The sequence below is a fragment of the Pempheris klunzingeri genome, chromosome 2, assembly GCF_042242105.1.
Source record: "Pempheris klunzingeri isolate RE-2024b chromosome 2, fPemKlu1.hap1, whole genome shotgun sequence".
Lineage (NCBI taxonomy): Eukaryota > Metazoa > Chordata > Actinopteri > Acropomatiformes > Pempheridae > Pempheris > Pempheris klunzingeri.
In genome coordinates, this window is record NC_092013.1 from 4503503 (window position 1) to 4647681 (window position 144179).

At 42.3% G+C, this 144179-nt stretch overlaps 1 protein-coding gene across 1 annotated transcript; it reads right to left on the bottom strand.

Moving 5' to 3' along the window:
- Positions 1–5467: 5467 nt before the first annotated feature.
- Positions 5468–103428, bottom strand: LOC139217827 (chemokine-like protein TAFA-1). The gene is made up of 5 exons (XM_070849295.1): positions 103406–103428; positions 100740–100870; positions 19659–19799; positions 6844–6968; positions 5468–5559 (listed from the first exon to the last, which is right to left on the bottom strand). Exons 1-5 carry the CDS (start codon positions 103426–103428, stop codon positions 5533–5535), a joined length of 447 nt encoding a protein of 148 aa, XP_070705396.1. The 3' UTR covers positions 5468–5532.
- Positions 103429–144179: the final 40751 nt, after the last annotated feature.

Sequence of the window (144179 nt, forward strand, 5' to 3'; positions counted from 1 at the left end):
AGATAAAAGGATATTAAGGTAATTTCCCTCCTTTTGTCCTCAGTTCTGTGTTCGTGTTCGGGTCCATGTAAGCTCCTCAATTGGTTTACCTTCAGGCAGGGAGAACGTCTATCAAATAATATTTTAACAGCCTCTAAATAACCCCTGCTAAGCTCTTTCAGTTTTCAAGGGGGACACAGAGTGAAGGAAACTGAGAGAGAGTAGGTCGTAAACTGGCCACAGCTGTGTGGAAGAGGAGAGTCACCAACATGGGGCTCATTGATCAAACAGGGGATTAGTCTGGTTTCAAATCCTTGGCACCACACGAGCAAAGCTGTTTTATCTGGGTGGATATCCTTTCTGTGGTCCCAGGTAATCCAGTCAGTAGCCGTGGATGTAATAGTTTTAGTCCGGTCGGTGCGAAGAGAAAGGGGTAGATGAGGGGAAGAGCCTGGCACGCAGCCCTGCGATGGGAGCTCTCTGTTAGGTCCTGGGATGAATCTGCAACACAGAGGATGGAAGAGGAGAGGAGAGAAAACACACATACACTTAGATAGAACAAAGGCATACAAGTGTGCAAGGATTAGACCCAGAGGAATTGCTCCGTTCGTGTGTTTCAAAAACAAGGGGAGTCTTTTGAACTGTGGAGGCTTTGTACAGCCCCGTCTCACCTCCTGGTTCCTGCCTCTACTAAAAACAGACAGCTTATATGAGTGGAAACAGCGCAGAAAATCGAGGTGTGTTCGGCATTTATAGGTATACCGGGATATATCAGGAAAGCTCTTTGTACCTAAAAAAAAGCCCCGGTGTGTTTCCATGCTGTGTATGACTGCTTCACAAATTGACACTCTGGCATATTTATGACTTTATCTTGGACCATTTTAGCCCCATCACTCCCCCCCCCCTGCACCCCCTCGGTTGCACCTTCATACTAAGCCAGCCAATCACAGATGAGGATTTTCCTCAAACCAGATAAAATGATTCTGGCATTGCTAAATGGGATCAGGGCACCCGCTGTGGAGTCTGAGCTGTCTCTCCGTGACTCTGGTTCAGGGACTCTTATTCAGCCTCAGTTGAAGATCTGGACACATTTCAATGGTACATTGTGCAACCTTGAGACTGCTATTGAATGCCCTGCTTTTCAGCATCCTGCTCAACCTGAAGCTCAATAAAAAACTGTGTGCATGATGTCTACCACAGTTAAAGCGGCTGAGTTCCTTGCCCTCATATGACTGCCTGTGCAGCAAAAACATGTAAATGTTGTCTCGAATACTTCTTTACCTCAATTTCATCACATTTCCCAGTTATTTTTCTGCTTTAAGGATGTGCAGTGAGGACATTTGAGGTCCTCTGCACACTGTGGGGCCAATTAGAAATCCCATAATCTTGTTCAACTAAGAAATACAGCCATGACATTTCCAGAAGGCTTGGCAGGTGGTAGCCAGGTGTGTGGATTTGATTGTGGAGGGTGCTGCTTGGGACTTTGTGAGCTGTAGCTTATAGAGAGTCTCAGAGCTCCAATATGTTGGACATGCTAGTAGCAAGAGAGCCAAATCTTTGTATTAACCATTTTCTGGGGGAGCGCACCTGCATTCACTGACCATATTGTGTGTTATTTTGGGATTATGCTTCAGAGAACAGTCAGAGAAGCAGGAGACACTCAGGCACAATTTGGGTTTAATTTACCATTAACAGTGAGTATGACTGAAGACACAAGGCATTGCAGTATATTGTTAGACCAGGTTTGACTTGGAAGAATAATTTGACAAGCTGCAAAACATCTTGATTTTAACAAGTCCTTTAGGTCCTTTTAGAGTCATAGAAGTGTGTCTTTGCAAAACTCTGCCAATGGGGTATTTTGTAAACTAGTGTTTAATCAAAATCAACTCATTTCAAGATTTTTGTACTAATCAAGCATCATTCATAGCTTTGCCCTTTCTCCTATTTCAGCCATTTGAGCTTGTTTGTTAATTAGGAAAAACCTTATTTAGCATCTCACAAGTCTGGATTTATTTTTCGTCCAGATGCCATTTTACCATTCCACTATTTTCACATATAGTTCTGCACTTACTGGAATTGAAATAAATCTGGGATGTGTCCGCTAATTGTCCCTTAACATTTGTTGCAGGTCTAGATGAATAATTTCTTACCATCATTCCGTCACTAAAATGACACAGTTGCACAGCAATGGACTGAGTACCGTCTAAGTCTATTTTGTGAGGACACTGATGCTACAAAGTCCCTGAAAACATTACTGATCTTCACTGGAAACAAGTGGAACCCAATTGGCAGATTCTTTCAAAGAAACTTCTTTCTTTAAGACCAAATGACTTGTTAAGACAGACAATCAAAGCTGTCTTAAAACTCCATGTTAAATACTTAGCAGTACTGACTCTCCCTTGCCGACTACATCGTGCCTATTTAGATAACTGCACCGCAGCTGCTCCTCTGTGCGCTTGAAATAGCTTCAAAGTCTCAGATTTAACATGTTGATTTTCCCTCCAGGTCTTGTCACAGTGTTTTTCTCTGCTCAACTTTGGTCCTTTTCCAACCGTGATCTTTAAACACAGTAATCCTCTGAGTTCATCTTTCCAGCATTTGCATCTGTATCTGTATCATCTACCGTACAACAGCATATCAGAGCAGCGAATGACCTCAGCCAGAACAAGAGCAGTAGCAGGTTACACCTGACGGCTCACTCTCTATCTCAGACACAGTTCACCACAGGTTTGTTAGTGGGAGAAGAGGGCTTGTATGCAAATGCTGTCATTTCAACCCACATGTGTGTATGTGTGTGTGTGTGTGTGTGTGTGTGTGTGTGCATGTCTAAATGTGTCCTCTGTTCTTTTTTGTCCTCTGTCTCTTCAAATGAACAGTGCAGCAGGTAGCAGCGGATTGCTCAAGGATTTCCTGCCTATCCCATCTTTGCTGGCAACTAAGCCGTCTGCATTCTAATTTGCTGGCCGCATTAAATCGCAATTTACTCAGACTTCAGTTAGTAAAAGGAGCCAAGGACAATTGCCTTAGCAAAAGAATTTAGTGCAAACACAGACTAGCCTTTCCCCCTTTCTTGTTTAGCGCTGAACAAATCAATCATGCCAGCTGAGAAACCTCTTCAAACAGCACTAAAGAGCACCCTCTAAAAACAGAAGACTCCAGACAACAAAATACATTAAGATCCATTTAATGTGACATTGACAATGGAAAAAGCAAAGAAAACAGATATGAATTAATCAGTAGCACTTGGAATGAACTCCTCCACCCTAAACCTGTATTAAAATGTCATAACGGTGACAAGCTGGCCGCTCTCTGCATTGCATCTGTCAGCTTATAACCTCCTACTTTTCAAAAGAGCATTTCATTATCTATCTCAAATGAAACACTGTTTACCACTTGTGTAGGATTTTGTGTTTGTCTTCATGATGACATTACACAAGACTGAGGGAGGAGGAGAAATGTTGTCAAGCAGAGAGGTGGAACAGATGATTTCTCGCTGAAGTTGAACTGCATGTGGAATGGCCGCCTGGAGTTCATTTTGATCAACTGCAGACTGCGGCCTCCCGATTTGACAAATTAGATGGTGATGCATCTGCTGGCAGGTCACTTTTGCTCTGAAACTGTCTTACAGATGGGCTACATCCTGTCAGTGTGTGCTATTTTGCTTGAAATGTGCCCTCCAGTCCTTTATCAAGGGGTCTCTGAACAGCAGGTAAATTATGTTGGACTAGTTGGAGTGGACACACGGCAAAGTGTGAAAGATTCACACTTCAATGCTTAGCACTCACTAATCTGAACAACTACACACTCTATATAGTGGAAAAGCTGTTGCCTTATAAAGTTAAAACAACTTCTGTACATGAGTGGTAATATTGCAAAGTGAAACGACTAAAAAAATGCCATTGAAAGTCCTTGAGTGCCTGATGAGGGTTGTGTTACATACGGCAATCCTGCCTTGATATTGATGACAAATTCATATTGAATCTAGCATACAAACAGTGAGGTTATCACATGAACTTCATTCTTTTCACTATCGTCGAAAGCAGGGGAGAAGAATTAGTGGGAGAAAAGCTATATTACAGCCTCTCACACGTTGCCTGTCTCTCTTACGGTGTATAATTGTTTGAGGGAGCAGAAATGGATTGATCTATTTAGCGAGTGGAGCGGGTAACGCAGATCTATGGTGGGTGAGTGTTTTGGAAGGTGCTCCCCAGCCACGCTCTCACTGTGACTTCCACAAACAAAAGGGCCTGCCTTGTCTGCTGCTACAGAACAGGCAATGAAGGGCTCCCTCTCTGAAAGACATAAAGAAAGAAAAGAAGAAACATGGATGTCAGGCACTGGCTTTGCTTGGCTTCTTACTTTTCATGCCAATTTTTTTTTATGAAGGATGGTGATGAAGTCTTTGTGCAGGTGCACACAACACGTGTGTGTGTGTGTGTGTGCACCCGCGTCATTGTTCTACACTGACACTTTTCAGAGCAAAATGAAAACCTGCAGGTGAAATAACATGGCTGAGAATAAAAAAAAAAAATAAAAATGAAAAGGAAAAACAATGCTGTGTTGTGGGCTTGCTGCCTTGTTACAGAACAAATACAAATGAGGCAATTTGGCCTGAGAGGCAGGTGAATGAGGAATGTTGATTAAAAAAGAGAGCAGAGTGCAGGATAAAAGGCCTTTCATGTAGCCTGTGGGCTATGCTGTGTGCTGATAGCTGCTTCAGCAAGACCCTCTGAGGGGGATCAGGATATCAAGTAGCCTCTGATAAGAAGCCACACAACGAAAAAGGGAAGAGGCCTGCCCAGGGGTCTCGCGCACATATGTGAGCGCACACACAAACACAGACATATCAGAAACATCAAACATGTGCCTTCATACACAACTAGGAGCACACACATAGAGGAGCAAGTAGCATGTCACAGATTAGTGACTAATGGGATTGGCAGACCGGTGTAAGGCGCTGTAATCAAACCCACACAGTGGCCGATAGCAAAACAGGACATGGAACAAAGGAGGCAATGAAAGGAAGAGGGACTGATCCTGCCATTACACACTGTTCACACACCAACAGGGCACCGCTAAGGGGGGACCTGAGTCTATGTGTGTGTGTTTCTACAGTGCTCCATGTGTGCGCCGCTAACAGTATATACACATGTTTGTCATCCACATATACTGATATAATTTGGTGATACACGTGGCATTGTATATACGAAAATGCTGCAACTTACTTTTTATTTAAGTGTGCGCTGCCTGTGCTGGGTGATAAATATTTACAGTGGGTGGCGGTGCGTTCAGTATTTGTGTCACGCCCGCCTAATCATGCACAGCATGTAAACACACACTTGATTATTTCGCGCCGAGTATTTGGGTTAATGAGAAGTCATAGAACATGAGCCGGTCCCACTCCTACTGCCCGACACTCAAGTGCATTACAGTGATGTGAGAGAGACGGGAAAACAAAAACAAAGAACAGCTTGAGAAAAAGACTAACCTTTACAGAAGCAAGAATGCAGCTCAATTTCTGTTGATGCATCCTCTGCATTTTGCTTCCGGAAGCTAAAAAGGGGAGTATGGCTGGGTATTCTGCAAAGAGAGGGTCAAGAAAAAAGGACACGTGTGTATTGGATAGAAAAGCAGCTTCAGGCCTGACCTTTAAGTCCTCTTTGTGTTGATAAAACTGGACCAAAGCCACGTTACTCATAGATATGCATTAAAGCTCTTTCTCCATTTGTGTGCAGAGTATACAGAAAGCAATTTGTCCCAAGTTACATTAAGATAATCACGTTTACTTATTTCAAACTGTGCAAAGGACTGACTTGAGAATTAGAGATGCATTCTTTAGAGTGAACCAAATACTACACCTTACCTTGACAGGACGGCAAGACCCCATTCGATCAACTTCTTTCTGAAAATTTTGGGCCTGTGGTGGCTGTGACGGGGCCCCGTGAAAGCTTTCTATCTATCTGCCGGCAGATAAATCTGCGGAGCAACCTTGGGAAGCCCCGTGTGGTCTAACCTTCACTGGCTGTTCCCTCATTCCCTACCATCGCATTAGTCTCTTCTTCTATTCAAAGTCATTGTCACCAAGCACTAAGAGAAGACGGGGCTTTGCTGATCGCGAGGCAGGTGGGGGGGCGAGTCAATTAAATGAATACAAATCGGGTGATCAACCTGTCACAGAGTGCTGGACTGCTGGCTTCAAGGACTCAACTCCCTTCATTATTTTTGCATGCCACAATTCAGAGTCAGTTTACAGAGCTGAAAGGCGGTGGAGAAGCAGAGTGGCTGTTAACTTTATCTCTGTGAGGAGTGTGGCCTGAGGCAGAGCCCACCTGTTCGTTTACTGGCTGCTTTATGTTTGTTTTTTACTACTATTGGCCCTGAGATAAGTTGCTTACACCATGCAGAATCCATCCTGTTGTATAGAAGGCACATATGTGCTATACTGTCTGAGTATCTATCTATACAGGCGATTCACATCCTATTTACCCACATGTTTGACACTATGAATGTTTTATTGTTAAATGAAAGATGATTAATTACAAATTAAGCAGGCAATTGGCAGAGAAGCTTTGTTAAAGCAATTTAATCAAAGCTTTCAAGCCCAGCCTCTTGTTATTTCTAGTATTTTCCTCATTTCAAGCCCAAGAAGAGAGGTTGACTTGTAAAGTGACAGATTTGTCTGGCATTTGTGCACATACTATTTGAACTGTTGCTGGTGTGAATGCATGGATATGTGTGCAAGAGCGTGTGCGCCTGGGTTAAATGTGCATTTACAGTACACACAGAACATGCAAGTGCATGTCTGCGCATGCAGGAAGAAGCGTTCGTGCTTAAGTGTGTGTGTGAATGTGTGTGAGGTCTCACTCTTGTGGTCTTGATTTTGTTCCCAGAGGAGCACATCCATCCGGAGTTGTCAGGCAGAGTCTTACACTCTTCTCCCTCCAGACACGGTTCCATCTCACACCACCATTTCCCAATTACAATGGACGCTGGGGAGGGAGAGCACAGATACGTAAAGAAACAGGTTAGTTTATCAAACAGACACGTGTGTACACACATTTGTATGTTATGAATACATCACAGATGCCAATAAAAATATTGGTTGCTCTGAAAAAAAAAGAAAAAGAAGAGAAGATTCAGTATATAAAATGGAAAAAAAGCAAAGCTAAAGGGCATAATTATAAATGAACCTTAAATGAGCTTTAAATAGTAAAATAAATAATAATAATACACAATTAAAAACATGAAGAGGAACTAGAGTTTAAAATGGAGGTGGAATGATCAAAAGAAGTTGAAATTTTGTAGAAACCTCCCACGCAAGCATATTTTGGGTACATATTCTCCACAAGCACACTTGGCACCTACACAAGCACCCGCAAACTTTATTGTGAGCAGAGGAACACCGTGCCGAGTCCCTAGATGAATGCTGTTCCTGCTTTTTTGGCCTCAGAGCAGTTGTATCGTTGCTGCATGGGTACATTTGCTGTTGACAATAATGTCTTATACAAACAGAAATTAATCATTATTTTGTTTTGATATAGCTACACTGCATGTAGGGGAGCAATCTCGTTTTTAATCAAAACTAATTGCCTCTCATTAACATCGACTGAATTCTTCCTCCAGCTATCTAACAAAAACAAATATGTTCTCATCTTCTCATCAAGATCTCCCTCCCTCCTTTCCTCTTCCTCTCTGCATGTTCCCGTGTGTGCAATGTGTGTGTGTGTGTGTGTGTTTTTATCTAAATAAAAAAAAAAGTAAAAATATGTATGTCTTCCCTTGAGAAATCTTCGATACATCATGTTGTATTTTAAACTTACACAACTTATCTGGTTGTCTAATTAACTTACCACAGTCCATATGTTTAATCAATCTCATGTGGAAATCTCATGTGCTGCTCTTCCACATCCATCTATTTTTAATGTATTTAGAGACGAACACCTGTCTAACTTCTAAGAGATTTTACGTCAAGTGAGCTAAAAACAATCCCTGTTGCAAAAAAGTGCATTTTATATAACTATCCGGTGTTTTTGATTGATAAATCCAGATGTCTTGCAGCAGGAACCTCTCTTTGATTTAAATCATAGCACACAAATATAAACCATTATTTCAAAGTCAAGTTTCTGTTTCATTTATTAACCACGATGTGTGAATGTCATCTTTGTTTTTCACTCTCTTCCATATGGAGTTTCTGATAGCCGGCGGGAAAAGTTCTGAGCAAATGTTTCAGGTAAGTCATACCCACCTCCAACACCTACTATGTTTTCTTAAAATCTGCTGCTTAAATCTTCAAAGAGCGTCTCTCCCTTTATTGTGCTGATATAAAGGGGATGTGAAGGTTAAATGACTGGGCAAATGCAATCAATTAAAGCCTAAGTGGGCAAAAAATCCACAATAACCTATCTGCATGTTGAAACTCATGTGGGAAGAGAGAAAACTAGACTTCTGTGCCTCCTCTTGGCTCTGTGTTAGAAAATCCAGCCTATGACGGGATACTTTGGCCAATCACAGGTCTTGTCAAAGAGAAAGCGTTCCTTTGGGCTGTTCTACAAACACAGACATACATGCACGTCCCCTTAAATGCCTGTGAAAGCTTGGCTCAATGAGAGTTCTGCCGAAAATGTTGCTTTTCCAACATCTACATGTTGTCCCAGTAGATTTACCATGAAAGCGGCCGATGAGAGTTATGCTGAAAGCTGCTAACATTAGCCAAATTCTGTGGCTAATTAAGATTCATGTTTATATAATGTTAAATAGCGGCACCATAATCACAATCGTAAGTGGAATGATTGAAGCTGCACACTTAATTTTCCTGCAATATCTATTTAATAGTTAATAGTTAAATAGTTTAGCCTTCTGCCAACTGTGTAGAATATCATCTCAAAGTATATAATCTCAGAGGGCTTTACATGTCTACACATATGCAGAGAAAATAGGACAGTGAGTCATATAACTGCTGTTATACACTGTAACAGCACTGGGATCGCAGCCATGGTCGGTGTGATTGAAGCATTTCCCTGCGTGTATGAGGAGCGTGCATATGCCCGTGCTCCTGTGGTGGGAGGGGCTCAGAGCAGAGACACAAGAGAGTCGAGCTGCATTTTCCGTCTTTTTCATTTCTTCCTCCTGAAGCCTTTAACCAGTATCATTTCAATTTACGAACCCTTTTTTTGGAACCTTTTGGAGGAGTATGTCTTTTTTCCCCTCCAGCCTGTGTTGCCAAGGTTACAGGCCAACCACCAATCAATTGTGAGTATGAGCAACATGCTTTCTCCAACTGATGGAAGAAGACGTTTAAAGTGCAGTCCCTCACAGCACAGAGCGTGCTACGGTTCTGTGTGAATGGACACACACACACACACACACACACACACATTATACCAGACTAAGACTGGACACAGAGTAAACCCACTGCTGTTCAGTGAACTTCCTCCATTTCTTGATTCCCTCCTTTGCTCTTCCCCACATGAGCCCAGAGCATACTCAACACCAGACGGAGAGCACATCCACTACAGGCTGTGAACCGCCCTTCAGCTCCCCCCATGGTTATTTACCTTATCCACTAATTACCACATGTTGGTCCAGCATCCACTGTGCTCACTCTATCCTGCCTTGTTTCCCTCAGCCTTCATTTATGGGCTACATGTGCATTTCACATCATTAATAATGTTTATATTCAGCTGTATTTTAGGTGCAGCACCATAACTATGCAGGAAGTCCTCCCTAAGTGGCAAATTATGACTAAACTTGAGGAGATGTGTTTAATCAGTTCTATTGAGTGATGATGATGTGCTGTGATGCTGCCTCTCTGTTTAGCCCCTTCTTCTCGCTACAGAGCGAGGTGGAATGGAGAAGTTGTTTTTCATTATACCACCAAGCGTGGAGGATTTATATTCAACAATGTGAATACAGAATCCACTTGAAATTGAAAATGGTGAAGTAATACCTGCAAAGCAAAAATCGATTCCTTCAAATGGAACCAGAGAGAAAGCAGGAAAAGAGAGAGAAAGCAGAAGGAAGCAAAAATGAGGCAGGAGATTAAAATGCTGCCTCATGCCAGCTGCTAAAATATGAGAGCCGCTTTGCATGAAAGTTGAATGATATTTACTGTACTTCACAGAACTGATTTCACCTCACCCTCTGTGCACATGGAGCATAGATAATTTATTCAAGGGGAGCCTGGAAAACGACTGCATGGCATGGGCCCATTTTTTTCCTATAATGACAAATATTACATTTCTGTGCAATGTTTCTGAATTAGGGGGGGAGTCATAATACCGAGTGGTTGTTCACATTTGTTGGCCTGTATTGTTGATTTTTATTTTAGTTTGTTTGGACTGGCTCTGTGGTTTATGTTGGCCATTGAAATGTGTCTGTTTTCCACGCTGCGTTTTAATGTCTATGACTTTTATTTAAGCCAATTGCTCAATTAAGCAACATGGCTGCTAAGTGGTTAATGGTAATAATAGTGTGCTCTTGAATCGAATTACAGGAAAAATCATCAGCATCTGAGCAAAGCAGCATGAATCATCTGTAGGATTTCTGCCTCTACTCATATGTACACAACCTCGCTTGGACGGTTAACCTCCAATATGAAGAATGATGCAGAGTTTGACACTAAAAGACTAAAGATTGTCTGCTGAAGGGAGAAATATAGTCACTAGTATAGTCTGGAAGCAAATCAGCCAGTAAGCAACTTCGACACATGTAATGCTGAAACTGAAAACCTCCAGCACGTATGATGCGACATGATATGAACTGACTTTTCAGTGAAGTAGGAGACATCTTGTGTGTAGTAGGTTAACTTGGGAAACTGAAAATATTTGTCCAATGACAGAAAACAAGTAGATCTAATTCTAAGAATTTATAATAAGATAATTGGGGGTATTTGTGAAGGAAAAACTGTCAGACAAAAAATAATTCAAAGCCTAGTATCTTTACGTGTCTTAAAATACATCTTTTAATGGAGAGTCTTGGCAAATTGCAGTGTGTAAGGGCGAAAATATGCCACCATCCAGAAATTGTGAACTAGGGCAAGGCTGCAGGGCTGCAGGGCTGCAGGAATGCAGGTCTTTGTTCAAAAAGAAAAAAAAAAAAGTTAAGTTGTTCCACAGCACAGACCAGATGATGTGGAGAGTCCACCATCTTTATAAAATGCATTTTTGCACAACCTTAATTAATATCTCGACAGCTTGTACTAAAATGAGGGTAAACCGTTAATGAGCAGTGGCTATGAAATACATCTCATACATATTCATGTTGGTGTTTGCCTTGAATATCTATTTCAGCCAGTCCACATGAGAGACAGCAGGTCCATCTGAGAAAACCTGACCACACAATGTAAATGACATTTCTGGTGTGATGGCCAAGAGGATAAAAACCAGACAGAGTCGAGCCTAATCTGAACACAAACTCTTCATGTCTGCGGCTGTACCCGAGCCAGGACATCTGGCTCTGACCTTGACCACTGGAGAAGAGCCATCTCCGGGCCGGGATCCATGCATCACTCTCTGGTGACCACTGACCTCCAACAGTCGTTTTACTTTAACTACTCCCAGTGCAGCCGTCAGCATAGAGGGCATAACCTTTGTTCCAACATGAGCAAACTTTACTCCTCCTCTGTGTCTGAGGGGGAGAGCAAGAGGAGGGGGAACTGACAATTGACCACAGTCCCAACTAACCCTTTTGGGCCGACTATTAATTTTCAGATCCATCTGTTTACAAGCTGAAAGCCCTCAACATGATTTAAAGCACCAACACCAATTAGCACGATCCTCACACCATACAGCTGCTATACACTGTCAAAGATGACAGATGGGCTTGGAATAATCAGCAAACAAGGACTGAGAGAGTGTTTGCTTCAAGATGTTAGCCATGTAACAGGCTGGAGTCTTTAGCTTTGATGGACAAATAACCGAGAGTGGGACTTGAATTGATTGAAAAACATGAAGCGATGGACCTTTTACAAGTGCATCTGTCAGATCGCTGGTGAGCGGGCTGTGTGATGGATTGAACTCGCTGACACGTCCCTGCCAGGTAGCAGAATGTTTGAACACCTTGACAGATGAGGAAGAGAATTGATTTCTGTCTGTGTCAAAATGTGAATACGTGTCTGTGGGCGCGATGAATAGTTAATGTTTTTTAACTCGAAGTGACCTGCGCAGCATGCGGTGGACAATGGCCTTCCGAAGAGCGTCTGTCTTGTGGTGAGTCACTTAAATTAGTCGCCTTGACTCAAGATCTGGAGAACAAAGCAATTAGGCTTTGAATTCTCGTGCCATTTTTAGGGGTTATACTTACAGTTTTGGTTGCAGGATCAATGCTTCCCACAGGATTATGGGAAACTACCAGATTCACGTCTTGTCTTTCCCTGACTCGTTCAGGTCATCTATCCCTACTACCAAAAAGTCCTTTGAGTCTTCCTCTTTACCCGTTCAGTTCATGTTGGTGTTCTGATTACTGTTATTAACGTCATTCACGTAATCATTCACGTAAGAGAAAAGAATTACAGTACAGGATGGTGAACTCCTTGATTAAAAATACACATTTCCATCAGAATGAGACAGAGGTAAAAGAGCATTGTGCAATAGCAGTTAAGTATTGAAAGGGTCACAGGAGCATGAAGCAAGTGTATAATTACAGCAGCAGTGAGACTTGGACTGTGAACCATGGGTCAGCTTCAGAGTCATTATTCTGCATTAATCTTTGCCCCCCACAGAAAAGAGAGAGCTGAAGTTTGATTAGCCATTCAGAGAATATCGTTTGGTTTTCTAATCAAACTGCTTTTCTGCATTCCTGATTAAGTAATGGCCTCCCTGGCACCCGCGGCCTTGAAGAAGACTTCCCGTGCTTTCATTTGATTACTTTCTGTATGATTTTTGAATTTACTTTAATCGTTGGACACGCCACTGAAAGGGTTTCCTCCTCTGAATAGATGCAGATTCATTCAGGTAAAAATCGTATATACTGCTAAACAAAATGCTGGCGCTCACGGTGCAGACACAGCATGCGGGGGTCCAATTCTGGGTTAAAATTACTGCAACAAAAAGGTGGCATAGTTGTATTTGCCACTGATATTACAATATTAAAAATGATACAGAATTAAAATGTTTCCTTTGACGGTGTCTTTTTGAGTGTGTCTGTGTTTGCATTTTGAGCATCGGTGACTTCAATAACTTTGTGCCAATGGAGCTGGTGTGTGTGTGTGTGTGTGTGTGAGAGAGACAGGAAGCATGTAAGTGCGTACTGATTAATGGCTTAACAAAGACTTCTTTGTCATGTGTTTATTTTCCTTTGCTTCATAAGGTTGCGAAGGCAATTCACAAAAATGTATCTCCCACGCAGCTGACATAGTTTTGCCTTATGTTTCTATAATTCTCTCTTAGCACAGCTGCAGTTGACTTATTCCACTGGTGAAAGCAGAAAGAAAATAACATGTTGCTTGAAAAAACAGAGAAAGAGGGAGGAGGAAAAAAACAAAACTAAGGAGACCTTTCAACTCCAGCTGAGGATCAGATCCCCTTCTGGCAGGTTAAAGGTTGAGAGTCTAATCACATCGTCAGTGCTGTGAAAGCTCTGAGGGATGTGACAAAAATGGAGGAGAGAACCTGCTTCACAATCATTATCTTCAACTTCTCCAAAAACACAAACATCTGTTTTGACCCAGGAGGGTTTCACTGTTTGTTAGTCTCTCCTTATGTCTGCCAGTGTGTGTGTGTGTCAGTAAGAGAAAGGAGTTATTGTTTTCTATAGTACAGTATAATATGCTCCTTCTGTCTATCCCCTCAGGCAGCATCTGCAGCAGGCTTTCATCTTGCCAATCACATACATTAGCAGAGGGCTACAGAACAATTTGACAACTGAACAGCCGACATTTCAGGTTTGACGAAAAAAGAAAGCTTATCCTCTCTAGATAGCAATGGTGGCACATTTTAAAGACCCTGTCAAACTGCATCTGACTTTAGCATGCTTACAATACTCTGATGACATCTCTTTGACTGGTAATGTATGTTGAAGAACTGCAGCGCTTCTTGCCCCCCCCCCCCACTTCTAGTAGCGTCCATGTGTCTCCCCCCTGGATGTATCTCAAATGTACCATGACAACCTGTCATGCTCGGCTATACGCGCCTGCAGCCAAACAGAAGGGTTCATTCCCCATCAGTGATCAGCAGCGAGTGGTTCATCTGTGTGCATCTCTTGTTTGAGAGAGTTTACTGCTGCAGCAACTACATGACAACACAAAGTGGTAGCATGTGTGCATATTAGGGCATCTGCATGCATGTGTCGAGTAAATGAGTGCATACAGTATGTGTGTGTGTGTGTGTGTGTGTGTTTCTGTGCATGTCCATACTGTGGCTGAGGGCTTACATGTCTCATGCACTGGGATAAAGGCAGTGGTGCAGTGATGAGCGCTTAATCTGAGTGCATGTGATTGGTCCGGCGAGGCTGGAGAGATATGAGCGTTTGACTTGTTAAAAGGGATGTTCTTCAGTAAGAGCGTCGTTGGCCTTGACATAACTGGGACATAGTTCTCCTTGTCAAAGCTAATAATCAATTCCCACTACGGGCATAATCTGACAGCAGACCCCCACTGAGCATGACACCTCCCAATGCAAGCTGTCGTCACATCCCTATTTATTAATAACATCCCAAACAGTTACCAGTAGCAACTGAAATAACCCCATGTGGCCCATATTCACAAGGTAGTAAACACTTGACAATGGGAGTGATCTTCCCTGTGCGCTTTGATGTTGGAGTTTGATGCTAATGACCGTTAATACAGCACATCAGGGAGACTGCCTGTTTCTGCAAATTTGGCCAAAGATAAAGGAGTGTTTCATTCCTCCAGGCTCTGTTTGTGTGTCCAAACCAAATGACCTCTGAAGATATACTTTTGATTTGTTCTATGCGAGCACTGGCTATTCTTTATAAATTTTTCGTGGCAACATAACCTGTGTATAGTACAGTGGCGGCAGGTGTCCCCCATGGGGTTGCGAGATGAGCTGGGCTGCAGCATCGTTCCTCATCTGGACGGAACATTAATAATGCCGGGACCTGGGGAGAACGCTCCATCTGGGCCAGGCCGGTGCGCTGCTGAGGGGACAGACCACTGACACCACAAGTCTATAATCCCTCACATAGTGCAGCGGCAGCCTGCAGGGCCCAGTTGACAAACACATGCAACTTTCAGGCACAGCTTTCCCACATAATCAAAACCCTTGAACGGAGTGCCTCCCCCCTCCTGTGTCCATTTATTTCCTCACTTACAAAAAAAAAAGATCCTTTAATTAAATGGCGTGTTTGCGATGCGTGACACTTCCGACTACAAATGAGCTCTTATGAATAATCACATAATTATTTCGTCTGCCCTTCAGCCCTTATCCCTTGGTGGTTTCAGTGTTAAATAAATAACAAACAGCCTGACTCACTTTAAAGCAGGTGAAAATTATCCACGAGAGGAGGCGAAGGCCCCAACTAAAGGAAATCAAATTATCAAAAGGTCAGGTCAGCTTAACTCTTTTAGTGTGGTGCAATGGTGCTCAATACTGTAGCTTGCTGCTCAGTGACTTGTCATTTCCATTTTTATCACCACTCCGTCTATAAGTGCTTGTTAATCAATACATCAGCAACAAGGAGCCTCTCCCTGTGGGAGCCTGAAGCACAGATGCATGAAGTGTTAACACATCCTACTTCACCTCCATTCCACAGTCTGTGCAATTTAGTTCTTGATTTTTATATCTTTGTCCGACGTCTTTGGATTTCTTTATGTCTTCTTTTTCTTATTACATGGCTTTCATCTTAAAGACTGAGGCGTGTGTTTAGTTGTGGGCAAAAAAACGTCTCAGTCTAATGATAAGGTCTGTCTGTCTAGGTTATGTTTAGTGAAAGGGACACAATCTGAGTGAATACAAAGAGTATAAAGCCCGTTGTCTTTTAGGTGCTGCAGAGGAGACAGCTTCTGGTTGTGCTTCTCTCAGTACAAGGACGACACAGTCTGCAAGAAAAAAAAGCGCTGCCTACCAAGGTCAAAGCTCTGCAAATGTTTCATTCAGGTGATGTTTCCAACCACAGGGCATTTCTTGAACAAAATGTCTCAAGGACTAAAAATTCAGCTGTTCACTGAAAAGTTTTTTAGGTAATTTTTCATCAAACCGAGATACACTTATTTTGTGTCGTCCTTGGCTCATTTCTAATTCATGTTCTTGGATCTTCGAAACTGTCAGCTGTGGCTAACCAACCCTCTGAAGCCCACTGAGCGAGCCTGTCTGGCCCTTCATGTAACATCACTGATAATAAAGATATTTTCGTGTAATTTCTTTGCAAGAGGGCAGTCGGAAAGATGACTTTGATCTGTGCCGAAGGTGGGGGTGAAACAGACTGAGACTGAGCAATAAATGAGCTCGGTACCGTGACGGAGGCACAGCTATGGAGTCTGATCAGTCTGAGTGTTAATGACTGCAAACAGAGCTGCAAATGCATTATGGGATTTATACATAAATGATGCTAAATATCTTTCAATGTACACACACAAATAGTACATAGATATATCACCAACGCATACACAAAAACAACTTATAAATGTAGTAGAAATCAACAAATATATGTATTTAAAAGTATTTGTAATTCTCTGATAGAAGATGCATAGACTTTGATGTGTAGACCCCATTAAAATGACACAAATATATAGGGGATATAGATATATGATATAATGGAGTCTAGACGCTGGTGGAGATGAAGGGGTGAAGAGTAATCCTGAATGATGTGAAGCAGGTGTCTAATGAGCTCGGTGGAAGGACCCGTGGCCGCTGAATGCGATGAGGACTTAAGGTGCGCGGCGCTGCCAGCTGACATCACAGAGAGAGAGACAGCGCTAAAGTTTGACAGCTATGAGATGATTGGCTCACGAGGGTTTGAGCGAGAATTTGATTGGTTTAAGTGCAAGAATGTAAACACCCACAATCAGTTGTAGGAAGACAGTAAGTGAGAAATAACGAGTGATCACGACTAGACAGTCTGCGTGGTTGAAATTTCGCTAAATGTCATATTCGGATGTTGTTATACTTAAATACAAGCTGTTGAATCTGCCTTTATAAATTGCTTGTCATGTGCGAGCATGTGTGTGAGATCAAAAATGAATTACCTGTTGCCAATCTCCCTCCGATGTCCCCTTCTGTCTCAGCCAATCACGTAAGAGTAGATACACAAGTATCACTTAATGCGATTAAGTGACGCATTAACTCTGACTCTGCACAGGTAAGTGACAACTCTCCTGTCGTGCATTACTACATATGCTGGAGTTACGAATGGTAGCTAAGTTAGTGATGTGGCTTTTAACACTAATGTTAGTTAACATATTAGCTTAATAATGCTGATAGACAATTTAGGCTCATTCATTCGCTAGCTGGTTAACTTAGTAAGCATTTAATGGTGCCTTCAAATGGGATGCGTGAGCTCGTGGTTACGAGAATATGCTTGGTGTTCAAGTGGTTAAGTTGTGAGAACACCACCAAGGCGAGCCAGCGTGCAACGTAACGTTAAGGCAGGAAATGGGAGGCCATTGGGAATATCAGCATCTTCCCCAGAAAAACTCTATACGTCTAAAATTACGATATATTAACCACCCATCGAGTAATTAGCACCAACATGTCACAACTCGTGAACTCAGAGCTGTTCATATGAACTGTTATCACGAACGTCGTAAGCACAACCCCATTCGAAGGCACCACATAACTCAAACATTATCTAATGATGCACGACAGGAAATTCATCACTTACAGCAGCTGCCAGACTCCATGCTTATGTATATGTAACGCCATAGATGTGCACAGTAGGAGTGTGAGATCGTCTCTGCCAACACCATCTTGCAAAGGTGTTCTCGTCCATTCAAATAGTATAAAAAAATGTCTGACTTTTGTGCTGCTTTCTGAGAAAATGTCAAAACTTGTTTTACAGTATTGTGTACGCACATATATCTGTGATTACATTAAATTATCCCCTTGTATCCCTACTTACTAAGGAAAGGAGCATAGGATTAGCAATCTCAACAAACCCACAAATAAATGTTGTGAAATTCACACATTGCAAGCCGTTTGTTCAGTAGTTTAAATATAAATCAAAATATGTTTTTGATTAAAATTGCAAATACTTTTAAATAGATGTATTTGTGGATTTCTACTATATTTATTTAAAACATGAAGTATTTGTGTGTGCATCAGACATACCATGTGTTTTATGTGTGGATTTGTTTTACATTTTTTTTTTTACAGTGATGACTATTTTTGTGTGTGCATTGAAATATATTGATGTGGAGTGAGTCATTTGTTTATAAATCCCGAAATACATTTGTGAGTTCTTCTGTGTGCATTCGTTAATACTGTGACGGATCTGGCTCCATACATCGCAGTTCTGTCTCAGTAGACTTGTGACTTCCTGTCTGCCTTTTTTTTCTCACGGAGCTGCCTCTGCCTGATTGTTTTTCTCTGCTGAGGTAATTCAGGTGCACTAGCCTGGAGCTTCCCTGACTTGTGTTTATTAGTTATTCATTTCCATCAGCCTGAGCTGCCTTGGGCGATGTGATCTGCAACGTGCTTTCTGCTCAGGTGTTCAACAGCCCGACTTGATCATCCTCTATCTCCCACGATGCCCAGCAGCGCAGCACTACTGGTTTCCTAATGGTTCACTGTATTTTCATTATTGGAAGAATCTCAGAGAGAAAGCAGAGAACGAAGTATCTGAATATGCTGCAGGACTTTATCTGAGATGTTCATTAAAGTATGTGAAGAAGATGTCGTGTGTGTTAGTTTGTCTATGTTCACTTGTGTCTAGTCTTGTCTCCCACTTCCTGTTTTATGTTGAAACCCTAAATCGCCCTGATCGTTTCCACCTGTTCCCCATTACCTTGTGTATATATAGTCTGCGTCTCCCTTTGTCTTGTGCCGGATTGTCTTGTCTTGTCCGAGTGTCAATGATCCATAGTATTCTAAACCAAGCCATAGTTTTTTCATGCCTTGTTAGTAGTAAGTATCTTGTTGAATTAAAAATGTGTTAATCTGTCTCTGAGTGTCTCGTGCATTTGGGTGCATCCTGTCTCTGAGCCCCGTGCTTAACAGAAGAAGGGTTTTTTTAAACCTGATGATAATCTCTCTTTAGAACTATTTTCTGTTTATGAATTCAATGTGCATGTATAGCCAAAGGAATACTATAATCAAGTAAATTCAGCAGTAATATGCAGTGACCTATTGTGTGCTTACATGCAAAACTTATTCTCATTTGTCTTTCATTAGTCCAATCTAATGAATACTATTTTTCATATCAAAAACTGGATGATTCTGCAAAAACCTGGATTATGTTAAACTCTAATTTTCTTTTTCTATCCAATGCTAATGAGGCTATGGGAAGATTGTAATTATGGCAAAATCAAATGTTTAAGGTTTGACAACAAAACATTTAGATTAGGAAAAGATCATGGCTACGGTTAATGAAAACGTGAATGCTGATTGCAGGTCTGACAAAAAACATTACGTCTTGCATTAGCACTGAAGGTTGGCGTGTTGGATGTAATTCGTATGTATTTCCCTGAGACACTGGGTTGGGTACAATGGGGATTTTCCCCTCACAAGAGCCCTCAGTGATGAACCGCCAGTAGCAGCGCGATGTTAAAACACATGAGGCTTCCTCACCATCCACACATGAGGGTTTGTTGCGTGTCGTTCCGGCCACTTTCCCCGGTAAACAGGAGCACTTGACTGTCTGAGAGCGCTCCTCAATGCGATTCTTGTTACAGCATCGGTGGGCGGCGATCACCTCACACGTACCTCCCTCTGCAGATAGACAGACACAAGGGTGCATGGTCAGTACATGTGAGAGTTTCACAGGAAACATGTCGCTGAGGATGAACTGAAGCAAACCACATCGAAACTCCTGTAACGCTTTGTTAACTGACTCTGTGTGTGTGTGTTTTAAAACGAAGTAAGCAACAATAATATGACTAAAAGACAGGCTCTGGGCTCTGCCTCACATATCATGTAAGGCACGCTGCAGTACAATCATTGGGCACTTACACTGTAAGTATGTGTAACAAATTGGCCCTCGAGGCATCTCAATTATGTCATCTAATTGCCTCTCAGTGCTGGCTGTCCTCACTCCATACCAATCAGCCCATGATGAAGATCACATCATGCACTCGCAGTGTATTAATGTGCCCGCCTTTGCATCCTTGATGTCTCCCATATGTTGTCAATATGATTAAAAAGGGACACATTTTTTTGTCTACATTTCTCCATTGAAGATCTGGCAATCACAGGCTTCACTGATGGACTTAGATAGCTGACACTTTTGATTCTGATGACTGAGCCAATACGGTCTTAGGCTATACTCGACTAAAGCATTAACTCCAACGCATAGGTGGCATCAGTCAGAGCAAATGCTGTACAATAGGTCCCAGTCTGACAAAAGAGGATGTCAAAAGAATTCTGTGAAAAGAGAAGGCGATATCCGCCGATGGCATTACTGGGTCAAAATAACAATAGGAAGGGATGCCCAGGGGAGGGTCAGGGGGTGATGGACCTGAGGGACATCCTGCAATGAGAGAGACAGGCCGATAGAAAGAGAGAGCTAGAGGACAAGGTGTGTCTGGCTGCCAGGGACTGGCCATGCCAGTGAGTAATGAGGGAGCCACTGGAAGTGCCCCCTTCACACAATTATAAAGCGTGGGGCTAATGCAACCAGCGGAGCTGCAGGAGAGAGGCCCTCCATCACCGCTCTCCCCTTTCCTCATGCCCCAGGAAAAACTCTTTATCTTCCCTTGACAGCCACCGCAACAGACACCAGCGTCCAACAATTAAACTGGAGCTCATCCCCGGACAGAGGAGAGGAGAGGAGAGGAGAGGAGAGGAGAGGAGAGGAGAGGAGAGGAGAGGAGAGGAGAGGAGAGGAGAAGGGTTGCACTTATCCTCTCCAATCCACAAAATGGATAGAGTGCAAAAAGAAGGGGAGACAACAAAATGCCACATTCCATCTTGTTTGTGCCTTATTTCACTCGGCCGTACCAAGTTTAAAGAGAACATCCTGCTGCGGTGAGAAGATGCATTTGCTTCCACTGGCATGACAACAACCGGTGTGTGTTTCTCTAGCTGGGTTGGCTGTGCAAATGTTTGAAATAGCTTGGGTCATGAATTACGGAACTGAGCTCGCAGCAGCCTCGACAAGTTTGGCAACAGTTTTCTTCTCCCATTCCCATCAATGTCTGCCGTGGCCAGACCAAAGGCCGTCGAGTCCTGGATTAAAAGGCAAACATTTGCAGTCCTGCTGGACCGTGCTGTCGTGCAGTATTAATGTCACTCTCTCAGCGCTTGTTGTTAGATATTTCTAGGCAAAGGGAGGCAGAACACAGACTATAAAAGTGAGGAGAAAAATCCCTTGAGTGTGCTAAAACCCCCAACCCCACAATGTGTTGGCTTGTTGAATATTTTACTGACAGCTTCCTGACCTGCAGACTTGCTTTCAAGTCAAAGCAGATCTCTGAATAAATGAGAGCTTTATGTTGCATCACACAATACGGGGTTGGGTTGAATCCCCTCAGCTGGCTTCAGTGACTGATTTGCAGGTTAGCACTACAGAGTTGTAACCTCCAAACATCTGACAAGGGACAACAAAAGGCCATCCCTATCATATTCATATCACTTGTTTAAATGTGATGTGACTTGTCTTGATCCGTGACTTTTGGGATTATTTCACCAGCAGGACTTTAGAGAAGCAAGTTTGTGTATATCCCCATGTTAGTCAGAGACATTTCTGCTGAGAGAAATGATCCCCTGTAAGACATAATAGTTCATAATCAGGGTTAGCTGAAAGGTTAACTTATCTCCTTTAGCAAGAGTTGAGGATTTGCCTAAACGAAATTAATAAGACAAAAAATAACAGACAACCTTCAGTAGATCAAGAAAGTATTAAGTCTAGAGCCAGTTGTTTTAAACCGACTGTTGGGCTTTAGGCACATTGACCAAGTGTGGTCGGCTGTGCAAAATGATCAGTTATGTCAAGGATACGTGGTTTGTTTTTGAGGACAGAAGTGGTTTTTCAGTGGGTTATTGTTTTGTTTGCTGTGTGTGCTTCACTTTTAATTTTCTGACTGAACATAATTTGCACTGAACATATTATTTTGATAATTATGATCATCATCATGATCATTATAATTATTGCCATTAGAATTCAGGATTATCCCCAACACACACACATAGGCACATGCTTGTGTGTGTGTGTGTGTGTGTGTCAGCCATGGAGTGAGGTCCAGTCATCAGCCAGGTGGGCATCAGGCGTGTTCACTACCAACCATCTGGTATGTGGACGAGAGAGCAGTGTAAATGGCTTTGCGATGACTCTATTGGGCCAGTCATGAGAGCCGCTTTGACAACAAATTGCCACTTAGACGAGACATTATCCCATTCAGGTAGCTGGTGGGGTAAATGACCGTCCATTTTCTGTGCGTCTCAGCTTGTGTGTGTCTGTGCCCATACGAGTTTGTTTGTATGTGTACCTACGCATAATCATTTGCAGAAGTCCATAATTCATGTCTCCTGCTGAAACACTCAAGAGCACAACAGTAACTGTGTGTGCATTATGGTGCAATATAGGATTACAACAACTTGAGACATGACTGCAGGTTGTGATCGATGTCGTGCTCGGAGCCTGTCAGGCAGCTAAAGGGGTTAAACCAACCTGCTAAGATGGAGTGGGTGGCTGTGCACTCTAGCCTTTGGTGAAGGGAGGTGAAGGGCATCGATGGGACCACTGACTGGTCATTTTTCTCTTGGCGGCCCACAGTGACAGCAGCCATTAAATGACTGGATGAGGTGATTATGTTTAAGGAAATCAATGCTTCATTGTTTTCAGCTTAGCCCAACGGCCAATTAGGAGCTGTTAATGAGGTAAGGGTGTAAAATATGGAGATAAATGGGGGAGAAGGAATGGGGGCTCAAGATAAAAAAGCCATACTACATATTATATTGGTATTTTCCACAGAGCACTGAGAGTTTGAGATTTGTAGACCAGGGAAGCTATTTTATAATTAGAATAATCGTATATTTAAACCAATATGGTAAACCTTACACGCTTAAAACCCACACAGATAGATGGGTCGCCCTCAACAACCAATGATGAGCTGCATTCTGTGCATAAACTCAAGGTCACGGTCACAAAGCCATGACAGTTTATTCACCCGAAGACTTCAGGCTCACAGGAATGAAAGTGACAGCTTCTTTTTATCCTCTGAGTGACAAAGAATGTATTCTCCTGGCAACTGATTGCCTTCTGATCTCACAGCATCTGGGAATTTTTTGACACAGAGATAAATGCAGGTGCTCCTGACAATGTCAGCAACAAAAAAAAAAAAAAGGAAGCTTCAGCGTCAACAGCTATAATCTATGCAGAGTGGCCAAAAGCACTAATCACTGGCTCACCATCAGCAAGTATTCCTGTCACCTTCTCTCTCTCTCTCTCTCTCTCTGCTACAGTTATTAAGTAATGACATATGGCCGAGGGAAGGAACACAGCAGCCAGGAAAACTTAAGCCTCTCAAGGACTCGTCATAACAACTTAATCAGTGCACACTCGGGTGAAAATGAGCCGTTTCCGCCTGCATGCTGGAGTGCCTGTTTTGTTTTGCCAGACAGACAGCTGCTGCATCAACCACAGTCCATCTTTCTTCACAGTTCCTATGGGCTTGTTGTTGTTACCCAGTGCTTCTGTGTAAGTGACAGCTATCCGCTGTCTTAGTAGTTCTAATTGTCAATTTACATCTCAGGTAGCAACAGGAATTATGGTTCCCATTGTCAGTAAATAAATGTAGACATGTGTAGAGCTAAGAAATGTAAATTTGACACTCAGTTCCCATTCACGAAGCACAGTGAGGGCTGCATCTCAAGTTATTGCTGAAAATGATGTGCATTTGGAAGACAAACTGAGATTCTCACAGTAGCCAAATGCCTTTTTACAAGTGAACAAAGTTACTTTGTACTGTGCGCCAGAGAAGTCAATTCAAACCCCTGCAAAGTTTTATCAAGTAGCAGACTGTTTATTGAGTTTTTTTCTCTGTCAACTTTTCTGTCTGCGAAATCATGCATAATGCAAAATGACCTTTTTTATGACTTGTGATGAACATAATAAAACTGAATGTGATTGAAAAGCTGTCAGATACAACCAAAATGAAAAAAGCTCTATTCTGTTTGTCCCGATTAGTTTCATGTTTTGCAGATTTGAGGGGGGAAAAGAGAAGGATATTAATGATCTGTTTCAAGAAGCAAAGGCATCAAAGTGGCTGTGGGCCAGCTGTCCCACCGCATATATGTTTAATGATGCTCATCAGAATTTAGCTTTTCATTACTTAAACATCAAGTTGAAACTTCACGAACACTCCCCCTGATTACTTAGGATAATGTTTAAACATGCTACAAAGCACTGTCGAGTGGATTCCAAATGGATGCCTTAGAGGCACTGCCAGGGAACAACTTTTCATGTCCTTCCTCTTGGCAAGTGATACGGTTTATATATTTTATCAGAAATTACACAGCCCTCATTTAATGCTCACATTTTTCTGCCTCAGTAACAGGCCCAGTTAAAATGAATAGTGTGTGAAGAGAAATCCCTGGGAAAACTAGAATTAGACTTCACTGCTATATTTTCATGATGGAGTACCTCACTTCTTTGGTGCTAATGCTCCCTGAATCACACCTCATGGAGTTTGTAGGAGATGTGTGAAGTAGTGACAGAGGGAGCGACTGCATGCATACTATAGTGCATATTTCTGTGTATGTGCCACATTAGAGCTATGCTGTTATGCATGTCACTGACGGGAGGTGTGAACATGGACACAGACTGTGTATATTCCGCATGAGAGTCCTTTATTGGTAAAGGCATAAAAAGACACAATTCCTCTCATGCTTTGGACATGGAGTGCTTCTTTGCAGTGCTTAAGTCCTCCTGGCCTTTGCGAGTAAATCATCCACTAAGGCTTGAGCCCAAACCACTTGTTCCCACTCTGAAGTCCTTTCCGAGGGAGCTGACTCTCGCCAATGAATAATAAAAGGTAGCCTAGAGGAGGAAGGCTACCACAGGAGCTTGCACTGTTCAACACATTTAAAGAAGAATTGGGAAGAATGGTTGCTTTGGATCATTTCATAGTGCAGTCTGTCTCCAAGAATAACAAACAAATTAATCTCAGGCACTGTTAAACGTCATTTATCCAATCCAAAAACCTCTTGACCCATGTGTCACTGATGCATCAGCAGCTGGACAGGATTCACCATTTATCAAGTGCCCATCAGCACCCTGTTGCAGTGATCCATATGGTTTCCCTGACCTCAGCCTATGTGAGGGCTTCAGGCATGTTTCTCACCGACCCTTCTGTGGCCTGGATTTCACTCTCCTCCTGAGGCAGCATCAGCCACAGTAATGGGAGTAGACAAACAAGTGGACATAGCAGCTATAGTAGTGCCTGGAGCTACCGCAAACCTGAGGTGGGGCGCCGAGAGGAGGGGGAGAGAGAGAGAGGGAGAGTAGGGAGACACTCCAGAGCTCAGGCTGACTGGCAGGAACCACTGACCCAGCTCTACTGGAGTCACACAAATCAATGTTGTTTTTTCCCCTCTGCTGGTATGGCTTACTTCTGAATCTAGCTATAGTCCTACAGAATACTGAATACTGCTCTGCTACGGTGGGACCAGCTTAAAGAAACCTACGCTGAATGGGTTTGATAAATGAGGAGAAAGCAAAATAAAAAGGAAAATTTTAGTCTACACCTTGTTTTCAACAGGTTCTCCTCATGCATGGAGACATGGGAATAGGCTCCAGTTACTGGGTGGGAAAAGTATAGTGCAGCAATTGCACTATTGGTGGTAATAGTCTTGACATCTTTAACAGGTAATTCCATTAGTACAAATAAGAGATGCAAGGTGCTGCTGGCCACGGCCCCGGTCGATTCTTAATCACCTGTATGGGTTTCCTCTCGTGGGCCTGTATGACTCCAATGCTCACATCTTTATGGTTATTAAAGTTAACGATTGCTGCGTGCCTCATTTACCAAGGCTCTATCAATACCAGTTCAGCACCATGAAATTACCCCAGTCCAAAGGGAGCAGCGTGACAAACTGGATTAAGAAGGGTTCTGTAATACCCTGGCATATATAACTCTCCGTGTCATGGACTCAACCCTCTGCAAGGAGACCCACTGCCAAGCTCAAGCCCACTGAAGGGGAGGGGCACTTCAGGGGCTGCTGACAACCATTATAGCTTAAATGTCAATTCGAGCTTTTATTACCCACATGGTTGTTCAGAAAACTGATGAAAACTAATAGCTGGTGGATAAAAAACTAAACAAAAAAACATCGCTTTGGAGAAGACACATTAAAAGTTCTCAGAAGTTACCTCACAGATGAATGGAAAAAGGGGTTGATTATGGTAAATATATGCAAGATGTAACCTACTTCTGTGGTCTTTCAGGTGTAAGGATAACTGCTGGATACTCTTTTATGTGCACGACAGTCATATTTTGTATGGAGAAGGGCTTCATTGCATTTTAAATATGTATCAAAATAAAAACCCGCTAGAAAGGGGAGAGATGGCTCGTGTCCTTTCACTTGCATCTCGCTTATCTTATTTCCATGACAGGAGGTTGAAGCCAGAAATAGTGTAGTGCCGTGCCAGAAACACTACATTGTACAAAATTGACTATATGGTGTCACAGTCATACAAAGAGATGCACTGGATAAACTTAGCAACTTCTATTTATGACTTAATGTCTCTTTATTCTTCTCTTCTGCTGTGTGTCTCTGTGTATCTGTACGCTCTTGTGTCATTGTAAACCAACAGAACAATCGGATCCAGGCACGCAGGTGTGGACCTCTCCGTGTTTTACTGCACCCTGCAGTACAGTTGGCACTTCCTGACCTCCATCCAATGACCATATGACACAGGTCACTGCTCACTCTAAATGAGAGTCGGATGGTGAAATGAAAAACTAAATTGTCCATTCAAAATCACAAAACTGCCTTTCTGAATGGCTCCATAGAGCAGCCTTCAAAAAGTGATATTCCTTGGTAGAAAACAATTGAATGCTGTGAGCCCTGGAAAATGGTCTGAATATAGAGCACGCGTTTCAGTTCACCTCTTCTAAGAAAGAGGAAAATGAAAAGTTCTGAAAATGGCTAAAAATAAAGTTATAAAATGCTATATAGGTTCGCTGAGTATGATACATTACAGCCCCTGTCTGGTAGGAGGTCTATTTTAAATATTGTGTGACACAGAATGACACAGTGGAGGAGGTGTGATGCAGAGAACATGGTGGCGGCTTCTGCGTGTGGGGTCTGGAACGACGTGTCGCTTCAGGTTCAGGCGAGGTCTGCCTGGATTACACACAATGCATTATCTAATATGCATAATGCATCAGGAGGCACTTAACATCGAATTATGGATGCATGCAAAAAAAAAAAAAAAAAATCCAAAGCAGTGTATGTAGAGAAAATGCACTTTGCTGTGAAAATAATCTGCCCACTTTCTGTAAAGCCGAGCAATCAGGGAGCTGCATGATTTCGCATATGCATATGCCCATATGCAATAAATGTTAATACGCTCAAATCTCCCTCACTGGCATGTCTGAATGTTTTGATGTTGTGGTGAAACATTAAGGCAGTTGGCTACAGCTCACTGTCAGTCTGTTAATGTTCTCTCTTATTTATTCATTTATTTATGTTTTTTATTCTAAACACTTGCACAGACAAACAGCATTTTAAATGCACCAGCGCACATGCTGTACAAACACATAACTCCAGGCTGTTATTGCAAATGTGGCTAGAAAGCTGTGAAAAGTGACCCTATTTTTCCTTGCAGCTGGTTGAGGCCCATTTGAGCCAAGTCTCAAGCATGTACAGTATTCTTTGTCTCGCTAACTACACAGTCTACAAAAGTGTCAAAAGCTGAGGATCTAGTAACAAAAGCATACAGCTCTCGCACATCCTTGCAAGCTCTACGATTCACTTCCTGTAGTCTATGTTTACGTCTGGCGTCATTGTCTGACATACACCTGAGAAACAGTTTTCCACTGAGCGCCAAATTAAAACGGATATTGGCTTTTGAATGGCGCATTCGTGAGAGGATAATTGTAAGGCAGTGCACTGATCACTTTCCCAAAGCCTGAGATGATCAATCTAAGCAAGAGCAAAAGGGAGCAAAATCGATGTGCTAAACACTTAGCTCCTGTTTGACAATGCAGAATAACGATGTCAGATGTGGCATTTAGAGGCTGACCTTGCTCTCCATAACCGCAAGGACAAGCGCGTGTTGTGGACCCTGAATAAGACAGGAGCATGCGGCTGTCATAAAGAGCTATAATTCATCACGACTGAGGAATTTTTATTTAAACTGATCAGCCTAGAGCCATTTTTTCATACCCGTCTGTTACATGATTGGTGTATAGATGGCTATACAGTAAAAGAGTCACTTTAATCACATTTTTTCATCATTAGATTAATCAACGGGTCAAACAAAGGGCACAAGCGTTATTTCACTAAGATGCCCACCATTTGTCATTATCTTGCCCTAATTTCATTGTCTGACACTCTGAATAGAAATCTGTAGCTCTTACTTTTGCTATTTCAGCATATAATTTGATTTATACTGTCAGATTATCTCAATGTATCCCATTAAATATTTTGCCATAATGTTTGTACAAACGTAGTCACCCCATCTGGTGGCTACCCGTCAATCTCTGGTTGAATGAAGTCATTATCTGCAGTGTTGCGATGAAGGTTTTATATTGCATTATTGAATTCTAGCATCATTGTGAGCGTTGTTCTTAAATTGCAGGATTAATCAAACACTATGCTATTCATTAAGTTTCTCAATTGATCTCTTATTAAAATATACTAACTATTTCTGCAACATTTTGTGTGCACCATTGTGTACAAGGAGAGCATGTGGGACATTACCACCATATATAAACAATTAGTGCATCTTGCCCCTCTCTGTGACATGATAAAGACTTTTGCCTTCCAACGTAGTCGGATGACACATTGTACAAACTAGTTATTTTCCAGCAAAGCCTGGTCTTAAGTTTCCAGCAAAAGAGGCATCACAAAAAGGGGAAATTTTCCTTACATTCCCAAGACATGATTAAATGTAATCATAGCCAACAGTTGTGTGGAAAACCATTTGAAGAAAGAAGTCTTCTCTGTTAATTCTCACCGTCCTCAGTGGTGTATCTTTACTGTGGAAGTTAATTATCCTTCTCATAAGATATTGCAGATACCTTCAGAGACTGATTCTCAGTCCAATCAGAGAGCAGAATGGAGACTATTGAAAATACAGCACAGTACACAATGTGCAACAGATTAACTAGGGGCCAAATAGACATCAGACAATGATAATCTATTTTTGTGCCAGAGCACTAAAATGGGGTTTCAACCTATTTCTTTACCTGTGGGAAAGAATCATAGCAATGACAAATGATTATAAGTGAGACGGGAGATGGGAGGTGGGGCAGAGCGGTGGGGGTAAGAATGAGAGGAGAAGGGGGAGCGTAGTTATTTGCAGACTCTAAAATCCGAACAATATGAGAACTGGAACACAATTTAGCATCAGATTACTCACAGCGATATCCATCAAAACACACAATTCAGTCACTCAATGTCATTACTGTCGGCTTGATAAGCTTTTAAGCCGGAGATAACATCTTGATGTGGTAACACAAGTGGCAGAAGAGTCCCGGTGTCATCTGTTTCTATTGCTGAGGCCACAACAGAGAAAAATGAACCACGTACCGGAGCAATGAGATGTGAGATGATTCATTACAAAAATGATTGATGAGTATATCATTAACAAGCAGCTATTTCACATCCCTGCGGTGATGAAGACAACAACAAACTTTCCCCACTCTTGACATCTCTTTGAATCAATACTTAAGTGTTTATTAAGAGTGTTTTTGAATGAATCACATGTTTTTTCTGTGTGCGGGGGAATAATATTGCAATCAAATGTTTTCAAGCCTCCTGTGGCGTCATAACATTGGGAAGACACTGAAATTGACTTGCTGAATGCTGGAGCTCTGTGAAAAAGAGGCCCAAACTTTCACTCTTTTCTTTTTTGACTGAGAGTGATTACTTCATCTTCCATAGCAATCTTCTGCGGAGAGGAATCAATCATGAATTGAAATATGCCATGATTCAGTCACAGAAACTATCCCCCATCTATGAGATTAAATATCACCCGTAATGAATGACACAGGCCCTTGTACCCATTAATTATAAAGATTAGAATCATGACTTTGTTGTGAACCCATGCCCACGCTGTTTCTCAAGGTCATTCTATCTTACAAAGAGGACTTGCTTGCAAAGAAGCAGAGCTAGAATGAATCAAATGTTAAGAGTTATCTGTCCATGCATTTTTCTGTTGCCTCAAAACTTGCTTATGAAAAGTTACGATGACAAAACGACCAAATGATTGAATTTTTAGGGTCTTGTATCAACATTAATACCCAATATTCACACACAGAGGATGTACCTTGGGCATTTTATTGTCTCATAACTGTGAAACCCTTAAGTAGAAGTGAAATGAAAACCTGAATCTCCTCATCAGTCTTGCCTCTACATACCTGTAAATTTGATCTGTGCCACCAGGGTGGACTGTGAAATCATGTGGCTGCACATCAAAGTGTGACTGAACTCAGTGTGCATACTAATGCAAGAGCAATGAATGCACTGAGCTCTGTGATGGAGAGAGAGAGAGAGAGAGAGAGAGAGAGAGAGAGAAGAGCAGGGGAAGGGGAAGAGCAAGAAAACAACCAGAGAAAATCTCCCTTCAAAGAAAAATAAATATATTGGAAAAACTGAATTGTGTTGACATTTAGTGAATATTTTATACAGGAGAAAAATAAGGTTAAACTCAATTTTCAGGTACATAAGCACACCTTAACTACTTCTCCACGCTGGTATCTACCTTTCATCCACAGACTGTACTTTCAGAGATGCCCCCCTACTCAGCGCATCAACTTGAGAAGAGATATGACTGGTGCGGTGCCAAAAGCAGCAGTCGCCGCGTGTATCGTCTTTATCCATCATATCTGCTGCATCATTTCCCTGGTCATTGCCTGTGTACGGGTGGCGCTCCAAGTCGTGACTGTGGGATCACAGCTAGGAGATAAGTGATTGTCTCCTGGCAGACGGACGAGCTGCCTTGACAGGCAATGAAGAAAGGAACCTCTGCAAAGCACTCCCTATTTCTCTATGTTCTGTCTCCCTCCCTCCATCCATCCACCCATCTGTCTATCCATCCATCCATCCATCCATCCATCCATCCATCGCTCTCCAAGGTAGGTCAAAAGAAAGATCCTGCTTGGCAGCTCATTCCTCACTCTGATGAAGCTGCTTGTTAGAGACTCATCAGCTCCTCTCTTGTGTCTCACACACACACACACACACACACACACAAGCAAACTGCGATGCTATCTTTCACTCTAATACTTGTCTTACAATGTCTCCATTTCACTTTTCTCCCCGTCTGCCTTCACTTCTCATGTCTAAGGTCTCTCTCTCATTAAAGACATCTCCAACAGTGGAGTGGAAGAGGGAGGAACAGCGTCTGACTGGACTGAGCTGTGACACGTTCAAAGAGGGCAGATCGCACCGTGCTCAGTGGCTCCACTGGCTGGCAGCTGTTTCAATAAAAATGCACCTTTGCCCTGCATGCCACGATGGACAACATGCAGAAGAGGGAGAGAGAAAAAAAAAAAACAATGTGTGTGTCTGCTGTGAATGCACAAACACATATACATACAAACAACTTAGATTTTCAAAATGACTCTTACAAGTTGCAGCAATCGTTGCAATTAAGTCCGTCATACAAAGGAGGCATTCAGCAAGTAAACACTCCCGAATGGCAGCTAATGAAAGAGAGGCTGTGGCTCAGAGGCAGAGTGGGTCGTCCCTCAATCAGATCGGTTCGATCCCCGGCTCCTATGGGGTCAGCATGTCGAAGTAAAGGGGCGAGACACTGAATGTGTGTGAAGGAATAGTCTCCTCCAACTTAGATTCCTCCTGAATGAATGATGTGTGAATGGGTGACTGAGGATGTGATGTAAAAGCGCTTTGAGTCTCAAATAATACAGACCAAGGAAATACTTTTCCTTGACACTGTAGCAAAGAAGAGTGTTTTTGATTAAGTTCATCGTGAAGTAATTTGTACATTAATTTTCATATTATTGCTCTGATCTGTCAGCACCTATGCACTTTAAACAGAGGAAAATCCAATAACAGTATTTGCCAGCTGTTTCTCGCACACAAATCAAATTAGAGCGCAGCTCTTAAGTCTCAGCAACAGATGGTTGATCGAGAGGAGAGTAAATCCCCAGTAGTTACTGTACTATGACACTTCAGTGTTTATCTCCACAGACTTTTCTGGAGGAGTGCCATTATTTATCCATTTTCACAACTGGTGGCATTTTGTAGCGGTGAAGTGCTGCACGTTTAAAAACCAGACAGACTCATTCAGCCGCACACAATGGCAGCTTCTTTAAATGTGTTTAACAGGTCCCCTATCTTTCATCCTCAGAGTTGCAGCGGCTGAGGCAGATGCCAACTCTATTCAGAAAAGAAATGTCTTCAGACCCGCCTGCTCTCTTTGGAATTTAATTAATCACCTTTAATTTTGGCATGTGGCCTTCTGAGAATAGTGCAGCTTTTTGTTGACGTCACGACTGGAGCTTGGCACGCCCCGTCTGGCCTGCACACCTCTGTTGGCATCAGCTGGAGGGCTCTGATAAAACAGAGGAACCGGGTGAGACGTAGATTGCATTATGCTCTTGGGTCTAGTCTCTAACACGAGAAGCCTTGAGAACAAGAATTTAATTGCCAGGAACTAGTTGCCTCGTCCCGCATATGACAATAAAGAACTTGAAACACAAATAGAAAAATAGTGGCTAACTCTGAATGTACAGTGCCTACTTTCAGTAAACCTATAGGAAGAGGGAACAAGCTGACACATCAATCACTTCAAGGGGAATTCTGGGATTTATTAGTCAGTTTTGACCATAATTGCTATGCTAACAATGTGTTAATGTCCCTTCGCTGAACACAATGTTGTTACGGCCAATAAGTATGATGGCCAAACCTGTTGTGTCACATTTTTAAGATATGATGGGTAAAAAATTAAATGAATTTTAAAAAAAACACACCATCTGCCGCTGGCTGCAGATTTGTGGTCGTGTGTGTTCATGTTGTTCTGCTCTGTACCATTAAAATTCTCTCTTCATCCACCGAGGTGTTGACGTCACGCTTGGCTGTGATTAGCACAGCTGTGTCAGAGTGATAGGACCGGTGATGACAGGCTGATGAGTGTATTTATTAATCACCACACCCAACAGTTCACATTGCCCTATACCTTTTGCACTGCTGCGCATACATAACCCAAAATAATAGGTGAGCTTTGACGTGCCCACACAGTGCATGTGGCGAAAGCGCTACTGCTTTGCACTTGTCATTGTGCTTGAACCATTAAAATAGAGCCCTACTTACTAGTTAATACTAAAATGTGGTTTAGTGGGTGATAATGCAACATCTTAACGTAGTAACATCTTAACTAGCGTGCTAACATTTGCTACTTAGTGCTACAAACAAAGTACAGTTGACCTGCTGATGAATCAAAGTTAAGGTGTGAAAAGAAGTGGATTGACTGATTGATATTATCATCTCTGGAGCCACCAAACAGTTTCTAACTGTGGCATTTTAAACGATTATTTAGATGATAGTCTATTTTTTCATAATGTTAAAATAATTAGAAAAATATGGTCTCCTCATTAAACAAGGACAGAATTTTGGCATCTGGCATCTGGATCAAATGGTCATTATTTTTGATATATTATGGACTGTACAGTCAGTTACTTATTAGTTAATCCTAGAAATAATTAGCAGATTCATCTGTGGTGAAGCTCGTCCTCAGCTGCAGCCCTATGAGAGCAGCAGATGAAAAGGATGAAATGAGACGTGGGAACAGGAAGTTGGATAAAAAGACAGATGGAACAGGTTGCCAGCCAGCGAGCTCACCATACTGTAACTCATCACATGGCATGTCCCTTTTTTCTCAGTTCTTCATCAAGACCAGGGCCCTCGCTGACCTTCTCACAACATTTAACTACAACTTTTCTTACAAGACAGTTTCACAAAACTTTTCCTATGTATTTATCTACCCCACTTTCAGGAGGGTAAATAGGTGGTTATGGGTAAGCACTGCTGGAATACCTGAAGACTTTCAATCACAAGAATATTGACGCACAATCTGGCTGTGGAGAGGGCTCCGGAAAAACTCTAATTAATATCATTACCTCAGATCAAAACCAATCAGTGCTATTGCAGCTATTGCATTCACTACCCACTGACTAAATTTACTGGATGCCTACAAGATTAAGAAAGTGTTCATACCCACCCACATGAGAGATTTTTACCAGAACTGCAAACAAAAAGTCAACAAAACCAACAGTGAGGGCAAAAGTGTGATCGGTGAGAAAGAAGCATTTAAACTAATGGATATAATTTTAAAAAATTACATGATTACACAAATCATGTGTTTGCAAGTTAGAAGCTTTACTTTTCAGATGACATTTTTTTTTGCCTCAGTGAATTTTATTCCTTATTTCACATTCTTTTTATATTAAAAAAGTTCTTTTCGATTATATTGACACTATTGTGATTCCGTAGAAAAAAAACCTTTACATTTTCGGAAACACTGTTAAACACATCATTCTTGTCGTGCACTGCAGGAACACTGCAGCCACAGAAATGAGTTTTATGATGAAAGTGCATTCACATCCCTTGAAAGGAATAATAAATTAACCACATAGACATTTTTTAACCAAGTCAAGCAAAGTTTCAAACTATGGAACGGTACATATACTGTGGTACTGTACTGCGAGAGGCACTCAGAACTGTCAAATATGACTCAGCGGCATCAGCCATGCTACCAGGAGTAATTTCGTTCTGTACACTTAATTTTTCAGCGTCTCTGAGCTATTTCTCTGTTAAGTCAGAGTGGCTTGTTACATTAAGGCAATCTCCGTTGTGTTGGGAGGCATATGGATGAACTAATTAGAAACGCTCTGTTCTTCGCCACAAAGTGCCAGCTCCCAGCTCTGGGCCGCTGACTACACTGGACAGGTAATGAGCTGAGATGGCGACACAGGCGCTCCTGTATAGGATGCTGCTACAGGGGCCGCCTCCCTAAGACCTCCGTACCGGTGACATGTTCCTTCAACACGTTCAGCGGCATGTGGGAAGGTGCGCTGCGCTGCCCCCACAGCAAAGCACTGTTCACTCAGTGTTAATGAATCAATCAATTTCTCCCAGATAAATCACAGTGAACGCCTCGCAACGGTCGACTGTCACCATGATGAATTCCTTCATTTCATGTAATAAGCTGGCTGGGAAGTGATTTATCCCTTGTGCGCAGGCAGTTATATACAGCAGTGGACAGAGGCGAGAGATACAAAATGAACCGTAATATGTCATTGAAATATTTCTCATGCAGGCAGTGAATAAGGTTGAGCCGCAGGAAAAACACTTAAGTCCAAAATCCAGTCGATATCAAAAGATTTCACTCAATCTCTGGTTGAAGCAGCCAGATGGGATATTCGTTTGAATGGCTGGTTCTGTGCCACGCTAAGGCTTCCCTCAGCTGCTGTGGGCCGAACCCCATTTCCTGACATCACCATATAGCTTGCTGACATTTCGCTTGACTTATAGACTGAGCCCATCAGCCTCCGGTTCTCTCTACTCCTTATGCTACAGAATGAGAGCAAGATAAGTGGTAGTAAGAACTAAATTCTAATGCTATTGATTGCCTTCGCACTGCCCTCGTTCAGGGCCAAGATTAAGAGCCGTTGTGATTTTTTTAAATGCAGACCTCCTTTCTAGCTAAGTAGGAGGCGCTGCGTACTAATCAATTTAAACCTCTACTGAGCTCAAAGCATCACGCGTAACAATCCACTCCCAGTTTGTGTAAAGGGTTTGATGCGAGTGTTATGGTTTTGTGCTGATCCCAGTTAAGTGATGCTATTAGTGGGCAGAAGTCCAAAACTTAAAATACTCCATTAATAGCAGAGCAGATAGAAGAGATGATTTCATCTTATAGATGCTCTGATATCCTCACCCCATCAATCCGTACTTTTTCGCTACAGTATTTATTTTGTATGCATTGAAGTGATCTTTGTAAAACTTGACCGGAGCAATCGTATTTTTTTTTTTTTGAATAAGAATAAAATAGGAGGCAATAGAAGGGAAATGAAATGAATAAAAGTTAATGTCAGTGAGCCCTATCAAAGTAATGGATAATTCTGTCTGAATAAAAGTGCTTACATCCATAATCATTAATCACATTTATATTAACACAGCTGCAGGATTTATACCAACCAAACTCCATTGATGATTCCATTTGTTCAAATGGGAAAAGGCTCCCAGCATTTTTCTCTCTGTTCCACATATCAAAATATCATCCACTTTAATTTATGACCATTAGAAATCTATAATAGTGAAAGTAATAATAGTATTTCACAGTTTTCTGCAGAATTACATAATTGGAACTGAGACATTAGGTAGCAAGTGGTCAGTAAATGAAAATAATATTACTTGGTGAGCACTTTCGAAAGATGGTCCAGAAGCCTAACGCTGACTAATCCATTTCAATTAAGCCCCAAGGCAGGGACCCTTTGTACGCATGTCTACGAGATGAGAGCTTGCCAAGATATCCATGGCCTAGTCTTAAGTGTTTGTCATAAATAGTCTTTTAAAAAGATATTCCTTTTGGAAAGAGCAACACACAGGAACAACTCTTTTGAATCCGCATTATCAAAAACTCAAAGTTCAGATATTAATCCCCCCCCCGAATTAGCCCCCGAAGAGCTGTGTAGCCCTTTCTCTCGTCATTACCACCACCTTTATGGTGCTATCTGATAATTAATTAAAAATAAATGAGATATTCCCTGAACTTATGGGCTGTAGAAATCGAAAGGTGATGTAGGAGGCTGTGCTTTAACGACTTAGGCAGGGTGATAATTAAGAAGCTGTCACTGTTTGTTACCTTGTCATTATATGTGTGTGTGTGTGTGTTTGACTTGGCATGTCTGCGCGCGTGTGTGTGTGTGTGTGTGTGTGTGTGTGAATAGATCCGAGCCCCCTAATGTCTTAATATGCGTCTGAGGTCTCGTTTGAGTTCAAAAGTCACCATTTAATTATACCGCGGTAAATGCTTAATTTTCAATTATGATGGCGCTGGGGAGCTCACCTTGAGAAAGGACGGCTCAGAGACAGGAGGACGGGGCCCCTTCATAACCTTTTCAGAAATGGTTTTAATTTTTCTTTTTTAAACACTGGAATTTGTCAGTGTGGTTGATTTGCATGGGCCAATGGCATAATGAAGGTCTCGTGTTGGCGACCCTTTTTAGTTCAAACTTAGGGGTCATGTTACGGGGATAAGCTGTGACTGCAAAAGAAATCTGTCTCTCACTGGGGCAATTAGTGCGTGTACAGAAACACACCAATGCTTGCACACAAAGAGCATGTATGCCTGTTTTTAGAGTCAAACGTAACAACAAAAAAAAAGAAATGCTGACATACAGTATAAAAGAATCAGGGTCATGGCACAGTTGGTGTAACTATCATTTGAGTCATTATTCAAAACATAATTTTCATTATGGGAGATCACCTGCTGTGGGGAAACTGCTATTCAATTATAATGTCCCATGTTTGAATTGCAGTCAAAGGAAGTGACTGGACTTGAACGCTATCGAGTGGCAGGTTTGACAATTGAACCACATTAGCAGAAATATTAATGTCAAAAAGGCTGAAAGTGTCAGATTTTCTGGAGGGTTTGATTTGAACGCAGAGCTGAGAAGTTTATAAAATTTCTCCAGCAGAAATGAGGTTAGCATTATGCAAAATTGCCCATTTTATGCTGCCTAAAATCTTCTCAGAGTGGCAGTCGGTAGACAGCACTCAGCAGGATACTTTCCTCCGAGCAGTTGGCATCGCGAAGCCCAAGCAGTGGGACAGTCTCACAACACAATGAGCGATGAAATGGCTCCTGAACCAAGCTCACTGCCTCATTCACTTTCCCTCTTCCTCCCTGCCTGTTTCTTTCTCACCCGCTCTCTCTCCTGAATACTCCACTTAAACTGAAAGCTTCCCTTGTTCTCAGCAAAGAGGAGCGGATGCAGGTTGAAAGACATTTCTTTTTTCTTTTTTTCATCTCAGTGTGAAAATGAGCCTGCTTCTGGCATTGGTAAGAACAAGGCTTTTACAGCTTTCTTTTTTTTTTTTTGAGAGCAGGTACAGTATATGAATGCAAGATCTCAACATTTCCATTTTACCAGATACAAAGATGACCCCCCTCCACTCTCCACTCCAGGTCTACAAGCATCATCAAACACCTCTCGCCTATCTTGCTCATTTGTTACCATCAAGGAAGGAAGGAAGGAAAGAAGGAAGGAAGGAAATAAATAAATAAATAAAGAGGACAAGGATAAGGAAACTTTTTTTTACTGTTGAATGCAATTTCCTCTGTTCGGTTTGTTCGATTAAAATGCTGCTCATTTATCACACAAAACTACCTGCCACACTGGAAAAAATACACAATAACTAAATCCCCACAGAGTTACAGAGAGAGAGGCGGAGGAAGAAGGAAGGAAGGAAATAAGGCAGCAACCAGCCCTGATTCCACTGGCTGACTCACTTTTGTCACAACTGGATGTCTCTCTCTCTCTCTCTCTCTCTCTCTCTCTCCCTTTTCTTTCAATGACACCTATACTTGAACACCTACACTCCTTCTGAGGTGACATCCGCCTGCATCATGAACGCAACCTGCATGGAGACAGGAAAATAGCAATGGCTGATGACGCTGACTAAGATTTTGTACATTCAGCCTCTGAGAATAACAGGCAACACAAGGTGGGTGTACATATACATGACATAGACTATATATATAAGACTACATGTATATTAATGACTGTTAAAGACAATACAGTACACGATAGTTCATTTTCTATTAGCCGATCGTACAAAAAACTTATTTTAATAGAAATAAGATATATTATATATATATATATTTAAGTCTATCTTAATACAATTCTCTCATGTCATATGCACGTTGTCAAAAATCCCCAATTGCAACTCAACTCTCCAAACTTTTTCTTCCAGGAGTATAATTTAGCATCTTTTTCTGTTGCAGCGAGCGGCTCTATTTTTAGTAAAAAAACAACTCTAAAAACCTGCTTTACACGACGTGTTCAGCACCAAACGGACAAAAAACATTAGTGGTCAGCTGCTGGATATAGTGAAGCATTCATCGGCCATTTGAGAGTCATATATTTTAAAAGGAGAGTGAATATTGAGCTTACATTTGCCAGGTGGCCAGATATGTGACTCCAAATGAATGCTTATGTTACTCCATATCTGCTGGATGTGTGTGGGCATACCACATAACTCCCCTGTCTCTCTCCCAACAGTTTCTGTCCATATCTCTGCTACAATGCAAAAATGCTGAATGAAAATGTTGAAAAAAAAACATAATAAATAATCAAAAAAGAAAAAAAACAAAGACAAAATAATAATAAATAATTATTGTCGGTTTAAATGCACCAAAGGTCCAGAATACACACAGAAAACATGACCCCAGCAGCCTTAATCTAAGCTAGCCTAGCCGTAAACTCTAGATCTGCTGGAAAGAAATAAGGGACAAAACCTACACTCCTCATTCAATATGACATTTTAAAGTTTAGCTGAAGCTAATATGAGGCTGTCTATGGCAGTCTTGTGCTGGTTATTAGGGGCGTGGCAACGAAACACTGTCTCAGGAAATACTAAGAGGGAATACAGAGCTACAAAGACAGTTAGTCAGTGGGAGACATCAGGGAGCAAACACTGCAGGGCCAGTAGTAAGTAGAGGAATAATTACAGAGCCCTAATGCTCCTTTAAAGAGTATTAGCACAAACTTCAAACTTATCCTTCCACATCTGAATGGATTTTGTAACACTTTTTCCATCAGCCTTTCCCTCAGTTTTGATTGAAGCTGCTCTCACCAGCTCTCACTTGTAACGTATTTCCATTGGAGGAAGACCTCTGCAGCATACACCAGTTGGCACTTTACCAAACAGTTTCAAGTGCATACAATATAACCCCTGTTTGGCTTCACTTTGTTTAAAATTATGTTTTTAAGCCAAACAATTTGCGTGTATTCTTCGGGGACACAGCGGATTGCCTTTGTGAGTGTGTGACTGAGCAGACTGTTACTAATTTCCTTCCACTGTGTTCACCTGTTCTCTTTCTTTATTGGCAGATGAGACCTTGGGGCTCTGCTTTCTCTCCAGCACCGGGGAGCCTTTAAACAACCAAACAGCACCTGGACCGCATACTTAAATATGCGGCAGCTGTCTGCGATATTTCAAAACTGTAAAAGACGGAGCGAGGAAGAGAAGAACCACTTACTGAGAGCATCACTATCTGCACGTATCCACTGAGGTTTCTATGTACACTGGACATCAAAACCTTGTTTTTCCTCTTTGTGCGTGTCTTCCTACTTGTGCGAGGAAACCCGCAGGGGTGTGAAATTTAAAGAGGTAGGGGGTCTGACAGGGTCTCAATTGGACTGCAGATTTAAATGCACTACTTAATACAATCAAAGCAAATATTTAGTCCAACTTGGAGAGTCCAACTGCAAGTGAGGGAAGATGACGGAGAGGAGATGGGGTGGGAGGGGGGGGGTTCTTGTTAATTTCCCATAGAGGTTTATCACTGGGTGGTCAGAGCATCCCGGGGTTCTCCCTTTTTCTTCTGTTAGTAGTTTAATTAGAGATTCAGCAGCACCGGCAAGGACAAGGGAGAGTGGGAGAGGGGCCGATTTGGTGTGAGATAGAGGGGGTTACTGAGCGCGGGAATTGCTTGTGCTTGTTCTTGAGGCACAAATTGCAAGGCCTTGTTTGTACTGGATTAATCAGCAATTGTCCTACAATTGAGAGCCGGAATATTTATTCTGCAGACAAGCTGATAGCACTAATGATGATAATAATAACAACAATAACAACAGTTGAGTCTCTTGGGAGTGCCTTTTCTGTGGGCATTTCTCCAATAATTACATGATGCATACCCATAATTCAGCACTAATGTGTTTAGAGAAATGGCGGGGGCTGCGAGGTAGGTTACACAACCGAGGGAGACTGAAGTCTGAAAATAAACCAGGCAGAGCTAACGTGAGGCTGCACTACTGTATACTCTGTGTATTTAAGAGATAAACCAGCTGAAAGGCAGAAATAATAATCCCACTGAGACATGGGTGGTCGCGGAAAATGCAAATGATGTTGTTAGTTCCTGTGGATCCCACTGTGGAACCCATGTCCCCGAGACCCCCATACCACCCCTGAGGTGAGCCCAAATTGCTTTGACAAGAGCGCTTGTTTTTATCTCATGCTTGGCTTCTTCAGGCTTGTGATTGATGCAGACCTTTCTGAGGCAGCAGCACTCATTGTTTTTAAGACCACATACCTGAGTTATGAATGTTTCATTCAGGAGACTAAATATGAACTGGCCGGGTGAGAGCCTCCCCAAGAGCACTGAGGAGCGGAAGACTCATGCATGCCAATAATGGCCTTAGACTGGCTGGAAAAGAGAAGCAGGGTAAAGAGAAAGCAGGCTGCAACCATATCATCAATTCCTCGGCTTTCCAATTTCCTTCAACTTCTTTCTTCTGTTTGCTTCTACCCTGTCTGTCAATCACTCTCAATTCTTGTTACCAGCTAAAAAAGAAAGGAAAAAGGTACAAACCTGCAAAAAAACCCTCCAAAACAGAGAAACCACATGAACGCTTTTGACTAAAGCAGCACAGCAACAGATTCATCTAGTTGACTTGGGAGACGTAGGGCATAGTTTTTCTTTACTGCAGTGACACGAAGGCCTGCCGTAAGTGAATTTGGGCGAGATTTATCAATATAACGGGCTGCAGTGGTGGGTGACAAGTCTTGCCGTATCCCATTCTGAGAGGAGGTCTTGATCTGAACCTCTAGTCCCTGCTGAAGAGAGAAAGACGGCCCTACAGACTCCACATCAAGAATTAAGAGGGGAAAAGATTCGTAGTGTGCCAAGCAATGTCACATGTGCTGCAAGATAATGATAGCGATACATGTTTGCTACACAAAATGACATGAATGTAGTTATGATGTGTGATAGGTGTGACATGCACATCTCTCTCTCGCTCTCTCACTCTCTCTTCAAAAACACTCGCACACACACACCCTCACTTAAACTCAATGTGACTCTCTGGCGTCAAGTCCCATCAACGCTGAACAGTTCTTCTCACCATGAGCAGATTATGATTTGTGGTGAACTGAGGCACACTAGCTGCTTAATGGAGTTGAACAGGATGGAGGAGTCTCATTCTCATCTGCCAGTAAGAGACATACGCATACACCGAGGGACTGATTGAAAGAAAGGGAACAGAGAGAGAGAGAGAGAAAGAGGATGGGAGGGGGAGATCCACTGGGATGTGTCAAATGTTGCATGAATCACTAAATGCTTCCTGCTCTAATTGGCTCTATTGAGCCATGGTGAAAGAAGTGCTCAGATCTATTACATAAGTAAAAGTTGCAAAATCACAGTTTAGAAATACTATGTTCAGTCCTGCATTTGAAACTATACTTAGGTAAAAACATACTATATATACAGAGCTTAACAAATTTATCAGACCACAAATATTTTAAAAATCTGTCAAAAACGTGTTTCAAATTAAACATTGTATTATTATTTATTAGGCAAATAACAAACTGGAACAACTAAATAGTCCTTATTCATATATTTTAACCAAAAATCTTAATTTTTTGTTTGACCTCCTTTGGCCCTGATTGTTTTCATGGACTTTTCGACCGTCTCTTTTGTTATTGAGCTCCAAATAGTTCCCAGCTGTTCCCAGAGACTTGCTTTGGATTAAATTTGTGTGTGATCTATTTTTTAATTCAATAAATCCCAGATCTGTTCGATAGGATTCAAGTCTGGACTTTGACTTGGCCAGTCCATCAGTTCCACTACTCCAGATTCCTTTTCCATCATTTCAAATTCGTCATTTTGATTAAAGAGTTTACACATACTGGTGGATTAACCATTACAGGAATTAAAAAAAATATTTTGGTAATCAGCAATACTGTTAATTTAGGGCAGGCACCTTACACTGGGTGGTGGTCTAATACATTTGTTAAGCACTGTATATATATATATATACACCAAGTAGTACCAAAACTAAAAAGTACTGATTTTACAGAATGGCCCACTTCAGAAAAATATATATTATATAACTGCTGAATCATTAATATTTTCATCACTTTAATGTTGCAGCTAATAAATGTGGAGATAACTTGAATTATTTCATATACTACTGGATAGCTTGCAAATGTATGCCCTGGGATCAATAAAGCCTTCACTGTATCTATCATAATACATCATATTTATTTATTTGCTGATTATATTCTGTATTATTAAATCAGAATCTGTGAACTAACTAGTAACTTAAGTTATCAAATAAATCTAGTGGAGTGAAAAGTACGATATTTGTCTTTGAGTAGAAATATAATGGAAATACTTTAGTAAAGCACCTCAACATTGTACTGACATACAGCACTTGAGTAAATGTACTTTGGTACTTTCCACCACTGCTATCGCTAAATTGTACATGTGTGTCTCCCATCCAACGCTCAAAGTGATTGGGATCAAAGGGTTGCCACTGCGCGTGCAGTGTGTCATGAAGTGATATTGTCAGCTTCAGTGAGGCTCAGATCCTCGTGTGCGAACGTATGGCGGAGCTCAGAGCTACAGTGTGAGATATCTCCAATGTTTTATTCCAACAGTTGAAAGGCTGACGTTAGCGTTGAGCAGACATTGAAAGTGGACACAAAAGGCTCATCTATCATATACACTGAGCAAATCAACAGTCTGCTTTTATTTTCATGCTATAACCCTCAAGTGTTCCTGACAGAAACACAGGCGAGCTCACATGAAGCCACACACTCACTATGTTGTATGTATAGACACCAGTGAAGAAAACTCTCCACATAAAGGTAAAGTAGAGCAGGAAAAAAAAAAAAAAAAGGTTCAGGTTTAACTGTTCTAACTAACGGCTTTCGGGGGCTTACATCACCGTTACATCACTTTTACCCAACACTGAAGTATTCCTGGATTCTCTAATCGAGCGCTGTGTGTGCGTGCGACGATTGAAAGCGACAAACGAAATGCAAAAACCCTCCGCGTGTAACTCTGAGATGTGTATCTTATGGAACGTGAGTTATATGAAAAATGACAGCGTCTATGATACATTATAATCGAATAACATCATTAGATATACATGCATTCATCATTTGTGTAATATATTCATGAATACACAACAAACATCATACTCAATGATTTTTGCAAGAATGGTCTTTGTCCTGAGTTGGTCCGTGTTTACTAATGCACATTTAAACACTGAGAACACAAGTGATAAATATTAATTTGCTTCTGCATTTGGATGGCTTGCACTCAACTCTCTTGTATTTAGTCTTATTGTAAAGGCTGCTGGCTGTCGCTACAGTTCACCATGCAGTTGGCGTTTAAGCCCGTTCACTGCTCTCACATGGTATTTTTGGTACTCAAGTATGCCCCAGAATATATAACAAGAGCTGAAGCATGCATGTGCAGTGTGCTAGTTTCCTTAACTCACTGTACTGTAACAATGTGCCGTCTTAAATGTGCGTATACCTGTAGGCAGGAGCTTATTGCACTGTGTGGGCAGTTGGCACATGTCGAGTGGCTGTTTTCAAATCAACATTCAGCATGATCAGCCTTCTCTCCTCTGCTGTTGGGCAACTACGCATCTGGGATGTTGTGTGGTGTTTGTGGACAGGGTCTGTGTGTGTGTGTGTGTGTGTGTGTGTGTGTGTGTGTGTGGGTGGAGGACCAGAGGAGGAACTGAACCATGACCACGTGGACATGATAGGCAGGCTTATATGTAACTAATGGGACACACTGACAGGCATGTGGGCAGTGTTCTCACACAAAGGAGCTGGCTATGGAAGAAAATTACATGCATATGGACTGCAACAACTTAATGCACACAATGTGTTTGGAGGTTGTTGTTTAACCATGTAAATATGTAAGATATATGTAAGAAGAGAGAGAGATTTTGTACAAAACAACATCGCACAGTATCTATCACTCTTGCATACGTTTTAAAAATCCATCATAACTAAGACACCATCTATCTTATTTTCCATATATGTAAAAAGGGTCCTATTAACCTTAAAATATACAGAACGATTTATTTATTCATTTTATTTGTTTATTTGATAGGGACAACAAACGTTAATGAACATCAGCATGGAAACACTGAATGTAAACATGCCGGAGTTAGCAAGAATGCTAATTTCCATTTGTAGTCCTTAGGCAAGTAACAAAAGACAGAAAATACAATTATAAAGATGCAAAAGTACAAAAAGAACACAATACATTGTGCATTAGTCAAGTTAAGAGTGATCACAGGTCTGATGTGCCTTGAGCCATCGTTTAAGATGGGTCTTAAAAGTGGTTTATGTGTGACACCCCCTTATTGAAACTGGTAGGTCATTCCAATATTTGCTTCCCTTTACTGGCAGCTCAGTTTGTCAAAGCGTGGTGCGCCCATGTGGCACCTCACAGTCCCCTCTAGTGATTGCTCTGGCGCCAATGCCACTGTTAGCCTTCTATTTAATGAATTCGTTTAATGGAGGTCAAGCAAGTCCATGAAAATCATTATTCATAAAAAAAAAAAGGCGCATTTGAAATTTTTAAAGTTCTCAAAGCTCAATAGATTACATTTTTTTCAAAATGCTATAATGGTGAAATGAAAGTGGTATCTTATCAAAAACGTATGGCGTTCATGAAAAGTAAATCTATTGGTATAAGTGCTGTTACACCTGTACGTGACCCGTTAATAAAGCAGTATTCAATATGTGAAATCCAGGCAGCATTAACTGTTAGAAATGGCCAACTGATTATCGTATATGTATATTGTATATTATTGCAGCGTATATGCAATAAAACGTTCTACTGTGGAGTAAGATAATGAGAGGATAGAGGCATAATTAAGCATGAGCGTTGTTGACTCTAATGAGCAGGGTTATAGGTCTTTGTTGCAGGCTGCAGAGCCAGCAATGCAGGTGCGTGTGCTGTTTCTCTGATGCTCTGTGCTGTGCTTCAGAGGAGTGCAGCTTTTTCCCTGTTGCCTCGGCACAGAAGGATCAGGGCACAGTACTTATGCTTTTATAAAGCTATTGGCAACACAGAGATAATTGCCCAAATATTGTACTGTAACGTCTCATTTTGAATAAGCAAACCTAAAATTTCAGCATGAAATTTATGCTGTCTCTCCTCCTAACAAGCAGGGCTTTTATCGTCTAAAAAAAAAAAAGGGGAATGAAAAATTTGTGATGTGCTATCTATGGCAGAAACCAGCTGTCATGCATGCCCATTGTAAAGGTACCATATCTGTTGTAGAGTGTTGTTGTGAGGGGAGACATCACACAATGCCTTGAAGGTGTTTATGACTCCTGCGGCCAGTTTTCACTATTGGCAAAAAAAAAAATCAATTAATGCAAATTTCAGGCAATGTTACTGCTAATGTTAATAACATAGTACAGATGATTACTGAACTATGAGTCAACCAAACATCTTTATACCAGATAGATTAGCTTAGACGGTGTTCTACAAACTGAAATTGCAGTAAAATGCAGGAACAATGAATGGACTCGAACTGTAAACAGCGAGGAACCAGAGAAAATATTTAATCTGCTGAGAAACTAAGATAAGTAAAGAGTATCTAGCCTGGCTTTTCTTTTCCAAACTAAAACCTGTGTTCATTTTGTCATGCAGCCCAGCTGTTGCTGAACCACCCTTGGCTGGACAGACTGTACGCAGGTGAGAAGGTGAGACGCTTTCTACACATTTTATTTGGAAATATTGTTATGCTTCTTCACATTCCCCAGCTCTTTGCCAAAATGGCCTGGGGGAGTCAATTTAACAGGTAAGGGTCTGGCTCTTGGGACTGCTTGAGTGCACAGATAACCCATTGATTGACAGACTACATTTCAACCTACACAGGGCATAGGCTATTGCAAGACTGTGTACATACACACACACACACACACACACACACACACGTCATATACTGGAAGATATATTTTCAATTGTGTGGAAAAAGGCGAGGAAAAGGATGGTTGCTGGCAAATAACATCCTTTTCTCTGACGAACCTCAGAAGCTCTGGGTAATTCTCAACCCCCTGACTTCTCCCCTTTCTTGTACCTCTTGAGGCAGCTGAAAATAAACCTAGAGGACACATGGTGTACCATGACCACTCCGTCTTAGCTAAAACTGCCAGGCCTCACCCCAGGAGGGTCCTAACATACTCAGATGTACAAAAACTGAGCCTTTCAGGAATTTGGCTCTCCTTTACCTATCCGAAAGCCCTTACGGTTATCACAAGCATTCGCTAAAAACAGCAATCAAGGGGATAAACATTCTAGCTGCGGTAAACACTGCCAAACCCCATCTGTGCACAGTAACCCACAGTGACCATGAACCCAATACTCCATTTAGTCTAACTTTGCTAACTCAACTTGGCTTCCCTCAAGCCATAAAGCTGGAAATGATCAGAGTTCAGTCATTAAAGGAATAACACTCAGGGAACATCAATAAATGCCCAGAAGGCTCTTGGTTCAGGTCAATCATTCTAGTCAGTTAACAGTCTCCAAACAACAGGGCAAATTCATCATAGGGTCTAATCACATTGGGCAAGTCCACACTTCGCCTCAGAACAATATCCGCTAACAACATTAGCGAAGGGCTAGTAATATGATGTGATTTCCTGCCGTCACACAGAGGTGCTGATCGATGGTAGGGATGAGTGGAGCATAATTCAGGGAAACCCAATGTTCACATACTGTAGAAATGTTTCTACCTGCTGCACACACACACACAGATACGTGTGGGGTTGCATGCATAAGGTTTTTCTTGCACCATACAGTATGAGATAAAAAAGTAATATAATACCTCAGCGTGTGATAAATGAAAAGAATAGATTGCTGAAGACGATAAAATGCTAAATGCCACACTAGTATGGCAAGAAAATGTTGGCATATTGTTTTGAGTTTGTCCATTTTTGGCTCTTTGGTGGAAGTGAGACTAATGTGTTTTTTTCCAGAGTGGAAAAAAAGTAGTATTTTTGAGGTCAATGGATTCAATTAACCTTTAAGGAGAAAACCATCATACAAAAAAAAGGAAAAAAAACCCTTTAGTGAAGCTATGGATACACTCACACACACAGTATACAGTCTTAGCGCTCTGTGAATTGAGCCCAGTCACTGTGTATTCCTCTTTGAGGGGAAGAAGGACTCCTTCCCAAGTCCCACAGGGTGTACATCACTCGTGGCAATAATTGCTGGGTTTGCCATTGGATACTTGGGAGCTAAGATCAACTACAGATCCCAGATATATCCTCAATTTGTTCAACAAAGAATAAAGCTCTAATAACAGCCACAAAGAGTTCCCGACAATATCCACAAAGACTATAACCAAAGCCAGGATGGTGAGACATGAATGGTAATTTTTCTGTCATTGTTGAGCTCACATCAGCAAAGAACCTTTTTTGTTTTTTTAATCAATATGACTGGATCTAAGGGACTATGTTATCAATTATCAAAAGGAAACCTAATCATTGTGATGTGCCTGGTGAGTTAAAGCAGTAACTGTAGTAATTATAACACTGCTGTGTTATAATACAGTGATTCAGTCATTTTTATGAGAAAAATATTTGATCTAAAGAAAAGGCAGCAATTTTAACATGTGTCTTGAATTTTGAAATAGTGACCTCCTGTATTAGTAGTAGTAGTAACTTCACTCTGCTCACACTCTTCGATGTGTAGTCCTGTGCTGATCAGTCACTGAGCAGTAATGTTGCACGGTGTGTAAGTGTTACTGGGCTCTTGGTGAGCTCGACATAGAGGCAGTCTGTCTGCTCTGCCACCTCACTGACAGGTGAGCAATGGGCTCTGGATGCAGGCTTCTGTGGCTCCCCTCCTCCTCTCCTACCAAACAACACCTACACCTCCCCAGCAGCACCTCCATCCATATTCAGAGCCGCCTGCACCCTGTCATATTCGCCTCCCTGAGCCTCCTCTGCTGCCCAACCTCATTGTCACTCAGCTGGGGATGGGTGACCACGCAAGCTGGGAGGAGGCCAGGGCCTGAATAATGGCTACTCTATCTCCTACCCAGAGAGACCAGCGGTCCGTTTAGAGGCAATCTTACTGTGCCTATGAACACAGACTCCTGAGAGACACACACAATAAAAGTGAGAAAACAACAGGGAAAAAACCCCAAAATGGCATAAAAAGGAGGCAGCAGAAGGCTGACAAAGGAAACAAAGAAAAATGTGTGTCTCCTCTCACAATCTCCACAGCTGTTATTATCTGTGGCCCCATGCAATTACCACATCATATAGTTATTCAGCAAAATGGAAAACACATCACCACAATACAAAGCCACAACACACAACGACGTACTGTAGACATTAAGACTGAGGTATCTGAACACATCACAGCCACATTTTGTGACAGTGAAACATAGACCGGCCCTTGAAAGCAAGCCAGAATAGAAAAGAAAAGCAATATGTGGGATTTCTTCAGTCCTCTTGCTCTGGAGGTCTGATGTAGCGAGCAGCATGGGGCAGGACATCCCTACAGCTCGTGTCCGAGCATGGCTGCCCTCTGATAGTCATCCCATGCTGACTGGTGAGCATTACAGGCCAGACTCCAGCTGATGTCCCTCGACAGCCTCTGTTGAATCAGGCCAGCTCATTACCCAGCATCTCCCCTCTGACAACAGTAAGCAGTGGGCTACCACCTTGGAGTCACCTTGGGTATTTACACAACCTTTACTCCGACCCGCTCAATTTTACACTGTTAGTAGGTGTTGTAGGTGGGCCTGATTTTACTGAGACCAGCTGAGTAAGTGTCACACAACTTGTGGTCGTGGCACCAAGACAGTGCTGGCAGCTCTCTCCGTCCTAATCCAGCTTTGTGTCTGGGCCAGGTACCTGTCAGCTCCCGCCTGGTCGGCTGGTCGGCTGGCAGCTAGCTGCACCATGGCAGAGAGGGCCCATTGCAGTTCACGTGGGCACTGGGGCTCACACCCATCCATCTTCAGGGCCGAGTTATGAGGCCGAGGTGTGACAAAGGACCTGTCACACCTCTGGTGGAAGTGCAGCCTTGATGGAGGGTAACCTGCAGCAGATGCTCAAAGAGGATGGGCAAGGTTAATGTGCCTGGGGTATAATGTCTTGTCAAAAATGAACAGAGGACAGCTTGATTGAAACTCAGACCAAGCAGGTTGTAGGTTTTCAAAATTAGAATGACCTTAATTGTAAATGGTTCAAATGTGCTTTGGTGCCAGGGCGTGTTCCCTCTTCTGTGCTGATGTGGATGCACCACGCCGAGATAATGAAACACACTAATCGGCTGTGTTGTCATCTGCAGAGTCGTGTTGTGGTTCACTTAATGATAGAGTCATTCTACTCTAAAAGACACGCCGCAACAGTCCTACAGTCCTACTGCAAAATACCTAATTGGTCATTGCTCTTTGTAACAACACATAGAAGCAAATACAAATAATACTGCCCAGCTAATAGAGGCTGGGCTGCCTCTCAAAACCAGTATAAATCACTGTTGAAAAATACATCTGTTTTATGATCTGACAAGCTTTGGTTTGTGTTACCGCAAAAATGGTTTGCTTAAGTTTCGGGGAGCTAAAATAAACACAGAGTTAACCAAGGGAAACATTGTGGTTTGCCGTTTGAGCGGTCGGTAAGAAACTTCAGGGCTTATCTCCTGTCACTGTGGTTTAGACAACAGATATTACTGGCTGGTCTTGGTTTCTGCTCTTTCCATCGGGGACACTGTGCATCCTTAAGGATTTAAGGAGTGTTTGCAGGTTACAGGAAAGGGGCTTGTTATCAGTTAGCTCTTAACAGAGAGGATGCTGGAGCTAATTGTGCCATTGACACATTTTAAGTGTTCACCAGGGATTATCTCAAGAGAGCAGAGAGAGGTTTTCATGTTGAGCTTAGGAATGGTACTGTAACTGAATTGCAAATTGTAAAAGAGATAAGAACTAGAGAGCTGGTGTGGTTAACAGTCTAGGTAATAAGCAAGTCAAATGGGCATGTTTAAAATATTAAAAAGGAACAATGCTAGTTTGTTAACCAAGATATTTTCACCAGAGACTTGGAGCTTGCCTTGTTTCCGCTTCCATGCTCATCATTCTGTCATTCTGTTCTATTCTGGTACTGTCAATCTGCTAATGTGTGTATCAGCTGGTTTATTAATATAGTTGCCAAAGCTGGGGCCCTGGGTTAGCAGTTTTACAACAGATGCCACTGTCACATTTCCAGCATGCCTCCCTGGGACATGTAGAGAAAAACACAAGTAGAGCATTCCACTTGCAGATAGTTCCTCCAGAGATAGCTGGTGCTAACAGCATTATCATTATGCAGACATGTGCTGTTGTAAATTAACATAGCTACAAGAATTAAATATTGATGTGGAAATGGCGAAAGTTCACTCCCAAATGACGCGCTTTCTTCATCTGCAGAAAATGCTTTATATGTTGCAGGATTGGCAAGGGAGACAATGACTGGAAAAGGTTTGTTTTACACAGTGGGCTGGGAGAGAATGGTAAATACTGCACCACCAAGTAAATGAAATGGATGTCACAGTGGGACCTTGTGTGTCCACGACTGTAGCCTGAAGGTACAACAGTGGAGTTCAACACCAAACAGAATTCACTCTCTCGCTCTCTCCACTCTGAAGTCCAGTCTGCTCTATATAAAGCAACACGTCAGAGAAATTCACTTGGACAGCTACACGTTTTTCTATTTTTTTTTCCTAGGGCTGTATTATACTCTCAGATCATTTATAAATGAGTTGGCGGGATGTCTGCATCACGAGATGTGCCTGAGCATGGCAAGAGCACGATAATAGACACAGAAGCTCTGGCTGGGCATCAGTTTTCTCCCGTGAAGTGGCTTAAGGTGAGGGTTATTATGTAGAATCACACTAGCAGTCATGCAAATTTTTCTCCTTGTGTTCGGTCTCTGCGCCAATTTTCAGCAGGACAAGAAATACTTGGTAGGAAAGATGTTACCATGATCACACAAATATTAGTACACACCTAATGCATGTGCATGCACTCACAGAGCTTCCATCCAGTTTGAGGTAAACCGTGTGTGATTATTCCTGGCAGGAAAAGGATGAAAAAGCAACATGGCTGTGAGAGCAGGTCAGTAAATAAGCCAGGATAATGACTAACTGAAGTCTAGGATTAAGGCGATGAGGCACCGACAGATTGCTGAGGCTGAACTGTGTGTGTCTACTCATATATTGTATGTTTGTCCACTGTACACTTTAGTCTGAATCCAGCAGCAGACATATGATGCTCCAGTCCCAAGACATAAGAGCTCATCCGGATAAAATGTGCATGTTGCACAGCAGGAAAGGGCATGTCTGCGTGTGGGATGCCATATCCAGCTACCTGAAGGTTGAAGGCGTGCAGGTGTCAGTCACACTGTGCCTCACATGCTTATGGGCTTTAGTGTGCACCACCACCCCATCGTCAGTGACCTCTGCCCACAGTTCTGCAATGACAGATCTGACATCTGTCTGTATGCCAGAGAGTGTCCAGTTTCTGTATTCAAGGTGATGTGTGTTGCAGGGGTTGGGGGAACGGCAAAGCCCTCTAAGGGTCCGAGGCAACACCAGGATATATGTTGAGTTTGCTTGAAAAAGTGGTTTTGTCAGCGATTTGTTACACAGAGGAGGGGTCAGTGCACCTGGACAGGCTGCTCCTGCTGTTTCTACTGATCACTGGGGGACATTGGAGGGAGTCACTGTTAAGGGCACGTGGTTCATAACTAGAGCACTGACCTTCGACAACCATGTCAGGGAATAGGGGTTTGAGTGTAAACACCTTTTGCAGGACCTGGGAGAAACGACATTTCCAAGACTGTCTGGGCAACTTCAAGATCACGTCCTTTTGAAAGTGCTAGTACAATAAAGATTTCATTACATCTTCACATTTTAAGCCTAAACAAATACTACAAACTTTCAATGCAGCGGTACGTTCTTCCGGTCTGTTCTGGTACAGCAGTAGGAGAAGCGAAACAGTTGCGTAACAATTGATCAGCCCCCTCATTGTGAATGGCTGAGCATTGCTGCGTTGCCAAATTTAACTGGAGGCTTGGGACTGGAGTTGTAGGTGGACGCGGGGCCTGCTTCCCCCATGGCTCTGACAGGGGCCCGTGGGTTGCTCACGGCCACTCAACATCATTTCAAGGTCTAGTTCCCTTTCATCTCCATTATTTATAGACTTGGAGCAGAGGAACAATCTCCCTTGCGGCAGCTCATTGGGCTTATGTCTCCCTCCCCCAATACGCAAAACCTTTATTTACCCAGACATCACTGGTTAAGCACTGGCCTTGCAGAGACAATGCTGTAAGCCTTTTGCGTAATATACTACAATATGAGGGGAAGGGAATGGGGACTTAGTGTTTAAGCTTTTGACCGTGAGCAGCAAGAGAATTTATCAAGTTTTGAGAAACAACTTTTTGTGCTTTGTGTCCATGCAATAGCTCTCAACTAGATGTCATCATCTTCCAGTGTCCTCGTGTTTTCAAACTCTATCATCCTTACGGGAGAGAGAAATCAACTCTGAGAAAGGAACTTCAAACCTGAACTAATTGCGCTGAAGTTTCATTTTACATTTTTTATCTGTCACAAATAGATATCATAAACAAAAACCTAATCAATTAGCTATAACAAACTTTAACAGGAAACTATACAGAAAACTCACAGGGGAAAAAAAAGAGCTGGGTGGGGTAGGGGGATGTGTTGAGGATAGCGTTGCCAATTCTCTTGGAAATACTTAAGACAAAGCAGACTTTTAAAGCCAAAAAGAGTGATGATGGCAAGAGAGAGAGGAAGGAATAAACAGAGTGAGGAAGAAAAATGCCAGCATGGGTATTGTGCATCCTACTTTATCTTCCTCTAAAATATCAAAGGGTAATGTTTGGAGCTTTTGTCACCCTGATTTTAATACAAAGCAGCTAGATGGCTTTGTAGGACAGCAGGAAGACACAGTTGTCCCCCTCAGGGTGACACATCCGGAGCCAGCCCATCAATCTCCTCACTCGCGGTGCATGTGGGTCTGCTGTTTGGGAATTCTATGTGAATGCCAACACTGATGAAACCTGATGCTGGGCAATTCTACTTTTCTACTTTGAATAATCAGATAAAATTGTATGATGTATTGCATGTCAACTTAATTTCATATGACTGTGTATATGCCTGAGTGTGTGTACATACTGTACGTGTCAGTGGTGCCGTGTGTTAAACCATGTATGAAAGTAATTAGATCCCTGGAATGAACCAGTGTAAAAGTTTGAGGATGCAATTATGCTCCCATTGAATAACTCATCCTTCCTGGCAAGAGCTAATTGCATTAAAATGGATTGTGTATAGTCCTCTAGCATGAGGCATTAAGATTAACGCCAGGAGAGTTAATAGTGTGTCATCTCCTGAAGGCCCCCCCTTCCTCCCCCCCCTCCCCACATATTTAATACTGTATAAGATTAGACGCAGGGGGAAAAAGAAAGTGCAGGAGGATAGAAAAACATGTTCTGTTTCTCCTCTCAGCATCTGCTCTCCCAGCTGGGAAAAGACCCAAGCTATTCATCAGGCTCCACGCTGCTGTCTGCATGTATTCAACTCACTCAAAGGTCACACCGTTAAAACACCAATCTGAAATCCTCTGGCCTGTTTTTAGAGCAGCGTCCCTTCAAATAGACCAATCCTGTAGGCCAAACTTATTTACATACAACACAGACGGGTGTGGGTAGATGCATCTCTGCATCATTTATCAACCTCTATCTTATGTCTATGTTTGGTCACCCGGGGTCCTGTTGACAATACATATGTCTTCTCCCATTTATTAGAATTGAATACCCTTATAATTCATTTGTTGCACATTTGTTAGGTTGAAAATTCAACTTTTGAAGGTGTGTCCTACATGATAATGCTGCTGAAGTCGGTGATGTGTGTTGATGCACAGCCGTCATCGGAGTACTTCAGAGCTACCTGCTCTCTCTGAGGTACAAGTGTTAGGTGTGTCATCTGAGCTGTAGCTTACACTCACACACACTTGGGGACCCAGAAAACGTGTGTGTGTGTGTGTGTGTGTGTGTGTGTGTGTGTGTGTATTCAGCTGTAACACTCCCAAATGGCTCAATGCGCTGTGTCATAGTTCCCTGTCAGGCCCTCAGCGCTCCACCAGGCAGCTAATGCCTTGAAGAAATGGGCTTCTGAGCTCAACATTAATCCCTACAGCATTTCTGTCCTCACTTCCCTCCTTCCTTCCTGTCAGAGCAAATTTAATGTGACACATATTCACAAGAACACGGGCCCTTGTAATTGTTCGGGCTCTGGTGGATCCCAAGTCGTGATAACAGCAGTTAGCCATGTGGCTGTAATGCCGGCGTACCAAAATGTCTTGCAAGCGGGGGCAAATCCTCACTAATGGTTGCTGAGATATGTGGAAAAAGAAACACAATTTCTCAGTTAAATGATGTGTAAAACAGATCCCACACAGGGATCCTAGCTCTTTTCCTCTCTGTTCAAGGAAGAGCCATCATAGAAATTTTTGGCTGATATCCATAAAGAATTTTCTCCCCCATAAATACTGTATATATAATCTAAAATATATATTCTGCATAGAATTATCTTTGAGACTAAAGCCTTCTCTGATGTTGGGTGCATAGCTAGCAGTTTCTAACAAGCAGTTCAGGGTGGATTTGACACAGAAAATTTAATAAGGGAAGCATTACAGTCAGACACTGACACAGAGACTAAAATGATGAAAAATATTATAAGTGGTTAATATTTCCAGACATTAAACATTTTGGAATTTCACTTTAATAACTGAGCTGTTGTTTAAGAGGACAACAATATTAAATATTTACAAAATATAACAAGCTGGGTACAATGTTTATCCATCACAGTTAAATAATTAAGCGTGAAACAAACACAAATTTCATTTCATGTTACAAATTATTTGTTGCTTAAACTGTAAAAGCATAATTGTGAATACTCAAAATCACTCAAAGCTGTCAGTCCCAGATATTTGAGAATCACTGCAATATCACTGTTTCCAGTGTTCCAGTGTTCTATATACACTGAGTGTGCTGAAGACAAGCAGCAGCAATACATACAAAATATTTTAAAAGTATAGCGGATCACAACTTAGCATCTTTGCTTCCGCGACGCTTTGAGAATTCAGGTAAGAAGTTTAATCAATAAAAGTTGAAATTTTGAGAATCTTGCTTTGGTTTCTCAGTGTCACAATTTGACTTGGAATTGGAATTTTATCAATTTATTTTCAATGTAGTCATTTACTTTTCTGTACTTTTACTTCTTCTTCTTCTTCTTCTTCTTCTTATTTTCATTAGTATTTATCAACATTATTATTATGATCTTTCTATTAGTTTCACCCTCCTCATACTACCTGCACATTTCTCTGGCTACAGCTCAGCAGATATGAAGTAACAACACACTTACAAGTCATAAAATACTCCCACGAAAAATAACAACTAAACAGTTGCTCTGTTTTGCGTTAATGTTAATGTCTGTGTATTTTATTACACCTATGTGTGTCTAACTTAATTTGTCACACCAAGAAAGAAAAAAAATGTAAGATTGTATTTCAGAACTAATCCTCCCTTCAATTAATAGAAAAGGAGCCACTGATTTCAGGCTCTTACTCCGGTGCACCGTGTGTCACACCATTAACTGACTGCAGTTTTTTTTAAATGATCTTTTTTAGGTTTGAAAGAAAGCTGCAGTCCTCTGGTTGTATGGACTTCTGATCGAGGCAGAATGGACAGTGTGAGGCCCGTTAGATCTTCCATTAGATCTTCCCGGATTCTATTTATTTGGGAATGCAGCCCAAGTCTACATTGACCAGTTATCATTCGCGAAGTGGCTGCTGCAACACTGCACTTATACTATAATCAAACGACAAAGAATGACAAAGAAATGGTAAAAGTTTAACAACGCAGTGCTCGGTCCACAAACACAATCCCAAAAGCTCACCATTTTGCAGGTGTTGCCTTTAGAAAGATACATTTGCACATGTTATTTGCTCAATGTAGTTAAATATTGGCATGAGACTGATTGTCGATGAGTGGGCCTACCTTCAGGGAGAGTTGAACAGAGAGTTGAAGAGAGCCCTCGCCTGGGACAGGTTGGCTTGGAAATATTGCACGGGAACGCATTAATTGACATAGTAAATGTAACAATATGACCAAAACCCTATTAGTAATCCTATTAGATATGTGTCAGATCACTTCAGTACTCCTAAAAGTAACACACTGATTGAACATCGGTTAAGGTAAAGGTGTGGAATTAAATTTATTTAATTAAAAACTGTAATTCCAAACTTTTCACTTTTCAAATGTCCTGGTGCAGAATGAGGCGCAGTAGCACCAGTTTGCCTGTGCTCACATTAAGGCCAAACATTGTGGTTGGAGGGCCAGATGTGTTCTGGATTGAGAGAAAAAACAAAAAGTACTAACATTTTGTCCCCAGCAGTGGAGAAAACTCAGGGCTAGTACCAGTCATCCAGCACTGTGGGGACCAGGGTCCTCTGCAGCAGCAACAGGGGGGTGGACTGAGTTACTTCACCTGATCAGAGTTGGTAACATACAAAGAATTCACAAAAGTTGTCTTGCAAAGCTAATTATTAGTTAATGAATCTAAAAAGCGCCAAACGCCTTTTTGAAGATGAACTACATTTTCAGTCTGTTCTCAAAGTACGAGACATCATGAGACAAGGCGACACACACTGCTGCGACAGCTATGTATTATGAATATGTTTATGATCTAACAACATGTGCCACTGTATTATTCATTGATTCTGCATCTACATTCACACACAGTGACTGCGCTGGGTCTGACTGTCTTAACGTAACTGTGCTACTGGCTGACTAGTCTGACTTCTGACTGCTTGAGCTGTTAGGTTACGGAAGCACCGATGACTGACAGTGTGGCTCTGTGGCGCTACAACACTATGTGACTTTTCGGGGGAATCTATAGGGGAGCCATCTATACTCGGCTAAAAACTGCTGACAGCATGCGTCTTTGAAGTCTGAGGGTGTATGCGTACATGTATACAATACCAATATGTGAGTGTATGCATGTCTTAAGAGATAAAAAAAAAAAAAGAAAGCGGCAGTGAAAGTACACTTCCAGCTACGGTAAAACCAACTAATGTGGGATGTGAGATTTAAAAGCTGTGGGGGGGGGAAATCACCTTAATAAAGGCTGTAAAATGATCTTACCAGTGTGCAACAATGACCTAAGGAAGAGGCAAATTGCAATTTGCTGTTATATCCTGGCAATTAAGTTAAGAATAGGTTTAATGAATTGATGCAATGTTTACACCATGAAAGAAATCAGTTTTTGAGGTTGTGTAAAAGTAAATCACTGAAAATAGAGTGTAAATTAATCAGTAGACATATACTGTGCACTGGATGCACATATTGCACCCCGATTCCTTAGTTAGGCCTCTAATTGCTGACTATGAGCGGGTCGCATGACAATCCCTATATCTTATTTAAAGCCACTGTTGTTGTATGATTTATCTGATACATTGTCCTCAAAGCTGCAAGGGTAATGGTGCTACGAGTCCGGTCAGGCTTTATATAACACTTGAATTACGAGTTACCATGCAGAGAGCCAAAGCAGCTGACCACATGCCTGAGTGCATCTGAGTTCACTGTGACTCTCTCGAAGCTCAGTCAAACTTCATCCGGCCCAACTGACTCCAACATATTTACATGCATGTATTCCCGGCACAGAAGATTTTGCAAGTAGGCGTTCATTCCACAAGACGTTAACACTTACTTTCCATTTGAGAACATTGCACGCTACCACATGAAACGCTACCGGTTCAGCGAATTAGATGAGCAGCTAATACTGGGGGAAAAGAAGCGCAGGAGGAAGGGCTGCTTTTTCCATGTGTTGATTTGAATGACCTGACAGCAATCACGCCAAAACAGACACTGGGGGACAACAGCTGTAGTTTTGGGCTAGTGTAGCGACTGACGGCGCGGTTTCCAGAGAAGACGTTTGCAGCCCACGGCATGTCACTTGCATGTCGCTGAGGCGGAGGTGCGTGTGAATGTACCGCCATGAGCAATGAGCAGGCAAGTTTTTATGTGATTAAGAAGATCTCGCTAGTGCAGGGAGAAAGCATGGCCTCGCTATTGATTTGGCACTGGGTTCTCCTGCTGTGGTTGTTTATTGGCCCTTGACTTTGCTTTTGTGCTGAGGAGACACCTGCAGAGTCTCGACTGCCAGCTGACAGGCCAGATTCCTGAACTCATGGCTGGATGAACTCATGGCTGGATGGCGGGCCACCCAATAAAACCTACAGGAGCGCACACATCCTCTGGAAAGGTGCGAAAGCTGTGTGTTTATTTGACTGTGTATCTACCAACTGTCTGCGTCACTGGACACTTTTCTGATGCGTGCGCGTAAATGTGTGTATGTTTGCATGCACTGAGTTCATATTGACTGATAGCAGTGTGACGAGAGTTAAATCTAAGCAGCCCGGGGAAGTGTGGATTAATCGAAGAAGCTGGCAGACAGATTCCTCTACGGCTGCAGACAGAATCAGTCAGACAGCTGGTCAGTCAATGCCTCTTTTTCAATACATATCTGTGTGTGTGTGTGTGTGAGCCTGACTTGAAAACACTCTCTCCCCCTCTTAACATTCATCCCCACACAACATGGAGGTGTGATCTCAGTGGTTTTTAGAGCAGTTCAGGCACCGCTACTCCGAAATAAATATCCAGTGAAATGTGGAGAAAGTGAAACACTTCACCTTGAATGGAACATTTTTAAACAGGCTGAAGCAGGAGGTTCCTGTCTTAAGAAGGAAAGCCCAGTTTTGTTTTGTTTTGATCTCAGGGAAGAAAAAAAAAAAGGCCAGTAAATTCCTTCCCTTCTCACACACTGCCTTTTAAAGAAAAAACCCATTAGGCCTGGGACAAATGGCTGATGGGACAGGAAGGACTCAATAATTCAGCAACCATTGTTTCCTCTGATGTGCACCGCGCTCTCAATTGACCTCTGCTCCTCTGTTGTTTTTCCTGCACGGGCTTGATGGATCTCCTCACGATGAAGCAACTTCAGGAAAACTGCAGAGGCCTTAAGAATATAAATAAAAACATAGCTGGCGGCAGCAACTGTAGAGACTGTATTATGTATAAACACATGCATGTCAGCCAAAATGAAACAAGCAGGCAGAGAAACACACACAGATAAGCGCACATGCCCTGGACTTCTACATAAATCAACTCCTATCTGTTTATCAACGACAGGCCAGCTTCTGCCCCACAGCTTAACTGTCACTCAGTGATAAATTAATTACTGGAGCACTCCCTTTTTCTTCACCAGCTACAGACTTATCTCCACCATACAATGAACTTGCATGCATACGTGAACCCACAGGCTCATACGTAGGTCCGTAGAGCCATAAACCCAGTCGGAAACACATAATCAAATTGCTTTCTCTCCCATTTAAGGGCTTATTAAACTGCTGAATCCGCCAGTGTTGACCGCGATCTCATAGAACATATCAACAACAAAACTCTGAGTCTGTGTGTGTGAGTTTGACCATTAATATGCACGACAGTCCAACAGCTCACCAGAGAGACGCACTGTACTGTAAGAGGTTCTAATGATGTGGCAGGGCATTCAGAAATCACTCACATTTTTACTCAATTATCTAACAGCTGTAACTGCCTGCTGACAACTTAGAACAAATTAAGGGTTGCCATACAAGATTCAGCTCTAATTACTGGATGGATGATTTGTGCTCGCAACATTTGGCCCTGCCCAAGCAGGAAAAAATTGACATCAACAGAGAGACGAGGAAACCAGAGGCTGGGGTTTCTGGCTCTAAGTAGTGCTCGAGGGACGTAAGAATTGTAAGAATTAACCTGAAACATATAAGCTCCATTAAGCTGTCACATACTGGAGAAATAAGAGAGACAAGAAATATCCGGACAAATGACATGTAAAGTTTGTTGATCTCTACTTGTCCTTCACTTTGTATGTTATTCAGCACTTTGACAATGAAATCTTATCTACTGCCTGAGTGTTTGCAATTCAGCATGGGGCTGGTGTAATTATTGCTTTGAGTAATTATTTTTTTTCTCCAGTAGGCAAAGGCTAATCCATCATATTGATAGTCCACATAGATCCCTATGGGAAGTGCACGTTGACTGAATATTTATACACTACGCGGTGAACAACGTTTCACTGAGTCATTCATTGAAACTGTGTGAGGCTGTATTCTTTCCCTCTGAGCCACAGCAAAGATTTCTTTGACAGCAGCCTGAAACAAACAAAGAGTTTTTCCTCTCTGTGTATTGCTCATTGATGGTTTTTAGACTGTGAACTGGAGGTATCACAAAAATCCCCCATCTGAAAAATAGAATAACCGTTTTGCATTTTTTTTTACCTTCCTCCCATTTTTTCGGGGACAGGGCATTCGGGAACGATTTCAAGGATTATTCAAGGCTCTTAATAAACCAATACTATCACTGTGGTAGATGAAAGCACACTGTCCCACATAACCCAAAAAGAAAAATCATTGAAGTTCAGAGCTCAAAGTACTGTAAGATAATGCAGAGACATGTTTCTGCTCCTGTCTAGCCATGGCCAATTGGATTAGTTGAACCAATGATAAACTAGAAATGTGAAGGTCTTTTTTTTCTGTGTAGCGAGAGCATGTGCTACATTAAAAGCCTCTTCCTCTTTATAGAAATGCAAAAAGGCAAACAAGTCAGACAGACAGGAAAAAAAAAATCCTTTTAGTAAAGAGGCGCTGGCTGTTCCTTTAGTGGCAATAAGCCTGCATAAGACCACTTGGCTCACAATACATAATGTAAAACTAGCTGGCTGTGGGAGCTATGCTATCATGGAAAGGTGATGCATGATGGATGGAAATGCCGCTCAGCCCACAAGGACCGAACACTGTGAGGAGAGGAAGCTGCTAAGCACTGCAGACAGCATCTTGAGTTCCATCACCCACATTGCTATTGGTTACCGATTTTCTTTTTGCTCCACTCCTGCGGGAGCTATCGGCTGCCTACGGTACGAGGTCAAATTCTGTGTCACCGCTAGCCCCAACTCTTTAATCTGCACAGGAGGAATAAAACCTATTATGACTGAACCTAGAAGAGAGTGAACGGAGTGCTCTCGCTGCATAATGTCAGCTCATATGCTTCGTCACACATACTGAGCATCTGTTGAATATTCAGACAAAAAGTTTTTTCACTGACTTGCACCCAGTGAAAAGCAGTGTGACAAAGCCTTAATGCGCTCACTGAGTCCGACCGCCTTCAGACCCACACCCCGTACGCAGAGACAAAAATGTACCTTTGCCATCATCCAAAGTCAAGAGCTTGATCAACTATCACCGTTAGGATTTACATAAGGCTTTACATCACTGTTTTATATAATAATGAATCTAAATACAGAACTTAGATGCAAGCGAAGGAAGCAAACCTAGATATAGCACCAACCACCCGGCTCAGACACACACCTACACTCACCCAGCCAGTGTGTGTTTCCATTACACACATTGTTCCCATCTCCTGTTTTGTTCTCTACTGTAATTGGAAAGCCAGTGAAGGCATTCTGGGTAACATGACCACCCAGCCAGGGGAAAGCATCCAGGCAGAAGATATTAAAATGTATAAGTTTCACCTTTTTTTTCCCCTCTTTTTTTCGCGCTGGCAGTTCAGAATGGGGGTGAGGTTATGCCACCACGGGAGTAGAGGGGACATTCATCTTCTCACATAGCCCTCTGGTGTCTTCCCACGTCTGTCGCAGACGGTCATCTTGTGGGTATGCCAAAGTTTAACGCTGATGAAAGCTGACTGACATCATGAGAAATTAATGTTACACATCAGCTGGAGTGCTCCTGCAGCTCAGGCTGGAGAAATTTAGATCTTTTACTTTTACCATTGGGGAGGTGGCTGGTGGGTTGACGGTCATGTGTTTGTTTGTTTGTGTGTGTGTGTGTGTGTGTGTGTGTGGGAGGGTAGTGGTTAGGATCGTAGTGTGTGCTCCTCATGTGAGGGATAATGGGTTATGGGCGTGTGGGGTTAGGGGGTCTCGGGAAAACCTTGAATTTCTGCATGAATTACTTCTTTATGTATAAAGTGTGACACACTGTAAGAGCATTTTGCATACATTAATAAGTCTGACTGAAAATGCATGGATTTATTAGCAACACTGCCTACATCCATGTCAGCGGTCTCTGCAGACTAATTAATGCGCAGACATCCCCACCTTCAAACTAACACCAAACTTTGTTCTCGTTATGTGCCAGGTCTTTAATTATCCAAGAGGCTCTCTGTTCTATGCTATTTTTACTGACAAACAATTTTGTTTTGTTATCTCCTCCTTTATGCAGTGTCAGCCTGCACAAAGGCCACACAAACAGCTCATACAGTGACACGTCTGCTAAAGATGTGTCTGAAAGCTTAATGTCTGTTGTTTGTGTCTTGCTTTTTCTCAGCTTCACAGAGAAAAACATTACATGTTACTTTGTTGGGCAATTTATATGCTGGTCTTAATTATCGCTGTAGACAAATTATCGCTGCCCATTGTCAGCATTCAGCGGGAGAGATCAGAGAGTTGACTCCTTTCTTCTTTTGGCTAATTAGTATATATATATATATACCACTAGTGGAAAAACTCTTGTTGTAAAATCATTATGATGAGGAGCATACATCTCAGAATATATGATTATTTTACACAGTGCTCCGCTCTACACAACTCTAGTGTCTTCATTTAATAATGACATATGCATTTCTAGATTCTAGACAATCATGCTTACATTTCTTTTGTTTTTAACTGTCATTCTTTCTATTTTCTCTCATCCAGCCCCTTGATCACTCATTTAGAAAAACTGTTGTAACCTCCTTTTTGCCTTATTAACTCATGCCCTGCTCTGCTGCGTGGCAGGTGGTGAGACAAGAGGGTGGAGACTCCTATCTCCTCTGCTCATTGTGTAGCTGTCTGTGTATTACTTTGTAATCTGTTGTTTTCTTTCATACTATCTACAGCAGGGTGGGGCGGTGGTGCAGGGGGATGCGGAGGGAGTGGGGGGTGGGGGGGTGGTGGTGGGTTGGATGAAAGCTGGTGGGACAATTTATCATTCCGCTTCTCCCTTGTCAAGTCAAAACCCAGGACTGTTCTTCTCTTAGCCAAAGAGCAGTGATAACAATAGGCAAACAGTCGAGCCATTTCTAACATCTGTATTTCACACACAATCCCCTGCTGACTGGGGTTTGAACATTCCCCCTACAGCCCTTGACACAGCAAGCTGTCTGCCTCCTCACTTTGGCAGTTGCTGCACACAAACATACAGAGACACACGCTGGGAGATTGCACATACCCCAGCAGAGATGCAGATAAACAGTTGAATAGATAAGGAGCTAACAAGATGAAATGTAAAAACAATTTGACTTGACATACCACATACACGCACACAATCCTCCTCCTCCTTTCCCTCTCCGCCATCCCTGCAATAAGAGCATCATCTCTGTTGTTGTCTTTGTCAAACTGAGGGGCTGTGAATAGATGTTTTTAGAAATGAGATGGGTGATCACAAGTAATTAAGAGTGAAGCCATGGAGAGAAAAATGCTTCTCTCCTTTATGGTCGTATAGAATAAAATACCCACGAGTCAGGAGAGCCATGTACAAGTAAGAATATGCTAAAACACACACAAAAAACTGTGGATTATGAATCGCACAAGCGCCTTGGACCCACCACAGGAAGAAAAATACAAGCTTGGTTTAATTTAAGTGTAATTTCTGCTCACTATGCACCTACATTGTTTCCTGCATCATTTTATCATTCACCTCACAAAATATGCCTGGAGAAATTTTTACTCCCCCTTGAGCGCACACAAGTTCTTTTCTATGATGGAATTTCTCAAAGTCTGGATGTTTGTGGCAACTTTGCCCATGTCAAAAAAAAAAATGTACTTGCTGGGAGAAAAAAAATTCTCACTTAAGATTTTGATCCAACATTTTTTTGAGACTCTGGCATTTGTAAAAAAAAAAGTGTGTTCTGCGTTGAGGAATAGCAACAGAGTCCAAGATGTGAGCCTGAATAAAATGTTGTACTTGGTCATAGGGCTTTTACTATTTCTGCTATTGACATCTTTAGATATCAAAAATCCTGCTGCATAGAGCACCCTACTGAAAAAGTTAGACAACTTCTGCAAGTGCTGTGCTTAATGTAAAATAAAATAAAAATGAACACAATATTAAATCCAAGGTGATGTCCAGGAACCATGTCACACTTACTTATGATTCAAAATGTCTTGATGAAAATGAATCCTACAGACATTCACTATTGCTGCTCGTACAGCCTGTAGACCCATCGCCATAATTATCATCCTGTTATTTGTGTACAAAAATGACCAGCAACAAATCCTCAGACAATTAGCATTTAAATTACCAGACACACGTGGAGTAAAATCCTATTTGGAATTGATCATTAACATCGGTTGGTGATGCTTATTGACAGTAAACTGGAGCTCAGGTGGAGCAAAAACAACAAAAAGGTGGAGGAAGTAACTAAACAGTGAACTAAAGTACAAAATGTGGTTTATAGAAATGCATCAGTGATGACAGTCCAATAATGTATATATCATAAATGTATAAAACTCTGACTGGTGACATGTTGTTTTTGATAGTTTAAGAACATTTTGCTGGTAATACTTGTGCACTTATTGCTACTTTTACTGTACAAAAGCATTTTCAATACTTATTTCATCACTGTTTGGCCAAAGTCAACAAATATTATCAAAACTTATTGAAACAAGCAATTGAACAAAGCCTTCATTAAAATGAGAACTACCAAAAGGCAGGTGAGCTGTTCCCAAGGCGCTACAGTAGAAGACCCAGGCCTGAACTGACTGAGCCACTGGCAGAGCACTGCTGCAGCAGCAGGGCCCCCTAATAGGACACATTTAAGTCCTTTTTACCAATACCTTTGCCTTATCTCTTTACATTTGATGCACTGTTGCTTAGAGTGAATATGCAACCTACAGGGTGCCCAATAAACACAAACACTTTACGTGAGATTCTGTAGTAAACCTTATCAGCCGGATTTCTTGGCTACGCATTCTCTCATTAAAGGTTTAAAGAGAAGTGATGGTGACAGCACAGGTGCAGTTAGAAGCAGTAGATTCGATCCTTTAGAAAGCTAAGGGCCTCCTCTGCCTCTCTGTTTCAACCACCACACCCACATTTTCTATCTTCCTACACTGTGCCAGGTCCTGCCAGTAGCCCAAACGTAGCCCCTCCTCTCGTTATATTCTCATCCCTATCACACTATTTCCATCAGCTACTTCTTTATTTCAATTCATGTATTTATATTTTATCAACAGCGTGACAACTATGCAAACACTTCTCACTGCTTCTGACAGTTTGGCTGGAGTAGGTCTCCTTTCCCTTAAGTGAATGATGAAATATTTTGGACTCTTACTGTTGAAGATGGAGCATGAATAATTTACACATTTCTAGGTTTGAGGATCCCCTTACCCGAAAACAATGAGAGGCAGCAGGCTTGTGTGGTTCATCATAATTGTTCATTGATCTTTGATCTTTTTCAGTTTTGTTCATATTCTCACCACACAGACAGCTTTTACCATCAGGACATATCATTTCCATTTGAATTAACCCAAGAAGCTGTGTTCTCCTCCAATCTTTACATGCCATTGCACCATTAAGTTCATAAATATGCATCGGCAGATCAAACCAAACTTTCAAACTTCCTTCAGTCTCATCTCTCGCTTTTGTACATTTCACTTTCCACTACGATGCGCTACGTCGAAGTCAAACAAACAAGCAGAAACCTCCAGTTAGCTTTGTGACGTTGTCCCATCATGCTGTCTTTGCCAAATAGATGAACAACGCAAACGGTACAAGTTGCTGCCAATTTGCATGATGAGAAAATGATATGCTGGGCAGTGGCCCCGGTGTTGATGAAAAGAAATATGGAAAATGGTTTCTATATTTAGCATCCCCACGAGCATTCGGTTGGGGGTGGCTCTGGCTTTAACTCATGCTGCTTTCTGTGAGCACTGGGATGAAACACTGGTAGTGTTTTTAAACACCATCATTCGACAGGCATGGTAATTTGCAATTTCAGGAATCGCTTTCCTGTCCTTAACTGACACCGAATCAAACAGCAGAGATATCCCAGGGTTTGAAATGAAAAAAGGAGCTGTGTGAAGCACGAAATGCATCAATTCGCATTTTTATCATGGACGTGGTGGAGGGGTGGAATATGTGGCTGGCACTGAGGTGTAAGGGCAAGGTGGGCCCATTTAGTACCATCAGGTAGTGATTACCACTCAGGCCATCATCAGTGCAATGCAGTCTCCCATCAGCGCCTGGTCCAGCCCTCTCTTCTACTCACACCAGGGGAGAGTCAAGCAGCCTGATTATAACCTATACAAGTACAGGTGCAGTGTGTGTGTGTGTGTGTGTGTGTGTGTGTGTGTTTGTTTAGGCAGATTATAGTGTATACTCTGCAGACACACTGCTGTAACCTCCACCTCTGATTAACTCAGTGGGGGTAAAATGACTGTGAGGGCTGCATGGGGACTGGGATGAAGAGGGCTCGGAAAGGAAAATAATAGAGCAGAGAAGAAGTAGGGCTGGCTCTGGGATGTGGGTGGACAATTTGATGAGATTGTCCACTTTATGTGTGTGTGTGTGTGTGTGTGTGTGTGTGTGTGTCTGAGGTGAACTATTGTCTTTTAGTGTGTATAGAGGGTTAAAACCTTTTGCAGAATGAGCCAATACGAGAAAGACACTTCAAAGCAAACCATAACCTAAATACAACAAATTCTTTGTCGCCAGCAGCATATTACTCACTGCTTATTTTTTTAAATGTATTTGAATGTGAATTCAAGTGCATATCATTGCGCTGATGTTTATTTTAGTGTAAACACTTTAGAAAACAGTACTTTTGTTCTACTACAGTATTTTCACACTGGCAAAGCATGATGGAGTGACTCGAACTTTAGACATTTTTTTCTGTTGCTCTGGTTGTGTAAAACCATCATTGCAGAACTTGGCATTTTCCATTACAGCTTGACAGCTCCTCTCTGAAGTTTGAAAACATCGCCTCGTATTTTTCTCAAGCCCTTTAGTCCTCAGACTCATAACCAGCCTGGGAAAATCCAAGGCAACAAGTTGAGCCTAATAGGCAATTAGCTTTTCAATAAGCCCCACTCACTGTGATTACTGGACTACATTAGTCTGTGATTCTCAGTAAGAAATGGTTGCAAGCTAGATAATCACGGCCATGTTTGAAAGTAATTAAAGTTTTGGTGCAGTCAAAAGTATTTTACATGCCAAGGTAGAGCTTGTATTTATAGGGTCTGCATCTGTACACGAGGAAAATTGAATACACTGAATCTAAGTTGTTTTTTTTTGGTTTACCACCAGACCTAGAACAGAGCATTTCTCCGAGGGTGCTCAGTTCAGGATCACTTCACACATTCCATGTTTTCTCTGCTCAACACTAGCTGACACGGCCCTTCCTATTCTCATTTGGAAAGACTTCATAGTGCGTGCCTCTGCTTCTCAGTGTCCCTGGCCTCTCCTTGGCCCTCGTCTCTTCCTGTTTCCTTGCATCAGCTCCATTTTTGTCTCTGAGTGTCTGTAAGAGCTCCATTCCCTCACCGCTCCAGCCTGAGCCAAGGGATCGATGAGCGACCGGGCCTCTTACTGTAATCACTGACCCGTTCCCAAGCCACCATTTGGCCCCTGACCTCCTTTTTCCTCAGCTCTGAGCATGGAGCTTTATTTCTGCAGAGCCAGGTCCAAGGGGTCGTAATGATTCCAGTTCACTTGGGTTACAGCCTCTGAACCGACTCAAACTGCAAAAGTCGAGACTGATTTTGCTCCTATTATTATCCATTGCTCTGACTTCACACTGCTGGCATAGCTCAGGTTCCCAGAGGTTACCTGAGGTTACCAGAATTTACACACCAAGAGAATGGCAAATTGCACGGTTCAGATGTTGCCTTAATTTCGATTTGCTGCTACAAAGTGTCCTCAAGGCCGACTCTTAAACCGTCGCTGCGTTCGTGACAGATTCACAATGCATTCTTTACTGTCCAGACACTTTGTGTAGACAAGGAGTTTCTTCCTCTGAGAGCCTCGAGTATCTAGGCTACACACCTGAGGGTGTTTTGATAAATCATAACTTAGGTAGTCCAGATATCCGTCTCCATGGCAACCCTCAACCCTTCTGCATAGAATCTGCAGCACTGCATAGCATTGCATAGTTCACAGCATCTAAGGGCAACAATTACGGCACACGCACTTGATGATGGAAGGATGAGAATTTGATTGATGCCCAGGGTGAAATAAATGAAGTATTATTTTCACATGCTCGCATTCAACTCCCTCTACCACTGGATCGGGATCCCATGTCTCTGTTTCCAGCTTGGCAGTCATCGAGTGGAGACCCCTTGGGGTAATGGTGTAGTGTTTGCTCAAGCCCGAGGATGCTCTTCTGAAAATATTCATCGCTCAATAGCTGCTGAAATCAAATTGCAGACAGAAGATTCCAGCTAATTAAGTGTTAGGCAATAAGGGCACGGCTGTCAGAGGAAGCTGGCAAAGCAGTGTGACAGCACTACTGATGTTGAATAACAACATCGGTCGTGCTGTAATGTTTGAAGAACAGGTTTTGTGCATAATGTGGGAGGTTGATAGGGTCATTATTTACAATAACAGCACTCTCCCTGAGACGTTGAATACTTAATATATCATCTGTGAATCATCTGCACAGAGTGATTTACTCCTCAGTGTCTGTTGCTGCTGCTGCTGCAGCTCCTCTACAGTGAGAGCTGATAGCAATCATGTCAAATCCTGCTGGGTTTACAACATACATTTATGAGGGCATGTTGATTCTCTCCATAGCACACATGCTATTTCAATGTGCAGTGAATCATTAAATTACAGTGTGAAATGAAAGCAGTTCCCCGCGGACGTCCACAGTCATATGTGCAAATCTCCTGTTTCCTCATCTTTCTGCAAATGTAAAGTGATCAGCGAAGTCTGTGCATTATGTCTGTGCCTTTAATCTTATACAGATTTGCTTGCCGCTTGTTGCACATGACTTAATTCAGCTGAATCTTCAAACAGACTTAGAAATATGTGCTGAGAGAGGGCCGATTGACTTAAAAGACTTCACTTGACTTTTCTTATTGCAAAGTCAGACAGCAGAGTTTGCTTCACCTTGAAAAGACACTAATTGATGCAGTGCACTGCTGTTGCTTAATAGTATCTTTTTTTTCTCATCTTGTTATTTTCTCATATTGTTATAATCTATTGTGTTATGATCTAATGCCACATACATTTAAGACGGCCAGCGGAACATCTAATATTACTAAACTTAAACAAAAACACATTTATCATGTGGACAGAACAATAATCACGTTAAACAACCCCATTATTTGCACGCAGTACCATCTATGCACGAGTAGGTTTAAAAATATCAAGAGTAGAAATGAATTTATTACCGAGTTGTGATGTGCTACAGTGCATGTTACACTGAAATGAGAATGACCTCCTGATGAAAATTTAAATACATCTGTGTGACAGCGAATGCGCAGTGAGAATGGAAGATTTTGGTTTCAGTCTGGTCACCAGGAGTTTGCATTGGACTCTTTGTTTAGCTCCCATTAGCCAATGGGCTGCTGTGTCACTCAACATTAGCATCACCCAAAGCTGAGTCAGAGTCAAAACTGCCTTTTGTTACTATGGTCCCAAGTCTCAGTCATTTCTCTCTTCTTTTTTTTCACCTGTCTTTTACGCTTTCCATCGCTCTTCTTCCTCTGACATTCATATGAATAAATCATATAATTGCAAGCAGCAGACAATGTTCTTTGCTTTGCAGCACATGTTTTTAACATTTCGAGCTAACAGAGTGCAGCGAGCAGCAATACAATGGAAAAGAAATGCAGAGACTGGATGCAGAAATGGAAGGCTAAAACCAGCCATTGTTTACTCTCTGAGGAGCCTCGCTTAGAGGTTGCATTAGGTGCTTAAAAAAGATTTTGTTTATTCCAGTGTATAGTCAGTAAATAATAAATAATGAATTAATTGATTCCTTTCTTCAGGGGTCCTTTGCTTTGAAGCAGGGTGGGCTTTGAAAACTTTGGCATCAGAGAGAATTTTGCCAGGTAGCTGCCTAATTACACTTCCAAGGCCTGGCTGTCTAAAAGATTTTAGTTTTTTAACTATCACAAAAGGTGCAGTCTGCCCTCTGAGGCACGCATGTCCTTTTATAAACCGTAGTAGGGATTAATAACACTTTTGTTTACTAAAGTATTATTTTTAACTAAGCCTATCACTACACAAGCAGAGCAAAGTCAAGGTATTTTTACACTTTTTTGTGAAGAGTAAAAAGGTGACACGCTGTTACCTCTTGACCCAGCGTACAAGTAATTTTAGATGTTGATCTTTTATAGTGCTGATGTTGATTATGTGGAGGGTCAGAAGCAGGTTACACTTGCAAGATGATTCATGTTTAAACCCAGATCCAGTGCTGACTTTTGTCTGACATAAGAAAGAAAACATTAATATCAGCGCCAGTTGTTCTGAAACATTTAACGGGCTGCACGCTCTCGTCCCTGCACTCTTTATTTTCTCTGGCCTGTCTCTCTTTCCATCCCCAATTTTCTGTTTCACCATGATATCCAATGATAATCCGCCCTGGACAATCATTCTAAAAGTTGATTACGCCAGCCCTCCCTTCCTTCTGACAGGAGTCCTCTTAGCATAATGGGACCAGAAAATTCATAGTATCCTCCAAGAGTTATTTGTGCATTTTCAAGTATGAGGATCGTCAGTGTGACTACCAGACTGACAAATAAAGTGTGACATTCAGGGACAGCGGCTGGGCGTTGCAGGAGATATGCATCTCAACAAGTAATCATCAGGCTGCTCTTGAGAGGAGAAAGTCTTCATGAAACATCCCCAATTATATCTAATTGTATGTAACATTGTGTTAGAGCACATGCCTGGCAGAAGTAAAGGCAGGACGACAGTTATGGGGGTTTTGAATAGATTACTTATGATAACAAGGAGGCTGGCGTTCAAATGCAATGACTGTAATGTGACAATAATCTGATATAATTACATGTGGATGAGTCATTATTTGTGTGTTTGCTCATCTCTTAGATAACAGTACTTGTGAGGCAAGAGAGACCGGCGCGATTAATGAGCTGGGAGGCGCAGACAAACAGAGTATCGCCGACTGAATGAGAACAAGCTTTAGGAGGTTGGGGTGAAATGTTCTGCGCTGAAATGTGGCCAGTATGCAAAAAAAAACTTGCAACATTTAACATGAATATTCATCTGCGCACAGGCACGCAAACACACAGCAGCACATGAGAGAGAGCACAGCACGTCCATTCGCAAGTAAATGAACCAGCAAATATCTCAGCGTGCACACATCAATGTTAAGTGCTTCTCTTCAATGGGAAAAGTTAACTTACACCTCTTTGCTGTTGTAAAGAGACAAGAGCGGAGACTGCGGCGTCTTTAAACACATTCTGAGCAATGGCAGGAAAAAAAAAACAACATTAAATGATATGTTGCTGCATTTTACAATGGCGCCAGACACTCCATTAACGCTAACAAGCATTCTTGACTTTCTCTTGACATTGCCCAATTCTCTTGTCTGAGTCATGCCAGTGTGAGTGATTGGGAGTATACCAGTGTGGGTGTATTTAATGTCCCAGCAGTTAAGACTAGTAGTGTAAACAGGCAGCCTCGCACCATCTGTTTCTTTATGATCCCTGGTTTGATTGTGTCTAACTTACTACTTCCTTTCGCTTCCCTCTTAATAGCATCCCTCCAGGGGCAACTCTGAAACTGGAGCCTTACTTTTAAAGAACCACATTTACTGTAGCATAAAAGGCTTAAACTGTCTCCCATAATACCCAACCTCGGCTTCTAGGTTCATCCTACAAGCGGCAATTGATTTGCAAGAGGTCTGCATGCGGTAATGCATTTCAGTTCATTAGTAAAAATGTGTCAGAAAGTAAACAAGATATTATGTGGCTTGTATTAGCTGGCAGAGTGGCAGTCCGAGCGGTGGTAAAGTGGAGCTGCATTGTTGAAACGAAAAGGTGCCCTCTTGACAACCATAACAGAGATGAAACTATTGAGCATTTACATTTAAAATGCCAGAGGTCAAAAGACACGTGGAGGAAAATGGCAGGTGTTGGGTTTTATAAATGAAATGTTATTTAGAAAATGCTTTTGTTTGTTTCATTAGTCTGCATGTGTGTCAGTGTGCCGTCTTAAAGGGACACTTTTCTTTTTGACTATTATGTGCACTGATTTTAAGATTCTAAATTGTGACATGCAGTTTTTAAAGATTGCTTGAACAAATGAGCTAAACTAAAGTGACTAATCTAGTTATAATGTGGTGACGTTTTCTAGAAGACTTGCCCACGTTTTTTTTATTGGATGGTAATATGCACTGTTGTAACAAATATATGGACGAGGTGGGCAGTGCTTCTTCACCAAGTCACTAACGCAAGTGACTCAGTTTTCAGACAAATTGTTTATATATATATATATATATATATATATATATATATATATATATATTTATATAAATACATTTTCCCTTTGTGTAATCTCAAGAAGTATTATTGCAAAATGTAATATAAAAGCTTTTCAGTTACCATTATGAGGGGATTGTGTGTGTGCACCTGCATTATTTAGAATTTGTGTGTTGGATGACTTGCTGTGTCGAGACTCTACTCCAGCTGACTGCTTTTCCTACTCATGCTTTTAACTCTCAGCCTCTCCCTCATGTGTCTAATTCTGATTTCACTCACGGATCTTTTCGATCTCCCCGCCACCCTCTGCACCATCAAGTCTCCTTGTTTAATCTATCATTTAAGAGCATTAGTTAGAGAGGGGCCTATTAAGAAGGAACCACCCTGCCCAATCCTCTGCCAGGCAAGTGTGGTTTGTACTAAAGGGATAAAAGTATGCTGTAATCTCTCATCCTTTCCAGAGGTGCTGGGTTAAGTAGGTTAGCAATGATTTGGCATTTTTGAGTGCCGTAACGGGAGACATTAAAAGCCTTCACTAGTATGCTAGATATTAAGATTGAATTCCTGTAGAGTGAGGTTGATTGTAGACACCTAAGTTGCAGGGGAAGAAAATGTGGAAGTACTCTGTAGAGCAGTGAAAGAGGAGCTGCGTATCAGGGTGTTGGTGATTATCCCGTTGTTCTGTTCGGATTTCTCATATCAAATGGATTTGCAGCTTACAAGCTCTGATAGCTCTGTTACTCATAATACGTATGAGCAAGCATGACGGTATAAGTGAATGTGTGCTGGGGTGCCGGTATACAGTTTGTATGTGTGCATAAGCCTGAGAACGTGTAGGTAATATCTGTTTTTTCATCTCTAAGGGGCCTTTGCAGCTCATATCTCAGCCATGATGGACAGGGCCCAAGTGGTTTTCCCAGCGTGCTGCTGATCCCGTCACATCAACTTGAAATGTTGATAGTGCTGCAATCGGGAAGTCGAAGACTGTTTGGTTTGTGCGCTCCTTATAGGCAGCTCTGCTCATTGATTTGTGCTTGGGTTTTTGAGGGTTTGGATTTCCTAACGATTCACCTGCGGTTCCTTTCCTCTTTGACCAGAAAGAGCGTACCCTTGGGATGTTACTGTATGCTATATTGGTCTATCCGTCTGGCCTGTCTCTGCTGCAGTGAGACACTCCCAGACACAGTAAAATACAGATCTGTCTACACAAAGTATCAGCCTGGTACCCCACATGTTGGCCAAAAAGCACAATAGGCATCAAAGTTTTACATCTACCAATAAAAGAATCCAATTTCAGTGTTGCAAATACAAATACATACAGATAAAATGCGACAAAAATGGTTGGCGAACATTTCCGGAGAGAAAACTAATTCTAAATTTATGTTTGGCTATTTCGCAACTCTTGTGGATATAAATGCTACAAAAAATATCCAATTACCAATGATTTTTTTTTTTAGCCTTTTGCAAACTTGGAGGTCTTCAGCAGTCACATGAATCTGAGAAGTGTGTCTACCTTTCATTATAGGCAGCTGTTATACCTTTAACAATGACAGACATGACGCCCAAGTTAAAAGAGGAATTAGGTATCTAGGAGACGGGAGACTGATTGACACAGCCGCAAAAGCCGTCTGATAATTGCATCTGACTCCCTCAACAAACACAAAGACGACAAGGTGTCGAGCGGGAAGATAATGGTAGAGGACATCAAAGCATTAGTGGCAGTCCTGCAACTTTGTATACAGAGTACTTTGCTTTCGTTGTTATCGGCACGTCTCGTCGCTCACACAATTCGCACCCATTAACAGCCAATCATACTGTAAGTAATGCTCTGATTTGAGGTGACTCTGTGGATTATTGACTTCACAGTAATCATAGTGGAATACTTTTCTTTATCATCCATGGAGTAATCATCCCATAGCACACAATAGCCAAATAGCCCCTTTTTAGTTGACACGACCTCTGTCTGAGACCAAAGAGCTTTCGCTTTTTTTTCTTTCTTTGTGCTATTAGCTGAGCAAAAAGGAGTCTGATATAAGTCTGTCTGGTTTTGTAATGGCTTGCCACCACAGGGACACGGGTTTTTTCATTGGAAATCTTAAACAAAGCACAAGGTCTTTTGGCCCTCTCTGATTTGGGAGTGGGGAGAGCGGGATTGGCTATTATCTCGCGGGGGCTGCCGCTGAGGAGCTTTGGGAGGCTGCAGCCAGAGCCCAGGTGCACTGTCGTACACACAGGAAATTGAGCAAACAGGAGATAAGTGAGATTGAGGGCTATCTCTCTCTGTAGGGCCGCGTCACGGAACCATCCCTCACTATTATAAAGGAGGGTTTCCACTCCTCTTTGCTCCTCACCTCTCCTTCCCACTCTGCTCTCCTAACCCTCCTTCTCCTCCGTTACCTTAAACGTCATTCCAGACTAAGTGTTTGGTGGTGAGGGACATCTTCGGAGATTGGCCGTTTTCGATTCCCCCCTATACATAACATCAAAGTGCATTACTGTGAGACATCAACCTAATCAAAAGCTAGCACTTCCTATTATGCTGTGCAATGCATACTATAAATATGACATATTGACATGGGAGGGGGTGGGAGGCAGCGACAGGAACGGCAGGGAAGGCATTTACAGTCTATGCAGCAGCTTTTGCTGGAACAGCCTGAGGCGAGTGTATAAACAGACGATGCTCAGACAATGCTCAGTCAATGCCTGTGTACAGAAATGCAGCAGACAGGCAAGTCAGAGTGCAAGACAAGTCGTATTATGGTGGACCACCAGTGTCTAGCCTGGCACATAAATCAGCTGAACATTATTAGAATCAACACACACATAAACATGCACAGCATCCATGTCAGCTGGTGGATGTGAACCCCTACCCACCCGGAGGAGATGGCACCGACAGGGACACCGGATGAGGGGTGGCCTGTGGTGGTCATCGCTGCAGCTCACAAGCCTGCTGGAACAGAGCGGTAGTGGCAGGCTCCAGATGTGAAAAGGCCCGAGGGCCTTGAGAGCACGTCTCCACCCGTCACAACATACCCCGCAGAGTGGGTGGAAAGATGAAGAGGGGCGGGGGGGGGGAGGTGGTCACTGCTAGCTGGAATACATCACTTAGATGGAAAAGAAGGGAGATGGTTGCATCACAATGTATTGTGTCTCATTTTGGGAGGAAAAGATGGAAAATGTGGGGGCAGTTAATGACTTGTGTATTATCTGTGTTGTACGCTTGAAAGCACAAATGTGGTTGTGTTTCTATGTGTGCCAAAAAAAGAAAAGGATAAGATGAGAGTGGTGGGGAAAAAGGGAGAGTTTGGCGAGTTATCTCAGTAACGCTGTACCTACTGTATTTAGGGACAGCTTACGTAAGGACAGATGACAAAAATGTCACCATGTTGCATCATGCTGGTGGCCAGCCAACCTTTACTTTTGTCCCAGTGATGAAAAGCTTTTCCCTACTAGCTATCTATTTTCTCTCTTTGCCAGGCTCTGTTCCATTAGCCTCATTAAAAATAATTAAAATGAAATATACATACAAAACAGGCAATACTGTGTAAATGAAGAACGTCGCTTTGTGAGTGCATGCATGCACGTGTCCAACCCTATGCAACCGCTTCACGTGTCCAGTCGAGAATCTTCACTTAACTTCCTTATTCAGCTGGATGTTAAAGGCGCAGATGAAGTAATTGCATGTTGTTTGCTCAGTAGTTATAGTTACCTCACCGACAGTGGATGCCTTTCTTTCCATGGCAGCCATGTAAGCTTGTCTCGCTTGTGCGTGGGTGACATTATCATGCAAACGCTGAACAAGTGGGAGGCTATACCATCTGCACTGACATGTGTAGTGTGATGGCAGACTGGTGATACGCTCATTATAGCGATCATGTGTGTGGATGCCACATCCACTTGTCACACCAAGTCAATATTTTTCTGTTTTCTTTCTTTTTTGTGTAATTTATAAAATTTCCAACCCCACAGAAACCTTCCATCATGGTCTTACATCACACGTCACCCCAGCCTTGGCCTCTGACCCACATACTGTAGCTCTATGCAAGGAAAACATCTGCAGCACAATTAGAGAGAAAGGGTGCGTCAGCAACCCTACGACTCTCTTTTCCTGCACTTTCTTTCCTTTTTTTATACCTGTCTCTCTGTTCTATTGTCTCTCTGTCTGTACAACACCCACACTGACAGGATTTATTAGCTCCTTGAAGTTGTTATGTCCATAATATAGTGGATCAATCTTCATTAATCATTGGTTAGTGATGGGTTCAGGCTGAGGAAAAAAAAAAGAGACTCCTGTCATTGGCAAAGATATCTAGCCAGTTGTTTCGATAGATTCTCGGAGGAATTGACCTTTGCTGTAGTCAGTAGGGCTCGGGGGGTGATTGAGCAGCCACTTGGCCTTTGTTTATTGAGTGCTTCTTGCTAAATCTTTGGGATGACTGTTCGGTTGCTCTTTTTTTTCTAAGAAAAAAACCCCCACAATTACATGCAACTGCATCGGTGTCCTCTATACATCAGAGTCATGGAAAATGAGACGCCTAGCATGTAAATGATTCATGATCAGTAATATTCAGTACATTCTATACTTCTGACAGCAATATAGGAGGGAATTACAGCTGTACTGATAATTCCCTGATGAATCCTTGAACGAAGGTGAGCGTGACTGAACATACACGTGTTAGGCTTTGTATATGTCCTTGTGTCTCATCTACAAGAAGGTCTGAGACTGTGTTCAAGTCACAGTCAGGCTGAATTTATGTTTGTTTGATTTTTGTAGTTCCACAAGAATGACAACCCACCTGCTGCAAAAGCCTTAGCAGCTTATCCCTCATTACATGTGTGTGTGTAATGAGGGAGATTACATTAAAGCTCATCTAAAGCACAAATGTACGCTCTCACTGAGAGCAGACCTGTCACCGTCTAAAGCCAATCAGATCTATGAGTTACTCTGAGACAAGGAAATGAGTAGAGCTCTATGGTTTATTACCTCACCTATTATAGTAAACAGACATCCAGCTGGTCCTGCAGATGAGCCACTTATGCCCTTGTATGTGTGTTTAGGTGTGTGTGTGTGTGTGTGAGACAGTTAAAGAGAGAGTGAGGTGGCGAGAAAGAGCATCTAAAGCAGCCAAGCTCTTCCCACTGGAGATTTTCTCCCATCCTAATATTAATGTCCCCATCTCACAAAGGGTTATTGAATCAAAAAGAGAGCAAGGTGAAGGCTGGGAGAACGAGAGAGAAACTGCAGATAAAGAAGCTATAAAGTGAGAAAGCTTATTTTCTTTTCATTTAGTTCTGAGTGGTGATTTTGCGGCTCCGATCGATGCCTGGTAATAAATAAATAAAACAAATATAATGTGAATCTGTTTCTTTTAGATTAGCACACATTAGAGCAAAGTCTAGCCGTATCTTAAAGTGAGGGAAGCGAGAGAAAAAAAAATGATCTGAACTTTCTCCTGATTATGGAGGGTTTATTACAGTAAATAAAGCATTCCCTCGTTTCCTGTCTGCCAAAGGTGTTATTCTGTATCATATCACTGGCAGTCTGCTGTGGTTTTCCCGGCCAGATACACACTGCAGTTCAGCGTTGGTGCGGACGCTTAAAACACATTCCCTGAGAGAGCATTTGTTCATGAATACTATTTACTGACATTATGATCCCTCAGCACTTGCATGTGGCTTGCTGAAATGTGTGAGGAAGGAGAAAAACTTGATTTTCATCTCATGCGCCACACTCCACTCCGTCGCTCTCTCGCCCTCTCTCTCTTTCTTTTTCTTTTTTAACCAAGCCAACGGTCCAATTATAGGGAATGGAAAGTTGCGAGGAGAAGCAGAGTGGCAAGTATCGGAATACAATTTATGAATCATTAAGAGAGAGGGGACATTAATATTTCATAGCCCTTAGACCTCCAACAAGTGCTGGAGTGGATTCAGTAAACACGCACACGTGTGTGCATTCTCACACACGTGTGCATGTTTATGCACCGCAGCAGCAGCGCCGACCGCATTTATGCAGCACTGGATGAACTCAGTGCCGCAAACGCACCCTGCACCATAATGTAAATACACATATTATAGCCTCTCTCTCTCACACACAGACATACATACATACATACAATAAGTACACACTAAAATCCCTCTGGAGGAACTCTAATTGCTGTTTGTGGGGGTGACACAGTGGTGAATCTGAAATCAACCCCCCCCCCCAGCACAGTTCCACTCCCTCTAACCCTCACCCAAATCTTCTTCCCCTCATTGGCTTCCACTCTAAAATGCTCACTCCTCTCTCCCCTCAACCCTTGAGCATAATTACTCCTCTATCTACAGACAGAGTATTGGTTTCCTCTAACTAAAGAGCAGCAGGTTCCTGCTTCCTCCTATCACTCTAGACCTTAGCTGGGTCGCCTCCCCTAATCACCCACTAAAAGCCTGGAACCATATCAAAGGGGGATGCACGTGAGCGTGTGTGTTTGTGCGTGCACTCACTTGAGGTGTATGTGTTTGTACGAGCATTTGCGGGTGAGCCGTGCGCTCATTTGCGTATGCGTGCGTGCGTGTGTGTGTGTGTGTGCACGTCTGCACACTTTTCCCCCTCACACACTGGGTATTGTTCGTTAGATCAAAGCCATAAACCCCTCTAGGCTTGACACACTCTAGCAAGGCTGCTGCAGCGCTGAAGCCGAGCCGCAGTAATTCTGCTGATACTGTATGCTGCTATTAAAAAAAAAAATAAAAAAAACTTGAGTGGGGGAGTGTGCTTTTTTTTTTTTGCACAACAGGGGATCACAGAATTCTCTCATTGTTCTGCAGAGGTGGTGTGTATGTATGTGTGTGTGTGTGTGTTGATGGGATAGGAGAGATATAGTGGGCGGATGGGGAGAAGAAAGTGATATGTGTTCAGTTATAGATCTCATCTGTCATGCACCTTTCCTGAAACATTCCCCTGGGCTGTGAGGACGGCAGGATTTCCAGGGAGGCTAGATACTGCAGGGTCACTGTTTAGCGAGAGCTTTGCTGACAGCCAATGCTAAGTCCTTGCCAGAAAGTAGAAAATAAACAAATAAATAAAACAGCTACAGCATATATGCTCTGCGGGGAATACAATAGCTGAACAAGGGCCCTCGACATATTTAGATTTTACAGGCAAAGTGTGAATGTGTTTTTTTTCACCCCATTTCCAGCTTTGTGTTTTCAGGTCTTTTCTATCCTTTAAAGAGAAGAACAAGAGAAGGGGTGAGATGACACAATGATTGTTGGGTGTTGAGCTCCTGCTGCCGGTGCTGCTGGTGATGGGGGAAGGTTCAAACATTTCAGGAGAGCCTACCAAATGAGTATTCTCTCTGTTCATGGCAACTCTACTCATCTTGGCCAGTGGTTGAGGATCTTGAAGAGAAGTGGTGCTGGGAGCTGCAGACATCAAGGTGCCATTGTACATGTCATATTTGGGGAGATTAAGGGCATCTGTCTGTTTTGGTCTCCCATCTCAGGGGGTGGTAGTGGTGGGGAGACAGCAGAGATGGCTAAATCAAGAGAAGGGGTCTTTGAGGTATAGCCGGCAAGGCCACACAAGAAGGAGGTGCTCTCCCGGTTCTGCCTCTCTCTCTCTCTTTCTGCTGCTGCCTCATTCATTTTGACTCCATCCTTTGTTCCTTATCCACAGGAGAGCCGGGGCCTCTGGAACACAGAAGGAGGACTTTTGGCAGGGGTCTCTGTGGGAGGACAGGTATAAAAAGGGGGTCGCCTTTCTAAATCAATCCTTCGATCTCTCTCTTTCTCTCTCTCCTCTTTTTTTTCTTAACACTCTCTGACTTTAGCATGGGAACCTGATGAATAATGGAGTGAACCGTGACCTTTGCAGTGTGGGTTCAGGCCTCCTCTGGCATCCTTCTGATCTGATGAGCGCTTTTGATCCAACCTCCACCAAAGCGCTAAGAGACCTGGAGAGGTAAAAAGCCTCTGATAGACTATACTGTACATGGTTTGCCACTCTGATCCTTAAAATGACAATATTTACCTCAAAGTGAATCCACAGAAAGCAACAATCTAAGCTGCTACAACAGGAATAGGGGAAAAACAAAAATCTACAAAGAAGCCTAGCTTGAGCTGTCACAGCAACACCAGGCCTTATAATATCGCTTGGAACAAAGTTTGTTTGTTTTCTGCGCATCTGAATTGTTGGCACAGAGCTAATATGACAGCCTTGCACCTCTAAATGAAGTGTTATAGCAGCATAGTGTGAACATAAACAAAAATCACAGACTTATGTCTGTTACTTGTCTTTTGCAGTCCTAAGCCATATGTTCACGGGTGTCAAAGTCTCCTTTAGGGCGAATAATCAAATGACTAACAAATCCGCACAGTGACTGAATAAAACAGAAGTTGTAATATGGTGATGATTTGTATTTCCAGAAAGGATTTGCTCAGCTTGATCAATGCGCACTCTCCTTACCCTCCATCCTGCATCACGTCTCTGACATCTGAGTCAAAGCTCTTCTTGTTCTTTTCACACCAAACACCTTCTCCCTACCTTCACCCTGGGGAGTCCTCTCACAGAAATGGCTTAAATAACATGCTCACATTTCAGGGGAAGAAAAAAGGTGGAGGGAAAAGTGCAAGGCAAAAGGTGATAGTGGTGAAGCGAAAAGAAGAGGGTGCACCTGTCTCAGCAGGCCGGAGCGAGGAGATGATATCCTGATTAAAACAAGATGTGGAGTCTGGAAAACATTGATCACACAAAACACTCTTCACCTCGGCCACAGAGTCCCAAGACGTGGGAGATATTAAAAAATCATGAAGAGTCGATCCCCTCAGTTATGTCAGGGCTGCTGGGAGCTAAGGTGTGAGAGAGGGAGTGAGAGTATAGCAATGGATGGAGAGAAGTCTTTAAGTGTTCCTGCCAAGCGGAGCATGAAGTAAGGTCAGGAGAGCCGCATGCAAGGGTGCAGAGAGGAGGAGGAGGAGGAGGAGGAGGAGAAGGGAGGTGAGGAGAGGAGTCCCTCATTCAAAGGCAGGAATAGAATGTAAAAGCTCCATCTCCTTAAGAGAAAAACTCACTGATCCCAGACTGATCTAATAACACAGTAGCTGGAACCAGTTCAGAGCAAAACAAAATTATGATTAGGCCTAATGATGAGGTCGAAATAATAGATTATCCAAGAGAGCAACTTCACATTTTCCCATATTAGCTGAGAAAAAAGAAAAAAAAAGGCTTCCCTGCTGAGTGTACGTGTTGACAGGTGGTGCAGTCTGGATTTTGCTGCATGTTATCTGACAACAGGTGATGTTGTAGCAGCAGTAGCTGGGGGACTGTTTGCACTCCCAGATTGTTAGGGGGGTTATCAACCATGGAAAAGGGCTGATGAATCATTTTGGTCCAGATGGGTTCATTCTCTCCCATTCTCCTCCCCATTTAAAACCAGAAAGGGAAGTAAAAGAAATAAAGTGCGACAGTCTGCCACCTGTGTTGCTCCTCTTTCAAATTGTGCTAAGTAATCAATTGTAGCGAAACAAGTCAGAGAGGTGATAATTTGGCAGCAGAGGAGAGAGTGCAGACAAACCAAACAGAGAAACAAAAAGGGAACACGATGCGGGCGAAAAAGTTAAATGTGTATTTGAAGTGGACTTTCTACAGCAAACGCTCCCTTTTAAAAATCTCTGATATTATGCCCCCATTTAGGAACTCTTATTTGTATTATACACATACCCACTTATATAAAAACACACACCATTCACAAATGGGATCAAAGGCCTGATGGAGTTGAACAGAGCGCCCAGTAAGTGTTACTGCCCCTGAGTAAATGACTGACAATTTACTAGTGTTGTTGTTGTTGCTGCTGTTTGAGCCCTGTGAGCTGTGTGATCATGTTCAAATGCAGGGAAATGGAGGGAGCAAATGGATTTCAGGAGAAAAGATAGCTCTCACATCTCCACCACGCCGCTCACAGCTGAATCCACTGGCCAGTGAACCGGTTGCTCTGTGACAGATGCTCCTTGCAACTGAAACATGCCATCTGTAATTTTAGCTGCAGGTGCACGTACACTGGAAATGTGTGCAGTGACGTTTAGCCACACAACCAGTTACACACATTCAATCAGCTTTTCCAAACTGTGACTGCAAAGGGAAGTGTGACAACTGCACACGTTTGAATGTGCAGCACAGCACAGACACACCTTTCGAGACTTTCAGTGTTCCAATGTCAATTTGTGAAACTAATTGACACTAATTGTTTTTGTTAGATTTTGCTTTGCTGCTCAGTGTGAATTCAGCGAGAGAAAGAGACAGAGAGAAAGAATGTTTGATTTCTAAGCCAACTACCAATAATTACTCTGGGCTGTCTGAAACTCCCCTCTTTCTGAGAAAAACACAAAAAGGCCTCACAAATTTTAAATTAAATTATGGATACAAAAACCTCGATGTTTTCACACGTTAATGACTAATTCTGCAGCCCTTGCCTCTTTATGCTGTGCGCAACTCTATGCGCCATATGCTCACTCTCTATTCCTGCTTAGTCCATCCACTCCTTGAGTTAAGATCCTAGAGAGACAATTTGTGCAGTCCATTAAGGGTTGATGAATTGGATTTAGACCAGCGGACTGGTGTGAATGGAGAGTCTAAGCACACAAGCTGACAGCCCCCATTCCCCACACGCCTTCGCAGCCCTGAATAGCACTGGCTCAGTGTTGGTTCGTGTCTCAAACACGCATACAGTAACTCATTAACGTGGTCCAGAGCTAACGGCGATATTCACAACAGAAGCACAATAGAAAATTGGCCGTCTATCAGCTGGCATCTATTCGATGGTGTACACAGGGCTGTGCAGGGAGCGTGTTGTTCTTTCAAGAGACAAAAGACACTTTAATCTCATCAGTGTAGTAGTAGAATGACAGGGTCTCAGAGAAACACGTCCACACACGACAAAACTTGTGTCGTGGCGCTAATATGATCTTGAACACCTAGTGAACAGCTTTTAATCTAAGTGAAGGAATGTGGAGGAACTTGGCACCTTGCCGCTTTTGATATACACATTTCACATGATTTAGTATAGCAAGCGATAAGAGGAAGGAATGGTTTTGTTTCTGTTTTGAGGCCTGTGGGTTGTTTCTAAATCAAATTAGATACATGGCTAAAAAATTAGAAACGACTAAATAATTCTACGTCAGGCGCCTGTGGATGGTTTAACCACAGAAACCACACAAGCACATGAAATGTCATGCAAGTGCTAACGCCTTGAGCCAACGTAAAGATAAGCTTCGACACCCTGCATTGATTTATTCAAACCACAGAAACTTTGAAACTAATCCAAATCACGTGGTGGTAATTTATTAACAAGGGTAAGTTCTTGATGTTAAAATTCAGATGTGAAATTTATGATACCCTTATAAAGCGCTGGATGCTAATGAATTGGACATGCATGATGAATGCTGAGTAAATCCCCCCCTGGCTCTTAAAACTGTAGTCCAGTCTGTTTTTCATTTAAACTGTGAACAGTTGTTCCTCATACTCAAATTCTGAGGTTGTGTTTGACACTGCTGCCATTATTAGAGTTGAAAAGTACAGAGAGAAGCCAAAGAAAAACTGCCAGTGGTCCATGTGGTTTTCTACACACTGTGTTGAATAACTATTAACACAAAAGACTTTCTGAATTCCTGTATTAAACAGTCTTTTACGGAGCATTTCTACCCTGGTCCATCCTATCAGCACGAGTCTTACAGTCATTACAGTTCGACTGTATGTACTGCATTCAGGTCTGCAAAAACTAGAATAAATAAATGGAAAACGTGGGCAGCACAAAGAGAAAGTTGGTTACAAATGTATCTCAAGTTTTAGATAAAGCCAATTGCTGCAAAAGGTGAGTCAAAAGGTTAGTTTGATACAGTCGAACCTAGTGCGAAATTGATGCAATCACCCAGGAAGTGTCTGTAGCACTCTAACAGAGGCATTAAATATTAATTTCTCCACTTAGGATCCACTGATTCAGAGAGAAAGTGGAAGCCATAAGGCACTTAATGGGATACGTATCACACTTACTCTGATAGGGCCAGTGCTTATCTTGCTACTAAACATTTGCTATGATACTGAAAAACGCCGCACAGTTTTACATCAACACCAGGATGAAACGTCTGCTTTGGTTCTGTGTGTGAAGTGGAAGCATGTGTTGGCACATTTGTGTGTTTTTCTGTCTTTATTTAAGCACATGGATGGTGCAAAAGCAAGCGTCTGAGGGTGTAAGTGTGTGTGTGTGAGTGTGTGTGTGTAGTTTAATGCCTAACTGAAGCCGGATTTTTACTGTGGCCTGTTAAATGCCCAATATCTAAACTTGGCCCTGCAGAGCTGTCAGCCACACGCGAGCATAGGCCTTATATGGACCGTGGATTAGTTTCTGTCTGTTGCTCAGGGTGAAATGTGTAATCTCATATCTGAGGAGCGAGAGGGAGAGGAGGATGAGGGAGGGGATTCTTGCCATTAATGTCTAACCTTTTAAAAATGGATTTGCAAGTGTGACGAGATAAGGGCCGAATGTGATCCTGAAAATGTCTCCGCCCCGTAATAAGTAACTGGGGAAGAAAAAGAAGGGGAGACAATCAGTGTTCATAGTGAAATTAAACACGCTGTGTGCTTAAGATCGACTTTCATCTTGTGTGTACAAGGAAAATTAACTCTGTGTAAGATCTGTTCTATGCTGGACTGAAGTAAACTGTTTTGACAATGCAGCTCAAAGCTATTCTTCTTAAAATCTAACACATTTAACACCATCTGTATAAGTGTCAGTGAAAATAATATCTCACTTTAAATGAATTGTTCTATTTTAATCTGTTTCAGTCATAGAAATATGTTTGTATCACATACAGTAGTACGTTCTGTCCATTTATATGGCTTGGATGTACAGCCACAGTCTGATATGGTCTACGCCACTGTGCCATACAATCCTATTAACATCTCAGTATACACACTGCATACAAGAATAAATACTGCTGAATCTGACTGATATGTCTTTATTACAAAGAGCATTGCCAGCATAGTTTATGCTGATCAGCAGCATAAAACCCCGTCTTTGAGCATGTTCACTTAATACATCCACCTCTTAGGTGCAGACTGAAATATCTTTAAAACTACTGGATGGACTGACTTAGCGTTTGGCACAGATGTCCACAGTCCTCAGAAGATAAACTCTAATGATACTGATGATCCCCTGACTTTTACTCTAGCGCCATCACGAGGTTCACATTTGTAGACTTACCATGACATTTCATAGACATATTTATGTGGATCACTGAATGTTCATCTCGCTCTAATTTGCACAGAACTTTGGTTTATGACCAAATACCCGCAAAACTAAAGACATCTGCATCAGCCTTCGGAGTAGCGTATTTTGTGTTAAATTGTAACACGTATTAGCAATGCTAACACGCTACACTAAAGTGGTGAACATCATCTTAGCATCTCATTGTGAGCATTTTAGCGTACTAGCATTTAACTCCAGGTGTACATGACTGTAGACAAAAGGTTATGTATGGAGCAGGTCATGTCTACATAGACAAATGTCAGTTGAAATCCATCCATTAGTGAATTTGGTCTCTTAGAGGTCTTGTGTGATTAAATAACATTACTAGCATTCATTCTGAAGTGTGGTCAGACATCCAGGTATGTGCATATGCAAACACTGATCAATATAAACACTGTGAGCTCTAAGAGTGGCACGTCAGCCAACATGTCAGTGGAGCAGTAGGGGAAAGGGAAATTTTTAAAAAAAGGTTAAAGATTTCATTGCCTGGCAACTGGAAGTATTGCTGCTCGTGAAGACCTAATAACAGCCTCTCTTAGCCGCTCCTGGTCCACCATTTTAGCATCTCCCTGATCAAATGTATGCCATCTGTCTGGCCGGGCTACAGCCGCAGCACCGCAGCAAGCTGGCTGGCTGGCTGGCTCAGGCACATCCCATCTCGTTCTTTTGCATACACATCAGCTCATTCTCTTTACCTCTCTTTCTCACAAACACACAGGCGCACACACACACACACACACACACACACACACACACACGTGAATCCATCCAGAATCCAGCAAATGTTGCAAGATGGCACCTACCATCTTACTGGGAATGACATGTAAGTGCTAAACGATGATCGATGGTCATTGGACAGGGGATGTGCAGCTGATCAGCCAAATTTTCTCATTGTTCAAACGCACTGTAGCCTCCTCCAACTGGCAGCGAGGCTTGAACAGGATCCACACAAAACACAGAAAACATGAGTCTAATTGTAACAAGCCACAAAGCACACGCATTTTGCGCGGTTAACAATGAGAGATTGACAAGATTAGTGAGTCACTACCTTGTGGTACCATATGTTTTACACTATCTCTAATGTTAAACCCACAGTTTATACCACTGGTGTTGATTTGTATCCTTCACATGTACAGTGCGAGAGCCACGATTCCTCCTTTAAGACCACATAATCCCCTCTTCCTTATGAAAAGGAATATGAGGCTGTTTTATCGCTGCTATCCCATGTGTAAGACACCTATTACGAGTGCCCTTGCAGAGAGAGCCGTGACTCCGACAGGGGACTTATGAGATCTGTACTCGCTCCTCATCCAATTCACCTCAGGATGAGGTGGCTTGTTCACGAGAGCCTGTAAGACCTGACGAGGGGGCTCGTATTCACCTTCCAATATCACCAATGCTAGTATCGTTGGCGCACCCCCCACCGCGGGCTAGACAGCGAAAAAGTGGTCCCCTCATCTATAGTGGCGTTTGATAACAGCTGTTATGCACAACTGTAGAGCTGTGATCTTCTCGGTCTCCAGAAAAAGTCCCCTCAATGATTCAGCACTGGAGCGGCAATTCCAGGTGTCTTCATCTGTTTCTGGCAGTGGGAGGTGAAACATTTATCACAGAAAGAGTTGACTTTTTGAAATTGATTCCCACCATTTAGGAACATTGATACGAATGAATGTCTTCCTCGGTAGGTTAGTGTGTCATATACTTAGATATTAGAATTTTGGTTGAGATTCTTTACACTTAAAAATGATCAGCCAGAGATACAAAAGGTGAAAAAGACAGTTACCACTGTATATAGGCCAATTAGGACTGCAAATATTGATCATTTTCCTTTACCGGTTCATCTGCAGATAATCAATTCATTGTTTTGTCTATAAAATGTCAGAATATAGTAAACAACACTCCTATTCATTTCCCGGAGCTAAAAGGTGACATCTTCACATTTCTTGATTTATCCGACCAACCAAAACCCAAATATTCAATATAAGTTCTCACACTGGAGGATTTGGAATCATCAAATGCACCTTTACTTGAAAAATTACCTGAAAAATTAATCGATTATACAAATTGTCGCTGGTTAATTTTCAGACAATCACAATCACTAATCCACAGTGCCACAGTTTTGCCAGTTAATCCTCCATATAAACTATCCTCTATATAAACATCATCAGTCCTGCAATCAATTCCAATTAATTATAAACCCTTTACATGTTTCCTCAACCTTTCTGGCTTTTATGCATCTTTAGACTTAATTGTATCAGACAATATTTCAAACAGAGTTTCCATCAAAGCCAAAACCAATGTAGATCTAGTTTTAACCAAACCGCTGCAGCATATGATGACCTAAAACTTGGTTAAAACTAAGTTACAGTTTTATAAGATGATGTAAATTGTTGTCTAGTAACTCTGTAGATGCATTGTTATGATTATTAAACTAAAAACAGCAGAGCATTTAAATCAGGGCCCAACCAGGCTGTAACGATCAAAACTGTACACGGACTGTTGACATCTTTAGTGATAGTGCTACATCGTGCTTTCAGTCCCTCATAGGACGACGTTGTCTCCACAAGCAATAACCCTGCTCAAACATGCTGCCATAAACTTTATTCCCACATCCCTTTATCTTTATTTGAGGCGTCTCTGTGAGCCAGAACAGCAGTTAATTTCAAGATTGATTTGACATTCTATAGTTTGTCCTGTAAAAGCAGTTTAAGATTCGTAAATAAAAGTAATGACACAGTAATACTGGATATGTAGGCGGCGCACACTGTAACATTATTTAGGCATTATAAACGAGTCCAAAACAGAAGTAAATGGGATGTTAATGTAAACGACGCTGCTATTCTGCTGTAAGAAAACTCCAAGGTTGAAAAAGTGATAACACCATTGCACCTCAGTGGGTGATACTTTTTCTATTTACACATCTCAACCGAAGACACAATGTTGTGATAAACAGAAGGCTACATGCACACACACAACACACACACACACACACACACACACACACACTCACAGCTTTATACACATCGGTAAGGTGGATGTTGTAATGTCACAGAGCTACCTGTCAGAAACAGGTGCTTTTCAAGTCAAGTATTCCAGCCTCTAATGAGCCTTTACTTTCAGCCGCTAACGAGCCTTACTCATCACCCCTTCTTCCTCCTCCTCCTCTTCTTCTTCTTCTTCTCTGGCAATGCATTTCTTTACTACTACCCTCCTTAGCATGAAGTCCTCTATCCGCAAATGCACACAGCCAAGTGCATTACACCAGTGGAACAAATAGTCATGGCTCTTTGAATATGTGCCCCCTCAAGCCTGCCCCTGATCCAACTGTGGGTGACATTTCTCATTTGCTGAAGAGCCGAGAAAAGCAACAAACAAAACTGCGATGCTGTCTGCCCCCCTCGTCCCCCCTCATCCCTGCCCCCATGTGAATCATCCAAAACTGTAATAACATCACTAGGGCAACATGCTGCAGCACAGAGACCCGGTCTGGTATGACTGCCCTGACAGGATGCGCACAGCTGCTCTATATTTATAAAGATAAGCAGCAACAGCTTACATTGAGGTGATGCTCTATCATGTAGAGTAAATTATTATTAGGTGAATGTGAGCATACCCATCCTGCAATCAGACAGAATATAGCAGTGTGACAGTATGACATAAGTGACTAAAATAGTGAATGAATAATAGTGGTGACTGTGACTAACACAGTGGCAGCTTCTTCTCTTTCTGCCAGCTTTCCGCCTGACATACATTCTGCAAAAAAAAAGAGAAAAGACAGAAAATGTAGAATCCAAGCCAGACAGAGGTGCTGCTCACTCCACTGAATGTATCACAAAACATTTCTGTATTTTATTCATGGTTAAATCAAAGACTTCCGCTTTGATTGCACTTAAGAGAAGAGGGGGAGTAGTGTCGAGATGTGAGCACAGCTCCATGCGCGGCTTGCACTCAGCAAAAACAGGGGGAGAGGTGGAATGTAATACTAAAAGCTAATATACAGTAAGTGAGCCAGAGGTACCTCTTCGGTGAAACATCACACTGTTACTGCGCTTCTTTGCATCTGCTGAGAGCAAAACTAAAGCCCTTGATCCTGACAAGAGCAGAGCACACTGGTTCAGCTCCGAGTAGACTTTTCATTACAGCGTTACACCAAGTCAAAAACATGCACAGGAACATAGGCCATCAATTGGTAATGGGGAAAAAATTCTTTATGAGAAAAAGCAGCAATTAACTTAACATATTGAACAATAACAAATTGTTCTTACAGTCCAGTATATTGATTTTGCTGTGTTGAGGACAGTATTTTGCTTTAAATTATATTTAGACACAATAAGCCTCAACGTCCTACAAGTGTAAAAGTTCATCAGCAAGATTATAAAAACTGATCTTTTTGCTGGGCTTTGATGGAGGAGCTTGAGCTAACAGGCCTTGATGTGGATTCAACTCCACAAGGTCAAAGACATAAATATTATGATAGAAGATGAGGTGAGGGATCCAATTTTGCATCAGCACAGTTTGACTACTCGTTATTTTGCATTCAAGTGTGCGACGCAGTTTATGCCACGGAGAGGGCTGAAACCCATAAGGACAAGGAAAAGATGCTATGATGAAAAACAGCATGTGGGAAGGTATTCGGCTCTATCAGCTCAGTTCCAATAACACTCTTATTATGTACATGTATGCTATCCTCATACTCTTGTTGATGCCTTCAGGGAAAAGACTGAACAAGTTCCTTAGAGCAGGCAGTAATCCTCATTTAAACTCAACTCACAAAATTCACAGAAAGCAGGTCAAAAGGTCTTTTTGTTGGAAAAGCTCTGAATCTCATTCCACTTAAACCTTTGGGACATGATATGAGGAAGCAAAAAAAATCCTACACATCCTGCGTTTCTGCCTTAGGTTCTAAATAATATTTCCTTGCAAATGCATACTGCCAACTTTGCTCAGTTTCCCAAGATAATTGAGGGAAATCGTGTCTTTTTTGGCAAGTCTTCTGAGGAAACTGACATATAGAGGAGTTTGTGAGTGAAAGAATAAGATTGGGATAAGACCCGAGGCTGCTGCGCAGCTAATAGGCAGACGAGGTGTCCGCAGAAACACTAAGATAAAGGACATAAAAGTGAGGAGTGAGACAGTGTGTGAGAGAGAAAGCTCCTCTGGGTCATTAGGCTACAGACAGACACATGCAGGTGCCACCTCATCCTTCATTCTCTCACTCTCCTGGCCAACAGGCACCGAGCAGGAAGGTATGAGGGCACTGAGCCATGTTCAGTGAACCTGACATGTGCTGGAGATACTGTGGCAAATGAAGATACATTGCAGGGCCAGTGGATACTAATTGTCCTCCTACATTTTCAACAATCTCTCACCATTCTCAGCGTGTACAGTACAAGTGACTGGCACAGTTAATATGAAATACACAACAGTGTGAAATCCACAACAAGATATCCTGTCTATTCATTCAGGTATTTGACTATGTCCATCGCATGTGTCATATTCTGTGGAGCAGCGATGAACAGTGCACAGTGACATCTCAACCTAAGTTCCATTATTAGAGCGTCTGCTGTCAGATAAAGCTGTGATAAGACAATACGGTGCTGCCTCGGCACAGCTGCCGCATAGATTCATCCAGTCACATCAGACAAGACAAATAGACCTCAGCTAATGCTGACAGAGCATCCCGGGTGGAAAATTTAGACGGACTTTCAATCATTTGTTTGACAAGTGGGGACATATTCAAGCAAGAGGATTTCTGTTTCCATAATTTTGAACCCCATAATCCATTTTTGTCCCCTGTCAGGGCACGAATGAATGATACAGTGGGAAAACAAGTCACCTTGGTAACAAATTGAATATATGCATCTCAGATTTCATGTTACTGGTGTAAAAACAATTCTGAAACACAGAAGGTGCAAAGATGGAGTGTTTTTCCACACCTTTCGGGAGTGTGTGTACGAGAGGTGTTTGTGCATTTAGACATATCATGACCTTTAAAGTTGATATGACGACCTTGTTAGCAAACAGCTTCCTATTTACATCTAGCAGACATGGAACCATATTAGCATTGAGTATTAGCATTTAGAGTCATGTCTGTTCCAACCTGATGAAGTCCAATATTAGGGTTAGGGTTTTTCCTTTTTTGGTCTCCACCAACTTCATCAACACAATGAGAGCCCTGACACTGACCAACCCGGAGACCAACGCTGGAATTCAGGATCAGTGTTTGTATCGGTGTCTATTTCAACAGAAAAGAGAAAAATTATTCTGAAAAATTCACCTGCTCCTGGCATACTGGAAAAACAACAACAGCATGAAGGTCAACAACTAAGTTTGCTTTCACTTCTGTTGGCAGTCTGTTCACATTACCTTAATTGTGATTAAAGGTCAATGCTCAAAAATATCATTTTTACATATATCTTACTTAAGTGTTCTACAAAACAGATGGAAAAAAACAACAACCAAAATGCACTGGGGTGAAAAATTTGCAAAGTAAATTAGTAGTATGGTTAAGACAACCCAATTTGACTGCCACTGGGTAAATGCGTTGCTGGGGCAAAGTGAGTCCTCTGCAAACAAAACACTCAATGAGTAACATTTGTCCCCCGCAGTGGCTCTAAATGATGCCACAAAGTAGCTCTGCTGCATCACAATTACCTGGCAGTGTGTCTCTTTGCTCCATTAACATAAGCAAGCTATTTCACTTCAGAAAGATGCCACTGAAGCAAGCACTGAAGGGCGTGAGGGGCCTAAAGGTGGTAGAGAAGCTGCATGAGAAATCGTATGAATAAAGATCGTAATGATCTATGATACAGTAACTTTGTGCTGCTCTGCACGTAGGACTTTTTAGCTGAAAATGAGACTCTTATGTATCCTTAAGTATTGCTAACCAGATGGGTTGTTGGAACACATTTTGCACTGCGTGACTTGTTAGTCTATTTTCATATTTTTCCATTTATTGGAAATAATTGGGCAAATCAGCCACATGTGTTAAGCAGCACCTGTATACCGAGACAATCATTTGCCATCAGAGAAGAACAGGATCGAATCCACTACCATCTAATCTCACTCAGGGAGGGAATAAATGCACGAGAGTATATGCAGTTAAAGGCTTGAAATGAGAAAGACTGGCAGCTGAGCAAATAAATACGACACAATACTACACCTATATACACATAGAATATAAAACAGTGAGACAAACATAAATTGTTCTTCACCGGAAATACAGACTGTGATATGGTGAAACAGGCTGAAGGTTGTATTATTTTATACATATCTATCGTTGGAGGGGCCTGAGATTTCATTGCAAATGACTGCTTCACTGTAATTGTAATAACATATGACAACCTTGAAAAAAAAAAAAAAGAAATCAGGACAGTGGTGTCCTTTTTTAGGTCTTTACAAAACCACACACACACACACAAGAGTAAAAACATATAGATTATAGTCTGTCTGTTCTGACAGCGGGGCACATGGCAGTAGTTAGTATTTAATTTTAGAATAACACCTCTGCAGGACCGGGACGTCCACTGTGTGGGAGCCAAAATGCTCCTATTAGAGTTATGACAGCTTTTTTAAAGATCCTTTTTTACTTGATTCTTTTCGTTTTGAAACAAATCATCTGGAAAGTTTAAAAAAAAAAAATTAGCTTGAGACTTGAGTTTTCAAACAACTCTGGCTTTTTAGCATTAGTGTACACAGGCTTGCTACAGCTAATTAAATCAGCTATTGAAGCCTGCTCTTGTTTAATTCTGTGTGAAATCAAAGACCCATTGTTTCAAAGGTGACTACAAATTTAGAGTGGTACATAACAGTAACAGTACCAGTAGTGTGGTGCGGTGTAGTAAGTGGTTAATCATAAAGTAATATATAACTTCTATTCTTCTTTCCCAGTTTAGACACATCAGCGGAGCTCACCTCTAAGTGAATATGTGATTATACGTGGAGGAAAAAGTCAAGAAATGGCACACAGGCTATAGAAAGTGCCAATTCAACCTCCACTCCTCCCTCTCCTCTCGCCGGCCATAAAACGCAGTGTAATAGGATTCCTAAGCTTTTCCAGTGACTGCTTCCACTATCACACAGACATTTAAGTGCACTAATCCATGACAAATTGTCTCATCTGATCCATGACAAATCGTCTGAGGGGCCGATAGAGACGAGGAGATGGAGGAAGGAGGGGGGGGGAGAGGATAGAGGGCTGGGGGAAGAGTCCAGGCGTGGAGAGAGTGCTGCTCGGCACCTGAATGATCAGGCAGTTATTGCGTAGTTTTTAGAAAGGTTGCTTTCATTACCTCGAAGGGCATGCTATGGGATCACATAGTGCTGATGAGATCTCTACCTAAACCCACAGCTTGCACAAGCAATTCTGAATCCCATGTGGAGGTGCGTTATAGGACTTTGGTTCCTATGGTGGGAAAAGGCAGGGTTGGTAGATGCCATGTTCAAAAAAATGAATGCTTCTAATTAAATCTGCGTCACGGCCTATATAATTGATCGTTTTCATTATCCAATAGTTTGATTCAGTGGTAATATTTACATGATGAGTGAATATTTTGTCAAACAAAAAAAGAGCGGATGAAAACCGGCCTATTGGAACCACATAAAAAACTATTTCACAGCACTAGAGGGTAATGATTCGGATGTGTTGTATGTGGTTTATGTTGCTGTATTTCCACATGAACCAATGATGCAAACTACTCCTTTTGATCCACTTATATGTCTGAGGCATCATCCGTTCAAGTGAACTGAATTTTCTTTCACCTCCACCTTCACCTCCACCTTTCACTCTAATTGGTCCCCGCAGTTAAGGGGGTGTAAATAAAGCCGATTCAACGGCAACACGAAAACACAGAGAGCCTACGTGGAAAGCTGTTCCTGTGGGTAGTCCTGATAGACCTGCAGGTCGTAAAAAGCTCTTCCACCTTCGCAGGAGAGCAGCGACATCACCACTTGGAAGATGACTGGGAAGGCGCGTGCTTGCTCACTTCCACGTTAGCGCGCCGCCGTCACTGAGCTACTGCGACGAGGGGAACTCTGAGAAGTATGAAAATGAGTTCCAAGTTGAAAACGGCGTGTGCGTTCAGTTCATGAACCAGTGAAGCTAATTTTTTAACACTCCCAAACGCTGCCAGAAAAATCGTCAATCTTCTGAAGCAGCCATCCGTTCAGCAACGGAAAGAATGAAGAAGAGGGGGTAAAGAAAAAAAAATCAATTCATATTGTGTGTATGTACGGCTTCCAGACTTCTGCACCGTCCTCATTTACCAAAAGACAGCTATCCTAAATCAAGTTCAAGGTTTATTTCAGCACCCTCTATCTTGTCAGATTTTCCTCTCCCCCAGAAAACCCCCAGTCCTCAGATCTTAAGTTATAAAACTGGAGCTTCAATAGTTGCATAAAGCTAAAGTTGAACACTACAGTATTTTGACAGGTTGAGTCCTCAAAGCCAAAGATGCATTTCTTAATGTACCAAACGCGTCCTCGCTTCTGATCACGCTGTTGCTCTTGTTTGACCATATGATGCATCTTGGCTAATCAAAGTAATTATGTTTTCTTCCACCTCAAAGAGTTTTCTACACTGCGGGAGCATTATGGCACAGTGAACAACGAGCTCATTAAAATGCCTTCCAATCATCTGTGATTAGACATTACAAGCCATTTCAAATCAGTGGATGAAAACATAACAGCGGCACCACGGCATTAGTCATCAGCCTGTATCATAGTCCATTTTTCTGCAGGCATGTACAGTATAACATTTTTCATTTAAGTGCAAAACTCAGCAGGCCTATGGCTGACGCTGACTCACTAATCATTTCAGTGTTTATTATAGGCTTTGAAATGAACACCAGGTAGCATACATCATAAGTTAAATAATACACGTGGCATAGTTCTGTGATTGCGGACGTATACAAGTTCGCTTGTCAGCTAGGAAGCCAGCAACAGACTGCTATCAAAGTGTAACAGGCAGGCCGAGTTAGTTTTACAGCCGCACCTGGAACAGGAATCATGTTGTTCTATTAGATCTGAGACTCTCCTAAACTGCCCTGTCAGAGTCATAATAAAACAAAGAAGCACTAAAGTGTTGTTATATTTGGACTGCCCCTCTGGGTATTGACGCATTATGAACATGGCTACTGTGCGCATACTTCAGCTGAACAAGGGCAAATAAATACAGTATCTGCAAAGTGTAACTTACAATACCCGGTGTAGAATACACATTAGGGAGCACTGTTTCATTTAACAGTAACTTCTGTCTGCAATACCCCGACAATGTAAGCCGGTTCCACTTTTACTGACTTGTGATGGAGTCCAATACTATGTGCTGTCAGGAGTGGCCTGGTTTGTGCAGCAGCGGTCTTGGCAGTGAGCGCTTCTGCTCGCTGCGTTGGCAGGTGGGGAGAGCGCAGAGCCGGGCTTGTGTGTGTCATGTCACATTCAGCTCATCTGTCAATGTAGTGGATTATTTCTTGAGAGACCAGAATTGGCTGCCCGGAATCAGGCCGCCATCAATCTTCAGCCAGCACTAGCGGGACGCAGGGGAGGCTGTGCGGCGCAGAGGCTCATGGGAAAGGGAACGGCGCCGCTTCCTGAGCAGGTGACGAAGCAGTCAGGCAACTCGTTACTCAATCTCCACCTCGGCCGTGACTACGCCGATTTGTCACGGAAAGATTAAAAAAAAAAAAAAAGATAGAAAGAAACGCGATCTTGAAACTTTATCTCAGCAGTCACATTTTTTTGGATTTTTTTTTTTGGTATGCACTGTCAGCTCACTGTTGGTGAAGGCAGGTAAGCCGATTCCCCAAACATACACACTAGATGCTTGCACTGGACGGAGGATTGTATCTGTACCTTGCTCAACATGACCTTCCTTTCCCCCCCGTCAGATACCCACACAGCCCCTTGTCTAAGTATCTTTGTCTATGTGGGATGGTTTGTAGGTTTTTTGTACTAGTCATCCTCTCAGACAGACAGTCAACCAGGCTGCATGCCAACATCCACAAAACATTTATTTCAGGACACGGTTTCCTACAAAAAATATCAACCCCCAATTCGCTTCAAGATTTGGCTCATGACAGTCCAGAAGACAACACGGTAGCAGAGCACAGCGCATCGCGATCTTGTGATCAAGCAATTTTAAAGATAATGAATCAATCAGCTGAGCAAATGGATGGCATATGTGAGTCTATGGGAGAACACACATTTTGAATCCTGTATTACTCATGCTTCATTAAACATTTCACAACTTAATTTTCTGTATGGAAGACAGTATATCACACATCTTTTCATCACACAAACACAAACATTATTTGATTACAGGAAAACAGCGTAGCATGAAAGCCGATGGATTCTTCAAGGCAAGACATCTCCTTTTTGCTACGTCCTACATAGCCATATCTATTTATATCTGAGGGTTCTGGCCTCAATGAAACCAGAGAGCTTCTCAAATTATAAAATCAATTCTAATTCAAATATTCATCATAGCAGTTCAATTCTGAGAGAGCAGCTCTGGTTAGATCGGTTAACGCCACTCCACGGCTGAGTAAGATTGATGTCAGCTTAATCCTCTTAAAAAAAACATGATATACAGTAAATTGTACAGTTGCCGAGCAGCAGAAAAAAAAAAAACACACAGAGAGGGATATGTTCTCTTCGAGCGCCAGTTATGATTATCCATGGGAAGCCTGCTGATTAGGATAGTAAAATATCATAGCATATCCTCAGATTATGATTGCCAGCACCAGTTATGGCTGTCATCCATCACAGTTTGTTTGATTCTAAAAGTTTTTCTGGAGAGTTCTCGTGTTAAGATAAGCACTGTAACAGACTGTCAGGCTCAGTGTGAACGCTGGATGCAAAACAACTCTCTTTTGATTATTGTACCTCTTGGTGAAGTCATTCCAAATTGAGTCTCACCCTAAATCAGTCTGATAACGTGAAGTAAATGCGAGACTAGAAAGATCAAATCAACAGACTGTGTTCATCATCCATCTCCACGGTGTAAGCTTACATCCTCTCAGACCATGATGTGTCCTGAACTCAGCTCCAGTATCCCCACAGGCCCCATGAAAATGCCACAAACATAACGGCCTCGGTGAGAAAATGGAGTGTAAATAAGCGACCATGTACATGTCCGTGCTCTCCTCAGCGTTGTATGCAGTAAGTGTGAGTTGATCTGTCTGACAGGAAACCTTCCTGTGAACTAACTCTGCCATAACTATCTCTGCCTGGATGACTCTCTAGATCCACACCAGGGGTGGTTGCTGAGGATGAGGAGGGGGGGGGGATTCTTATTTTTTTCCCTTGTTCCCCTTTGGGACCACTGCATTATTCAAGAGACACTTACTGAGCCTTGCACTTCCTTGTACATCTTTGGCACCAAGCTCGACTTGCCAACCAGTCAAAAAAAAAAAAAAAAAAACAGAAAAACTAGAAGCCAGCCTTTAAAAATTCATTCAGAGCTCTCTGTCGCTCATCCCTCACCCCCTTGTTCCAATTAACGGGACCGGGACACTTTGAGAACTTTCTATCTATCATAGCTGGGATTTTCATGTGTCAGCTGTTCCACAGCAAAAGTAAGCCAATTCTGTGACATGCTGCTTAAAGTCACCAATGTTCAACACAAGCATGGAGAATTTCATGCTGGAGTCTCTTGCCGTGCTTCAATTACCGTCTTTTTTGCTTGGCAATGCAACACGCACACACACACACAAAGGGAACCAAGCAGAAGATAGCATCAATGTTTAACAGCTGCTTGGCTTCTGGAGAGAGCCCCACTCTCTACGAAGGTTCAGCATGGGAGTCACACTCATTGTTAGAAGCTTAAAGAAAGCCTTCGCTTTGCTCTGGAAAACCTTTGCCTTCCCTGTAACACTCCCACATACACCATAAGCAGTGCTGGTAAGCTTTTCCATAATCAGAGAATTAGATCCGCCTCGGCGTCTACCCTCCCCTTTTGCCCCTACGGTGCAGAAGGCGTCTGGCTTAATTGCCAAATGTTTCCAGTGCAAAAGAGGGAAACATAATTGTCATTTCCATCTAAGCCACAGTGATCAAAGCTCCCTTAGCTACCAGCACAGTAATGGGGATTTTTGCCTACAGCTTGTCCTATTCGCATTAGATTCAGGGTGTCGTCGTCAAGACGTCCTCCTCACACACACACACACACACACACACACACACGTCATCTCCCTACCAGCTAACTCGCAGCGTTTGAAGATGCTCTTTGTGGTTTCCATGTTCAAAATTAAACATAAATGTGAAACTCAGCCTAAAAAAACTATATAATTTGTAAAGTCTATGTATTTTTTCAGTGTAGAGTAATAAAATGTACATGTGTTCATAGACTTCAGTATGAAAAATATGTGACCTGCAATTAGAAGCACAATTAGCAGTCTTCTCCTTCCCTTATCCTGCATGGCTGCGAGCATGGTGAATCATCATGTTACAGTACAGGACTGTGGCAAATCATTCTGACATACTGCAGCAGTCTCTTGCTGTTGCTTTTAAACAGCCAAAGCTGAGAACTGTCACCCCATCGAGAGGGCAAACATCTCGCACTGTAACACTGCGCCGTGAGGCTGGAATCTGAAAGAGAGGTGCACTTACCCAGGGTGAGAATGTCGGTGCGACCGGGCCGGGCCACGTGGTGCTGCTGGATGGTCAGAGTTGCCTGGCACAGCAGCAGGAAGCCGAGGCTAATCCACATGGCCAACAACCAGGACATGGTAAGGCCGAGTCTGCAGGACGGCACACAGCGGGGGAGAAACAACGCTGAATCAGGGGCAGAGTTGCATTACAGCGTTTCTCCATAAATATTCACGACAAACACATTGTGTTTACCAAAGACGTATACCGCTATATCATCTGATATATTCTAAAATCACCGAGAAATATTTATATCAATATGTCTACTAGTATGATTTATTCAAAGGTATGTGCATGGGTATTTTCTTATAATCACTGTGGGAGTGAAAAGAAGAAAGAGGAGCAAGAGGCTTTAAGGGGAAAAAAAACCCTGCAGACAAAAGATTTAAACAAATAATCAAACACAAAGTTAATCTCAATATCTGTCGTGTCCAAACCTGCTTTGGCTTGAAATTGACTTGTACCACATGAAAATAAACAATCAAACGCAGAAAATGGAAAACAACCTGCTGTCGCTGTCACCCCCTTCGTGAAAACTACAGTTCTGTTAACAAACAGCAGCAGAAAGACGGTGAAGCCTTGAACATTCCAAAAGTTTAAAAAGGATTGCATTTCTGAGCACGAACAGCTTTCTTGGAGATTTGTTCAGCGGCTGCCTAATGGCTGGTGAGGCCCAGCATATGGAGACACGCCTAAGCCCTCACTGAATAATGAGGCTCTCCTCCTTTCCAGGTGTTATTAGCGCTTCTCTCCATTCAGGACCCGCTGTGGGAAATTTAAAAGGCGTCACCCCACCTCCTCTAAACCACACTGAGGCTCGGTGTGTTCAGGCTCCCTGCTGATTACACCTTATTCAGCGAGACTGTTGGTTGCACAAGTACATAATCTTTGGACTGATCATCAGTTTTGAGGATATAATTCCCCCAAATCAATGTCACTGTCACTGACTTGCATTTGCTTTACATTTTTTTAACTTGGGGTGGTGACTTTCTGGGTGAATCTGACACTTAAATGCATCAGTGTAAGTCTAATACTCCTTTTATGTCGGATTCTACCATTTCTTCATACACAAGGGAATATAAGGCAGAATATGAGCCTCGGGCAGCCTCTTCAGTGTGAGCTTCAAAAAAAAAATAAAAGAGGAAATTTCACATTTAAATAAACAGTCTGTGTAGTCATAGAGGTTTCAAATGTCTGAAGAGAGTGCCATGAAAGCAGGCCTGATCCAATAAATTGTCTCCAGTTAAGCAGTGCCTCCACTGCTTGCTGGTTTGCTCCAGCTGGACCACTTTTTGCTGTGTGGTGCATCTGAGATTAAAACCATTAGGCTGCCAAAGGTTAGGTTGCCCATGTGTTCTGCAAACCTTGGTGACATTGACACTGCTTGATATTCAGTGAAAATTAAGCATATAATTATTAACAGCACATTGTAAATCCCCACCCCTGCACTAAATCCAGCATAATCCGTGGTTTTGTGGGAATGTGAACCGGTCCCATGGGTGTGTTTTGCTCTTCTGTGTGGGTTTTTTTTTTAACCACACAGTATTTCTGGCTTCATATCCTAAAGAATCGTTGCGCTCGTGTGGTTTACTGCATATTGCAGCGGCTCTCTGGGCTCCTCCCGGTCATCGGAAGGCATTCTTGCTGAAAATCAAACGTGGTTCTCACCAGCAGCGCTTTACCAGAGGATGCGAAGACGCACGGCAGACTTTAAATAAACCAACAAGCATGGGCATCATTTTTAGACCAACTTCAGAGGAAATGAAAGCAGCAGGGGACAAACTCTTCCAGTCGCTGTTGAAGCCTCATTTTTCATTTTTTTTTTTTAAATCAAATATCAATCTTGTTTTCCACGCGGAACAAAAGACAATGACAGCACTTTACTCTCGGTTCTGTAGCATCACAGTGAAACCAGAAAAGCGACAGCACGTCAATGCGTAATTGCCAAAGTCCAGTGTGAGGCAGAAGCTGCGGTGGAGGAAGGTAGAAACGGAAAACACACCTGCAGGCGCATAAACCTTCTGGTGCACCTGCGTGCGCCGCTGATTTGCGGAAATTAAGACTAGTTTTGTCTCTCAGAGCTGCGCTTCCTCCGACCACGAGACTTCAGTGGTGACTCTCACACACAGGCGCGTCCGACCGTGCCTCAGAAACACACATCTCCACTGGAACTGTATTAAAAACACATCTTCTGTTTCAGCCTGCATCCTGTCGCGTTAGTAGTTTTTACAAGATGCATGCAACACATTTGGATCCATTTTTTTAAACACGCTTGAAACTTATATAACGCACTGGTCAAAGGGGACTATTTGTTATATGATACGCAGGATGTTCTCAGCACACTCTTGTGTTTCACAGTTCTCTTCTTGCATACAGCATGAGCCCTGGCACAAAATATTCTAATTTTTTTCCAACCAGCTGCAGTTTGGGGGGGGAAGCGGTGGAGTTGTCCTAGTAAATCAAACCCCCCCTCCACCCCCACCCTCACCTCACCTCACCCCACCCCACCCATCCCGTCCCCAAACACCAGAGGTATTCCTCGAAAGTCCCACACCCTTACCTGAGCAGTGTGTTCAGGAGGAAAGGAGCTCAGTCAGATTCTCTGCCTGCCTGCCGAGCAGACTCACTCCTCTGTCTTAAATCCATCCATACTTTGAAGCCAGGGATCCCGCCTGAAATTCCACTACCAGATAACAGCGCACAAAAAGAAAAAGGGGGGCTGAAACGCAGTTCTTTTCCTCAGTGTTTTCTCCTCTGGACCCCCCCCCCCCCCCAAACGCTGCTCAGTTCCTCTGTGAAATCCGTGGCAGCACAGTCACCAAGAGCAAAACAGCCAGGTGTGCAAGTCACAACCTGGGCAGGATCTGAGGGATGGGAGGCTGATCATGTCAGAGCTGTGTGCAGATCTGCTGTCCTCTCCGGGCTTCAGTCTGTGCCTCTCCTCCGTCAGTACAACTCCTATGTTGTGATGACAGGGGGGCTAATTAACCCCCCCCACACACACCCCTCTCTTCTCTCTCTCTCTCTCTCTCTCTCTCTCTTCCTTCTCCCTCCCTCCTTCACTTGCCGTCTCCTTCTCACGCGTGCAGCGGAAGGCTCCAGTGGAAGGAGTGCTCTGTCTGCTCTTGGCTGCGTCCCCCCATTGAGAAGCAGTGCTGATAGTGTGAGCCTCAGTCCTCTCTCCAACGCACTAAGTAGAGAGTCTGTGTCAGAGAGAGGCAGAGCGAGTGTGTGGGGGAGCGTGCCCGCGCGCGCGCGCGTGTGTATATTACAATGTAGCCCAGCTGGAAAGAGAGAGAGAGAGAGAGAGAGAGAGAGAGAGAGAGAGAGAAATCTGAGAGAGAGAGAGTCAGATCACATGTCTTAAAGCAAGACTGCCCACTTCTGCATCAAGACTTCATCAGCAAATGAAGCATGCTTTATTAACCCACCCCTCTATACATCCCAACCTCCCATCCACAGCATCAGGAGACAGGGAGTGCTGCCTCCAGCTCACTTTACTGCGTCTGAGTGTGTCCACGTGCACATGCCTGCCTGCCTGCGTGCGTGCGTGTGAGTTGAGAGAGTTTGTGGAGGGAGGCTGACTGAATTTGCCACTTTTAGTCATCGCCCTCCAGCTTCTGAAGGGTGAGAGTGAAACATGCTCCGAGCACAGCACTTTTAATAGAAGGCAGAGTGCCTCATCAGAGCTCTGCAATCACCGTGTTATCCATTACAATCTGGCTGTGCTCTTTCTACCTGCTTTTTGTGGTGATGAGGGTGTGTGTGTGTGGTGGGGGGGGTTCGTTTTCACTGCCTGCCCCTTTTTGGATCTTCCCCACCACCCAGACAAAAGCTACATCTGCAGCAGCAGCAGCAGCCTGAACGAGCCTGTGAGCATCCTTCTGTCACTTGCTCACAAACTGAATGTGCTGGCTCTGAAGGAAAGACATTCGCTTCCTTTTGTATGCCCGTGTGTCTGTGTGGGTGTGTGCATGTGTGTGTGTGTGTGAAAGCAACCGTTGTTGTTTGTGTGTGGAGTGTGTTTTCCTCCAACACATATCCTTCCATATGGAGGAGCTCCCCTTTAACTCATTATACTGTTAATCAGAGATTTACAGTATATACCGATCCCACGCACCTGCCATGGCTGACTCACTCAGTCTGACATTTCACAGAAAATGAACCCAGTGCTACTCACAACAATACACAGCTCAGGGGCTAAATAAGCTGGCAGACAATGAGGATTGTGTTGGTACTGTGGGGGAGTGCAGACAGATGAACTTGATGAGGAATATCCAGATAAACTTTGTCTCGGAGCTGGAGCTGCACCCTAGTTTCTTTTGCAAGCTCTGATTTTCGGTGAAGAGTCCCTGCATTTATGTCTCAGTGAGCTATCTCGCAAAGCGACCATCTTCCCGATTTCCAGTTATCGAGGAGGCGGAACTTTCGAGATGGTTAACACACCGTTCGGTTTGCAGGTCACCGTGCCACGCCACAGGGACCCCGGGCCGTCTGTGCCGCCATCGCTCCTGCTTGTGCTCTACACACCATAGTGTGATTTCGCAGCCAGATGTGCATAGCCCCACAGAGTTACAATCTGCAGGGGAGAGATGGGCTGACTGTGGAAAAAAAAACAAAAAAAAAAACACAGTCTGACAAAACTGAGGAAGAAATGAAGGAGAATTTATGATTCTCTCTGTTGGATTACTCCAAATGTGAGAAACACAGACCTCCTCCTATGGCGGGAGACAAAAAAAGGGAGAATGGTTTTTGTGGATGTTTTTTAAGCCACGTGTTGATGTGTTTTTGCCTTTGGACTGCGTCCTTTGTATTCACAGAGTCCTGTAATAATCGAATGCGAATGCAGTTATGAACAGTGAAGCCGCCATCTGGATCTCTGTTGGGTAAAACACACCACATGTTAAGTGACCAGATTCACATTAAGCAGGAACTGCAGAGTAATTACCACATTGATTAGTTTTTCTACACTGTCAGGCTGTATTTGCACAAAATGGCTTGATTACCAATAAATAGGCTTATTTGTATTTGTGCATAGTTGTTGATATTTCCTTTTGTGAGGAGCATTAATAGCATGCACGCTTGAATTTCATTTTGTCTTCAGCGCTTAATGTTTTTATGATCTGTCCCATTGGACTGAGATGAAGGCGTGAAATGAAACAGGCCCACAAACAAGCCTCAGAGGAGAACTTAAGATTGAAGGCATCCAATTACTACATGTTCCTCTCAGCGATGTGCAGTACCAACACAAGTCTCCCGTTTGTATCCTAATTTGTTTCCCTTTTGTTGATTTGTTGCGGTCTCCTATTTTCCATTCTGCGTCAGTCTGAGCAGCGTTGGAAGAATGGACTGGGACAACAGAATTTCACAGTAATTCTGGATTGTTGTCGTGGTCCCGCTCCTTCCTGTCTCCCTTCTCGGGGGCTTCCATCATTTCCAAACAGCTGTCGCAGCAGCCTGTGCCAAGACCTAACCACAACCGACCAATCGCTGGCCAACTCTGTGTTTGGATCTGGGCAGCCCTGTTAAACAACAGCGTTTGCCAATATCGCTCTCTCGCTCTCTGTCATTCTTCCTCATTCTGTCATTCTCTTTCTTTCTGTTTCTCCCTCTGGCTAATAAGATTTTTCCTCCCAGTGAAGCCAACAAGCTTCAATATGCCCCCGCTAGCACTACCGAAATACCCCACCACCCCTCCTCCTCCTCCTCGTCCTCCTCAGCAGCTCTCTGCTTTCCTTTAAAATATGAGCCCTTGTCCACTATTATTCCTACATACTTCTCTACAGTTCTCGCTGGAGCAAACCAAGCATTTCTCCATCTGATGAGGTGGGCTGTTGTGTTAGTAAACCTGCTCTCCACAGACACCATAAAACATTCTATCAGTGAGAAAGGTAGAATGACACAGGGAGGCAGAGACGGAGGGAGAGAGAGAGAGAGAGAGAGAGAGAGAAAATAACAAGAAAGACGTAGAGATTAACGCAGGGAGAGGAAATTCATTTAGAGGAAGTATGCAGCGGCAACTCTTGCTCAGTGGTGGATGGTGAAGGGAAGAAGATGATTAATGAAACGAAAGGAGCCTGATCTGTAGAAATAATTTATTTCACATTTATCAGAGCGTCCTTTTTCTGCTTTTGCTCACAGGTGTTCATTACTGAGGGAACCTGGCTTTGAGGATATTGTCAGCTTGTGACAGTGGAATTTTAAATGTAATAGGTAAGAATAGTGGATATACAGTTCTCCACACATAAAGCTCTCAGGCTTTACCTGCAGCTCTTCCCTTCTGTCGGCAGATCCTGTGCGAATCGACGCTGACATGTCCGTATGAACTCCGAAAGGGAGCAACACGCAGCCAAATTGTTATTTCATAAACAAATAATTTTTGCTGTCATGTCTCTAATTACTTTCTCGTTTTCATCAAGAGGCAAATTTAAATCCATTAGTCATTGACACACTTCACTCCTCTATAATTGGACTATTTTCAATTCGTTGCTGTTTACTTTTGTGTTCAATAGCAAAGGCAGAAGCAGAGTTGCGTTATACCTTTGTATAAAGTCTCAGAGGAGGAGGTCGGGTGAGATGGTTGGGAACACGATGGGTGTGACCTTGTGTTTAAATTGCAGTTTTTATCCCATCTCCTATCCCATTCATCTATCTGTACAGCCAGCCCTTATCATCACATCATTAGTGCACGGCATATATACATATAAATCTATGTCAGATCCTGTTGTTTTGTTGTTGTGCTGCCTTGCCCATCCTGTCTGCTGTCACATAGCAAGCCTGCTGTTTTCACTATACCTGCTCCGTCTCTCTTTCCTCGTGTTATCAGCTGTTATAACTCGTACCTTATTTATTCAACCACTGTCTCATTAATCTGGACTTGCACTGTACTGTACGGCATGTCTTGAACAATTATTCAGCGGTTCCTCTGGCAGCAATGGCGTTGATGAAATGGTCTCAGTGAACTTGAGCTGCCTGCTGAGGTCCACACTCAGGTGCCAGTCTCTTGCTGCAGTGAGAGGACCTGTTGGCACCCTGGACTGTGGTTGGGTTTTAAAGCATCGTGTTTTCTAGGTGGGTGAAGATCATTGCTGTGCCTTCAGCTCCGGGTCATGGTGATAGTGGTCCGGTATCAAGGCCTGAGCAGCTACTCAGAGTGTGCTCGACTGATACCTTGATGGGGCAAAGAGTGTGTCAGTGTTGCCGACTTGCAGCCTCCATCAGGGTCCATCCATCCTTGCTGGAGTTCTGCATGCCAGATATCAAACCACAAGATCTTCTGCTCCAGTGCACTCTCCTACCCAGTCCACGCTCCCTGCTGCCACAAACTATACTTACAATCTTGGTGGTGGGTGCCTCATAATGCCTGCTCACACCGCCCCTGGATGAAATGGTGTCCGTCTCTGCTCTGCACCTTGTCATAATGAACTGTAGGGAAGCTGCCAAGTCCTGCCCAGCCTGTCATTAGAAATGAAAGCCAACGTTTCTTTATAAAAACTGATCATATGAGCCAACATGACCTCATTTGGCCTCAGGGCTAATTGAGTAATGATCGCCTTCATGCTACTGATGCTGGTGAGTGGTCTGTTTTATTTTTACCTGACCTGATCTGCTTTTATGGGTGACAGTATTTATGACAGTATTTTGAGACTCGAAAGGAGTCTCAGACACTGCTCTCAACTAATTGATTCTCTATCTCTTTAATGGGCACTTGAATGTTCGATATCCACAACAGATATTCTCAATTATGGCATCCCTCTTGGTTCTGACAACTTGGCTAAATATTCCCTAGTCAAATTTCCTTCTACTGATAAAATGCCTGCATGCAAAGTTTATTTGTCTATAAAATCAGATAAATCCAAAAGTGTCACCTGCCTGCTTGATTTTAAAAGTTGATTTTAAATGTTGGATTTTTTATATCAAGCAGCACCGAGTAAACCACAGGAAGTGTGAAAGTAAAGCAGCAAGAAGGTATCAGTCTTTATCATTTACCCTCTTATTGTGCTTAGACTTGAAATACGTTTGACCTTTGTATTTCTTCAGAAACATCACATGTTGTTGCTGTATGTGTCAGATAATTCTGATTGACATGCTGTCTTGTGATAATCTCATGAGGTAGTATGTCAACTATAAGGGCTATGAAATATGCATATCTGTCTTCAGTGAGACAGATGCTTCTCCTCAGACTTCAGGTTCCTTGTGAACAAAGTTGGTCTCCTATTATTGTTCTGTAATATCTTTAATCTTTAACCCATCTGTGATTTATGTATTATTTCATAAGTGTTGAGTCCTTTGCAGTTTTCCACCACATACTTTGGAGGTCCCTAACCTGCTAAAGCCCTTGAAAGGCCGTTCAGAGACGCTGTTTTGTGTATTATTTCATATTCTTTGCAGACAATTTTCCACCACAGAAGCCAGAAGCCATATTTCTGAAATTCACTTCTGACCCAAGACATCTGACTGCTCTGCTCCCTTTAAGACCAAAAATCTTCTTCATCATCTCATGATTTCATTATTCTTTTTTGGAATTAATTGCATACAGTTCACTCATACATACTGCTGTACTGCAGGGATTAAATATTACCAAATCATCTGTATACCGAAAAAAAAACAAAACAGCCTGGTATTGAATCAGTTTTTTTGTTTTTATGATTATAAAGTACATTTGTTGGCCTGCTTTGTTTTGCAAAGGGCAGATACAAATCATTGTTATAACTGTTATAAAATTGGCTTTCGCTTGTTTATTAATGTGTGCCTTCGAGATAATTTATTACTTACGACATATTTGCATTCAAACATATTGAAAGTGCTTTAAATGCTTTTTTATGTGTCGTATGGAAAAGTACGTTATCAAAGAGCCTGTGTGCCGGTGCCTCTCCACTCGAACTCCAAGGGAATATTACTCGCCACATATTCAATCATACACTGTAGGTAGCAGTGAAAATAAGTTGTGGGGTTTTTGTGTTTGAAGTAGGTCAGAAATTCTGTGCTGGTAATGCGCTGGGACTCACCAGGTCTCAGCAGGGGACGATTTCTTTCCCTTGCCAATTCAGGAAGGAGGAGTAATTGAGCACTAGATGACTCCACTCCTGGAGACGATGGCAGCCATGGAAATGTCCCCTCACAGACTAATAAAAATGTCCTCTCCTTCTTGCTGTAATTGGACCGGGGACAATGGGGTTGGGTTCGGGCCCGAGGAGACCACCTGTGGAAATGCTTTGCTCAATACACTACTATTAAACTGATGAGACAGGGGACTCGCTGAGAGAAAAAGCATGATAAAGAGAGCGGTGATGATGAGAACAAGGAGACAAAAAAAAAAAAAAAAAAAAAATGCACTCACTGGTTTTCATTTTACAAACTGGAGAAGTAGCAGATATGTAATTGCTCAAGGCTTCCTCAGAGTGACAGCTGTCAGTGTTCCTCAACACTGCTAAACTGATATCAGAACTGAATCAAGTAGTCAGAAAGAGTGAGTGATTCCAAAGATTTAGAGCTATTGTATGCGCCTGAAACAAATTTCAAACCTTAACAATATAATGTGATAAACAGTCGGACTCTGCAACTGAAAAGGGAATCTGGGAGCCTTTTAGGAGAATTCTCTGTGCACTGCAAACATCTATAATAAGTCACCCAGCAAAGACATGCATTTTACATTATTTTCACATCCAACTACGAGTTTTGATTTTTAAACTTGCATCAATTGATTTTGTGGCCACCTGGGGGCATCGCAACAAGCTGTAAACAAGACATCGACATAACACCTCATAAAGCTGATACGTTGCCTATTTACAGATCCAGCTGACACGCTTCCGGTATTCATATTCATTTGAAGAGTCTTCCTTTAGCTGCGTTCTTCTCTCCAACAACTCCTGCATGAAATATCTGTCTCTCTCACAGCAAAATGCTCCACTACAGTATGTTCACCCAGCTGGTCACTGGCTTCCTATTTCCTATTCACTGGCTTCCTATTTTATAAAGAGGGTTGATGAAAGCAGTGAGATTCAGCCAAAACAGTAAAGTTGCAGGACAAATCAACCAAAACAATGTGCTGAAAGGTGCTAAAACTCTGTAGAGCTGCAGGGTACGGAGATAGCTGTGTAATAGTTCTCTGTGGGTTCATCACTACAAGCAACCTTATCACATTACACATAGTCATTTGCTCCGTAATGTTGATTAGTGCAGCTTTAGAGGAGCACTATCAGCCCCTGTGTCTTTATTTCTATCAGCCACCTTGATTAAGCTCCTAGAAAAGTAGAAGCAACACATAAATGGACATAAGATGTGACACAGACGAGCTTTACTGGAATGTTTTCTCAATCGATGTTTACCGCATTTATGTGTTAAGACTGCTGCATTAAAGCAGGTTTGATCTTAAGCTGACCTGTACAAAAGGCCACGACTGCTTTCAGCAAGACTCACTCTTTACTTAGGTCCTTTTTATAAACACACAGATCACAGACAGGAGACGGATTCAATTCCCTGCGCATCCTGCAGAGTTAAAGAAAGTACGGAAGAAAAGATTGAGATAAAAGTAAGACGGAGAGAAACAAGAGATAGAGGATAGAGAGAAGTGGGCAACAGATAGAGTGAAACAGGTAAGGCATTCACACTCGAGCCCCATTCAAACATTCATCTGGCTTCTCTCTTCTGCTGCATTCATGCTGCACAGCCAATTCCAGGGTGATAAGCCAGCTGTGTGCTTCTCAAGGTAAGAGAGTGAATAGAGCAGCACAATCTTTGGCTGATGCTGAGGAGGGACAGAGCCTACACGCTGACCTTCCTCACGCCAGCTTTACTTCGGTGGGGGGAGGAGGGTTTCATAAAGGGATTATTCCGCTCAGTCACCTTTGACCTGTCTGGCTGCCTTCCATAACGGCTCAAACTGCCTGTCCATCACTCAAAGAGAAGCAGAAAAAGAGGGAGATAAGAGAGAAGATGGTTTCAACCTGTGGGAAGGGATTAAACCCTCTGTTGCTTTGCCGTGGAGAGACAGGGAGGGGGAAAAAACGGGGGAATGGACATCTAAGCTGTCGGCGCGTTCTCTGAATGTACTAGTGACTCAGCAGGTCAGTGTAATATGGAGGAACTGAAGTGACCTTTTTCATCAGCCACGAGACAAGGGTGTTCAACATTTTCCCTCTGCTGACAATTATGATCTGTCAAAAGCGGTGGTAAACCCCTGAGGAAATATTCAGCCGTTGCTGAATACCAAACACCCAGAGTTCCACCCACAGGATTGCATTGTCCAATACGACTCATTGGAATTGGAGAGGAGCCTCCAACTCTATACTGAAAGGTACTAGAGATGACTCAGCCGTACTTGAAAGCAGCATTATAGGGCACACGTATGTTAGAGTGACTCACCAGATGTAGATGCAGTGGTGGAAACATGTTGTCTCTTCCCTTCAACCAGAACAGGAAATGACAACCAACAGTGAAAAAAGATTTATAGCATGATACGGATAAATCATCGTCACAAATGTATATATACCGAAGAGAAGGACGTTTGTTGTTGTGAAGGCTCTGAACTCTAAAGGGCCATAGCTGACCGAGACAGACAGTTGATGCTTTGGATGACGATGAGCCAGTGAGCTGTAACACCTCGCTCCGGCAAAACAAAATCTCCTACAAGTCTCAAAGGAAAGCTCTGCGAGGGAGGCATCCAATTCCACCTTCCTTTCAGCGGTCGTCCGCCAGGCACACAGGAATGAAAGAAGCAGGATTGAGAGGGCAAGAAAGCAAAGGAGATTGAGACATGCAGAGGAGAGGTGGGGGTAGGGGTTGGTGGGGGGGACAGGCGAAAATGAATGCGCGAAGTAGCATAAGTAGGAAGCAGAGAGGGAAAGAAAGGTGGTGAGTGAACAGGGGATTTTCTCCTCTCCTCTCTTCTCCACTCCCTCCCTTTCCCCCTTTGGCAATGTAGTGGTTATTTACTGCGGCCTCTCCTCTCCCGGTGGAATGGGAGGGAAATGGGCTCTTAACTGGGTTTCCATACATCACCCGCTGACACTGATGCTTGTAGTTTTGGAATGCCTACGTCTGATGTTTCTTTTTAAAATCAATTATTTACAGAGTATCTAAAGAGTCCTGCAATTCATCACAGCTAATTGCAGTGCATCACCCCTGTCATCGATCATGTCTGCACCACCTTGTTCTGTTTCAACTTTGTTGTAGATGGCGGAGGAAAGGTTGGGGATGTTTCCATCAGTGGGAGCTGTGAAATGATAGAAACTGAGCAGTTTATCTTTCATCAGCCTCAACCCCATGCAACCATGAAAAAAAAGGGTCTAACAGTTATCAGTAACTTAGATGACAATCACAGTAATTGGTTTTACATCATTAAAAGTTTTTAATAGATGACATAAGTAGAAATCATAGAGGAAAAACTGGAACTCCAGTGGTCACTGCTATTGTCCACCAGGACACACCTGTTAATACACTCATGTCTTGTAGCCCTGGTATTATATAAAGTATTAGACTTGAGCTATAAACTAGCCTGTGAAGAATCTGGGCGCCTCCAGGGTAAATTCAGTTGTCACCCAGTGTCAAAACATCTTTAATATGTTTAATATTGTAGCTGTCCTTCCCAGAAATAAATGACAAGATTACTCCTAGTTACATTTTCCTGACATGCAACCAATTATGGTCAGAGGTGAGAGAGGTGTGGTATTTCATTAGCATCACAAAGTTGAATTGTTGCCTTCGAAAGTGACTCCTGGACATCAAATGACATGATTGTTCATTAGCAGCTGTTAGCACTTCACTGTTAAATATTGCTAGCAAAGCAACCTACATAACCATTGTGCTCCTCTATGAACTTACTAGGACCTGCAGTCCTGTTATTTTCACTTTAGTCTTTCTTTTGCTGGTCTATTACACAATTTCACTCCCAGGCTGAAACTTTTTCAACTAGCACAGACTTGTTTAGCCGAACTTTGTGCATAGGCTGACATTCGCACCCACTCATTTCTATCACTTGACTTTGTATGCCTGGGAGGAGGTCAGGATGAACGTATAGTGGACATGCAAGTGTTTTACTGTTCGTCTGAGTCCGAACCTCCGCTGCACCTCGAGCTGCGTGTCATCACCGTAGCCACTCTTGAAACCCAAGCAAAACCAATGTGTCGGCATGTCTCTGCATCAGTGTAAATTTAAAATGACATTACATTCAGGCGGATGCTTTGGTCTCTGGTCATTGGTTAGAGAAAATTGAATCCACCTCCCCCAAAGAAATCAATTAGAATGGAGGCCACATCGAGTGGAAATGAAGACGTATAACGAATAACAATTCTGTCTCATATTAGGCTATTTGACTGTGACACCAGAGACAGTTGTTAAGATCTTTAAGCTGATGTTGCCGTATCCTGGCAACTGTATCCAGGTAGTTTTAGTCGCATAAACTTATCATAAGCTTCATCATCGGGGCGTCAGATCAGAAAACACATGCTATACATGCTTTAAACTTTTATGTATTACGTCCTGTTGGTCCCAACTGGAATCCAGCCAAGCTTTTGGTCAGACGATATCCATCCAAGACCATTACACCTCCCAGCATGCTTATTCCTTACATGTTGTGCGGCACAAACTAATGAGACTCAGGAAGACATCCCTCCATTTTGAAGGGTTCACTTGTAGACCACAGTGTGGATTAAGTTGTCATCCAGTGTGGAAATATGTTTACTGTTCTCCTCATTCTGCCTGCCCCCCAGCAAGAGCTTTCACAGTCTGATTGCTTTTACATGGAACTAATGAAATATGATTGCATTATGAGGCAATCCAATAAATACATTAACCTTTACAAATCAAAACATGTCATCTCCACCTAGCTTGTTTCTCTTTTCCTAAAATGGTTGGATTAAACAAAAACATAATTATTCTCTTTCATTTTGCCTCGGCTGTCCAGTGTTTATTGAGTCAGCAGACCTGTTACTCCTCTCCCTTGAATGGAAATAATGGAGATGCTGATGTAAAACCTCCTGCTTATCTCCCCATTATAAGAGAGGGAGGATGCTTTTTAATTTAAAATGCCACAGATTCTCACATGCAGCACAAACACTGAAAAATGCATTCTAGACGAGCAATATTTTCCTTGAATTTTGCATGTGCACGACCTTCTCCACACTCATTATCTCACTCAACCTGGATGAAATTCATGTCAATATCTTCTGGGCAGATTGAGACAGACCTAACAGGAGAGCAGGCGTCGGGGGCTAATATGTAAAAGGGTGGAAGACGAGAAAATGGGAAGTAAGAACAAGGTGAATGATGGCAAGATGATCACGGGGAACGGGGTGAGGACAACAGCAAAAGATGGGGAAGCATGAGGAGAGGGGAGGGGGGTCTGATTGACAATTTGCATCCTCTTCAGAGGGTATCAGGGGACATGATTGAATCCAGTCAGGCTGAACCCATTAGGGGAGCGCTGCTGTCGGAGGCCGAGCAGAAAGGCATTCACCGGCACCTGGTCCCTGCTCTTCACTGGTCCCCATTTATATTCATGCTAGGGCTGAGTTATTGAGGAAGAAGAGTGTGTGTGGGAGAGAGAGAGAGAGAGAGAGAGAAAGAGAAAGAGGAACTCAAGTGGGCCTTGTCCAGCCATCCATTTTCTATTTGTGAGCCGTAAAGTTCTTACTCGCTGCCAAGATCGCTCACTTAACCTGGGCAGGACTGATCCCATTTGCATGTGATTTTAATGGGTCAATATGTCTATAAATTGGATTCAAATTGTAGACGTGTAACATCTCAAACCACTTAAAAGCACTGGGAAAAACCATTTAAAATCTCTGGGGAAAACGCAGAAGGCATTTGCATTTTAAGCAGTTTAACATGTCTTTTCTCATTAGCCTGCCTTGACAATGTTGCCATAACTGAAACCTATCTGGTGCATTTTCTTGAGAGACAGCCATGGTGACAAATCTTGGTTGAACTGAGGCAGTCATTTTGCTGAAGGTTTTTCTTTGTACTTCTCAGTAGATCCCTGGGCGCGATGAGAGCAGCGGAGATATAACACACTCGAGGGCGTGATAAGTCGCAGTGGCCGTAGGGCTGCTGGGAACACTTTCTGACAGCCGTCCCAACCCTCATGTCTCCATGCACCTCAGCCAGACAGCTGATCCAGAGCAGCCTGCGAGTTTGACTAGGTGACAAAGGAGGTGGAGTGCTGTGGAGAGTCTTCCACATGTCGCCATTTATCTCACAAATACAGCACATACGCCTAAAGCTACAATATTTTGCAGCAGCCTTGGTTTGTACCAGCCAGCTGTCAAAGTGGGGAAGGTGGAACCACGACAGCAGACTTTTCTTTCTTCTCAAGACTGAAAATCAGAAGTTAGTTGATAAGATTTCATCCTTTGTTTGTGAAGGCTTGGATTGGACCTTCTGTATAATTCACCAGTTGTGCATGACTCAGAAGTAAATAGCAGAAAAGGAACATTGGGATATTTGAAAACAGTTCTATTCATATTTTAGTTTGTGCCGTAGATGTGCACTCAGTGGGACGCCAAATTGCCTATTAGGCTGTTTTCATAGAAGCTGCTATGGCGCCACTAATCCAGTTTTTATACATTTGCTCCTTGCTTTGATGTAATTATCAAAAGACAAATTTGATAAACCCATTCAGAGCATTTTAAGAAGCCAGCTAAAATCATATTTAAAGTCACGAATATAAGGGTCATTTGAAGGAGGGGTAATTAGATGGATACTGGTACTCTTGGGACTGCTATGGAGTCGACTGACTACAGAAGCGTAGTCACTTTTCCTTTTACTGTACAGGTAGCAATGCATCTGTTCCTAATTTAACTGTCGGTTTGTACCTCGCTTCGTCTCTCTCTCTCTTAGTCTGTCTCTTGTTGCCCCTCTGCTGCCTCTTCCTCTGTGTCCCTGAGGTTTAAAATAGTCACAGAGGGATCAGGTTCGAGTTATGAATGTCCCAATTAGCAGGAGGATGAGGGAGAGGGTCTTGAAAGTGGTACTCAAGTGACTGGTGCAAAAACATCGTCAGGCCATAGTTTTTATTTAGGCAGGCTTAATGCAGGCTATTGACTTCTCAATGAGGACCAGGATTAGGTCAAATATACTTCACTCACTAATGCATGCCTAATGGTTCTACTATAGATTAGCAATAAAAGTGGATGATCATAAATATTGCTGGATTTTAAAACATTTATGAGTGAAATCCAATGCCCTGCTTCCAAAATTGCGAGCTGGATCCAGATATACGCCTCGTGTGAAAAAGTAGTGGAAAATATTTAGACTGAGCACAACTACATCAATTCACTCTCTATCTCTCTACCACTCTGCAAGACGTGTTATTATTTCGGTTGTTTTGCAGTCTACATGGCCGTCTACTGTGGCGCTTTCCCCAGATGGCATATCCGTAGCAGAATAATGATAGAGGAGGAACAGTGCATGTTCAGGCTTCCAGAGCTGACATGTTCATGCTTTATTCCTATGGTTACTTCTGTTTTCGTTGCACAGCTGCTGACAAGTGCCGACTTCACAAGGCACAAGCTGCTCTGTCACCTTTGACCCCGGCAGAGATTGCAGCATGGGGCTGCTAAGCTGAATCTATGGATTCACAAACAATCGCACAACGCTGCCGTATGGTATCCTTTCAGATTGAAAGCAAGAGTGAAAACTACAGTCCACGGCAGAGTTGCAGTCAGCAGGAATTTCCTACTAGCTGTGGTTTGACAAATGGAGGACAAATCATTGCTGGGAGTGAAGGATGAAATCCGTAGCCACCCTGATGAAGGCTTTGGACTTGGAAGTGTGGGTCCTTGTGGGACCACACGAACTAGACCAGAACTAAAAGTCACTTGCATGTTGTGTAACCACTGGTAAGACGAGAGGCTGCAGCAGTCTGTGCATCACCACAGAATCAGACACGTTCATTGTAGACTTTATCTTTTTATAGAGATACGAATCACTTGCTGACTCACAGTACGTTAAGCATATTCTGCTGTCTACATCAATCTTATCTCTCACCTTTCTGCTGCTAATCTCATCTTCCTGTTGCTTGTCCTGCACATTATCCCTGCAACAGATAAATACTCTTTGTCTTCTTCATTTTCCTTCTCCCTCTGTTTTACACTCACAAACAAGTACCTACGCACATGCCAGAGACCAAAACAAACAGTTTGTTTAAACAAGGGCTGCTCTTTTGTTCCCTGCCGTGAGTGGGGTCAGGAAGAGGCTGGCAGCAGATAGTGTGTGTCCAATGGATCGCTGCTCAGGAGTCAATTAACTGGGGTCTGTGCAAATGAACAGAACAAGGACACAATCAGCTCCAATCTCCCACTAAGTCCTGCCTCCTGACTCATTTATTAAAGCGTGCTAGTAAATTGACCGCTCTGGACTTTAATGGGATGAATCTTAAGTGGTGGGGTAAGAGATGTTAAGGAACCTGGTCCGGCGTTTTCAGAAGAGGCAGATTATAACACTGAGAGAGATCTGGAGAGAGGATACAGAGGCAGTTTCTGGGCATGTCCTGCCGAGATACCCTCCTCCTCCACTACATCACATCGGCATTGGCATTATGAGACGGATCAGGGTGCGTTACAAGGCGTTTTTAATTAATTACCTTCCTGTAGCCACAAACACAGCCTCAGTCACTCCGCACCACCGCCCCCAAACACTAATCCAGGAAATCCATGCTGACAATCCTCTCAAGGCTGTCCTCTTCCCTTAACATTCATTTCCCCTGCCCATTTTACGCGCAGGGGTTCCACTGGTGGCGTTTTACGTCAAAGATGATTTCCCAGGTGTGATTCAGCTGCCCCTCCTCTACTGTACATGGGAGCAGATCAATGAGTTCGCTGTGGTGCTGCGATGAGTGTCGGTGAACCTTGTTTACTGCTCACCACCTGCAGTTTACCAGCCGACTCTTTCTGCCTATACATTTATGCATCGCTATCGTACTGTACTGTATATATAATAAAGCGCCCCTGGGCAAGCCTGGATATCACCTGCTGCTCTTAGAATCATTCCTGTATATTTTAGCGAAGCGGGGTCTGAATAATTATATCAATATACATAACGCAGCATGCCATTAGAGGTAATTTTCAAACCATTTCCCTCCAATTCACTCACAGCTAATACAGACAGCAAAAGCATCATAACTGCGCGTTATTGGCATCTTGTCTCAAACTAATCTAAATCAAGCTTTACTATTTCCTTCTGAGATTAAGAAAGTTTTGTGGGTTTCATCCAATTAATCTTGAGAGATGAATCTTGGTGGGAGGAAAAGCGAGCACAGGGAAATGATCAAAACACTTTTCTTCAGTTAAAGCTTTTCATAACCATCTAGTATATACCAGTATCTTTTTTAAAGTGTCCCTTTCCCTTATAAAAAAAAAAACCCTCTAAAGTGTATCTTAATAGCCCCAGTAAAAATGGAGTTTAAAAACTAAAACAATGAAAGTCCGACCTCACACTGTGTACCAGCTGTGACATTAGAAGTGAGTAAAACTTTCAAATAAAATATGTCTGCCTTGTTCCTCCTATATTTCATTTCGGTGATGTTCTGTTCAGTGAGCAGTGCAATAAAAGTTTGAATCATTTTTAAAGGCCTGTAAATCGAATCTGTGGCTTGGACACAATGGGGAAAAGGGGAAGAAAGGGCACAGTCATCAGCAGGCTGCGAGATATTAGAAGCTTCTCTTATAGGAAGGCTCGGGGCCTCCGTCAATGTCAGCTGGCACAATGGAGCTGGAGCTGGGCTGCAGAACTCATCGCTTATATCATTGTTATTTGGTTCAGCCTATGTTCTTATTCTTCTCCGGCTAATATCCCCAAAGAGATGGAAAATGCTGCTGTGTTGTCATGGGGAACGTCTGCCTTGTGCTGACCTGCGTGAGAATACAGTATGTGCATATGCAGAAGTTGTGTTTCTAGTATGCATATACTACAGTATACAGTATTTGTCATCACTTTTTCAAGAGCTTTTTGAAAGTCTGACCTCAGAATTGTAAGGCTGTATCTGTCATTTTTAACTAAAATGTGTGTGAAACATTTTTGTAGATCTATTTTTTTGTTTAAACTATAATGAGTCCTATAACTAGAGAGTAGCTTGTAGACAGAGGGAACTCACTGTGTCTATTGATGTTATTTTTAATAACTAGCGATTTAGAGATGATACTCATCATGGCTGGAGTTTTAATATGCTGCGAAATTTGTTTAAAAGAATGTAAAAATAAATGGAATAAATGGAAAAGCTTTGAATTGAATTGTTAATAAAAATTATTGGGGAACTGTATTGTCAGTTTAAAATGTTCAGTATTTGATTTGATTAAATGTTTCTGAATTGTTGGCTGTTCCCAAATATTTTCGGTCTAATCTTGATTGAACTTAACTTCTCTGTTTATCAGTTTTGTGATCTAGGATGTGAAAACTTTGAAGCTCAATATCTCAAAATATATCAGTATATCAAAATATCTCTTTCCCGGTCACAGATCCTGTACATGTAATATCTTGTCTCATTTAAGCACATGAAACCTCAGAAGGAGGGAAAAAAAGTTTAGTGTTCATCACCACTTTCACGCTGCAAATGGTTATTAAACTGGGAGTAAAGTAGCACTACAGAAACACTGGGCTTGTCTGTGTCTAACTCGTGTACACGAACCCCACAGGATCCATCTATCTGTTACCCCCGCTCCCCTATGAGCTGTGCATCTCCGACCCAATAAAAAACTCATGGAGCTCCGCTGACAGCTCTGTGCTGCAGAGGGCTCTGATCAAAAAGAGCTACAGCCATTCTAATAGCCACATCTCATTGCATTATATTTCACACTGTAAATATGGCATCAACCTGTCAAGGCCCAGTGAAATTTAGGACGCTGAGCTGGCAGCCCATTTTTTAACCTAGCCGGAGCTTTTCCATGTAAAATCAGGACAGAGTGATAGATTTATGCCCACCTTTTAGAGAATGTGGAGGCACTAAGCCGCTGGTTCACACAGCTGACACACTTTGTTTAAGTTCTTTCCATGTGAACACGCCATAGACACACATAGAAGATGTTGCTGCTGTTGTTACTGCGTGATAACAAAAGACATGTGGCCTTGAAGAGTGCATATATTTGTGTGCTGTTGTTGCCTTAGAGCTGTTAGCACCAGCTGTTTTGTTTTATTCAAGGAAAAGGATTTGAAGAAATTCATCTTTACACACCCGGAAGCACCCGCTCCTTAGCCTTTGCTTCAGCGGCAGCTCAAAGTTCTTTCGCCGGTATTTTTCTGTACCATCATCTGTTCAGATTTTTGTTGCGGTTTTTGGCTGCAGAAATCAGTCATGGCAGATATCAAGGGCATAAGAAGATAACCAGATAATCCCACTTCAAGCTTCATTCTGGTGAGGTAGCACACAAAGTATTCAATTGTCTTCCAAGAGATTCGGCTCAGAGAGAATCCAGCTGCTCCTCTGACAGCTTGGCTGACACAGCCCTCTAGTCTGAGGATGGTGTTGCTGGGGTTCATTTATTGGTCAGGATTTAATACACAAAGACAAGGCTCCTTTCAAACCATAAGCAGTTCTACGTGGGCTGCAATGATACATCACACTTTTCCTACTTAGTCACAGCAGCCATGCATGTTTTAGGCATTTTGGAACTGTGCTTGTGAAAGATTTTCCACTGGAAATATTAAAGCCCTGGCAGAGAGGATCTAATGATTTCTAAATTGAGCTGAAATGTTATCCTTTAATGAAAGCCATGAGGAAAGCATTTCTCTAATGAGGCATTTGGGCTGGAAAAGGGAATGATGGAGAGCTCAGTCAGGTGAGCTACAGTTTGTGGGAGTCTGCTCGGAAGTAGCGCTGGAATATAATCTTGTATGGAAATAAACAAGACTGTCAAGACTGTAAAATATGAGACAGACATAATTCTTTATGTGGAAACATCTCATTAATTGAGCAATTGGTATATTTTCCATCTAATCATAGTCTCTATAATTGCAGTGGAAGCTGTTTGATTAAAAAACAGCAACGTAAATCAAAATTTTAACTTTTTTGCCCTCATCCCCGTCCCTGCTGCAAATTAATTGTTTTCCCCCTTGTGTTTTTTTTAAACCAAATATCAGACAGTGCTGAGTTAGGAGTAAAGGAGCCAAACTGATTTCATTACTCGCAGAGAGGATGTGACAGGCCGAGGGAAATGCCACTTCAGGAATCCCACGGGTGCCCCGCGTTCTGCAGCCATTCACCCTGCACCCTCAATGGAATCTGTGCACTTCTGGTTTCCATATCAGTGGAGCTGAAATGTCAGATCAGTAATATGGACATCCCCTCCTGACACTGCAGACTTAATTAAAGATCCTGGACACATCTCAGAGATGTCAATAAAAGAAAATAATAAAAAAAAAAAAAACAGTAGGTTTATGGGGATGTTTATTTTCTGTAGGGCGGCATGTTCTCTTGTGCCATTAGCATCCGCGACGGTAGCATTGTAAATAAATAATAAGCCAATGTTGTGTTCATTGTGTTCTGATGAGATAAACAAAACTCTCAACTTATTAACAGTGTTGTTGTTCCTCATGTCATGTTAAAGAGAAAGGTTTGACATTTTGGGGAATATGATTATTCACTTTCTTACGGAGATGAATGAGTCCAACTCTCATACCTGCATGATGAATATGAAGCTCTAACTTCAGCTTAGTTTAGCAAAAAGACAGGAACACCTAGTCTGTCTCAAATGTGCCAAAATCCACCCGCCAGCACCCCTAACATTTACTAATCAACACGTTATATCTCGTTTGTTTCATCTGTCCAAAAGCTGAAGCCTAAAAACAACAAATGATCATTTTACAAATAATTATGCGAGTTTCTGATCAACTAGCGGAAACTCTTGGGCAGATTTTGTTGTGTTTAGCTCTCCAGACGTTCCAGTCTTGCTGCTTGTAGCTTCATATTTAGAATACAGACATGGCAGACATATATTTTCATTAAGTCTCAGCAAGAGAGCGATTGTGCACATTTTCCAAAATGACAAACTTTTCCTCTCCTTTAAATTATGTTCATAATGGTAGAATAGTATACTATCATAACAACACTGTGCAGGAGATGCACCAACACAGTTGCAGAACAGTACAAAGTTGCGGCCTGGTATAGAAATGCCATGTGTACATTAGCTGGTTGTGGTTCACATTTAGAATATCATTCATAGACTCATTCGATCTCATCTGATCCAATCATTTTGTGTGTGTGTGTGTGTGTGTGTGTGTGTGTGTTTGAAAGCTGAGGGCTAGGAGAGATGGAATAGCAGCAGCAGCAGTTTTAAGTTAATGTCAGGTTTAAACATGAATCAAGTCCAGAGATAAAGTTGAAATAGTTTTTAGATTTTAGAGATTTTAGTCTGTGGTTGTGATGCGCTTGCCCTGATGTACTGTATTGATTTGGAATAAGCTCTAACTCAGCTAGCGCCTTGTTGTTAAATACCAGCTTCAAAGAATAGATAAATCAGCCAGCCCCTGGTATATACATGCCTGTTATCTCTCTCTTTTTTGTGGGGACTGATTTTTAGCCAGGCCTGGTGTTAGAAAGCTGGATGGCTGACCTGCTGCTGGACACTGGCTGCACTGCAGTAAACACCCCGAGGTTTGTATACCCAGTAGTGCCAGCTGATGAATTTGCAGCCATGTTGATATTCTTCCACTCACAGCCACCAGTATAGTGGAGCACCTTTTAGCATATGGTGGGAGACCAGGAATAGTTCTGACCTAGTTGGAGCCTGTGTACTTGCCATCAAACTTCTATCTCCCTCTAGATTCTTGGTTCACATGCGCTGGTACCACAGCCAAAGATCTTTACTAACTTTACCCTGTAAATATTTTTTTTTTTTGTAGTTTTCATAGTGGCTTTAGTTCAGCTTCCATAAATGTGTCCAACCAAATCAGGGCATTTGCACTGCAGTCCTTTTAGCAGCCTCAAACACTGAGAGGTGCACAGTGGGGTTCTTGGATTTGTTATCAATATTTGATATCATTCCTGTCATAATTCTGTTTAGCTAGTTAGTGCATGGATAATAATTTAATGCACATTCTGATCACTGTTATACCCAAATCTCTCTTGGCGAGGAACAAAACTGCAAAATAAAATAATGCAATATTATATAAAAGCTATTGCCAAAATGGAGCCGTTTTCCCTCGTGCACTCCAAAATATGACTGAATCCAGTGCACCTAATACTGTTTTTCATTATTTTTTGATGTGGATTGAAAGAACCCCCCTCCCAACCATACAGTTCTGACTATTGATTGACAAGCCAGGGTTCTAAGAGCTTTGACAAACAGATATAAGTGGAAATAATCCATGCTGGCCACATTGAGGGTAGTGTCCATTTATATACATGAAGGTCAGTCAATCAATAGTTGGTATTAAAACAAGAAACACAAGGTGATGCTTTGTCAGATCAATGTGTGAGCAATCTATCGCTGTAACTCCACAAAGTTCTGACCTTTTCAGTTAAAACCTGAATCGCCTTGGATCATCCAGTGATTCTTTTTTTTTTTCTCTTTTTGCCCGTTTTAGCTTTGAACGTGCTCTCTGTAAGCATCAATTTTAGAATTAATCTGAATGCATAAAATATTTGCTAGATGCATATTAAACACGCTTAAACATTCACATCCAATGCACGGATAACAATCCAGATGAACTTAGGTTACAACAAAAGGGGATTAGTTATTCATGAATCTTCCATGTAGCTCTTAGAAAGCTCTCATTCTGTCCAGGGAAGAAGAGATCTGCACTTTCTCTTCCCCGTGTCGCTCTAATGGCCTGTTACATGGTCAGGCACAATCATCCCTGTAAACCTTGTGGCCAACCTTTAGATTTCTGCCCGTGTCCAAGCTACGTCAGAACACTTTGGCCTTGTGTGCATTCTTTAATAATATAATAATAATAATAATAATACATTTTATTTAGGGCGCCTTTCAAGGCTCTCAAGGTCGCCGTACGGAATACAACTAAAAGTACAATACAACAAGTAAAAACAGGGTATAAAAACTGGTCTGGTTTTGAAGAGGGGGAAGGAGTCAGTGTTGCGGAGGTCAGGGGGGAGTGAGTTCCATAACCATGGTGACGAGGCGAGCAGAGGGGACAAGAGAGATGGACAGAGGAAGAGGAAGAGGATCGGAGGGTGCGGGCAGGTACAGAGACGTAAATGAGGTCAGAGAGGTATGGAGGGGCGAGGTTGTGGTTGGCTTTGTACGTGTGGAGTAGGATTTTGTATTGGATGCGGTATGTGATGGGGAGTCAGTGGAGCTGTTGCAGGACGGGTGTGATGTGATGAGCGGATGGTGTCCTAGAAATGATGCGAGCTGCTGAGTTCTGGACCAGCTGAAGCTTATGAAGGGTTTTTTGGGGGGAGACTGAACAGAAGGGAGTTGCAGTAGTCGAGTCGGGAAGTGACTAAGCTGTGAACCAGAATGGCGGCGGTGCGAGGGGTGAGGGAGGGGGTGGAAGTAGGCTGACCGGGTTGTGTTGTCGATATGTGATGTGAAGGAAAGTGTGCTGTCGAGGATGACGCCCAGACTCTTCACCTGAGGGGAGGGGGAGATGGAGGAGTGGTCAAATGGAACGGTGAAACCGTGGATCTGGAGCCAGTTATCACTGTTTAATGTTCTTTGCATTGCTTCCCTTTGATGGGCTGCACATGAACCCCTTTCAGACGGACCCATAAGATGTTAAATTGCCAATCTAACGACAACAAAAAAAAGAATGTTGTCTTTTGATCCTCAGCTGACAGCTGAGATATTTAACCGAGATCGGGTCATTCCTTTCATCTGCAGATATAGAAAAGGCTATTCATGCTTTTAACTCACCTGGACTCGGCCACCGCAACACACTTTATTCACACACTGAAAGTGGGAGGGAGGGAATCTCTTTTTAAAACTCACCTCTCTTTCTTACTTGGTGGTGTCTGTTCTAAATGTTGAAAGTATTTGACAGTTTTATAATGTATGTTTTGGGATTCAATTCACATTTATTCTTTGTTTTTACTCTAAAGCACTCTCTAACTTTGTTTTGATAGGTGCAATATGAATACAATTGTTATTTGTCTGCGTATGACATACTTCAGAGTAGTCCAAGATAAAGCCTAAACATAATGTGCATCCTTGTGTCTGCTGTGAATCCCGGTCTGCTTTAAAGCACCACAGCCTTGTCCGATTCTGAATCGCTGTCTTCGTCAACGCTATGAGTCACACAAACAAGCCCACAGCAGGTGTCCTCACTCCCGGGTAGTTCAGGCTTTCATTGAAATTCTTAATATACTTATGGCGATATAACAATGTACAGGTATTTGTGCACCACACACTTTTGTAAAGCACACAGAAGGCTCGGCTTCCTACGGGATGCTACATACTATTCCGGATAGATATTCAAATTTCCAGGTGGAGTTCTTAATCGAATGCTAATTAAGTTGTTGTAAGGACCCTTAGGCTTGTAGTTGGGAGAAGTGTTATGCTGCCGATGCCTCATGTAAATGGCCAGTAAGTAACCTGGAAAGGTGAAAAGAACTCTTGAAGTTGATGTAAACCCCAGGTGTAATGCCTGCTAGAGCGATAAAGCCCTGTTTGTTTTTCCCCTCTACTGCAGTAAGCTAAAAATTGACTGGCACTATCTAAGCCTCTGGCGATTATCTGACGTGCCAGAGGGTTCATGCTGCAAAGACTAATTAGTTTCATTAACTTGCACTCAAGATAAAAAACAATTGCTTTCATGTAATTGAAATGCTGATTTTCCTATCCCTCAGCTCTCCCCTCACCGCTGCCTTGTCTCATTCTTCTGTGGATGCTATATCTGTACCCCGACCCGCCCCTCCACCCCCGTACTTAAGGTTGATCTCACCATCACGCATCACTTAGCCTTTTTCACTAATTAATTTCGCTATACGCTATAACACCTCACCGGTTTTATGAGCTTCCGCGAAAACAGCTCGGGCGTATGAGCGCTTACTTTGGGGGTGTCAAATTCCATTTGGTGATCTTAGCAGCCGCGTGTTAGTCTGTGCTGTCGAAACTCAACAGGTACAAATTCATGAAAAAGCCAAGCATAGGAAAGACCCTCTGGTCATGGCCATGTGTGTATGAATCAGAAAATATCTCCACTGCGCTCTGGAGCTGACAGAAAATAAAATCTTCTATTATGGTGAGACAAACTGTGGCTGTGATGTTTCTGCGTAGCTCTTTACAGACAGAGCTTGTCACAGCTAAAGTTTCTCTACTCAGTTTTGCTCTCTCTCTGTCACACTTGTATGGGCTATATGGGGCTATTTTACTTATTAATCGACAAAAGAGCAGCAAACATACATTTGAAAATGTCATAGATGGTTAAGTGAATCAACAACCATGTTATCGTCATGCTATAAGATCATCTGCGATCAAATCTAATTATTGCCACCATAATCGTCACCATCAACGCCCCAGTTAGCAACTCTATTCCTGATCACTGTCACAATTATCATCTCCATAATGAGCAACGGCGGCAATAAAAGTCACAGTATCCACGGCAGCAATAACTGCAACGGAAATAACATGTCTGGCATCTTTATAATGAAGTGTCACTTTTCATTCAGTAGGAAATCTAGATTATCTAGTCAAGCAGCGACTGAGTCAGACGCCATTAATAGTGTGTCGGACTTTAAGCCCACAGGAAACACACACACGCCCATTGATAGAACTCTAAATAGCGATGGAGCTGCATTCATGGCCGCTGCAAACGATACCCTCATCTCTCATAATGTTGAAAAAGTTTCACCGACTTTACATTACTACACATTCACTGCCACACTGCACTTCTCTCACCTCTGCTCTTTTCCAGTTCCTGTGCTCTTCTATGTTTTCTTTTATAATCTACGACTGCTGCAGGTGAAGAAATGTTTGAGTGGGTTTCAGACTGCCAGGTTACATAGACCTATTACCGTCATTTTAATGTATTTAAATCACTGGGTTTCAGCCCATTGCGGGTCACAATCAAACAATGGAATCTAGCCAGACTCAGTCGATCGGCATTATGAACATTACGCCCCCCCCCCCCCGACCGTCAGCATGCTAGCATTGTAACTGACAGAACGCTAGCATCCTGACGTCTGCATTTAGCTCAAAGTACCACTGTGCCTAAGTGCAGCCTCACAGACGCATTGCATTAGACTCTCGTTTCATCCTGCAAATGACCAAAACTGCGCCCTTCCTCCACGTCTTCCTCCTCCTCTCCTCTCCTCTCCTCTCTTCCCCTGCTCTCTCTGTCCACTGCCTCTCCTCAAACAAGGAGGAATATTGCTCACTATGGAAACAAGGTTGCAGCTTACTGAATCAAACGCCCCCTACTCTACTCACTTTGCATATAATTTACCCTTTTCCTCTGCTCTTTGGTGCTCGCAGGCCTCTGGTCTTTCGTAACAGAACAGATGAGGGATGACGTGTGTGATTTTGTTTGGTATTGTTTGAAAAGTTACACACACCAGGGTTTGACAGAGAGGCGCAGCAGGGACTAGCTCAGGCCTGTTTGCCCTATAAAGAGATATCGGCATTTTGACCAGAGGGGTCCGTACCCATCATTAATGACCTTTTCAAACACACAGACTGAATACATTGTATTGAGACTGCACTGTCAAACCTCTTGCTAGCCTGGGGCTGCTTTGTTCTCTGAAGTGTTCGGGCTGCATAAATCAAAGATTTAAAGATTTTGATATTTTGCCTTTTAACAACACAGAAATGACAGAAGTAGCAGGCATGAATAAGAAAAGAGCTGCTGTGCTGTTTCTGAAACTTAACGTGTGTAATTTGCCAATAGTGGTAAACAAACAATAATAAATATATTGGCAGATTTCCTTGAGTAGCTTGAGAGAGTCATTACTTATTAGCGGCTCCATTCAACTTACAATACACTTACAAGTTTATAGTCTTCAATAAATGACTTAACAGTATGTTGTAAACATTTATTGGCATTCTATGAAGCTGGCAAGAGGATGATCACAGTTGGTGTTTGCATCAACAGGAGGTCTTTCAACCCGTATTGTTAAATCGTGTTCAAACTAAACTGATTTATTTAAGTAATGTGGGAAGTTATCACACCATTCTTGTCATCAATCCCAGTATTCTTTGAGAGTTTGACAAAAGAAAACAAGAACTTTAGTTCCTCTTCATAAGAAATTCGGAAAATCTGTCGAAAATTCTATTTAAACTTTGGAGCGTGCAACATACTGAAAGTGATTATGTGCCATGAATGATTATGGGTTCATGCGAACAGAAAGTGACGGTAATAAAGCACCGCAGGATGAACAGACAGACTGACTGGCAGGGGGAGCGAAACACTTCCTCCCTCTGAAGCATTACTTCCTGAATTTCCATTTCAATCACCGGCTGCCTCCTGGGAGGCACATAGCCCGGAGCCTGGGTGGGAGGAGTCAAGCCCCTTCATTGCCAACAGCGGTTAGCATCGAGCAGCACAGCCTGACGTCTCTGCGTTTGTGCTCCTTCTGCTGCTATTCTCTTTCACACCTGCGAGGAACTGTGCAGAGTTTGCATGCAGCACAATATCCATCCCTCCCCAATCTCGCTATCTCTCCCCCGCCCTCCTCCTTTTTGCAAACACCTCACTATCTTTAAGCACAACGTGATAACAACAAACTTTGCTACCTTACTACACACAGAAGTTGAAAGTCTTACTAAACTTTGCCTCCACTTTCCCGTAGTCATCACTATACTAAGTGGAAAGTAATTGAATGCGTCACACTATAAGGACTGCTCAGTAGATTCTTGTCTGCCTCGGAGGCTTGTTTCCTCCTTGCTCAGTCATGGGTCATTTGAGTTGGTCATTACATATTAGTGTCTTCTGGCCTTGGAAATGGAGATCCTATTTAAGGGTGCAATCTTGCCATATAATCTGGGTTAAAAGGTGGCTGCAGCTCCCTAAACAATAAGGCCGTCTCCTTTATGTATGTGACAGGCGTTGTATGCCTGGCTGTGCTCAGGAGTGGAAGCAGCACTTTCTGTCTGTAAGTGGGATGCACTGATGCTCACTGACATAAATAGGTCCTGCATATTTGGTAACACATCGCCTGGATATATTTGGAAGTGTTGCAATAAACCTCGATTTGCTTCCCTCTCCCTTCTCTTGTCTCTGTGTTTTATATAAGACAACTAAAATGCTTAATCTCTTTGTGCAAATGAATTGCAGTGTAGCAACTTTTTTTTAATTTTCCCATTGTTTATGCAGGGACAGTCACACGTAATATCCCCTTGAATACCAATGTGCTTAAGAAGAAAGTGGATGAGGTGATCAGAAAAAAAAGTAGGCTGGGAGTAAGTGGCTCTCTGTCTTTCTCTTTCTGTGTCTCATTCTCTCTCTTTTATGTGCTGTCAATACTGTAACTAAGATGAAAGGGCTTTTTAGGTGAAATACAATAAAGACAACGCTGCCTCCGGGCACACTGGCTTAGGATCGATGGCCGCCAGGCATGTTTTCCTGTAACTAACATACATGAATACCATTAGCAGGCGGATCTGTAGTTAGTCACAAAGATTTTTCTCCCATGATTCGAGACCAGTCATGCATGAGGAGAACATTATCTTGCTGAGCTTTGTCGTGCGCCTTATGGTTAAGGCTGGAGATTAAGGGCATCTGCGAAATGTCAGAGATTGATTCTTGACATTGGCACACGCATTTCACTGGATTCATTTTGTTGCTGTAACAGCCCATGCAATGATATGCACAGCTCAGCTCCATGAAAAACCTATTGATCTATCTATAAGAGACTAAATATAAACTCATGCACACAAACAATGAGAGAAAGTAGTTATTCCCTCTATGGATCCTAATGGACTTAAATGCCTCGGCCTGCCATGTCTACTGGGATGTTTTTGTAAATGTTCCACTTCTTTAAATACCAGCAATTCACATTCACATTCACATTACACTGTAAAGTATTCACTTTTTTTTTTTTAAAGAAATAAAAAAGAAAAAAAACATTGTGCTATAAAACGAGCTTTCACATTTCTCCACTCTAGCCTTTTGCTGAAGGATGCTATGCCGAAACAATTTTGCCTCAGGAGTGAAATCAATATCGGAGAGGAGAGTATTAGATAGTGGAGAAGCATTGCTGAAAGATACACAAAGCTTCCAGACCTTCTGCCTTTGAAATGTACTGTACGATATAAATCCTAATTATGTGATCAAATGGTCTAATGTTACATATGTTTTTTCAAGTGGTAATGATGTATTATACATTCTTTAGCTTCAGAAATAGCTGTAAAACAAGACTAATCTACCAAATCAGTTCATCTGTAAAAATCTCCGCCACCCTGAAGTACTTTTTAATTCGCTAAAATTCATAGTTGGGCTCATTAGTGACACTTGGAGTGTTTACATTAATTAGCATGGCGTATTGCATTAATTAAAGGACGCGGTGTGGATAAATGATGTCACAGTGCACTGGCCACGCCCTTAAGTACACGTCCACATCACTGCAGCGAGGTCAAACTGCATTCTTCTTCAAGCACATATGAACGTTTGAGATTGTCCTCTGGGGGAAAAACGACAGAATCAGTGTCCTGAAGTGACGTGTTAATGTTCAAGCAACAAAGCCCTCCGGCAGCCGTGGTCGTTACAGATCAGTGTCTGTTGGGAGCAAATGAGGAAATCAGGTGATGTTATTATAGAGGCACAAAACACCTTTACAAGGGAGGCCGCTGTTCGCTTCCTGACTGTTCTGTAATCTTATTTTTGTAACCATGACAACAAAGGCTCCAAATTTTGACTAAGCATTTATTTTGTCCCCAACCAATGATGTTTTCAGTACTTATTTCAACTGAAACCATCATTTTTGCCCAAACGTAATCATGAAATTTTTACTGCACTGAACAGATTCATACACTGAGAAATGATCCTCCTGAAACGGGCGTCAGATCAAAAAAGGCTTGTGTCGTTTAGGAAGGGCAGTCACAAGTAAGGCTGCTTACTTTGGAGGACTTGCTTTGACATTTCCCTGTGTTCCTCTTCCATTAATTAAATCAAGACTTTAGCTTTATTAGAAAAATTGTGGGAATTTTAGAGGTTTTTGTTTGCTAAATGGGAAGGCTGAAGACTAGCTAACATGTTAACTTTATGAAGGCAATCCAAGGAACATCAAGCATCAACATTTTCAGAAAACCTGTGATGAGAAAGAACGTGGTGCCCATCTGCCATTTACTCGTATGAGGCTCAAAGAAAAATTAAAGGCTTGAGATGCTTAAACACAGATGCTCCATCTGCTTAAGGCATCGACTATTATGAAAAACAATTAAAAATAGCAACAACAAAGTAATATACAGCAGTCGCCTATATTTGTGTACAACTACGCTTTAATCCGCTGACATCAGTCTCTAATGCAACAGCAGTCGTTGGATGTGAAGTGTGAGGGACTGAGCAGGCATTCATGAGGAGTCACAGGTAGGTTTGACTAAAAAGGGGCCATGAAAGCGGTGGCTCAGTGAAGACCAAACCGGCCTAAAGAACCGAACACAAAGGAGAAACCGAGAGGCGGAACAACCCTGCACACTGGTAATTCAAGTTCGAACTACTCAAGGCAAACTTAAATAGCAACTAATGTAGATGTAAATAGTAACTGTAGAGCTAAGCTGAGTGCTGGAGGGTCACTGACGGGGAAAATCAGCTGTGTGTGTCTCACCATCACAGAAGAAATGAGACGGACCGACTTTGGCTCGATGTTGGAGTAAATATCTGGTATCAAAGCTAAATATTTGTTTGTCTGTCCTCAAGTCTAACTCATTGTGTGTTGTGTGCATATCTTGCTCGGCACATTACTGGGCACATTGTGCTCCTGCTCATGGAGATTTTCTGGTGTGTTACTGTTTTTTGTGCGTAAATGATGTGTGCAAATATGCTTACGAGACACAATTCCTGCTTTTATTTTCCTTTCTGCCGGCAACAGAAGACATCTTAGGAAAGCACATGGCTTTTAAATAAACCAAGTAAGTGTTTGATGTGTAAATGTGTATTCCAGACATGTAAATAGAATGCTATCAGCTTCTCCGCGTCTGTCTGTCAGAGTTTTGACTTGTCACCAATGTTCCTCTTCTTCATCTATGCACATTTCTCTCTTATGTACGTTTCCTTTCTGCCTTGACAAGAAAGCAAACTGGCAAGTGTAGCCCGAGGCAGAGCAAGTGAGCCTTTGTTTAAAAGGTTATACATTTGTGCTCATGCTGATAGTGAACTTACAAGCCCAGTGGCTTAGAAACTGTTTCATCCAGGATAAAGTGATCACATATGCACCTAAATGTGACAAAGAAAGCATGCAGAATTACAGGCCAGAGATGTTTGATGTTAGAAGAACTCGTTCGCTAACATGTGAATGTGTAACCATGAACCCACATATGTATATTCACCGTACATATGCATGCAGAATCACCCATTATCATTTGTACAACAATAAAAACATACATACTGCACACATTAATGTGCCATGGCGGATAAACCATCGACTGGATTTAACATAAAGTCCATTGATTTCAGGTTGTATCTATGAGTTTCCATGTATAGTGTCCATATTGGTTCAGCATCAATAATTCAGAGCTACAGTATGGAGAGACTATAAGGATAGATAGATAGATAGATAGATAGATAGATAGATAGATAGATAGATAGATAGATAGATAGATAGATAGATAGATAGATAGATAGATAGATAGATAGATAGATAGATAGATAGATAGATAGATAGATAGATAGATAGATAGATAGATAGATAGATAGATAGAGTGAAAAATATGTGACTCACGTCTTTAGTGCACCACCAGGCAGCCAGGCCTGTTTTTGAATATCTTAAATATTAACATAGCCATGTTTCACTTTTAATCTCAAGGATGCTGTTCCTTGGTCTTACCCACACACACACACACACACACACACACTTACACACACACAAATACACACACATTGTTGACATTTGAAATAACATAAGTGAAAGGAAATCGTTGTACAGTTCAATTCAGAATTTTTCATTATTCATGGCATCTTTCTGCACACACACCCTTCAAGCCACAGAACTACAGCACACTGGCTAACGTTTTGCACATCCTAAATATATTTCCTCATTTTTTTTTTAGATTCTCTGAATACATGTCACACTTAGAACAGAAAGATAGCCCCTGTAATTCCCTCAGGACCTAGAGAGTATGTGTGTGTGTGTGTGTGTGTGTGTGTGTGTGTGTGCAGTGCCTAAAGAACAAGATTAAAAACATATACGTATGTCTTGTGTTCTTGTATTCTGTCAAACACTTTCTGGCGTAAAACACAGCCTTAGAAAATAGCCCCACATGAGCAGCACCCACGTTGGGTGATATGAAAACCATCTAAAAAGGTCACATCCAGCCAAACCTCGCTCACTCTGGACTCACCGCTGTGCGCCGATGTTGCTATTATGGCTGTTTATTTCATAACCCAAAACATTTGTTCATTTCATTTGTGGCTTTTAGAGGAACTAAATATCCCAGAGATGTTTAGTCCTTTTCAATGACTGATCTTACCATGTGCTCATTAAAAATACATGATCTGCATGCATTCTAGCTTTGGCTGCTGGATAACCGCTTTTCTATCTCCCTCTCTCTACCATCTGATGGAATTAAAAAGTTGTTATAAGCACGGCTAATTCCACCCTCAAGGGGATTTACATGGCCACAGTATGATGGCAACTTGTCAGAACATTTTGCTGCTGTGTATCTCTACAGTGATGTGTTTCCAACAGTGTGACGTCATGTGAAATGTACCATGAACTTAAATCAGGATATTAAAAAAAAAATAAAAAATGCAATCTTGTTAATGCTATGGATATAAATAGTTAGTCTCTATCTTCTTTAGTGTGTTGGGTTCTCAGGGTGAATCCACTGTAGATGATAATTTTATGACGCTGACCTTTAAGATATTTCATTTATCTATAGAGCATGTTTAAACACAACAAATGTTGATGGAAGTGCTTCACAGGGAAATTACATATACATTTATATAATTAAACTGGTAACGATTAGGTAAATAGCTTCATAAGTATAACTGACAAAATTGAGGCAATTATGTATTCATGTTAATTGTGGGGGTTCAAAATTAGTTGTAAAAAGATAGTCGTAGAGTGTAGGATCTTTGAGGCTGTGATATTTTCAACTGATGGGGAGGACCTGATGGTGAGGGGTAAATTGGGACAGAAATAAAAGACAAAGAGTCTCTCTGTCTCTGTGCTAAACATCTGCTGCTTGATGTCATGCTGACAGTGACAATGCTAACATGCTGATGTTTAGAGGCTATATTTATAATCTAGTTTAGCATGTTATTAAACTAATATTTGCTAATTAGCTCTAAACACAATCTACTGCTACTTGCGTTGGTACTTTTTTTGTGCTAATCCGTCTTGTAGATGTTGCAGTGTGTCACTGAATTGTTTGATCTGCTGGTCACGCTAGATGAAAAGTCACAGGATCACCAAAGTCATTAGGATTCATCCTCTGGGTACCATGAATGCCTCACCAAATGTCATTGCAGTCCACGTATAGGTTGTTGAGATAATTCTGTCTGGGCCGAAGTGGTGGGTCGACCTCACACTGCCATCTGCAGAGCTACTTTGCTATGGGTGGCTAAAAAACTGTAATAGCCTCTGGATTTGGACTGGGAAACAGTTGCCTCTGTATTTTACAGATACAACAATTAGCGTCAACGGAGCAGGAGTGGTAAACCCCAAAAAAGCAAACAATTTAAGTTCAGGGTGCAGATCTAGGCCTAACTACCTCTGTCAGAAAAAACAGGGAGAGGTAGAGAGAGAGGGAGAGAGAGAGAGAGTCCTATTTCAGTATTGATATCACAGATTTCACACACCAGGCACCAAACTGTCTGAACACTTTAAAAGAAGCCCCTTGCAGCAATAAGGCATCTGTCTTATGCCAACAGAGACTTACACTCATCCAATCAATGACCGACTTTTCTAATTGTTTTAAAAAGCTTTTTCTGCACCACAGTGAGGGACAGAACTGCAGCTTCTGGCATCAGTTCAGAGCAAACACCTCCTTCTTTAGTCATCACATCTATTTGGGTTGTTTATACACCCACGCCGAGACAGCTCACGGAAAGATCCCAGGTCAAAGGTCTAAGATCAAATGTTGAAGGATTAATAAAACAGTGGAGGGCAGCGAACTCTTCCCACTTCCTTTGTGCTGTAGCATTCATAATACATTACCCACTATCAAGGACCATCACAGCTGAGAGGGACGGGCTCGGTACAGCACGCCGGTCAGTCCGGGTCGTAAATCCAGTAATCTATATTTCAGGAGTTCTCTCGTGAAAGCGAAATAAAAGATTCCTTCTTGTTTTCCTCTATACTTTTTTAATCTTAGTTTTAAGTGCCTCATCAATCTTTAATGTGGCCGGTCTTCTTTTCTTTTGTGTGATGGCTTTGATGTTAGCCAGCGCTTCACCTACCTGAATCCCATGTATTTTTCATATCCTCTCTGACAAGCAGCTCTTCATTCCACATTGAAATGTTAAACATGTAAGTATGTGATAATAAAGCACTGTTACACATATACCTATAAAAAAATGATAGCATCCGAGGAAATACGCTGATTAAAGTTACAAAAAGAATCCGATAATTAATTCAAATCAAGACCAAAAGCGACAATTTCACAGCACTTGTGTTTTGGAATAAGAGACAGGTCTCCCAGCATGGTGATACTGCTACACTGAAAGTTCTGATAAGTTATAACAACTAAGAAGAGATGATGTTACTGAGGATAGAAGGCAAATATTGAAGCTGTAAATTGTGCTTCATTTGTTCAATGATGGAGTGCATGCAGAGCCAAGGCAGTTTTGTGCTTGAGGCTCACTGCACTCTGTTGGATGTACAGCACAAAGTAGCACAGGGTCAGGTGGGGGTATCATTAATTAAAAGCATGTGCTCCATGGAAGCGCCTCTCTGCAATGCAATAAAACAAGTTTATAGGGCCCCGCTGCCCACATTCTTTTTCCCTACTTTTCATCTCTATGACAAAATGCCCTCTCTCTGGTCAGAGCATAACTCTCCACCAGCTGACAGCTACAGGATTACGACTGTGGGGAAGAGGGTGAGGTGAGAGGGTATGGGAGGTAACAACTTGTCTCCTCAAAGTCATCATGGCAGCTGTAGATTACAGAGTATCCTCTCCCTCACTCTTCTTGGCAGGCGGACAGCGTGAACCAGCGTGCATGCTGATCAGTTGTGGGAGGCATGAGGGAGGAAGGACGGCAGGACAGGATCGTATGGCCTGAGCGCTGGGAAGAAAAGCCACCTGATCCCACAGCTGCTGGTGCAGCCCAGGCGCCTCTCACTCTCCCACTCAATAGGTGGAGACAGGAAGGGCTGGCATGAGCAGAGTGATATGACCGGAGCCTTAGCCGTGTTTCCATCAGGCCTTTGTGTCTGTGTTCACACCTCGGTCTATCGTCACTGTAAAAGTCATCACATCCGCCGTACTAATCTGCTCCGTACACAATCTGCAGGTCAGCTGTGTTATTTTCATTTCCTTTTTTTCCACGGTCCTTTTACGTTAAAGCGAGCCTTTGTAACGCTTGTTGAACTGTGGTCCCTCCCGTTACGAGCGGCATTTAAAGGATAAGCATGTACAGTTAGTACATGCTAAGACGTGATTTAGTGGAACAGCAGGAAAGCAGAGAGAGCAGACATTAAGTCAGGTAGCGAACAAAGTTACACAGCATCATTCAATTCAATTCAATTCAACGACTTTATTTGTCCCCGATGGGGCAAGTGATTGTGCAGCAGTGGAAGCATAAAAGAACATAAAATACATGCACACTTGAAACAATAAAATAAATAGAAAATCACATCAAACAAACAAAAACAAAACACTACAGTCAGGCTACCTTTTCCTCTTCATACCCGACCAACAGAAGGATTTGGGCTTTGATTTGTAATTCAGTGTTGGATTCACCCCTTGAAAATACTAAACTAAATGTATGTATTGTACATACGCTCAGACACTAACAGTGTCTGCAGTGTGAGGATTTCACTTGCATATGCGAGTTAAAATGATGCGAGCGAGCAAAGGTGAAAAATATTTGCACGCATTGGTGCAGATGAGTCTGATTTTCAAGGGATGGCCCCCAAAAACTGTTTTAAATTGGAACCGGTTTTAAATTTGCAAGAACCCCGAGCATTTCATCAGGATACGAGAAAAGCAGTGAGCGAGATTAGTAGATTGCAAAATATGGTTTTTGTATAAATATGTAAGTGCACATGGAGCTACCCATTTGTTTTTCTTTCCTCGGCTCTCTGCGTCTGCATTTGCCCAAGGACAGGGCTGAGCTCCCCTCCACACACACACACACACACACACACACACACACACACACACACACACACACACACAGAAAAATAACTTCTTACTCAAGTTAACCACTACACTTGTTACTGTGCAATAAAACCTTTGCAAGTATTTTTTCAAAACACACGAAAACGAGCTTAAACTTGCAGAGACGCGAATTTTTCAACCTCTTAAGCTAAAATAGAAGCTGACTGTATGCAGCCTTACAAAGGCAAAACACTGTAAATGCATATTTAATCAAAACAAATTGTCACAGTTACAACTTGAATGTAAATTTTTACAGGTTAAATGGCAAAGTATCATGAACAAGCCGATATAAAAGCTGACTATATATGTTGAGTATATATGTTGTGAAACAACTTTTCAGATTGCATAAGCAGTCTTTCTAAACTTGGTAATATAGGAATTATTTGCAGAGCTAGAAGGTGAACTACTGTAGCAGCGAGCTATCGACCAGCCAGGAATGTGCTCGGTCACGATATCTCTCCGAGCTTATTATTATTTTTTATTACTTAGCTGCTATCTCGGTCGCTAACAGAACTCTCTGTCTAATAACTGTCTCCAAACATCCCTTTTTGTAGAGCAGTTTATACTCTGACAGAGGATGGATGAATAACAAGTGAATGATGCAACACAGCTAACAGGCCACAACAGCAGCATCCTTCATTTAGTACTCTCCGGCTCTACGCTCCTTCAAAGGTCAGCACTCTCAGACAGCTTGCTACTGGTCATCAGCACGGATTTGCATGTCAACATCACTGATAGCTTCATTCCAGCAGAATGAATTGATTGACCTGGCCCGTAGCAGCAGAACTTCACTGTGTATTGATTTCAGTGAGAGGGCGTTCGGTTGCTTATGAATTCCATTTTTCATTTAAAAGCATGAACCTTTTATTCTTTTTACATATCTTGCTTTAAATCTGGCTCCGCATCATGTCAGCCGCCTCAGGTGAATCATATACTTCACTTATCATCATGGCAACGCTGTCAAGATGCATGTCTGTCACATGAGATTCAGAACCTGACTTTCTCTGGTTCAAATGTTCAGATCAGGAAACAAAAAAAGATGATATCAAATCTGTGTTACACATGACATGTGGCAAAAATCAGAACCAGGAGGTTTCTCAGCTGCAGTGTGAATGTGCCCTTGTCTTTCCATTTGCTATCCTGGCTCTCTGTTCCCCCTGTCTGCCTGTTTCTGCCTGAACCTGTCACCTTTCTATCATTTTCTCAATGTCTCTTTCTCAGTCGACTGGTCTCCTTCACTGTCCTGTTTGAACCAATTTCCGTTCCTTCTCTGCTCTCTTTACCTTCTCCTCCCTCTCTCCTTCTCTTTTAACACCATCATTTTGTCCCTTCAGAACCTGGCTCTCCTCCTCCCAATCCCAGATGGATTAACATACATTACACATTTCACAGTGACTCTGTAATAAAAGACTGTATTCAGCTTGTTTCTCCGACAGCAGAAACCAGTATGCACATCTCCCCAAGGTCAGAACAGACCTGAATAGCCCACCTTAATTCATTTTGGGGGTGTGCCAGTACTTTGGCATGCCGTCTTTGCATCGCCTAGTGGCCCAGGTGTTGCTTTTAGATTACACTGTGTGCTCACGCAGGCAAATAGAAGGTCTGTAATCAGGTTAGCTGAATAAAGAGACACAGCTCCTCACCCTCTTTATAAAATTACAGCCATTGTCGACTCTCAGGACCATTTATCCCTGAGGCTCTCTGACGAGCAATGCGGAGCCGTGTGTGACTGTCCCTGGCTGTGAGTGTGTGATGGTAGACATGATGCCATTGCTGCTGTGGGTTCACTCAGGTTGGAAGTGACAGGACAGCAGGCCGCGGCAAAGGTGAGAACAGCAAGCTAAATTGCTATCACAACATGCAAAAGACACGCCATCAGACACCACGGCTCCGCACTAACCCGGACCCCTCGTCCTAGACAGGTCTCTCCGGGGACATTTGGCAGACAGCAGAGCATCTGCCATTATCCCCAAATTTAGTTAGGATTCCCTCGTTCTCCCATCACTGCTCCGTCTGTCTGGGTTATGCAATTGCCACAGCAATACACACACATATATATATCACAGTTCACACTGCTGCCTGTCTGTCTATTAGGGAAATCACTCAAACAAACTGGAGCAGTGCCATTTCACACCATGACCTCGCCACACACAGTCTAAAAATAATTAATAGTGTTGTAGGAGGACCAGACACACATCATTAACTTTCATCACGGTGTTTCTGTGGGTGAAAAAAAAAAAAACCTGAATCAATGAGAGATGCCTCATAAAATCACATCTGAGTACAATATCATGTGGAAACACACAAACCTTGTGAGAGTGAGGAATTGGAAATTATTGATATTGGCCCTGAGCTTGTTCTTTCATTTCCAAAATATATCGACGGTGAATTACTTGTTCTTAACCCTTTACTTAATCAGCATGTTTTTCACGATTGTGTGGAAAAACATGCAGCAAATGAAAAAAAACCTGCTGCGGCAAAACCAAAACAAATACATCGAGAGCAACAATAGAAACAATGCAAATATGTGCATATATTTGCAGCTGAGTGGAACAGTTCGATGTTTGACCCTAGATCAATAAAAAGGCAGGTAAAAAGGTACATACAGATGTTTAAAATGATACATACCTTTTATTATCTCTTCTTTACTCTGCGTAGGCACAGACTGGACATATTGTCCAGAGGTCGAATTAGCTTGAATGACATGAGGTGAGAAACTGCTTTGCTTTTAGTCTGAATACACTTTTAAAAGAAACGTCTACAAACACTTGATGAGTTGGAAATCCAATAGTGTTGGACCCCCGTGTGTTAAGAATGTGTGTTTAATGCCATGATGTCAATATCAGTTCCATATGGCTGATATTATTTTGTGGCTGGAGTTGCTTTCATTTCATTTATTGACTGCTGCCGCTGCGCATTGAAAGATTTCTCTTGGCTTTGCTTAAGAAAAAAAACAGAAAACCTTCTCTGAAAGTCTTTTCTGCTGCCATTTATTTACCCTTTCCATTCCCGTTCTCTTTGTCACATCTCACGAAAAAAGTGCGCGAGGTTGTGTGAGACGTGCGTCACTCAGCTGGAGACGGGCATCTGCAACAGTAAGCCTCATTAAATGTTCACGTTATGCCACAGATGTCCCGCAGCTCTCACCTTTTCTTACACACCTCGTGATCACATGAGCAGAGACCGCGGCGCTCAGAGGGGTTCGCTTTGTTTCTGGAAAATAAACTCTTTTTGCACATATGCATTCTTTTATTGTTTTGAGCATAAATGGTCACTTAATCAGCTGCAATAACACTATTGTTAAAGTCTGAAGGTCTCTATGCATTTTGTTATTGTTGTAAATACGTGCTGCATAAGGCATTTAGATTATGCATCATGAATTATGTACATAAGCACAAGATTTGTGAGCAAACACCAAACACCCAGAGCAGCTCAGTAATTGCCTTTATGTAATAAAACTTTCCCCCCCCCCCCCAAGTATTTCTTCTCCTTGTGTATGCAGTGACCCAAAGTTATCAACTGGCAACCAGACTGGATCAGGAATTTAAGATGAAAAACACAAATCAGCTTACTCACAATAACACAAAAGGGCTGCTGAATACAGAGAGGCGCTGTCAGCACTTTGCGCGGGGCAGCGGCGGGAAACGAGCTCCACTGACGGTGTAAATCATAGATCAGTTCATTAGCAAAATGGCACTGATGGATTTATATTGGGGTCAGAGCATTACGGAGCGCCCGGAGGATCCTGAGTCTCTTCTACAACCTTGTGAAATGTTTCGCCTCTCTATCCTTTTTTCGCTGAACATTTAAATTCTCTGTTCCACACCTCAGGCGCAAGCAGAGGAGAGGAGATTTACACCTAGAAAAAAAAAAGAAAAGCCAAGCCTGAATCTTTTGCCCATTCAAAGTTTATCATATAAGCCCAAAGCACAGCGCAAAGAAAAAGAACTCATGTAATGATGTTAATCCATATGTTCATTTAAAGACATTCATCCATTCTATAAGCACCTTTTCATTGACAACAACAGTGGTAGGTATACCACAACAAAACATTTTCAGTGCCTCAATAAATTGGGACGTGGCCAAAGGACGTCCACTCCTCTCCTTTCTGTGACTCTTCCAGTCTCTGTATCACTGTTCCAACCTCCTGATGACACTCTGTGACCCTCTAAGCTCAGTGAACACCTCCGTCTGAGGACTTCCTGTTTGAAGCCTCCAGTGTTGAGGTGCTGCTGATCAACTGTTAGGTGTCGTCTTGGTCTCATGATGTCAGAATGTGAACAGCAGGATGAGGAGGACTGTTTAAATACCAATTCTAACTGAAGCAGGAAATGTATTGGTGGATTCATGGATCAAACCTGTTGTGAATGTTGCTGTTAAGCTTCTTGTTAGAGAACAGCAACTTGTGCAGAAAGTACTGAGACACTGAACAGTTGGACATGTGCATTCAAAGGTTTAGAGAAGGTCACATTAAGTTCACCTGGAAAGGTTAGAATGCATTTTAGGTTCATCCTGAAATTTCACCTGAAAGCCGAATATCCCTAACTTTTTGTGAGTAGTGTGTGTATATATATATATATATATACACATATACACACACACCTTCCATTGCATTACATCATTGCCTCGTATTCTGTGTTTTATATTTATTCTCAATATATAAACTTTTATGTGTCTGATGTTTATTTTTCTATGTTTTTTCCCTGTTTCTACATATTTTCGTAACAGAGCTCCCAGCCAAAGAATCTCACACGAGCATGCTGCTTCAACCGGAGTGACAATAAGCATCTTGAAGGTTCCTTTTGAACACAGTGGTCTCATTTGCATTCTGTCACAGTGACGTTGTCTCTAATGTTGTCACATAATCTTCCACATTGATTCTCCATAAAAAGCCCATTAGTGACAAAACAATACTGTATCAAAGCCTAAACATATTCACAGATGTAACCAAGCAACGATCTGCGTGTGTGTGAACTGCCACTGTTAGTGTCATGAATCCGATTTCATAAAAGAGAGAGAGAGAGCTGTGCAGAGGCTGAGTGGGCAGCACTGTTGTCCAGGATGCTCTGGGCTCAGGAAGTTCTCGTGACGTTCCTCTTGCGCATATGCATCAACAATTTTCAAATTTCAAATTCAAATTTGGTTGAATATGTGCACTGTGATGGACCGGCAACAATTCAGTCTGCCTTTTGGCCGAAGCACGCTGATAAATGCCACAGAGGATCCTCAATAGGTGAATCAGCAGAGGCAGAGTGAATGAATAAAAGCCCCAGTCCTGATCATTTTACACAATCAATCATAATGTGCAGCTCATGCATAACAAGCCAGTTATGATGCAATTATGGAATATAGAATTGTTCATGAGTGATTTGTGCCCCAGTAAAAAAGCCTTTTTGTGTGTGTGTGTGTGTGTGTGTGAGTGAGTAGGCTGTGAGTCACAGAATACTCTCTCCTGCCTGTGCAAAGGTTTCTTTATTTTCTTGTCTGGCATGAATTACCTCTGCCTGGAGCCCTCTCTTTTGAAAGTCAAAAAGGGCAGTCATGTGGTGTGCAGAAACTCTTGAACAGAGCAGCTGCATTTCTATAACGAAACAAAGCATGCACGCCTTTGGTCTTTTGTCAATTAACTAGACTATTTATTTTACCCGTTACAGTTTCATGTGGGAACATGTTTAGTTATTTATAACACACCGTCATGTGTACATGCGAACACATCATGTGGTATCATTCACCCGCCCCGAGGAGACGCGTGTGTCATTGTCTCATCACAGCTGTCCAGTGATGACTGTCTGCTGATGGGCTGCCTCGACGGCGCTGCAGCTCTCGCTAGAGTATTTCTTTTGTGGAGGAGAAGCGACTGACCGCTGCCAGCTGAGAGCAACTTATTCCACACAAGGTCAAGCAAAGGTGAGACACCAGTCTCTCTGGCCCTGGTGTATAGGCTGCTTTACAACTGTATGGGAAGTGTATTCTGGGCTCTGCTCTCACTCCACCCAACTAGAATGAGTGTCACTCCCCTGAGAGGAGCTGT

Bases quoted from the DNA above. Each gene is read 5' to 3' on its own strand.
- LOC139217827 (XM_070849295.1), bottom strand. From the start codon at position 103,428: ATGGATGGATTTAAGACAGAGGA. The intron at 19,800-100,739 runs GTAAGTGCACCT...GTCTATCTGCAG, and splicing joins CACCGACATTCTCACCCTGG to AGGGAGGTACGTGTGAGGTG. The intron at 6,969-19,658 runs GTGAGGAAGCCT...CTCCCTCCCCAG, and splicing joins CAAACCCTCATGTGTGGATG to CGTCCATTGTAATTGGGAAA.